Raw genomic sequence first — 144,179 nt, forward strand, 5'->3', positions numbered from 1 at the left:
CACGGGATCTTGCCAGCCGTGCCCTGGTCGTCACAGCAGAGTGATGCCAGCTCATATTGGGCGGTGGGTGTTGCTTTAGCCCTCCCAAGCCCATGCCTGGTGCTGCCCATACCAGGTGTGTCACTGAGCAGTCACCAAGGATTGCATTATTATATCAGTGCCCTCCCTGTCAGCACATGCTCTACATCAATGTTACACATGTTTTTGCCACACATGAAAATTGGTCCTTAAACACCTGTATCTTGCAGGCCACGTAAAGACGGAAGTGGCGGTCGAGGTAAGGATCACCAACCAGCCGTTTGAAGAAAAACTGACAGATACTTCGAGCCAAGAATATGAACAATTTGAGAAAAACTTCAAAGTTGAGGTAAGAAGGCAGCAACTATGAAAAATTAAACCGTTTTCTGTCCATGTGATCTTCTAAAGTTAGCTTTTATTTCACTGTTCAAACAGTCACCTAAGACCAGGACAAGTAGACTTATTTAACCCACTGTGTTCTCTACGTTTTCTCATCACTTTGCAGAACACAATTTGTAAATTGGTCTCAAGTGCTCCAAAAAGCAGCATAGTTTTCTGTACATAGCCCGAGCTGCCGCTGTTCATTAACGCACGGCTGTCAACAAGAAAAAGTCCAATTGAGCTCACATTCAAAACGGCAACAAAGCACGTGATCCTTTGCTGCTTCTTCCTGCCTGAACTCTTGCTGATCTGCGTGTTCACGGGTTCCTCTGTGACCCGCGTGAACCCCCCACTTCACAGAGCACACACGAGATGTGTGTTCTTGGTCCGGGCTCCACGGTCGCACTGACGCGGCCGTTGAATGGCCCCTTTATTTAAAGCACACGCGGCAGAGTTACATCACTCCGTCGCATGTGTGTGCCCTTAAAGGGGCAGCCACCACACTCCTCCTTTTTCATAACAAAACAGCAAAAGATGTAAAATACACACACGTCACAACAATACACTGCACCCAAAATGAACACCCCTTTAATCACAGACCACCCCAGACCCATTCGTCACATTCCAGTCCATGGGCTGGGCCCAACAGTTCAGGGGTCCAAAACAGGGTCATTGAGCTGGGCAGACGTCCCTCTCCCGACCCTTTGGGGATACCTCCTGCCCGCCTCCCAGATCGTACCCTCCTCATCTGTGTCCCCCTAACCTGGGGGACTTGGCGGATGGGTCAGGCCACTGCCCTCATTCGGTACATCACTATTGCCCCTTCTTTGGATCGTCTCTGGCCTGGTCTCTCCAATCTTCTTGAAGAAGCTGGCATTGCGAGTGACAGTGGCAGTTCCGTCAGAAGCAGTCATCATCAAGCCATGTACCGCCACCACGTCCATTGGACCAGGCTCGTATGTCAGCAACAGCTTGACTTGAGGGTGCCTGTTCTTCACAAGCACTTCATCTCCTGGAGCTAGCTGCTGGGGCCAGAGTCCTCTCCTGATGTTCTCCCCCTACGTCCTAATACTACTCTCCCATTCCACCTTAGCACTGTCAATGACTGCTGGTTCTCGCTCTCGCACTTCCAGATATCACCGAAACATGGCCTCTGCTGTTGCCACCCCCGTGGACACATGTGGGTGGCCCTGTACTCCCTTAAAAACTGAAACAAGGCTCTCTGCAGGCCGTGCCCTGGTCCGTGGGTGATGCAAAGCACTTTATTTAACGTCCTCATAAATCTTTCAGCTTCGCCATTCGCACAGGGTCAGACAGGTGTGATCTTGCGATGTTGTTTGTATCCCATATTCCTCCATCAACTGGGCGGAACTATCCCCCTGGATATCCTCCTGCAACAGTGGCCCGTTGTCGGAAAATAAATTCGGAGGCAGGACATGGGTGGTAAAAATCTTCTCTAGTGCCACAGCCACCTTGTCAAATGAGACCGAGTCAATAAACTTGACCTCCGAACACTGGGACCATTCATCCATGACCACCAGGAAATGATTGTCACGGCCAGTGGACCCAAAGTCGGCATTGGACATTTTCCCAGGGCTTCGTTCCTCTGGGCATGGTCTCGATCAGAGGCTCTTTCTGTGCTGGGGACGATGCCTGGCACCACACACAGGCAGAGACAAACTCCTCCACCCGTCTCTCAAGGTCTGGGAACCATACCTTCTGTTGCAGGTGGGCCTTGGTTTTGGGAATGCCCTGATGGCCCTGGTGTGCCAGCTCGATGACTTGGGGGACCTTGCACCCTGGTATTACTATGCGGTCCCTCCGAAGTAACAGTCCTGACTCCACAAAAGTCAGTTCGTCCTTGACCCTCCACAGCTGTTCCAACGCTGATCTTGCCTCTTGGGTCCTCTGAGCCAGCGTGCCCAGAACCAGTCTCCATGAGCCTTGCTGAAGGGGCACCTTCAAGATGTTGAAACACTCATCATCAGCCGCTGCCTGTTCCAGTTCTTGGATGGGCACCGAGTTTGGGGTTGCAGCCTCTACCACCAGCCTCACATGTTCGTTGGCTTCCTCTGCACTGATGTTTCTGTGTCCGTCTGGCTCGCACCTGGGGTGCCTGGACAAATAGTCGGCTGCATTATTGTTGTGGGGCCAGTACACCAAAGAGACCCCATATTCAAGCATCGCCAGCATTCACCTCTCGATGCGGGCTGGAGGCTTGGACGACAAACCGGGGATAATTGGCAGCAGGGGCTTGTGGCCAGTTACCACGGTCACCGGCTGTCCCAGCACATATAGATGAAAATGTCAACATCCCCACAGGACCGCCAGGGTCTCTCTCTCAATTTGGCAATACCGCTGTTCCGTTTCTGAGAGTGCCTTACTCGCGTACGCGATCGGCCGGACCTCACCATTCGCGTCCGTCTTGGTAAGGATTGCCCCCAGACCAAACGGGCTGGCATCCAGCACAATTTCTGGGGACAAGGCCAGGTGGAAGAAGGCCATTGTATCCTCTGCCGTCAGCGCCACCTTCACGTCCTCGAACGTGGCCTGCTCAAGGATTCCCCACTGCCATGTAGCGTCTTTCTTTTTTAAGGTCTGCAGAGGTTCCGACCGGGATGCGAGATTCCTGATGATCTGGCCACAGTACGTGACCATCCCCAAGAAACTTCGGACCTCAGACACATTCTCCGGGGGCCTTGGCTCCATGATGTCCTTGACCTTACAAGGGTTTGGTGACATACCCCCTTCTTTGAATACAAATCCAAAGAATTCTATGGTCTTCTTGAGGAACTCGCACTTGTCCTTATGCAGAGTTAGTCCGAGTGCCTGCAGCCATTCCAAGGTCTTGACCAGTCTGTCCAGGTGTTCTGCCTCCGTTCTCGCAAACACCAGGATGTTGTCACTAATATTTAGGACGCCATCCAAGTCAGCCAGGGCCCCACGAATGATATTCTGAAACACCTCGGCCGCAGATGACGCATCAAAGCTCAGGCGTTTGTACCTACAGAGGCCTCAGTGTGTGATGAAGGTAGTTATGGACAGAGAATCTGGATGTAACACCACTTGATGGTACCCAACACGAAGATCCAGTTTTGAGAAGAAGCGTGCCCCCTGCAATTCTGCAATGATGTCATCAATCGTGGGGGTGATTGTCATGGTGCATGCCCGCAGACATCAGGAGCAGACCAGCCTACCCCAGTTGCTGGCGCCCATGGGGACCTTTAAGGCCCCAAAAGGTTGCCTTAGGAGTTCCTGGAGTCAGTCCTGGCGCTGTTGTTGCATGGAGCATGGAAACACGCATAGCCCAGCCTGAAAGAACTGAGCCATACAGTTTAGCTTCGGGTGTGGCTGGAAGTACTACTTTACCTGGGACTACTTGGGCAAGGCTATATAAATCACACCCTAAGGACATGCTTTGCGTTATTCTGCACTCCTGCAGGTAACGCTCACCATGTCTGCTCAGCCCCAGTTACCCGGTCTTCAGCCACGCCTGCCTTGGGAACCACGAACCATCAGCACCTGTGGAGAAAGGAAAGGAAGAGAGAACAAGAACAGTGGTTGAGTCCTTACCTGAGAAGCAGTCCATTCGAAAGGCCTTTCCCTCTGCCCCTCTCAGGATCGCTGCATCTGCAGAAAGGAAACACATGCATAGAGAGCCAATACTCACCCGCAGGTTGCGCTCTTCCTGTATTCCATCGATGTGGTTCACGTGATCGCCGCTCCGGAGCCACACCGCACCTGCAGAACAGGAAAGAAAGAACAACAGGTTAGTCGCGCAAAGGAAAAGAACAATTTTTTGTACATTTCGACGCCACGCTCTGTGCTAATACTCACCTGCAGGAATTCCGCTCAGCATCGTGGGGAGACGGCAATCCTTCATCTGGCACCCTCCTAAACCGCACCTGTAAAGGAATAAGAACAATAGTGAGAACTTTGGCAACTAAGAACATTTAAGCAAACTATACCAAGAGTCTATTGGCATAGAGACTTACCTACAGAGTCACAATTATTCAGGACTCCGTTACAGCCCGCAGGATCAGTGATGGAACTAGATCCAGAAGAGAGTCTGGAACTTTACCGCACCCCTGCATTCAGTTGCAGGACAGAGAATCCGCCATTAAAACACCTAACGTGAGGCATAAGCAGAGAGGGGCACTAGCAGGTTACGAGAGGTGGGAGCCTAGCCCGCCCCTCATGGCTGGTTAACATCTCGTTTCAACATTCTAGGCAAAAGCTCCCCTGCGAAGAAGTAGTGAGACAGAGAAGACACGTGCAGGCATTCATCACTCAGCTTTGTGCGACGCACGTGCACACATTCATCGCTCAGCTTCATGCGACGCCCCCGTGGAGACCAGGTGAGAGTGACAGAACGCGAATCTTACAAAAATCCTCTACCTGGGTGTCATGGAAACCTCAGAGACTGACCAGTTAGCCCAGCTTTTGGGGGAACTCAGGGCCGAGGTGCATTCAGCTCGGCAAGAAACCAATGCTTTAAGGAGAGAAATGATTGTGGCCAAGGATCGCACGGATGACCTAGCCAGACAATTGCTTCAATCACAGGCTGGCCAAACACCGCTACCTGGAATGGGGTCATCAGTCCCAGTTCCATCAAGTAACCCTGTATAGGTGGTCCTTTCCGGGAGCCATACCTTTGGCTCCCCCTGAACGCTTTGCGGGTGACCCAAAAAGGTATGCAGTTTTTATGAACCAGTGGCGTCTTCATTTCCTATGCAGGCCAGGGGCCTTTCCAAATGACCAATCAAAGGTGGCCTTTGTACTTTCATATCTCAGGGGCAGTGCCGCGGACTGGTCAGCACCACTAGTCAATCGGGATGACCGCCTCCTACGAGACTTTCAGAGGTTTCAACAGGATATGGAGAAGTTGTTTGCCCAGCACTCCCAAGGCCAAGCGCTAGATAATGAACTCCTGTCTCTGCGTCAAGGGAACCAAGATCTGTTAACGTATATCACAACCTTCAACAAACTGGTAGTGGAAACCGGTTGGCCGAACGACAAAAGAACAATACTTTTTCACCGTGGGTTGAGAGGCGAGTTAAAGTACGTTTTGGCTCAAGTGGTCAATCCACCTAGTGACTGTGCGGAATACATTGACTTGGTGGCGCAGCTTGATCAGACTGCAGAACCGTAGAGCTGACCGAGCTAGTATAGAAACTCGGGTGTTTGTGCGTCCAAGGGAAAATGGGGGTCACTATCCAAGGCTGAAAGAGACAAAAGAAGGCAACAACAGTTGTGCTTGTATTGCGCAACAGCCGGCCACTTCCTCCGAGAGTGTCCGGTGAAGCCACCCAAGAAGGCAGTAGGGATTGCCGATAAGGTCGGGGCAGAGCCAGAGCCGGAAAACTTCCATGCCCGACAAGCGTAGAGGTCCGCTTACAGAGCGAAAAGAAGGACTCCCAGACCTCGCACCTAGCCTTGCCAATGATTCTCATCAGTCACCAGCAACCGTCTCGTATGCACGCGGTCAGAGCTTACATTGACAGTGGAGCCATTGGTAACTACATGGATCAGGAATTGGCATCAAGGATGAATCTTCCTCTTTGCGAGAAGGCAACAACCGATTTAAGCACCACTGTTGATGAAACAAAGATTTCTTTAGGTCCTGTAACACACTCGACGACAGAGATGACACTTTTGTGCCAAGATGGGCATCGGGAAGCCATTGTGTTCGACTTAATCAAGGCTCCACAATTCCAAATAATTCTGGGAATGCCATGGTTAGAGACATATAATCCTTGCATCGACTGACGTGCTAAGAGGCTGACCTTCTCAGTCGAATGTGCTCATACATGCTATCAAGCAGAAGAACCCTTGACCAAAGAGGTGGCAACAATCATGAGTCTAACAATCCGCTACCCCAGGAATACCAAGACTATCAGGATGTTTTCCAGAAGGATCAAGCCAATACACTTCCACCCCATAGACCATATGACTGCCAGATCGACCTTATACCTGATGCACAGATTCCATGCGGTCAGATCTATGCGCTCACTGAGCCTGAAAACCTTCATTTAAAAAAGTATCTAGACCAGTATCTGGCAAACCGTTTCATTCGTCCGTCCAAGTCCCCAGCGGCCTCGCCCTTATTCTTCGTGCCTAAAAAGGAAGGCGATTTAAGGACTTGTATTGACTACCGCGCATTGAACCAAGTGACTGTAAAAAATCGCTACCCCTTGTCTCTAATCCTTGAACTACTGGATCAAGTAAAAGACGCTTGACTTTACACTAAGTTAGATCTCAGATGGGCATACCATCTTGTACGAATTAAGAAAGGGGGCGAATGGAAAACCGCCTTCCATATAAAATATGGGCTATTTAAATATCAGGTGATGCCCTTTGGGCTTTGTAACGCCCCAGCTGTCATTCAATATTTCATGAACAACGTCCTACGAGAATTGATTGATGTCTGTGTCGTAGTATACATCGACGACATTCTGGTGTACTCCTCTTCCGAGCAAGATCATATGAAACAGGTCCATGTTGTTCTTGAAAAGCTCCGGCAACACAAGTTATATGCTAAATTAGAAAAATGCTTCTTCTATGTTACCGAGGTCGAGTTTCTTGGATTTGTCCTAACCCCTCGTGGTGTTAGTATGGATTAGCGCAATGTAGATGCCATCCTCAACTGGCCTTCTCCAACTTCAACCAAAGGAGTCCAGAGTATGCTCGGGTTTGCGAACCTCTATAGACAATTCATTCCAGGCTTTTCGCAACTGGTACATCCCATCACATCCTTACTGCGAAAAAAATAAACGCTTTCAATGGTCGGAAGAGGCGGAAAAGGCCTTCCAGGACTTGAAACAGAAATTCACCTCAGTCCAATCCTAAAACACCCTCGCCCAGATCTCCCGTACGTGGTAGAGACCCGATGCTTCCAGTCTGGCAATGGGTGCAGTCCTCTCTCAAAAGGACCCTGAGACGGGTCAACTTCACCGGGTGGCCTTTTGGTCATGAAAATTCACAGCACCGGAATTAAATTACGCTGTGACGGACAAGGAACTTTTAGCCATCAAGGCAGAATTTAAAGCCTGGCGGCATTATCTCCTAGGAGCAAGACACACCATCACGGTAATCACAGATCACCGAAATCTACAATACCTAAAGATGGCAAAGGCCCAATCCTTTCGCCAACTCCGATGGGCGCTGTTCTTTGCTGAATTTGATTTTGTGATTACATACCGACCTGGTTGTCGAAACGGAAAAGCTGATGCTCTGTCCCGCATTGGGTTAGATGAAGCATGCACAAGTCCAGACACAGTAGCCATCATCCCTGGAGAAAGAATCCTTGGAATTTTGACATTGCTGACCCTGGATGACATCCATGAGGAATTTTCACATCTCATCGATACCAAGACTCTGCAGGGTTGGCCAACTAAAAGCAAACACCATTCATTCATAAATCATTTGCCATACTTTCAGGGATGCCTTTTATCTACCCATTAAGGAACTTCAGGAAAATAATTTGAAGGAACTTCAAATTACCACGAATCATAGTAGAAGGTCATCCTGGAATTGCAAAAACTGAAGCCAAAATCAAGCAGCATTTTTGGCGGCCAACATTGCGTAAAGACATCAAGCAGTTTGTGCTATCATGTAGTATTTGTGCACAAAACAAGGCTCAAAAAAAGAGACCACCAGGCCTACTACAACCTCTGGATATTCCACCTACACCCTGGCATACGCTGTCTCTCGATTTTATCAAAGGCTTACCCTCAGCTTCAATCCTGGCAAAGGAGTTCCTAGAACAGATTGTCCAAATACACGGATTTCCCTCTGTCCTGATTTCAGATCGTGACAGCCAATTTATCTCACATTTTTGTAAGAAATGTTGCGAGTTAGCCCAAATCGATGTAAGACTTTCCACTAGCCCCCATCCTCAAACCAATGGTCAGACCGAGAGAACCAACCAAACATTAGAACAGTTCCTAAAATGCAGGTTAGACCAAACGGAAGGCAGTTGGAAAGATGTTTTGTGGATAACCGAGTATGCCTATAACAATTCCTTACACTCCAGCACTGGGCAGAGTCCATTCTATACGGTATAAGGGATGCATCCACGAACCTCCAACCTTGACCAGCCTCAACCTTTGGAAATGCGAGCCGTAAGAAGTTTGCATACTACCATCACACAAGCCTTCAAAAGGGCGATTGAATATCTAAGGCAAACTAAGGAAAAATACAAAAGATCTGCAGACCTACATAGAAGCGAAGCTCCAAAGTATCAGGTTGGGGATGAAGTTGGCTGGCCTCGAAACACATACAAGTATAAGGAACTCATACTTTCAATCCCAGATATTTGGGACCATACACCATTAAGGCCATCATTAATCCGGTGGCTGTGAAATTGGAGTTACCTCCACATATGAGAATACATCCCGTGTTTCACGTCTTGCTTTTGAAACCAGTTCAACCTGGAACTCCAAAACCACCAAAATCAATCATGGTCGATGGAGAACCTGAATTTGAGGTTAAGGATATTCTGGACTCCAAAATTGTCAAGTCAAAACTATTCTATCTAGTCGACGGGAAAGGCTATGGACCACAAGAAAGAAAATGGGAACCTAGTAACCACATTCATGCGCCACGTTCCATCATAATCATTCAAGCAAACCTGGACCAGCGGAAGAACCCACCCTAAGGGGGGTATTGGGGGGGAGTGCTGTCATGGTGCATGCTCCCAGATATCAGGAGTAGACCAGCCTACCCCAGTTGCTGGCACCCATGGGGACCTTTAAGGCCCCAAAAGGTTTCCTTAGGACTTCCTGGAGTCAGTCCTGGCGCTGTTGGCGTCAGGCTCAGATTATTCCATCTTGTTGCAGGGAGCATGGAAACACACATAGCACAGCCTGAAAGAACTGAGCCATACAGTCTAGCTTCGGGTGTGGCTGGAAGGACTACTTTACCCGGGACTACTTGTGTAGGGTGTGGCTGGAGGGACTACTTTACCTGGGACTATTTGTGCAAGGCTATATAAACCACATCCTAAGGACAGAACACCCTTCGCGTTATTCTGCACTCCTGCAGTGTAACACTCACCGTGTCTGCTCAGCTCTAGTTACCCGGACTTCAGCCACACCTGCCTTGGGAACCACGAACCATCAGCACCTTTGGAGAAAGGAAAGGAAGAGAGAACAAGAACAGTGGTTGAGTCCTTACCTGAGAAGCAGTCCATCCGAAAGGCCTTTCCCTCTGCCGCTCTCAGGATCGCTGCATCTGCAGAAAGGAGACACACGCATAGAGAGCCAATACTCGCCCGGAGGCTGCGCTCTTCCTATATTCCATCGAAGTGGAACATTTCAACGCCGCGCTCTCGCGCTAATACTCACCTGCAGGAATTCTGCTCAGCGTCGTGGGGAGATGGCAATCCTTCACCTGGCACCCTCCTAAACCGCACCTGTAAAGGAATAAGAACAGTAGAGAGAACTTTGTCAACTAAGAACATTTAAGCAAACTATACCAAGAGTCTATTGGCATAGAGACTTACCTACAGAGTCACAATTATTCAGGACTCTGGTACAGCCTGCAGGATCAGTGACGCAACTAGATCCAGAAGAGAGGCTGTAACTTTACCGCGCCCCTGCATTCAGTTGCAGGACGGAGAATCCGCCATTAAAACACCTAAGGTGATGCATAAGCAGAGAGGGGCACTAGGAGGTTACGGGAGGTGGGATCCTAGCCCGCCCCTCACGGCTGGTTAACATCTCGTTTCAACATTCTAGGCAAACGCTCCCCTGTGAAGAAGTAGTGAGACAGAGAAGACACGTGCAGGCATTCAACACTCAGCTTCGTGCGACGCACGTGTAGACATTCATCGCTCGGTTTCGTGCGACGCACCCGTGGGGACCAGGTGAGCATTACAGTGATATGTCTTTCGCGCTTAATTGCCTTGTTTGGGAGCCTCATGTCCACATAAATCCTTACAGAGTCAGTTGTTTGGGCTTCCTAGCAATGACAATGGGAGACACCCAAGAGGCCGGGCAATCAACTTTCTCAATTATATCTAACTCCACCAGGCTGTCCAGCTCTTGATCAGTGAGATACTGTAGATGAAATGGGACTCAGTAGTGTTTCAGCATGATGGGTTGTCTCGACCTGTCGATATGCAGCCTCACCGGGTCACCCGCCATGTGGCCAATTCCCTCAAACAGCTTACTGTATTTTGCCAGCAGCCCGTGAACATCCTCCACATACACCAAGTATGCAAAACTCATGATACTGAGTGCCTCAGCTGCCGCACAAGGGTGTTGCTGCTGACGGTTGTTATGTAGCAACGGGCCTTGATGGACGACCCTCTGTCCTCTACATTGGCTACAAACACCCCAGCCAGTGGGATCGGTTGTTCGCTGCCAAAGGTAAAAATGCCCGCCCTCGGCTTCTGTGATTTGGGCGGCACCACCATGGCATCGTAGTGCACCATCGCCATTACATTAACAGACGCCCCGGTGTCCACCAGCAACGGCACCATTGATTTGTTCACTCTCACCAGGCACCGTCGCTGTCTCCTGTTGGTTGTATGCGGCTCACTGATGCTCCAGATGAAAAAGATGTTCTCTTCCTCCTCTTCGTCATCCTCCTCGTGAGGGTTGCCGTCCTCCCCTGATCTATCTCGGAGACATTGGGCGGACGCTGTGGCCTAAAGAATCCTGGCCGCACTGGCCCCCTTGGTATCACCACCGACACCAGAGCCCTGCACATGCGGGCGTAGTGGTCAAGCGCACTGCAATGTCCACAAGCCTTCCTGTGCGCTGGGCATTCTGCAGGATGTGGGAGGTCAAACCAACACCTTGCACATAATCGAGGACCCTTGCACCCCTGTCCCGCTGGCCTCCACTTGGACGTCTGACTCATTTAAAACCTTGACCACGGCCCACAGCACACACCTCGTCCAGTTTCCCTGGATGCACATCCGCATCCATCCTTGATGCACGCACCTCCAACAGCTTCTGGCAGAGTATCAATATGCGAGGCAGCGTGAGTCTCTGCTCTTGCAGCATCTGCCTGCGCAGTTTGCCAGAGGAACATCCCTGTATGAGCTGGTTTCTTTTTTTTCAAACTTTGTTTATTAAATGCTCATTTCATTAAGCACATTACATAGCAGTGAACATTTAGAGTGTACAGCATTACTGATAGCAAACAGTAATTTAGAAATGTTTGGCATTAGGGTGTAAGGGTTGGGGAAGTGTCATTGTCGGATGTCAGATCACATAAATAGCTTCTGAAGGGGGCCCAGATATCTTTAGGGCGGCTTGTTACAGACATAGACAGTACACATTGTTCTTCACATTCATTTACATATGTTAGATCTGGAAGAGTCATCTATTTTGGGTGCATATTTGGCCTTCCAGCATTTCAATATACATCTCTTAGCCACGGCACAGGCTACATTGAAAAGTCTTCTCGTGGTTTCTAAGAATAGGTAGTTAAGGGGAGCAAGAAAGGCTGGGATTTGTGTAATGTCTTCAATTATGTCAGCAACATTGCCCCAGAAAACAGTGATTAATGGACAAGACCAATGCATATGAAATGCATCTGCTTGCGGGCTACCACACTTTAAACATTAGCCAGTACAATTTTCAACAAATGTAGCCATCTTTACGGGTGGATAGTACAGCTGGTTTCATTTTTTAAACTGGATTAGGCTTAACCCAGCATTTAAAGACACAGTTTTCGTCAATTGACAGTATTTACGCCATTGTTCCTCTCCTATTGTAGCTCCCACATTTATCTCCCATGTTGCTTTAATGGTGTTTTGAGATTGGATAGGTGAATTTATTAAACCATACAATTTTGATATACATACTTTCGTACCTTCGTGGGACATTACAGCCCGTATACACTAATTGGTGTCAGGTTCTCTCGGGAATGTCGGCCATCTATCGCTAAGTACAGCCCTCATGCGATGATACTGTAAATGTTTCAGCTGTTTCCCCAATGGGATCAAGAAAATCTTCTCGACTAACTTATTTGCCTTCTGGGTACATGTCTTGCATTTTCAAATGCTTGTCTGGGTCCCAGGTTTTTTGTAATGCCTCATCAAAGGTGGGGGCGACTCCGGGGAAGCGCTTTAATGGGGCTTCGGGGTCGTATGGTCTCTCTATATTTATTCTCTCTGAGATTTTCGCCCATGCATGGACAGTAACACTGACTGGGTCATATTTACAGGGGTCTTTGTGGCGCACATCAAATATAAAAGAGCGTAGTTCAGTGGGGGAAGCTGCAAATCTCTCCAGTGGTATATGCGTGGCAGTGTCCTCTGGGTGATACCAATGTTTAGCAAATTGGGCTTGGGCTGCTAAATAATAGAGCTCAAAATCTGGTGCGGCGAGAGCTCCACTTGTGTATGGCTCTGTCACTTTTTGCCATTTCATTCTTGCGACACCAGGTCCCCAAACAAATTTAGTGACCATTGATTGAAGCTTGGAAAAGAATACTCTGCCTGGCCATAGGTGGACATTACAATGAAATATAAAAGTTTGGGAAGGACTATCATTTTTAAAAGTGATATCCGCCCGTAAAGAGAGACAGTGGGCCTCATTGCGAGTTCGGCGGTAACCGAGACGGAAAAACCGGCAGGTTACCGCCAAACTCGTATTACCATTCCGCCTCCATGATTCCCAGAATTACCGGGGAATTATGACCCCGGTGACCCGGGAATTCCGGAGGCGGAATTGTGTAAGTCCCCATTCCCATGGAGCCCATAGGACTCCATGGGAATGGGGAAGTGGAAACACCGGCACCATGCTGTAATGGTGCCGGTGTTTCCACGTCCGCCTGCAGGCGGGTGCTGTTAAACCCGCCAGGTCAGACCTGGCGGGAATGACACCTCCCGCCTGCAGGACTCTCAATCAGCCGGTCCGGAAAGAACGGTGGTGGCGGATTTACCACCACCGTTTCTTCCGGACCGGCTGACTTGTAATGAGGCCCAGTGAGTTTAGCCCACAGTTGTAATTTCACGGACAGCTGTTGTAAGTAAGTTTCATGGTTATCAGCATATAGTGTTTGTCTTTACCTCAAAAAAATGATGCCCAAATATCGAACTCGAACCAGCACCCGCCTTAATCTACTGATACTCAGAGGGCATTCGGTAGCTGGTGTGAGCAGGAATAGTTCTGATTTAGAGTTGTTTATTTTGTAGCCAGAGTATCGTGAAAAGTACTGAATATCTCTCATGATGGGCTCAAGGTTCTGATCGGGGTCTCGGACATACGAGAGTGTATCATCCGCGTGCAGAGATATAATTTGTGGAGGGCGGGACTTTCATCCTGATCCCCCTGTGTCTGTGTACTTTGCGCACAAAGGCAGCCAAGGGGCAACCCTGTCTGTTTCCCTACCAAGGGGAAATAATGTGGATAACGTAGGATTTGTGAGGACTCTCGCTCCCAGGCTGGTATATAGTAGTCGAACACATTGTAGGAAGTATGGACCTATCCCGAAACAGCTGAGCACCAAAGAAAGATATTCCCAGGACACAGAGTCGAATGACTTTTCAGCATCTATGCCATTACCCAGAATAAACAACAGCGATTAAGCGCAGTAGATCTAATGGGGATGAATCCAGATTGGTCTGGGTGTACCAGTTTGGGCATGTTGGGCAGAAGCATCGTCTCTAGGATTTTGGCGAATATTTTTGCATGTGTTATTCAAGGATAGAGGTTTGCAAGGGCCATGTCGTGTGAGGGACGGTGTGGTATTAGCAGTAATGTTACGATAGCTTCTCGCATTAATTCAGGGAGTATACCCCGCTCCAAAGCCTCCTCCCACACATTTATAGGATAGGGGCCAGTTCCTCATGTTGTTCTTTGTATAATTCAATTCCTAGGCCATCGGATCCCTGGGCTTTTCCGGATGCCAATGCCTTAATGGCCTCTATGATTTCCTCCCGTGTTATGGCTAAGTCTAAAGTCAGGTTAGCTTCAGGCAGGACCACAGGGAGACCCAATCTGCTTAGGTATTCCAATGTCTCGTCTGCCGTCATCTCGTCATGATTGGAATATAACCTCAAGTACAAGTGTGTGAATTCCTCATTTATATCTTTATCTTGGGTCACTACTTTGCCGCCTGTTGTTTGGACCCTAGTGATGGGGTTACAGTAATTTTCTATTTTTAACTTGTTGGCTAGGGACTTGCCGGCTCTGTCTCCCTCGCCGTATCTATGAGTTCTTACCAATGTGGCCATGTATAGCACTTCTCTATCCGCTAGCTTGTGAAATTCACTTAATACTTCATTAATGTTTGCCAGGGTCTCTCTGCTGTGTGTATTACTGTAACTGTTTTCGTAGTCTTGTAGCCGTGATTCAACCTGGCCCAGTTCTTTTCTAGTATTTTTAAGCAGTCCAGTGGTTTTGGCCATGAGAATGCCTCTGACCCAGACTTTAAAGGTTTCCCAGAGCTTAGATTGGGAGCTAACAGAGCTGTGGTGAAGAACTCTTGTTCTCTATGTGCAGGGATTCAGTCACATTGGGGTCTATTAGGAGTGCAGAGGGCATCCTCCATCGTTTAGCGTGTGGGGGGTAGTCTTGTAATTCAATGTGTAGTGAGACCGGGGAATGATCGGACAGTGCACGTGGCAGGATGTCACAACTTTGCACTTTGCTGGTGAGTGAAGCGGACAATAGCCAGTAATCTATGCGGGATACTGAATCGTGCACCATGGAGTAGTATGTATATTGCTTGTCTTGTGGGTGGAGAGTCCTCCATACATAGTTCAGGGGTAATTGCAATAGTATCTGGTGTAGGGTGTTAGCAGATTTCTTAAGAGCCCAGGGGGCATTAGATGACCGATCAAGTACAGTGTTTAGTATTGTGTTAAAGTCTCATCCACAGAACACCCATGTCTCATCCAGGTGAAGAAGAATATCCATTATGGTTTGATAAAAGTCTGTGTCGTCTATGTTAGGCCCGTAAATGTTCACAAGGACAACTGGCTGACCTGCTATTTCACCCCACACCAGCACATAGCGTCCCACCGGGTCAACTTTGCTTTCCCTGTTGCAGAATCCCAGTGAAGGGTGGATAAGTGTGAGGATCCCCCTGGCCTGTGTGGAATACTCTGTGTAATGCCTGAGTGGTCCCCAGCTAGTGAGGAAGTATGCATGTACTTTCTTCAGTGCGGGAGTTTCTTGTAGCATCAGGATTTGTGGGTTATGCCGTGACACATATGTGCCAACCTTTTTAGCCTTGCCCGGGTTAAGACCCCTAACATTCCAAGTTAATAGCTCACTTGTCAGCCCTTTTGCCTTGGAATCTGTATGCACCATTCGCCCTATTCACTTCTTTCATTATCTGTACTCTCATTTCTCATACCGTTCCTAGTAACATGACCATTGTTTACAAACTTTTTAACTTCACAACCTTTGCTAGACTCTCTAAACTGCAACTCCCGTTCTTAAGGTTCGTCAAAAGTTAGCCGTTGAACACCCATCCCCCTCCCACCTCCCGCACGATCAACCCCAACCAGATGATGTTTCCCCCATAACTTTTGGAACCTTCTGAGGTGCTTATGTTGCAGCTTCCCGACTGCCATAACTGTTCGCCACCACCTGGGCATTAACACACAATTATGTTTCGATGCCACCCCTTTACATTTCTTATCAACACATATAAAGAATATAGCAGTCTACAGCATTCAGTCTGCTGGGTCTCTCCTCTCTTCGTTGGGTCGTGGGTTCCTGTTCTTGTTTGCACCACGGTCTCCGGGTGGGGGTGGAATCGAGGTTTCGATGTAGTCCATAGCTGCCGTGGGGTTTGCAAAAAAGTGTGCCCTGCCACTGAGTTTTATCCGCAGTTTGATTTTGATTTTTAGATTTCTTATGCGCACCAAACAGACTGAGCTGCATTCGGGTGCAGGTGTTCCATTTATAATTAGGTGTGCACATACTTTATACTGACAACCACCTAGTTTGGCCGGGAATATCTGTGCGTATGGGATTTGGCGTATGGAGAGTTGTCTTTTCACCTGTTCATAGGATCTTCTTTGTGCATGCACTCCTGTAGAAAAGACCGGATAAATGTGAATGTTGTTTCCCTTGTAGTGCAGTGTTCCCATCTCCCTGGACATTTTAAGGATCGAGTCTGTCTCTATAATTGAGTTGCTTGGGGATGATGGTGCGGGGTGGAGCCACCGGCTTGGGCGTCGGGGCCAGAGTGTGATGGGCCCATTCCACCAAGAAATTATCAGAAAAGGATGCAGTGCCAAACAGGGATTTGAGAAGGGCCTCAATGCAGACTTCTATGGGGTATTTGCACAAGGCTTCTGAAACACCAACTATTTGGATGTTGTTCCTTCTGGATCTAGACTCTAGATCCTCACACTTGCAACTTATCTTGGAGAGTTCTCCTTTTAGTTGTGTGTTACATCACAGTCATGTTGGCTGACTGCATTTCGTGCACACTTATCCTGGATTCAGTTTTAGCTATCCGAGCACTTTCTTTTTCTACTCTCGCCTTGAGTGACCCAATATTGGCCACAATGTCGTCCAGCTTTACATTCATGGATACAAATCCAGACTGCATAGAGGCTAGTAAATGATCGTCCCAGGGGGTCTGCAAGGGTGTGGACGGCGTCACCCGCTGATGACGATATCATAGCTGTCGCTGCTGAGGACTGAGAGCTCGCGAATGAGTCCATTGGGCCCTTCTTTTTGGTGTCTGTGCCTTTTGTCATTATCGTTGAATCAGATCACTCTGTGTCTGGCACTATGTGAGCCACGCGGAGTGGGCAACAGATTTTAGCAAGCGGTTGAAGTTGAGGTATTACTTTTGGTTGTCAGTGGATTTCAAACTTAATGCAAAGTAGAATGTGGAACATTGGACCTGAATTTAACTAGAAACCTGGGGAAGGGGAATTCGCCCAGGTTATCAAGAGAGACTGTAAATATATCAGAAGTACAACTGTTGATATTGTTGTGAACTGCCATATATTTTTTTTGTATTTTATGTTTAGGCGTGAGGGCCAGATATCCTGTGTTAGAGTGTTTTCCTTTAGTTTTGAGAGGCAGGGAAATCCTCTTTAGAGTATGGCTAGTGAGGCGTTTGATGAAACTTATGATTTAATAAAATGGCGTATTTTGATAATTCATCCAAAAGTTGTCCACCTTACATTTCTAACCCCTCACAATTGAAAAGTGCTTTCACTTTCTTATGGAAAAACCGTTTACTTAACTTATGATGACAACCATACTATTTAAATACTACAAAATATAACCATGTTTAATTTATTAACTTAGTATTTACTTTACTCACTCTTAATGTACAATTTTTTTACTTCACCACCAAAACTTCAAAACATGTATTTATTTTATTGTTATATCGCTATAACAATAGTCTTCAACAAATACAAAAAGAAAATAAAAATTGTATAATTCATCATCAAAACACAGCAGTAAAACGATTCCAATCTTAAAAGCAGCAGTTCATCAAAACAACAAGTAAAGGTTAGCAATTCCTGTACAATATTCACAATAATACTCCACTTCCTTGCATCAATGTTATTAACTTTAATTTCCATGGCCCCAACGTAAATCCTATCGATACTTATTATGCACCTCATAAAGAATTCAGACTTTCAGATCAAATTGTAGTGAGTCTTGAAAACCAACAACAGCCAGCACAATTGAGGTGGTGTGTCCAGAAAGACAATCGGACCAGAACATTTTACAATTAGGCAATAAGGCCCGAGACTGCAGGCCATTACCGCATAAGATAATGCTCCTGGAAACCATAGTTATTGGTCCAAGCATAGCGAGGTCCTTAACGAAGGCCCCGGGTGAATTACTGTATCCAGTAATGGCCCGCAGTTGATGGGGCAAATTGCCATTAGTACCCCGGCCCGTTAGAGCGGGGTACTAATGATGTTTTTTTGTCTGCCTACGAGACACATTGCGTATCGCAGACGAAAAGGAAAAAAAAGTTCAGAAGTTAAATAAAATGGCTGCCACAGACTGTCAACTGATGGAGGTCTCAACTGTGCTTCGGAATCGCTGCCACTAGAGAAGACGTCGGAATCGGAGAGTTTTGCGGTGGTGTTTTCAGGAGTTCCCTGCTTTTTAAAGAGATTGGGTCTGTTCCGGGAACTCGCCACTGTCGTTGTACTGAGGTGCAGTTAACAACAAGAATGGCGTTTCTCCTGTGCAGCGCAGGTAGGGGAAAAAGCCAATAGCATAAAGCAAACCTTGATGGTGTTCTGGAAAGTTGATAAGTCCACTGAGTAAATGTCTTTTGGAACAAAGTATCCACTGCATTCAAAGTATCCTTCAGCTGGCTGGAAGGATGGATACATTCCAGACTAATGGGGAAGCATCCTTGAAGAAAAGGGAAAGACAGAGAGCTGTCTGATGTAAGAAGACCATGGCCTTAACAAGACTGGAAGAAGCCACAGGAGAAATGCAACGAGAAGGTAACAGTGACACAATAAGCGAACCTCAGAAATGGTGAAACAGTAGGATGGGAGAAATACCTCAAGTAAGAGCACAGTGACGGTGCACGGTGGATCCACAGGTAGGAATAATTCGGCAGACCGGAGTGTCTGCTGCCAGAAGATAGGCGTGCAGAACCAACAGTGAAAAACACAAACTAAGAAGGAGGACGAGTCGAGCGAGTTCCAAGGAAACTGGCAGCATAAGGGAACCGAGGCTCCAGAGGACCGTAAGAACAGAAGAACCAGAAAGAAGGATGAGAGAGAGAGAGAGAGAGAGAGAGAGAGAGAGAGAGAGATAGAGAGAGAGAGAGCTAGCCGAGAAGGGTGGCGAGGCGAGACTCACAATTTGGTGACTGCCCGAGGATACGCGTGCAGAACCAACAGTGAAAACACAAAGAAGGAATGCAGAAGAGTCGAGCCGTTTTCAAGGAAAATGGCAACATAATGGAACTGAGGCTCCAGAGGACCGGAAGAATGGAAGAACCAGAAAGGAGCGTAAGAGAGAGAGAGAGAGCAAGAGCCAGCTGAGAAGGGTGGCGGGGTGAGACTCGCAATTCAGTGACTCTCAAGACATCAAAAGAAAAACAATAAGACACTGAAACGAAAACAAAGGACAAGAGAACGGGAGATGGTACCGGCCATTACCGGGGAGAGAGCGAAGGCTAAAGGTAACAAAAGCAATGAATGAAGCTAGGTCACGAGGCGAGCTAGAGAGGAGCGCTACACCAACTAAAGTTGCAACGCACAGGGGGGTTGGGTTTGGATGCTGAAAAAGGAAATGGAACGGAAAGACTAGACTGCAGCCTGATTACGTGATGGAACATTAAAGATGCCTCCTCCTCCGAGACCAGAGTTTCCAGGAATCTCCCCTCATGACAGTATGCCTCCTCTCTGTGGTACCGGCCTCGCGTTTGCCCGGATGGAGGGCGTGAAACCTTTGCATGCATCTGGGAGCAGTGATGTTCGAGACCGGCTCCCAAGAGTCTTCAGCTGTTGAATATCCCTTCCATCTGACCAGGTTCTGCAGTCTTCCTCAGTGATGACGGGAGTCAAAAATTCTCTCCACCTCGTAAACTTCTAGTGATGGATCCCTGAACGGCATTTTGAGGGTTGATCTTCGCTGGTAAATGTCTGAAATTAATGATTTAAGCAAGGATGTGTGAAAGACTGTATGTATGCATTGAAGTAGCTTGAGCTTAAAAACCACAGGATTGGGGAATAATCCCAGATACCTGGGTGCTAGTTTGTATTATTTGTATTTATTTTATTTGTATCGCGCACGTGGCCCTAAGGTATCTGGGCGCATTCTTTAGACAGCACAAATTTGCATAGTAGGTACATACATATTACTTGAACAGGTACAGGGTAAAAACAATGGACATATATTACAGCGAATACGTTGAATTACAGTAAGAGGAGGGCCTTTTGTACAAGTTACATCTGAATGCGGTAAAAACTACAACGGAGGTATACATTATAAGTAAGATGCAGCAGAATCAAGCTCATGTGATCAAAGTTTCGTATTGGTCTTGAATGCATGGCAGGAGGGTTCAGATCTGAGTGTGACAGGTAGAGTGTTCCACAGTTTAGCTGCAAGAACTGGGAAGCTAGATCCACTGGCTCTCTTTAGCATGTCTTTAGCATGCACCTAGGTATGGTTAGTGAGTGGGCTTGTGCAGAACTGTTTGGCAGAGATGTAGGCTATGAACCGGTTGGCAAGGTATGCCAGAGACACATTAGCCAGTGACTTGTGAGTTAGAGTAAATGTTTTAAGGGAGATTCTGTGTGCCACAGGTAACCAATTTAAATTCTGGCGAGTGTCAGATATGTGGAATTTCCTTGGTAGGTTGAGAGCAGCCCTAATGCCGTTATTCTGCGTAACCTGTAGCTTGTTAATGTTTTTCTGGCTAGTCCTTAAGTAGAGGGCATTGCAATAGTCAATTTTAGCCATAATAAGGGTTCTGGCCAGGGTGATGCAGTTGGCCGAAGTGAGGAAGGGTCTGCAAGCAGTGATAAGTTTGCAGGTATAGGCTGAAGCAGATACTACAACATTCATTTTTCTCGTGAGCGACAATGTGCAGTCAAGGTAGATGCCCAGTGTTTTTGTATCAGATGAGACCTTGATGGTGTTCCCATCAATAATATAGGATTTGAAGGCAGGGTAAAGTTTATTGAGTCTAGGGTGAGAACCAAGGATGAGTAACTCGATTTTTTCATCATTTAAGAAGAGCCCGTGATGCGCCATCCAGGCCTGAATGACTGTGTAAACCTTGTTAAGTACTTTAGTGTCAATAGTGTGGTCACCAGTGATAGGTGACCACTATGCAGTGATCCTCTGCATAGTCTGTATATGTGACACCCAGGTAGTCAAGGATATCAAAGAGTGGCTTTGTAAACACATTGTATAAAGTCAGGGAGATACAAGACTCTTGTGGTACACCGCAGAGGACAGGTGACGTTTCAGCAGAAGCGGAAGGTGAGAAGACCCTCATGGTTCTGAAAGATCTAATCCATGTAGTGGCTTCATCTGAAAAGTGGGCAGCTAAGTTCAGGTGTTGGCAAAGAGTTTGGTGGTTGACCAGGTCAAAAGCTGCCAATAAATCAAGCAGCAGCAGGAGGGCAAGCTTACCCTTATCTTTTAGGTGTTCAATTTTCGTTTTGAGGTCAATAAGGGCAGTTTCTGTACCGTGTCTAGGACGGAAGCCTGATTGGCGAAGGCCCAAAAGTTTGTTAAATAAGTAGTCCTGGATTTGTAAGTAGGCTGCGCGGTCCAATATTTTTAATAGAAATGGCACCCTGGTAATAGGTATGTACTTAGCAGCATTATTAGGATCAAGGGAAGGTTTTTTGATTAATGGGATGACCCACATATCCTTAAGGCTGTCAGGGACAGTTCCTCAATTGAAGGATGCATTTATGAAAGTGGTGATGAACGGGGCAAGGTCATGAGCGGCCTCCTTAATAACAGGAGCAGGGCAGGCGTCACCTTGGCAGTTGGAAAGTTTAAGCTTCTTAATTATGTTTTCAACTTGCCAAATAGACAAGGGTGCAAAACTGAATGGTTTGAAGGAGTGTTTAGGACTGGTAGTGTTGTAGGTGGCAGAATTAGAAGTTGGGTCTTGTGAGTAAGCTAAATCTTTTAGTGTTAATTTTGGTTTGCAGTGTGGATATTTTATCGAGTAGAGCCTTTTGTATATTAGTGCACCAAGTAGAGTCGGTAGTGCACTTATCTGAAGGTGCTGTGGGAGACTCACATTCTTTGAGTATCCTGAAGAACTCCTTGGTGTTCGATTCAGCTTGTAAAATATGCTTATTATAGGTATCTTTTTTTGCTATAAATATAGCTTCCTTGTAGTTAGATGAGGCAGTGGTCAAGACATTTTTATTGGCTTCTGAGGGACGACTTTTCCAGTTTGCCTCAGCATTTCTTTTAGCTTTGCGAAGATCTCTTAGATGTGGAGTGAACCACGAATTGAGGTGGGGATGTGGTTTTGGTTTGCCTAGTTTTAATGGAGCTACCGAGTTTATCGCTTTTAGAATGGTGTGATTATAGATATCCACTAAAACTGTAGGGTCATAGTGGGATAATGATTCATTAAGCATAGGAAGGATAAGTGGCAGGAGTTTCTCCTTTGTGATGTCCTTCCTATTACGGGTATGGATGGATGGTGCAATGTTGGGTGGCGGGCCGTAGGGAGTTGAATTAATAGAGCATGTTATTTTGTGATGATCAGACCAAATACATGGTGAGACAAAAAAGAGGTTATTTGTGCAATTCAAGTCTGCAAGCCAATCCAGGGTTCTCCCCTTGATATGTGTGGGCACCTGGATATGGTGGGTGAATCCTAGTTCCGATAATGTACTGGCTAGATCAAGGGCTTTGATATCGTTTCGATCTTGGAAGCCAAGGTTTAGATCGCCAAGTAGTATGCTTTGCGAGTTAGGTTTAGTGTTGGCTGCAAGGAAGGAGGAGATTTCTTCTGTAAAGGTAGAGATGGGATTGGCCCTGGTGGCCGGCAGAAAAGGTGCACTGTGGCCGTTTGGTTGGGAGATGAAGGCAGTTTTATGGATAGTACTTCAGCAGACAGAAATTGGATCATGGGGATATGTCTAAGTTCAAGTGAGCTCTTAAAGATGAAGGCGATTCCGCCCCCTTAAGTTTGATTAGTGTTGCTGTCACATCTAATGATGGCGTAGTTGTCTGGGATTGCCAGGGACAGTGAAGGGCCAGCTGCTGCATGTAACCACGTTTCTGTAACAGCCATGAAGTCAAGGTCTTCAGTTATAATAAAGTCAGCAATGTCCAGTGCGAGCGCTGGGTTGGATCTGGCGTTGATGAGGGCACCTTTCATAGTTGTCTTTATAGCAGTAGAAGGGCCACTGTCCAAGTTGTCTGAGGTATTAATGAGTGTGATAGTAGGGGTACTAGTAGTGTTAATACCAGATCTAGCATTGTTCAGGTGTACTGTATTGCTAATTGAGCGAAGGGGAAGACTAGGAGTATTTTGGCTTAATCTTGATCCTACTCTCAGATTTCTGCTGTAGGTCGTGCAAGGTAGGTTGAGCATAAGTTTAGGCTGATTAATATAAATACTAAGATTGTGCTGGTAAGAATAACTATTGCTAATGGTGCAAATCTGTCAGTGAGGACTTTTTAAGATGAGTCTAGAGCCAAGTCTCAGGTTTCTAATTTGGGTAGTGCATGGCTGGTTAGGTGTAGGTTTGGCCGCAAAATGTTGTAACCAAAGGGCTGAGGCATTAAGATACGGATTGGAGCAGGGCATAGTATCCGTGAAGAATGGGCAGGTAGGGGTGGTTGATGAAATCGGTTGCCAGTGTTGGTAAAATGTGGAGTTGGGGACGTTGAACAGATTGTCAGAATTATATTGTGTCTTGAGCATGACGTCCATCCTGTAATGCACTGAGTATGTCCTAATGCTGAGAGTGTACTCAGAGATCAGTTTTATGGCGAGGAACAAAATAAAAGTGCATACTATTTGGAACCAGTGCATGGTGATATGTGAAAGCGAGGGTGTAGGCTGCTGAGAGACTGCAAGGACAGTGCCGATGGCTAGTTAGAGGTGATAAGAGGATTTCATTTTGTCATTTGGACGCACTAGGCTAGTTGGTGAGCATAGGCAGGTTGCAAATTAACAAACATGTAAACTCATTTCGAATCCGTAGAAGGTACAGAGCCAACTGATACAGGCAGGCAAGTAGTGGGCAGATCACCAAACATAAGCACACTTCGAATCAGTAGGCGAATGCAGTGCCATCCGATGCAAGCAAGTGAATGGTAGGCAGATCAAAACACAGGCAGATTATAGACCAGTAGGCAAGAACAGTGCCATCAGGTACAGGCAGGTATATAGTGGGCAAATTAACAGGTGTTGGCAAATTTTGTATCAGTTGGCAAATCAAGTGCCAATGTCATGCTAATATAGTGCCAGTCGATACAATTTCAATAATGTGATACACATACAGTGTGATCCCGTGCAGAAAGTCGGTAAGTTGCTACTAAGCAGGGTCGCTAATCAGCGGGCAAAAATAAACTATCTAGGACAATACAGTTTAAATCAATACATGCAGGTAGATGGGGGCAGACAAATGCAGTGCATTGCAATACGGGTAAAGAAGTGGTGGGCTAAATGGCTGTCAACGGCATTTGTAGTTGCGGTTGCAATAAGGTGGTGCTGGATGTTATTACGATCAGCAGATTGGTGCAGAGGTGGTAGTCTAATCCACGGACACAGGAGTTAGGTGTGGGTACTAGGTGAAGAAGTGACTTCTAATACATGTAAGTAACAATTAGCTGGGAGTTTGGAAAGAGTCTAAACTATCGGCACATGTAAATTTAACACCAGGCAGCTGTCTTTTAACGGGGTGTCTAGGTCCAAGAGTGCGGAACTTGCTGCATACACTGGATTTCAGGAGGGGCGGGCTGCTACACGGTGTTGGAGGTAGAATCGGCAGAGTTCGGGAGCAGTAACAGAATAAAGTTGGGTGCAGATGCAGTTGCTAGCTATGAATAGGTTTCGCTCCTCAGCTATTTTCACAAGGGGGATGGTCAGCGCACAGATAAATGACAATATGATGAGGGCCTTAAGTGCCACGATGGAAAGATGCAGGCACAAAAGTAAAGTATTACAACTGTGGCGAAGTACAAATCAACAATCACATGTGGTGGGTTAGTGAACCCTGAGCATTGATTCGAGGGTATTGGGTCCTCCGACATATTCCATATCTATGACAGGTAATCACCACAGCTGTGCTGCTTCAGAAAACTTTCGGCGTCTGCGTCCTGCATCGATGACGTCGATACGCTGTGCTCGAGGTCCTCCGTTGAGCCGACGTCACCAGATGTTATAAGTAAGATGCACGACGCCCGTAGCCTCAGTTCCATTTTTTCCGCGAACGTGTTTGCTTCGGAGAACTCAGCGCACCTCGGTTCTTCTGAGTACTATTTTTTCAGTTCTTCGAACCTGTTTGTTTGTGAAGATTTCCATGATGTCTTCGTCTTCTTCTACCCCGCGGCCGGGTTTCAAGAAGTGTCGGGACTGCTGTTCCAAGGTTTCGCTGACGGACCCGCACGACGCCTGCCTCTGGTGCCTCGGTGAGGACCACGCCACGGACGATTGTGACGAGTGCCAGTCGTTAACTTCGAAGGCCTTATGGGAGCGTAAGAAGAAGCTTTCTGTCGGTAAGGTGGCCAAACCCCGTAAGTCGAAATCCACTGGGCTTTCGACTGACGATTCGAGGGGCGACTCTCTGCATTGTCGGCGTAAGTCCAGGGGGTCTCGGTCACGGAGTGTGTCCCACCATTCCTCTGCCTCTTCGAGGCACTCATGGAAGCGCCGTCACCGGTCGCCTTCCCCGTCCTCGGCCTTCGCTCTCCCTCTCTCCCCGGTCATGGCCGGTACCATCTCCCGTTCTCTTGTCCTTCGTTTTTGTTTCAGTGTCTTATTGTTTTTCTTTTGATGTCTTGAGAGTCACTGAATTGCGAGTCTCACCCCGCCACCCTTCTCAGCTGGCTCTTGCTCTCTCTCTCTCTCTTATGCTCCTTTCTGGTTCTTCCATTCTTCCGGTCCTCTGGAGCCTCGGTTCCATTATGTTGCCATTTTCCTTGAAAACGCCTCGACTCTTCTGCATTCCTTCTTTGTGTTTTCACTGTTGGTTCTGCACGCGTATCCTCGGGCAGCAGACTCTCCGGTCTGCCTCATTTCTGCCAACTGTTGATCTGCTGTGCACCGACACTGGGCTCTTACTTGAGGCATTTCTCCCATCCTACTGTTTCACCATTTCTGCGGCTTGCTTATTGTGTCACTGTTCCCGTCTCTGTTGCATTTCTCCTGTGGCTTCTTCCAGTCTTATTAAGGCTGTCATCTTGTTGCATTAGACAGCTCTCTGTCTTTCCCTTCCCTTCAAGGACGCTTCCCATTAGTGTGGAATGTATCCATCCTTCCAGCCAGTTGAAGGATACTTTGAATGCAGTAGATCCTTCATTCCCAAAGAGATTTACACAGTGGACTTAACAACTTTCCGGAACACCATCAAGATTTTGTTTATGCTACTGACTTTTTCCCCTACCTCAGCTGTACAGTGGTACCGCCATTCTTGTTGTCAACTGTACCTCAGTACAACGACAGTGGCAAGTTCCCGAAGAGTTTCCTATCCCTTCAAAAAGAAGGGAACTCCTGAAGGCACCACTGCAGAACTCTCAGATTACGAAGTCTCCTCTAGTGGCAGTGACTCCACAGGTTCAGGAGTTGTTGAATGCGGTCCAAGGTCTATCTATGGTAATACAAGGACTGAAAGCACAAAATACTATTCTACATCAGATGGCCACTGTCAGGGAAGCACACCAGTCCGATCTGCCACCTTTGACTCTAGCTGCAGGAAAAGTTTGACGGTTCTTTCAAGAGGATGAAAGAGCTCATTTATGCCTGTTTGGTGTATTTTATCTTTAGACCTGCCACATATGCTTTGGATCGCACAAGTGTGGGGTTGATTATCTCTAATATAGTTGGCAATGCCCTTGCTTGGGCCACCCTTCTAGGACTACAACGCTTTTGTGACTCTACTACGGCAGACCTATGAAAGACAGGAGATATGTTTTTCTGCTGGTGAAGCATTGTTGGATATTAAGCAAGGTTCCATGGATCTTCTGTCTTATATCTTGGCCTTCAAACATTTAGCCAGTGAAGTAGGTTTGCTGGAATCGCTCCAGTTTACAGTTTTCAGGAGGAGACGTCACCTGACGACCTTAGAAGACCTGTTCTCACTGGTTCTGCAGATTATTTACGGGATGACTGAACGTAGATCCGAGAGGAAAATAAGCCGTATGCCCTCTCTTCCTTTGCCAGGACCAGCAACACATACCACGAAAAGACGACAGACCCCGGTTCTAGGAGGAAGCACTAACCGGTGTTCAGCTGTAGGTTCCACCTGTGCTAGGACGTCAGAGGAAGATCCACCGTTAATGGTGTTACAAGCCACTCTCGAGAATTTATCAATGTCAACTGGGCCAAGCAGGAAGACATCCGACGCATTCCCAAGGAGGAAGAACAGAAGGTGGAAGGGGTGGATGGCCGTCCTCTGTGTTCTGGGCCCATCATTCAAACCACACCGTCCATCCAGGTCTCTATTTCTTATCACCATGAGACATTAACTTTTGACGTAATCACAGCTGCGTACTTCCCGGTCATCCCAGGAATACCCTGGCTGTGCAAGCATAACCCCCTCATTGATTGGTCACTCAACACATTAAGATTCTGTTCAGAGCATTGTAAGAAACAATGTGCTCAGTCCTCTTTGGCTGTGTGTGCTACGATCTCCTGCTTGTCACCTGCATCGCCTGGGGTCAACAGTTCGTCCTCAGTTTTCAAGTCTTTGCCGATGTTTTTGAGGAGCGAATACCAAAAGAACTACCCCTCACCAAACTGAGGATTGTTCAATAGAACTTCTTTCCGATGCCAACGTTTCTTTCGGACCCATGTTCTCACTGACGTTACCGGAAAGACACGTTCTAAGAGAATATTTGGATCAAAACCTTCAAAACAGCCTGATACGCCCCTCCAAGTCTCCAAGGAACTCACACTTTGTATTGATTACCGTGGTTTGAATATGGTCACGGTAAGGAACCGCTACCCCATGCCTTTGATTAAGGACATTCTAGAGGCAGTAGAAGGAGCCGTAATTTTCTGCAAGCTTGACCTAAGGGGTATGATTTACTGAGAATCAAGGAGGGAGACGAGTGGAAGACGGCCTTCCATACTCCGTTCGGAGTCTTTGAGGATTGCCTAATGCCGGTTGGCTTAGTTAGTGCCCCAGCAATATTTCAGTGGTTCATGGACCGTCTTTTTGCCGTTCTGCTGTTTGTAATAGTAATTGTTTATCTAGATAACATTTGAGTGTTCTCCAACCATAGCAGCCTACATCAAGACCATCTGACAGAAGTCATAGAACGCTTAAGACGCCATCAACCTTATGCCAAGCCTGAAAAATGCCTCATTGCGGTTCCCTCTGTGCTGTATTTGGGCTTTATGCTAACATCTCAAGGAGTGGAGATGGATTCCAAGAAATTTACAGCGATTCTCGCGTGGCCAGCCCCTTCTTCAGTGAAGGAGATACAAGCCTTCCTTGGTCTTGCAAACTTTTACAGGAAGTTTATCGGGAACTTTTCAGATCAGGTTCTTCCCATCACTGCACTACTTAAGAAGGATTTTCCGTTCTTTTGAGTCCCAAGGGCGATGATGCTTTTCATCGTTAAACAAAGGCTTTTTGTTCCGCCCCCATTCTTAGGCAACCAGACCAACAGCTGCCTTTTATTGTTGAAACCGACGCATCAGCAGGTGCTCTTCGGGCAGTCTTTAAGCAAGAACACAAAGGCATGGAACATCCAATAGCATATCTCTCTTGTACCCTACCATTCAGTGAGAGCCACTACTATGTCACCGAGAAGGAGTTACTGGCAATCAAGCAGGCGTGTGCCGAATGGCATCACCTTTTGCATGGATCCATGCATCCTTTTGAAGTTCACACAGACCATAACAACCTTAAGGTATTGCAACAAATGGAATGCAAGAACACCCGCCAAACCCGATGGGCATATTTGTTTGCACGTTACGACTTCTACCTCACTTACCTCCATGGCAGCAAGAACATTGTTGCGGACAGTCTGTCCAGAAATCCGTTGGTGTATCATAACCCCTCATTCCAAGGAGATTGTCTACTTTGAGGTGTACAATTTCTAAGAACTGTGTCTCACTTCCTTCAAGAAGTCAAATCAGCCTACCACCGAGCCTTGAAAGCTCTTCCAAGATCCCTTCAGAACCATTTGTCCGTGAAGGACGGCCTGTGGTTCCACCAGGAGCGCTTGTTAGTTCTGGACTCTAAACTGCAGTCGCTTGTTCTTTCATGGGGACATGAGTCCAGAATAGCCAGCCATAAGGCAGTAACAGCTACCACTGATTTGATCAATCGTATGTTCTGATGGCCCACCCTATGGACTGAAGTCAAGAAATACATCCTGTCATGTCCTATATGCGCCAGAAGCAAGAACCTTGCATCCAAACCAATTGGATTGTTGGAACAACCCAAACTCCCTGCTGCACCTTGGTCGCATATTTCAACAGACTTTGTTATTATTCTCACTCCGTCTCAAGGGTGTACAGTCGTTATGGTGACTCTCGACAGTTTTAGTAAGATGGCTCTTTTCTCGCCATTGAAAGGAGTGCCTTCAGCCCCTGAGATGGCACAGGTATTTCTTAGAGATGTGGTTTGACTACATGGTATCCCTGAGACGATACTGTCGGACAGAGGGTCCCAATACATGTCTGTCTTCTGGAAGACCTTATACGATCTCCTGGGCATCAAGAGGGCACTGACTTCGGGGTTCCACCACCAGTCCAACGGGCAGACAGAATGCCTAAATACCACCACACAGCAATGTCTTTGATGTTTTGCCAATATGGAACAAGACAATTGGTTTCTTCTTCGGTCTATGGCCGAATTTGTATACAACAATGCCATCCATTCTGCGATCAAGATGTCACCTTTTTTCTAAATCTACGAAAGACATCCCCTATCATTTCTGGTGGGTTATTTTCCCATATCAAACCTACCCACGGTGGACTCACTCTTAGAATCTATATCAGTTGCCCAGAGTACAGCCCTCGCCAACCTGGAGGAAAGCTGCAAAAGATATAAGCAGCAGGCCGATGTCCACCGCCGCCAGGTATCTGACTGGAAAGTAGGTGAATTGGTTTAGCTCTCCACCAAATACTTACCCAGATGGACATGTCCTTCCAAACACACACCGGAGCAGCAGAAGGAGCAGGAGCTCCCACCCACTGCTGGAGCAGTGCAACTTCATCAGATGGGCCCCCCATGATTGTGGTAATCCGCTGTGCCCTCACCTCATATCACAGCAAGGAGAGCCCAACTACTCCTAAATTCATTATTTGATATCATCTTTCCCTGCCACGCTATTGCATTCACTATTCCTGTGCATCTGAGCACCCAGAGCTCCTTGCACCCATTGTGGCCTCTCTGAGAGCATTAGCCACACCATGAGGGCTCCCCCATCCGAAATGGCTGCTCGGGGCCTCTAAGGAACTATTTGTTGTGCTTGAGGTAGCCTCTGCCTACCGCTCTAGGATTGGCTGGAGCCATCCCATTTCTTGAGTCCCAATTCGCCGGCTGGGGAGAAGCCGGCTCGCCTCCTAAGGCACGTTTCCGAATGCTCCTCTTCCTGTCCTGAGCCTGTCCAGAGTCGCCAGTCGCCGGAGCACGGCACTCTGTTTGTCATCGGCTCTTCTACCCCCCTGTCATTTGGACATTACTGACTAATCTGTGCGTCCAGCTGACCACATGTCGTTGACCACTTGCCTGCACTTGAAGTGAGCATGAACCTACATGTTTTATGCCCTTGTTCGTGTCTGAATAACAATCTTCTACTGTATCTACATCAACTGACCTATGAGAAGAACAAGTTACTCTCTTACCTGGTAACGTTCTTTCGATGGGATGGTCTTCTGCCAGTATGACCACAGAAAGCCTTGCGGAAATGTAAGCTGCAATCGCAAAAGAAATTCTGCAGCGGGGCAGGTAGGGACGGAGCGATATGGAATACGTAGTCGGACCATCCCATCGAAAGAACGTTACTAGGTAAGAGAGTAACTTGTTCTTCGAGGGGATTGGGTCCTCCGACGTATTCCATATCTATGACAGGCTCCCAAAGCAGTACCAACATATGGAGGAGGGAAAATAATTTAGAATATAGAATTTAGAATGCCCAATCAAATTGCAGAGTAAAGGACCGCCTTGCCAAAGGCCAGATCCTGCCCATGGATAGAATCTAGAGAGTAGTGTCTTACAAAAGTATGGACCGAAGCCCAAGTGGCTGCTTCACAGATGTTACGAATAGGAACATCCCTCTGCAGGGCAGTAGAGGCAGCCATACCCCTAGTAGAATGGGCCTGTAAGCCTACCGGAGGGTCCTTACCTGCCAAGTGGTAACATTCAGAAATTACCAAGATAATCCATCCAGATAAAGTCTGCTTAGTAACAGCTTGTCCCAAACGCCTTCCAGCGTAACCTATGAAGAGCTGATCGTCCACTCTGACCCGGGACTTGCGTGAAATGTAGAAACTTAAAGCTCTCCTAGGATACAACCTATGGAGCCTCTCCTCTTCCTTACCAGGATGCGGAGGAGAATAAAATGCCGGAAGAATGACCTTCTGGCTTAAATGAAATTCCGATACCATTTTCGGAAGAAAGGAAAGATGAACCCTAAGGACAACTCTGTCCTTATGAAACACCGTGAAGGGTGGCTTAACAGAAAGGGCCTGCAACTCACTCACTCTGTGAGCGGAAGTAACCGCAACTAAAACTACAGTTTTAAGGGTTAACTGTCTCAAAGGACAGGAATGTAAAGGCTCAAATGGAGCACCCATTAGGAATTTTAGAACAAAGTTGAAATCCCAACCGGGCACTTGGAAAGGTGATGGTGGAAACACATTAGTAAGCCCTTTCAGAAACTGAGAAATTAAAGGAATTTTGAAATAAGAACACTCCTCAGACGAGCGCTTAAATATGGACAGCGCCGCCAGGTAACCTTTAATGGTACCCACTTGCAGGCCCTTGTGGGCTAACGAAAGCAAAAAAGACAGAACCACAGGAATGCCACATGAAAAAGGATCCACATTCTTGACCCTGTACCAGTCGCAGAACTTTCTCCAACGGCAACGGTAAAGGGACTTGGTTGCAGGCCATCTGGACGAAAGCAACACCTCCATCACATCTTCAGGGAGGTCCCAATCCTTATACCTCAACCTTTCAGAAGCTAAGCGTGAAGGTTGAGGGATCTGACCTCTGGATGGAGAACCTGACCCCCCTCCCGTGAGAGCAGAACGTCTCGGTAGGGAAGACGGCGTGGAGGGCAGATGGACAAGTCGAGAAGGCCCGGGTACCATATTCTCCGGGCCCATGCCGGAGCAATGAGGATCATCTGGGAACCGAACCTCCGTAACCTCCGCAGCACTATCGGGATGACGGGGACTGGAGGAAATGCGTACAGCAGTGGGAAGGACCACTCCACCACGAACGCATCCCCTAAGGCTCCTCTTGGAGGAAATTTCCGCGAGTAGAACCTTTCGCACTTCCGGTTGAGACTGGAGGTGAAGAGTTCCACTTGTGGGGTCCCCAAAGGGCGAAGATCTCCAGGAGAATCTCCTGAGCCAGCTCCCACTCGTGAGAGATTGCGCTCTGCCTGCTCAGAGCGTCCGCCATCTCGTTTTTGTCTCCGGCCAGATGAACTGTCGAGATCGAAATTTCCTGCTGGATGGCCCAGAACCAGAGCTGCATCGCCTCCCTGCAGAGAGGAAGTGACCCGGCCCCCCCTTTTTGTTGAGGTAGTGCATGGCCGCTGTGTTGTCCATCAGAATCAGGACATCCTTTCCTCGCACAGTCGGCAGAAAAGCCTTCAGGGCAAGCCTGACGGCCCTCAGCTCCAACAGATTGACATGGAGTCTGGACTTCGACGGAGACCAACGACTGCTGACTGTCAACTCGTTGGCATGAGCTCCCCATCCCATGAGGGATGCGTCCATCACGATCGCCACCTCCGGCCAGGGTAGCCAAAACAGAGCCCCCCTCATCAGATTGCCTTCGACGGCCCACCACAGGAGGTCCTGGGCGACCGAGGGCAGCACCTGAACGGAGTCCGACATCCTGCCAGAGGACTGTGACCACTGCATCTTGAGAGCCCATTGCAGAGATCTCATCACCAACCTGGCCTCTGGCACCAGAAGAATGCAGGATGTCATGAGGCCGAGCAAGCTCAAGAACTCAAACGCTGGGAGACTCTGGGCATGTTTAAACTTGTGCACCATCTGCTAAATGTGATGAGCCCTCACCTGGGAAGGGAAACACTGCCCCAGGGACGTGTCGAGCACTGCTCCGATGTACTCGAGCCACTGAGTTGGCGTCAAGTGGGACTTCTTTAAGTTGAGGGAGAAGCTTAGCTTGTGAAGGGAGTGGCAGGTGACTGACAGATGATCCACGACTTGCTTGGGAGAGCGTTCCCTGATCAACCAATCGTCCAGGTAGGGGTAGACGTGAATCCCCCCTTTCCTGAGATTTGCTGCCACCACCACCATGAGCTTGGTGAAAACCCTCTGGGCGGAGGTCAATCCGAATGGCAGGATCCGAAACTGAAAGTGCGAATTGCCAACCGCGAACCTCAGGTACTTCTTGTGCTTGGGATGGATCGGCACATGAAAGTAAGCATCCTTGAGGACGAGAGACACCAACCAGTCGTGAAGTTGAAGGGCCTGGAGGACTTGAGAGAGAGTAACCATCTTGAACTTGTCCTTCCTGAGGAGCTTGTTCAAACCACGCAAGTCCATGATGGGCCTCAATCCTCCGTCTTTCTTTGAAATAAAAAAATAAGGGGAATACCATCCATTGTTCCTCTCCGGTTCTATGGTGCCTTTCTCCAGCAGGGATTGTATTTCCTGCGCAAGGAGCGGATCCAGACTCCTCAAAGAGAGATTCCCTGGTGGATTGTCGTGAGGCCTCTGCCCGAAAGGAAGACAGTAGCCATGGGCTATGATCTCCAGAACTCACACATCTGAAGTAATGGCACGCCATTCTACAAGATGCTGCACCAGCCTTCCCCCAACCGGCGAACCATGGGACATGGCCTCATGACTGAGCTGAAGCGGCTGCGGCATTGCCTTTGGGCAAAGAGGCAACTGCCTGAGCGGCCTTGGCACCTCGAGTACCTTGTTTTCCACCTATGGTACTCCTACGGTGGCCCCTTTGACTTGCAGCTCCTCTCGATCTACCAAAGGATGAGTAAAATCGAAAGGAACCTCCCCTCCATTGCTCTCCCCTAGGACGAAAAGGCAGAGGTTGGCGAACTGCAGTGCTCAATGACATCACTGCAGGTTTGGAGGTCTACAACCTCTCAAGGCTCTCATCAGCCTTGCTGCCAAAAAGATGTTCACCATCAAAGGGCATGTTGAGAAGCTGGGCTTGAACATCAGGAGCAAACCCCGACTTCCGCAACAACGCATTACGGTGCTCGCCGCCATGGATGGCTGACGCAATCTGCCATGTCCAGACCCGACCCGAACATGGCATCCTTGCCATCTTGAACAAGAGCAAGAAAACCATCCCGTTCCGCCTCTTCGGGAATATGTTCAGCCGCCAAAGAGACACAATTCCACAGAGTATGAGTGAAACATGCTAAGGCACACACGGGGTTGGCTGCCTGTAAAGCCATACCCCATGAAGAAAACACTTTCTTCGCCCAGCCATCAAAACGTTTGTCGTCCCTATCAGGAGGGATGTTAGGGTACAACGCCTGCTTTGCCGGGGCCTTAGCCGCCTGCACCACCAAACTCTCCGGAGTGGGGTGCGTAGTCAAGTAGCTGGGGTCGCTACTGGCTGGACGGTATTTCTTCAGCAAAGACTTGCTCACTGCCGGGAGACTCTCTGGAGCAGTCCAAGCCGCTGCCACCCTCCACTGCACAGCCATATGGAATGGCAGTACCGGGTCAGTTGGTGGACCTTGGTCAACGATATCCATCAGGTCATCCTGCAGAAAATCCACTGGGGACGCAGACCACCCCAAGTATTCCATCACCCTCGACATAAGGCACCAGTACGAGGACTCTGCGTGCAAGCCAGGCTCAGACCTACCGAACTCAACCTCCAGAAAGGTGTTAAAACCACTGGCGTTGTGCAAAGACTGACGCAGGACCTCCAGCTGGCTATGACCAGACATGAGTTCATCAGGAATCTCACCAGAAACCATGCCTTCATCAGACCCTTCATCCACCTCAGAGTTGTACTCCAGAAGCTAAAACAAATCCCTGGATGAGGGCACAGAAAAAGGCTCAAATATAGGCCTTACCGACTTCTGCAGGGCCTTTCTCGGAGTTTACACCGGTCTCCGGGGCATCTCCGATAAAGCCTCCTCAAAAGGTGTCAGGGCGTCGACAGAATCAGCGTCGATGTCGAGCGTGGCTACGAAGGCATCGACACAGGCCCCGAGGGCAGAGCCCCGAGCGTGTCCTTCGACAGCCTGGGCGCTGATGGCGTCGACGGCTTCCTCGGAGGCGGAGCCTCGAGAGGGACCTTTGGCGGCCTCGGTGTCGACGTCTTCTTCGAAGACCTCACAGGCTCCGACAGTAACAAAAGCAATAAATGAAGCTAGGTTGCATGGCGAGCTAGAGAGGAGCGCTAGACCAACTAAAGTTGCAATGCACAGGGGGGCGGGGCTAGGCTGCTGAAAAAGGAAACAGAACAGAAAGACTAGACTGCAGCCTGATTACATGATGGAACATTAAAGATGGCTCCTCCACTGAGATTACAGTTTCCAGGAACCTCTCTTCATGACACAAACAGGAAAACGTAGTCTTATTTCTCTTTCCGTTGTGGCTATAGTAAACAAAGAAAATGGCCTCCATGGAAGGCGAGAAGGGACTACATAGTCCCTTCTCCCTTTCCATGGCGGCCATTGATTCACATGTAAAAAAAGGTAAAAATATAAAATGGCCCTCATGGAAAAGGGAGAAGGGACTACATGTAGTCCCTTCTCGCCTTCCATGGCGGCCATTTTCTTTGTTTACTATAGACACAACGGAAAGAGAAATAAGACTATGTTTTCCTGTTTGTGTCATGAAGAGAGGTTCCTGGAAACTGTAATCTCGGTGGAGGAGCCATCTTTAATGTTCCAGCACGTAATCAGGCTGCAGTCTAGTCTTTCTGTTCTGTTTCCTTTTTCAGCAGCCTAGCCCCGCCACCCTGTGCGTTGCAACTTTAGTTGGTCTAGCGCTCCTTCTCCCTTTCCATGGCAGCCTGAAGAAACACAGATGAAAGGCGAGGCCCGGTGCGAGGGATGCACTGCGATGTGAGCCGGATTACCTGAAGGTAAGGCAAATGGACCAATAGGTGAGTGGCTTTCTTTGTTTTTTGCACCGCGCCGGGTACTAATCATCAATAATATAATTCAACAGAAATTTCCCAAACAAAGTTTGCTGTTTCATGTGCAATGCAAAACAGCTGATTAGGATGTGTTTCAATATTTCTGGGGTGCCTGGCCTAGTACAAAATATACAAAAGACCGTTTCAGATGACATAATGCCATATCTAGGTTAAATATGTTTGATATAATACAAATTAATTCTAAATTTCATAAATGATCGCCAGAGGTATCTGTTTGGATAGTTGGATAAGTATGGAGCCAGGATGCCTGCCTTTTTATGGTCCATGTTAACATAACTTAAAGAACCACACCCATGAAGCCCTTCTATAGTGTTGCTCCAATCGGATTGGAACGCAATTTGTTTAACTTTATCAGGATTCGCTATGAGATCAGACTCAGACAAGTGAATCTGTTTAAGAAGGCTTGAAAAATAGCCAGAAAATTCACTTAGAAGTGTATCCACATTCAATTTAAGAATAATATTGAAATCATAAAACAAGGAATTCTTCAAAGGGGAAAGTATTTTCAAATAAAAAGTCTCCAATGAGAGCTACATTTTAGGAAAGGAATTCCAAACTCATACCCAATGGCTGCTGAGGGATTAAAATTCTGAATCGTTAACACCGTCTTCCAAATGAATCCTTCTATCAAGGCTAAGTAATCTAAATTCCACAACAGTTGAACTTCAATCCCATAAAAGATTTTGGGAACAATTTTCCCTTCATAAAAGTCCCATATCTTAAATCGGGTCGACACAATTGGTTAGACAAGGAAGTTGCCCAACTTTTTAACCTGTCATGATTCTGGGCCTTATGTGTTTTGGATATGATGGGAAAGCTAAAATAAATAAAACAGTCCAGCCTCTCAAAACAAGTATTACTACCACTACCATGTGATATTAGCCTTTTAGACCTTGAAGGGGGTCAATATCACTTGGGTAAATGACCTTTCCCCAACATATGGCCCTCGGCTTACCCTTGGCCCATTACTTGGTGTTCGGTCATTATCCTGTGATAATGACGCATCCCTCAGTCTATAAGGCCATAATATGCATTAAGATCAAATATTTTGAAACGTACAAAGACGGATCAATTCCAATGCCACAAAAGAACAAGTTACTTCTTACCTGGTAACGTTCTTTCGATGGGATGTTCCTCTGACGTATTCCTTATCTTTGATAGATCATCTCCAGCTTGCTGGCCTCGGAAATTTTTTTCAATTGAGGGCGCTGTGCGTCGACTTCCCTCGAGCCGATGTCCCTCGACAGCCTCCCTATCGGCGCCGACGTCATCACGCATATTAATAGACTTGCGCAGTGTCTGTTGCTCAGTTCCATTTTGACGTTAACAGTTGTTTTACATGAATTGGTTATTGACCTTGAAGAAGCGTAAACTGCAACCACAAGGGAAGTATTACTGCGGGGATGGATGGGAGGGGCGATAAGGAATACGTCGGAGGAACATCCCATCGAAAGAACGTTACCAGGTAAGAAGTAACTTGTTCTTAGAAGGGATTGCGTCCTCCGACGTATTCCTTATCTTTGATAGACTCCCATAGCAGTGGTGTGTAATTGGAGGTGGGAGTAAAAACGCCATGTTTCTCTTTAGGAATGAACAGAATGTAATACGGCTTTGCCAAACCTAGTCTCTTGACTAGAGGAGGAATCCAGGTTGTAAAATCTTGTGAAAGTATATGCGGACGACCATGTGGCAGCCGCACATATGTCTCGAACCGGAACCCCTCTTTGGAGGGCCGAAGAGGCTGCGATACCCCTGGTTGAATGAGCCCTAAGATTTTGAGGAGGCTCTTTCCCTGCTAATTTGTAACATTCGAGAATGGCCAGAATAATCCATCTGGAAATGGTCTGTTTTGTTATCGGTAGTCCCAATTTGTGCCCTGAGTAACCTACAAACAGTTGGTCTGCTTGCCTAATCCTAGCAAGTCTGCTGATGTAAAAGCTTAAAGCATGCCTTGGGTCCAGCCTATGTAGCCTTTCTTCCTCTTTCCCCGGATGGGGAGGAGGATAGAATGAAGGTAAGGTAATTTTCTGATTGATGTGGAATTCAGAAACCATCTTTGGGAGGAAATTAGGCTTCACCTGTAGGACAACTTTGACTTTATGAAAAATTGTATGAGGGGGTTTACAAGATAGAGCTTGTAATTCGCTCACCCTTCTAGCAGATGTTAGTGCCACTAATAAGACAGTTTTAAGGGTGAGAAATCTTAGCAAACAAGAGTGGAGTGGTTCGAAAGGAGTACCCATCAGGAAATTTAAGACTAAATTTAAGTCCCATAAAGGAACTTGGAATGATCTTGGAGGATAGACATTAGTTAATCCCTTTAGAAATTGTATTACTAAGGGTAATTGAAATACGATGGCTCCTCTGCAGTGCACTTGAAGATCGATAGCGCTGCGAGATAGCCCTTGATAGTGCCAACTTGAAGGCCTGAATTTGCCAAGTAGAGTAGAAAGGATAACACAGTTGGTGTACCACATGAAAAGGGGTCGATATTCTCTTCTCTACACCAGCTGCAAAATTTGTTCCAACGGCAGCGGTATAAAGACTTTGTTGCTGGCCTTCTGGCCGAAAGCAACACCTCCATGACATCATCAGGAAGGTCCCAACCCTTGTATCTCAACCTTTTAGAAGCCAAGCGTGAAGGTTGAGGGTTCTGATGTCTGGATGGAGAACCTGACCTCCCTTCTGTGAGAGAAGATTCTCCTTGAGTGGAAGACGAATTGGAGGGCAGATGGACATGTCCAGAAGGTCCGGGTACCACGTTCTCCTGGCCCAGTCTGGGGCAATTAGGATCATGGTTCTCCGGAATCTTCTCAACCTCCCGATAATTTGAGGAATGACAGGGACTGGTGGAAACGCGTACAGGAGTGGAAACTCCCAGTCCACTACGAACGCGTCCCCTACAGCTCCTCTCGGGGGAAATTCCCTTGAACAAAACAGATTGCACTTCCTGTTGGTACTGGTGGTGAACAGATCCACTTGAGGGGTTCCCCAAAGGGCGAAGATCTCCTGAAGGACTTCCTGAGCTAGTTCCCACTCGTGGGAGACTTTGCCCTGCCTGCTCCGAGCGTCTGCTGTCAAGTTTTTCTCTCTGGCTAGGCGAACTGCCGATAGAGGGATTCCTTCTTGAATTGCCCAAAACCAGAGCTGCATTGCCTCTCTGCACAGTGGCAGAGATCCTACGCCTCCTCTTTTGTTTAGGTAGTGCATGGCCACTGTGTTGTCCGTCATTACCAGGACATTTTTCCCCTGTACAGATGGCAGAAAAGCCTTCAGCGCTAGTCTGATTGCTCTCAGCTCTAACTGGTTGATATGTAGCCTGGACTCTGATGGAGACCAACAACCGCTGATGGTCAAGTCGTTGGTATGGGCTCACCACCCCGTGAGTGAGGCATCTGTGACTACTGTTATCTCCAGCCATGGTTGCCCAAACAGTTCTCCCTTCAAGATGTTTTCCTGGCAGGCTCACCACTGAAGGTCTCGAGCCACCTTGTCCGGAACCTGAAGGAGGTCTGTCATTCTCCCTGAGACTTGCGACCACTGAGTTCTCAGTGCCCACTGAAGAGATCTCATTCTCAGGAGAGCCTCTGGCACAAGGAAGATGCAGGATGCCATGAGGCCTAGCAACCTCAAAATGTCGAAGGCTGGGAGACGTTGGGCATTTTGAAACTTGGTGACCATCTGCAGAATATCTTGAGCCCTCAGCTCTGGTGGCGAGGCTTTTCCCAGGGAAGTGTCCAGGACCGCTCCAATGAACTGGAGTCTCTGTGATGGTATCATCTGTGACTTCTTTAAATTGAGGGAGAAGCCCAGTTTGTTAAGGAAGTGGCAGACATAATCTAGCTGAATCTGAGCTTGTTTAGGAGATACAGCTCTGATCAGCCAATTGTCCAGGTAGGGGTAGGTGTGAATCCCTTCCCTCCTTAGATTTGCAGCCACTACCGACATTAGCTTGGTGAAGAACCTCGGGGCGGAGGTCAGCCCAAATGGCAGAACTCGTAATTGATAATGAGAGCCGCCAATTGCGAACCTCAGGTATTTCCTGTGTTTGAGATGGATTGGCACATGGAAATAAGCATCCTGGAGGTCAGAGATACCAGCCAGTCCTGGAGCTGGAGGGCCTGAAGGATCTGAGAGAGAGTTACCATCTTGAACTTGTCCTTCCTGAGGAACTTGTTCAATTCTCGTAAGTCCGAGATAGGTCTCAGTCCTCTGTCTTTCTTCGGTATGAGAAATTAGGTGGAGTACCAGCCCTTGTTCCTCTCCGCTACAGGTACCGGTTCTATGGCACCTTTCTCTAGCAGGTCTACAATTTCCTGCAAGAGGAGCGGATCTGGAACTTTTAGAGAGCTGTTCCCCGGTGGATGACTCTGAGGGATGTTTAGAAAAGGCAGGCAGTAACCTTGGGCAACTGTCTCCAATGCCCAAGCATCTGACGTAATAGCCTGCCATTCCGTCAGATGTTGAGTTAACCTGCCCCCTACTGGTGTCTCGTGAGGAGAGTCCTCAGAGCGGTTTGGAGGTGGCTGATGCAGATGCCGAGGGTAAAGAGGCACCTGCTGCTGCTGCGGCTTTTGTATTTTTAACCCGTCCACCTCGGGTGAATCTTTTCTGACCCCTTTGAACCGGCTGTCCTTTGCCTCTTCCGACTGCGGAATAAAAGCGAAAGGACTTACCTCTCCAAGAGGTTCCTGAGGGGTGATATGGTGTCTGACGGATTGCAGCTCCCAGGGATTTTGCTGCTGCCTTTGATGTTTATAGCTTTTCTAAACTGTCATCCGCCTTCTTACCAAACAAAGAAGAGCCGTCAAAGGGCATATTCAAGAGTCTGCTTTGCACATCTGGAGCAAAACCAGACTTTCGCAACCAAGCAAATCTCTGGGTTGTTGTACTTACCGCCATGGCCCTGCTGATGCTGTCAGCAGAATCGATGCCAGTTTGAAGGGATTCGCACATTGCGTCTTTACCATCCTTAATGATGTTTAGAAACGCTTCCCTTTCTTCTCCCTCCGGGAGGCAGTCAGCCGCTGATGAAGCACACTCCCAAAGTGTGTGGCTGAACCTTGCGAGCGTACAAGTAGTATTGATGGATTTCAACGCCATACTACATGCAGAAAATACTTTTTTGGCCATAGAGTCATATCTCTTGTCATCCCTGTCCTGTGGAACAGTAGGGTAAGCCGATTTACTACCCGACGAAGTTGCTGCCTGAACAACTAGACTCTCCAGAGTTGGGTGTAAAGCAGGTGAGGGTGTAGACCACCCCATAAACTCTATTATCCTTGCCATCAAGGCTCTATAAGGGGTTTCAGCATGTTCCCCTGGGTCTGGTTTGGACAAAATACACTTCGGGGGAAGCGTCCAACCCACTTGCTTCTTGGAGGTCTTCCTCAGAGGTAAATTCCTCTGGTACAGGAGTTGCAGATCCCTGCAACTCAAAAGGTCTTTCCTGATCCGAATTCTCCCCTTCTTCATGAATAGATGATAAGGCTCTGGAATGATCAGCTCTTGGAAATGGTATAAATCCCATTTCCAGAGCAGAAGGGGCCAAATTCGTCATAATTGGGTGAGAAAATGTCGAAGGAACTCGAGAGAATCGGAATTCTACTCAAGGATGTCCACGACATTCTCATGATCGAGGCTCTGGGTATGGCCACTGGCTGTGAGGTGGCCGTGGGTTTGTCCTTTCTCTGCGTCGACGTCAGTGTCGAATAGACTGACCTAAGCGTTGAAGAACCCTTCGATAATGGCGTCGAAGACGCAGATCTATGCGCCAAAGCGACTTTCAACGATGGCGTCGAAGATGCGACCTTGCCTTTGCTCGAGGGTTCGTGACGCTCTCCAGTAGCTTCTTTCACCGGGTGCTGCGACTCACGGTGTTTTGATTTTTCGGGTCTTTCACCCAGGGTATCAGCCTCAGCAGTCTTGGAGGGGGTCGAGGCCGCTTTCTCGAAGACGCTAAGCATCTTTTTCCTGAATTCCTCCCACTCAGCCTGAGAGCTATGTTTTGTGGGGCAGGAGACCCTTTTCAGGGAAACGGAAGAAGACGACGAGGAAGGGGATCTTCAACGTCTCTTTTTTGAATGCTTAGATCTCGAAGAGTGATGGGAACTGCTTTGAAACCTAGAACGAGAATGTCTTTTGTGATGGCGAGGAGACAAATGTCTCGACTCTGCCGAGGAAACTTTCGAAGAAGTTTTAACTGCCTTACCTCACTCGAGCTTCCCCTTACGCTGCTTCAAGGCTTTCACCGTCATGGACATGCAGTCCTCGCACTCCGAACAATGGTGCTCGACTCCCAGGCACCACAAACAGATCCTGTGAGGATCCGTGAACAACATTTTCTTTCCACAGTCTCGACATTTTTTGAAGCCGGACCGTGGAGTCGTCGGTTTGGATGAGGAAGCCATCGAGTACGAGTCGGTATTATGAAGTATATTTAACTGGAGAACTAAGCAACGATATTCTGAGGCACCACAAAGCGCGGAAAAACAGAACTGAACAACGGACGCTGCGCGAGTCTATTTATACGCGTGATGAGGTCGGCACCGATACGTTGGCTGTCGAGGGACATCGGCTCGTGGGACGTCGACGGCAGCGCCCTCTATTGAAAAAATATTACGAGGCCAGCAAGCTGGAGATGATCTATCAAAGATAAGGAATACGTCAGAGGACACAATCCCTTCGAAAGAAACATTTTACAATTATTATCTGCAAGATTTAATTGTCAACCATCTGAGTTTTTTTACCTTACATTTTCAAACTAAGGAGCTGTAATCCCTCCAGATTACACAACATTTTGGAGGAAAATGTCACCATTCAAATGGTGGTAGCATTTAAAGTGAATACACTCCAGAGAAGGGTTAACGGGCGTAATTACAACCTTGCCGGGATCCTGGCGGTAAACCCGCCAGGATGCCAGCAAAGGCTGTTACTGTTTCCGGCACTCGGTCCGGCAGCATTGCAGCCAGTTTCCGAGTGTCGGAGGGATGGAGAAAATCCCCATTCATGGAGTCCGATAGGACTCCATGAGGGGATTTGCATGATTACCGGAATCAGCAATGCCGGTGCCGTTAATGCAGGCTTTGTTTGCCGGTAGGGAACCTGGCTTACCTCCAGCCACGTGCCCCACTGTTAATCCTGTGGTTGGGCAGTCCAGTAAAGTTCCGGTATCTGTGAATACCAGCCCTTTTTTACCGGACCGCGCGACTTGGAATGAAGCCCATTTAGTCTCATTCTGAGTATGCCAGTATCCTGGCAGTAGAGCTGCCAGGAAACCATAAATGTAGATACCATTTCCGGCACTCGAACCGGCAGCATTGCTGCCAGATTCCAAGTGCCGTAGTGACGGTGTAAATCCCCATTCATGGAGTCCTGCAGGACTCCATGAGGGGATTTGCCGTCATTACCAGTATTGAGGGCTTTTTTTCCAGTAGGGTTCCTGTCTTGCCTCTAGCTTCCAGCCCCACTGGCAAACCCATAGTCAACCGGTCAGGTAAAGTGCCGGTATGCACGAATACCAGCACTTTTTCACCAGACCGGCGGACTTAGCATGATGCCCAATGTCTTTAAATTAGTCAACACTTTGATTGTTTGTTGTTTTAAAAGTACACTTTGAAGCATAGTTTCAATTTAATTCTGCTATCAGTGTTTTTTCATAGCACATAAGCATAGGATTATTTTTTTTTAAACATTTTTTAACATCTTTATTTAATTTTAACTCATATAACAATAACTACAGTCGTGAAGTACAAAGTAACAATATTCCAACAATTCATTTAAATACAAAAACATCAACCATATAGCAATGAAACCTTGAAAATACGGATGTATACGAATTGTTCGAACTAAAATTGTTCGAATTACAATTGACCTTTGCACAATTGACCGAATTGTGAAGGTCAATTGTTACATATATGCAGGGGGAAAACCCCTGCAACCCACATTATATATATAAACATATATATATACACATATATATATATTACGAAACCAATATATATATATACATATATATACATATATATATATATATATGTGTGTGTGCGGTCAATTGTGCAAAGGTCAATTCGGACCCTCGACTTTCGGTCAATTCGGTAATTCGAACAATTGTGTTCGAACAATTTGAGTAATACCGAAAAGGATGTATAGAAAATACACACAGCATATACACACACACACAAACATAAGACCACAACACCAAATTCCACCCTAACCCTATTATTTACCAAACCAACTAACTTACACTCTACCCAAATAAATCATTGAAGGATTCCCAACTTTCACAGTAATCGGTCTCCCGATCAAGCCAACAACCACAAGACTTTTCATGTTTTTTCGTGATTTCCATACCTTCATAATGTTTTATAGCTGTCATCAATGCCCTATTTATCCAATCAGAAGCACCACAAATTCTCAGACTTCTACTTTCATTTGAGAGGAAAATCACAGATTCAAAATTTCGAGGGAATTAATCACCCAGCACAAGATCCACTCGATCCAGAACATCCTTCCAAAAGGCAAGTACTCTTTCACACTCCCACAACATATGTAAATAAGTTCCTCTTAAATGATTACACCCCTAACACAAATCTGAATCTATGAAGCCCCTCGTCTTCATCCTCACTGGAATCCAATAAATGCGCCCTAAGATTCGCTGATGAATATATCTTAAATTCAAATCCATTTTATCTCTCACCATCACCCTCCAAGCATTATCCCAATCCTTTTCTGATAAAGCACTCCCCAATTCAGTCACCCACTTCATTCTCAGTGTCTCCCATGAAGCCCACATACATTCCTGTACAGGTATCAATTTAGTAAATGTGGAAACTACATTTGGAGAAGCATCATACAGTATACACATTTGTGGTTTATCACTCAATGGTTCACTGAGCATACGATGCCTTTCCAACATCAACTGCTTCAAACATCTATACCTTTCACTTTCCCTATTACTCAATCCAAATCCAAATCGGAGTACAAGATCCTCAAACGCAACCATTCGATCATTTCCCCACACATCTCTTATCCTCAAAATTCCTTTGTTAGCCCATCCTTTCCAATACAAAATTTTATTCTCAATCTGCAAACCCGGATTCAACCAAATGGAAGCAGTGCAATAAAGGAATACATTCTCATCACACCCTTTAATCAATGAGACCAAAGTGGACTTTGTAACTTCTAACGCTCAATCCTTAACCTGGGTTTTGGTAACTTTCCATACGAATATAAACAATCAATGAGTAACGGGTCCAACTTTTCCTTTTCCATCCGAAGCCAAAACGGATCCGAATATCCATCGTCCCTAAAATAATAATAAGCTTTTTCTTAAAAGGAACCCATTGTAGTAATTTTCCAATAATGGATATCGAAACCCCCATCCCTAACACTGCGTGCCAAAATAAATCTTGGAATCTTCGGTTTTCTTCCCACTCCCCACACAAATTCCATAAAAACCTTATCAATGCGTTTCAGTACTTTTTTAGTGAATTTTAGGGGAAGAGATTGTATAAAATATAAAACTTTTGTAAGCAACACCATTTTAACAGCATTTATTTTTGCTCTCATATTCAAAGTTAACCTATCCCATCTACGTATCTACTTCAACACCATTTCTTTCAATTTATCCACATTAAAATCCACTGTCCTTCTTACATCTCGCACCAAATAGACACCCAAATATTTTACCAAAACTTCCGCCCATTGACAATCCCAATCCAGCAACCTTTTACTTATTGGATTCATTTTCAAAGGAAAAACAACCGTCTTTCCCCAGTTAACCTTATAACCCGATAACCATTCCACCTCCTATAACATACTCCGAAGTAAAGTTCCCCCTTCAACCAGATTTGACAACAATACCGTTAAATTATCAGCATATGCTAACAACTTTACCTCACCATCTTTCAATTTCCATCCACGAATATTTCTTGCCTGCCTAATACATGACAACAGTGGTTCAAGCACTAAGTTAAACAAAAAGGGAGAAAGTGGACAACCCTGTCTAGTTCCCCTAAACAGTTTGACGGAATTAGACATTATCCCATTAACCCATATTCTAGCTGAGATATCATATTGCAGAGCACCTTCATATTTAGAAATTGCGGACCAAAACCCATCCGAATCAATATGTAATTTAGGAAAAACCAATTGACACAGTCGAATGACTTTTCGGCATCAAACAACACAATCATCCACTTCCATTTTTGACAGGCCAATTATATTCAGTAAGGTTCTAATATTATCGTATCCATATCTATTGTTCATAAAGCCAACTTGTGAGTAATCTACCAACTCCCCAATGTATTGCTGTAATCTAGTAGCCATAATCTTCGCATAAATGTTCATATCAACATTAAGTAGAGAGATAGGTCTATAACTACCACATTTGGTTGAGTCCTTTCCTTGTTTGGGAATTAGCATGACAACTGCCTCCCGCATTGAAGGAGATAATTTCCCTTCTGAGAGAAGCTGATTATAGAGCCTGCACAGTCTTGGGACCAAAGCCATACTAAAGGATTTATAAAATTCAACCAGCAACCCGTAAAAACCCGGAGATTTACCAACCTTAAGGAGACAAATTGCTTCACTCACCTCACTTTCACAAATCAGGGCATCAAGGGCCTCGCTCCCTTCCTCAGACAAAACTGGCAATTCTATTTTCGCAAAGAAAGTATTCAGCATCATTTCATCAGACTGAGAATTCTCTGAGTATAAGGAAGCATAAATTGTTTTAAAGCAGTCACAAATATCTCTACTTTTAACCTTGATGTTCCCAGCCTTATCTGACATTTTATGAATAAACAACCTTTCAGTCAGACTCTTCAATCTATTAGCCAATAAACGACCACTCTTATCCCTTTCCTCCCAAAACTTTTGCTTTATAAAATATAAGCCTCTTTCAACCTGTTCATCTAAAACTTCTTTCAACTTATTCTTAGCCTCATCAACTCCCAACTTATCCCCTTTCTTACCAGATGGTGCATATTTTTGTTGCATGAGTTTTAATTTCAATTCGAGATCTTTTATCTGTTTCTCCCCCTCTTTTACTCTTTCTGGAAGTCCAATTAATAAATTCTCCCTGAATGGTAGCTTTGAAAGCATCGCATACCACCAGATCATCTGCAGAATTCAAATTATCCCCAAAGAAGTTGTCAATAAAAACATTCCGCTCCTCACAAACCTTCTCATCCTTCAGAATAAATGTCTTTAATCTCCATTTATCTCTGTTCAACGTACCCATTTTCCTATCAATATTCAAGTTTACCAATGCATGGTCCAAAAGACATCTCTCACCTATATCAACACCCACAATATCATCAATCGCCAGCTGTCTAGCACCCATCGACCCTTTACCAAAAATCCCTCCTACCTGTAAGGTGTACACCATAGAAAATGATCCTAAACACTGTACTAGCTTACCTGTATGCCGCATCTAGCCATTGTGCTAGCACAGTTTAAAATACGATTGCAGGCACTAGGTCAGCTCACCTGTATCCTGAACCTAGCCATTGTGTCAGCCTACTTTGCATCTTGAACCTAGCCACGGTGTAAGCCTACTTTGCATCTTCAACCTTGCCATTGTGTCAGCCTAATTTGCATCTTGAACCTAGCCATTGTGTCAGCCTAATTTGCATCTTGAACCTAGCCATTGTGTCAGCCTACTTTGCAACTAGAACCTAGCCATTATGTCAGCATACTTTGCATCCTGAACCTAGCCATTGTGTCAGCCCACCTGCACCCTGCTTCTTGAACCTAGACACTGTGTCAGCTCACCTGCATCTTAAACCTAGCCTCTGTGTCAGTTTACTTTGCATCTTGAACCTAGTCATTGTGTCAGCTTACTTTGCATCTTGAACCCAGGCATTGGGTACACCCTAGCCACATAGTCAGCACCTGCCGATTGCCAACACCAACCTTGCCACACACCACCTACATAATGTTCCTACCAGGCATCTATTCAATACTGCTGAGAATTATTCTCCACCTCATTAATTTTTCATGCCTGCCTAGCTCCACCGCGAGCCTGGCCTCCATTGGTACCATCCCACCACCCACAGAGCCCCAGGCCAAAACTATGCCGCCCCAATCCTCCCTACCATGCAGCTTCTCCGAATGAAATACCAGACTAAAGTCCAGACTACCTAAACTGTATGAGCCGCGAGCCAGGGACTCGATCCAGCCCAAACACACTAACTGTTCCACTACCATTAGCACCTGTGCCAACCTTACGTTGGAAAGACCCAAGTACACCCCACCAAATATTACGCCCAAACACAAAACCTACAACACAGCCATCATCCCTACTCCCACTAAAACAACTGCCGCACCTATACAAGGCACCCTCATTAACGCACACTCTATAATAGCCCATGTGACAAATATAGTGGACCTAATTCTAGCAGCAGATCTAGATTTCCTAGCCATAACTCAGTCCTGGCTACACGCAGCCTCTGGACCAGCCCTCTCCTTAGCCATCCCAGACAACTACACCATCCTCCGAGCAGATAGAACAGAATCTAGAGGCGATGGCCTTGCCATAATCACCAAAACACACCTCAACATCAGACTTGACTCCTCAACCCACCTCCCATCATGCGAATCACTCAGAGCCAAGCTGCCTACCACTAACTCCCAAACGATATCCATCCACTTACTCTACAGAACGCCCGGACCTTTAGGATCCTTCGAGGAAGACCTTAGCATCATCATCACCAACAATCTGGAAAAAACTCCTCCCAGAGCCTTCTCCTTAGGGATTTCAACCTAGGCTTTAAAGACCCCAAAGATCACCACACTACCCTCATCAACAATACTCTCTCTGAATTAGGCTTTACCCAAAAAGTATCTGGCCCCACACATAACAAAGGGAGAACCCTCGACTGGGTAGCAGACTTTAACTGCGCGACCTGCATCACTGATAACTCCCCCCAACCTTGGTCTGACCACCATCTCCTCTTCTTCACCCTCGAAGCCTCGAGCCCCATCACCAACAACGGGATAGCCTCTGCCATCCCCACGAGAAGTAAGAAAAAGATCACAGTGGAAAAACTGATCCCTCTTATCCTCCCCGCACTTAACCAACTCCCGGCCACCTCCAACCCACACGACCTCGTTGAAGGCTATAACAAAACCATGCGCACAGCTTAAGACTCCATTGCACCATTAAAACTAAGAAAATGTAAACCAAAAAAGCATCTCAACCATTGGTTCTCTAATCACCTTAAAACACTTAGACTTGAAAAACGCAAAAAGGAACAAGCCTGGAGACAATCTCCCACAGACCACAACAAAACACTACTCAATAAAATAAGGTCCAACTACAAAAAAGAAATCATAGCTGCCAAACAAGAGTCCTACAACCAGAGAATTGCACAATCTAACTCCAGCACCAAAGAGCTATTTACGATAATTAAAGAACTGGAAACACCAGTGCTAACCCCTGACACCTGCGTGAAGGACAAACAATGGTGCACTAGTGTCCAAAATGCCCTAAACAATAAAGTCACAGGCCTTCAAACTAAAATTAAAAACAAGAAAGAGTCCATAGCTAAACCAACCAACCCCACTAACACGACCCCACACCTCAACTCCCGCCGCCCAACCCCTCTCACTTTAGCTTCTCCAAAGGCTCCACTCTAGAAGTAGAAAAAATCATTCTCAGCCTAAAACCATCCAACTGTCAGGGAGACCTTTGCCCCCACAAATCATTAAAGATGTGGCAAGAGACCTCTCACCCTTCATCACAAGACTTATCAACGCCTCCTTCTCCTCAGGCACCGTCCCCAGAAACCTCAAAGAGTCCTGTGTCCTCCCCCTTCTCAAAAAGCCATTTCTTGACCCCTCCATTCCCACCAACTACAGCCCCATTACCACTGTTCCTTTCCTGCTCAAGATTTTAGACAAGACAGCATACGAACAAATCCAAAAATTCCTTGAAATCTCCTCGGTATTCGGCAATCAGGTTTCAGACCCCAACACGGGACAGAAACAGCCCTTATCGACTTGAAGGCACAAATTGACACTCTGAGAGACAATGTGAAAACTGCCTTATTGCTCCTCCTAGACCTCTCCGCAGCATTTGATCTAGTTGATCACAAAATCTTATGCAATCACCTGGATCGAGTCATTCCTCAGCAACAGATCCATGCGTGTCTTCTCCACCACAGCTGCCACCGACCTCATCCCCATTACATGCGGAGTCCCTCAGGGCTCATGCGTCTCACCCACACTGTACAACGTGTTCACGAAGCCCCTGTTTGATGATCTAGATGGTCTGGTTATCACCTACACTAATTATGCCGATGATATCCAGATCCTCATCCCATTGATGGGAGACTACAACCTTGATTTGGCCTTGGTGAACAAGGTGTACCTCATCATCCAGGCATGGATGGCATCTCACAGTCTATGCCTGAATGATGACAAGACTGAATTAATTACACTTGGATCCACTGCAAATCTAACCAAACTGGACCACAAATACACCAGTTTCATAATAGACGGGAACCTGATTAGAGTAGCTAAGGAAGTGAAAACCTTAGGACTATAAATTGGCTCCTCCCTCTCCTTCCATAAACAGGTTAGCTCCATGGCCTCCTCCACGGCCTACACATGTAAGCTTATAAGAGCAGCCAAACCTTTCTTATCCACCCAAAGCTGCATTACATTAGCCAGAGCCCTTATATTATCAAAACTGGACTACTGTAATGCCCTCTATGTAGGAGCTAGCAAACAGGTTACCAACAAAATACAGATGCTACAAAACAACGCTCTCGGAGCAGCGCTTAGCATCCCCAAGAAAGAACACATCTCCAGCATTAGGAGAGCCCATAACTGGCTCAACACACTACAGACAAAATCCTGCTCAAAGTAGCCTCACTAACACACAAGTGCCTCAACAACGCTGCCCCCCGCTACTTAGTCGACAGAATAAGTAAACACTCGTCCGACAGACCTACCAGAAACTCCAACGCCAACCTACTCACTGTTCTGAGGTTCAAACGCGCAAAAATGGGGGCTAACAGCTTCTAAGTGAAAGCTGCCCAGCATTGGAACTCCCTACCACCCCTTCTAAGGACACCCCAAACCTATTCACACTTTAGACGCAACTACATACACTGGATAAAGAACAATGACCACCAATCCCATCCTACCCATCCCCGTTACCTACCTGTAAATATGTATACTTGTAAATCTGCATACCTTTTTCTTTATCGTGACTGCTGTAACGTTCCTTGATCCGATTGTAACTATTGTAATTACTGTAATGCATTGTAACGTGTAACTAAGCTGTGAATAACCTTGTTTGCTCCTGTGCCCTCATACCCTCGGGTTTGGTGCGCAATACAAATGAATAAACTAAACTAAACTAAACTAATCAATGTTTCAGTCACCAACAAATAATCCAATCTTGAGTAAGAATCGTGAGCTGGAGAGTAGACGGTGAATTCTTTATCCTTGGGATGTAATAATCTCCAACTATCCACTAAATCAAATGTATCTAAAAAGTTCTTTAAAATACCACTCAATTTTAAACCTGAAAATCTACATCTTGACAATCTGTCCAAAGAACCATCCGAAACACAATTAAAATCACCACCCAAAACAATCTTGTCACCCTTCATGGTTTTTAAACAATCTGTTAACGTGTTAAAAAAACCAATACCATTTGTACAAGGGCGATATACAGATTCCAATGTCAAAACCTTCCCTTCATATAAGACATCAACCAAAAAAAATCGTCCTTAATCATCCATAACAACATTCTCAACTTTCATGCCTAAGGTTTTTTCAAAACAGCAAACCCATTCCTCTTGATCTGCCTGTGTAACAATTCAACAGAACTTTCATATATTTTGAAGTGCCATAAAAAGTACCCGGTTTTTCCGTCAAATGAGTCTCCTGTAAGGAGATGACATCTGCCTTCTCCCTTTTCAACTTGAGCAGTATAGACTTCTGTAGGATATTTTTTGTAGATTTGGGGCCTGGCGGTATGTCCTTACCGCAAAAATAATGGTAAGTTAACAATGACTACTTCTTGCATTTAGATTGGGTTTAGCTTTATAGTGGTATAGTGGCTATGCTTTATTTCAGTACACAGATACATTTTGTTGGTATGCATTTTGTTGGTGGTATTTTGGTGAGCATAATTTTCTGTTCTGTTTGTGGCCCCAATATACCAACCCTCTTCTTTTTGCTTAGACTGTTCGTGTGATCACTAGAGGCCTTGGACCTGCATTCACGGATACCACAATTTTCACAAATAGCATTCACAAACCCCTGTGGTATTATTACTAATTTATTTACATTAGTGGGATTATGTTTCCAGAGGTCTCTCTCTGCTGATTCATGTACGCTCTGCAGACTATTGTATTATATTCCACTCAGAAGCCACACACACATACCCTGAGTATAATCACGCACACAACTATTTATAATTGCTAATGACATTACTTCATCTGTATAGGAAATTTGACACGTATATTACCTAACAACCTCCCCTTTTCTTGTATGGTATGGTTTAAATGCATCAAAGAAAACAGAAGCAAAAACACCCTTACACAGGCGGTGTGTTATAATAGTTTCATTTCAAAATAATACATTACCAGCTTTGCGAGGCAGTCCTTTCAGTTATTTGTAGCTCTCCAGCACGCACAATCTCCTGTCTTGCCTCCTCCGAGAAGTGGGCCCGGGGTTTTCTTTTTTCTTTAAAGCACACAGCGAGAACATGCAGTTCAATCTGCAATCTGCAGTTCTCAAGCCGGTGCCAAGTTACCAGGAACCCCCAGTCTTTGAAGGCCTACAGTGCAGCTGGAACGACACCTCCCAGCAGCAGAACGAAAGCGACCTCACTGCAGCTCTTCAAAATGTCTTCTCCCCTTCATTCTCTCAGAGCTACCCCGAGAAACCTCTGTTACATCCCCCAGGCTTACGTGCCACCAATCAAATTCACAATATCATATCCTCCTTCCTCAACAATAGCTCACTTTTACAGTAGGCAACTGTATCTAAATGATTTCCTCGTATGCGGAGTGATTTCCTGCAAAGACACTGAACAGAGCAAAGAACAAAAAAATCTAAATGCACGTTTAAAAATTAATCTCAGCCTGCCTCCTTTTTCTACATGGAGAACACATTATAATGTTAATGAGTTAGAATCGGTGTTAGTCTTTGTTAATTAAGTTAGTCAATCAGGTCAATCAGGTATCTAATGTGGTCTCCTGTAAGTGAGGTCTCCTGTAAGTGAGGCATTTCAAGTGAGTAAAAAAATGGTGTGCTTTTAAAATCTGTAGCCTGTCTTCATTTACATGTCCATATGTTATACTGGCCACACATGGCTTGCTGTACCACATTACAGCAATAATGTGATCCCATGCAGTAATACGCTAAATTATACTACATATACCCTCCTTTTTCTGAGAATTTGGCCATGGTCCAAGCCACAATTGGAAGAAACCCAACTTGCTCCCTTTCTTCTTTTAGCATGTTCTTTTAACATGTAGCAATCCAACAAACTGAATATTCACATGTGAAAAATGAAAATTGAAAAATCACTGTTCAACCATCATAATATCAAAATTCATCTCTGAGTCCACCAGTTCTTATAAATATTTTACATATTTCTTCCCAATGGAAGTGTCCATAGTCCAGTGTCTTACTTTTATACTTGAAGTCAATCACAAAACAATAAAATAAAACAAATAGTTAAAATAAAGAATTAACATAACAGATTAAAATAATTAATTAAAATAATAAATATGTGGAACTCCATACTCCAGGACACTTGTCTGCCTCTGATATGTCCCGATCAGCAATGTCACATCACTTGATTCATTCGGGGCACTCTTCCATCCTGACACTCTTGGATCCATTTTCCATAGGAGTCATCTCTTTTGGCATTCCGGTTACTTTGTCTTCACCTCCACCCGGAGGCAGGCATCATGTCATCTTCATCCAGGGGACTCCAGGACTCCATCGTCTCCCGTGTCCTCCGGTCCCGTGACCTCCAAGCCAAAATGTGTTAATCAATAGTCTAAGTCAAATAGAAAAGAAACAAATTAAGTACATAGTACAATACTAACTTCATCCTTTTGCCAAAAATAAAATAAAACATGCTTTGCAAAACATTTTGCCCTTTTCCTCTTGCCTTCTGAAATTAAGCACATGTTAGAGAGAAAACAAACATACATACAGCATTGATCATTTCCAATATATTAACTGTGTAGAATAAAACCAGCTACAACCCTCTTTCAATGATCACCACATATAGTTTGTTTTTATATATACATTCTATTACCATAATCACTTCTACTTTTATTTATCTGTCATTGTTCTATGAATAGACTCATGTATCTCTTTTGATGTGTTTAAGGGGATTTATTTGTTTCTACATGCTCAAGCCTTTTAATCTTGTGTCTGGGGTGCCAGGGTTTAATTTGGTTTACATGAACAAACTGTTCTGTTGCTGGTTCACCCTCAGTTTTCAAAATTTTGTAAGCCATGGGAGAGACCTTATCTATAATTCAGAATGGCTCCTGTCAGGCTGCCAGAAATTTAGAATTTTTCTGTTTATTTTTTTCAAAATGAAATTTGTACACCTGATCCCCCACACAATACTCTTTTACTGATGTCTTTTATCATAATATGACTTTGCACTGTCAGCAGCTCTTTCCAGGTTCCGCTGTACAAAAGCAAATGCATGTTGTAAATGCTTCCTCAGCTCATCCATGTATTCATGAACTGTAGATGCGCTCACAATTGTCTGCTCATGTGTCCTGTATAGTAGGTGTTGAGGTAATACCATTTTCCTACCTGTCAAAACCTCATGGGGGCTAATACCTGTTGCTTTGGCAGGAGTTGATCTGATCGCCATCAAAACCAAAGGTAAACGTAAATCCCAGCTGGAACCTGCTTCTGCTACAAACTTCTTAATATGTCCACAACGGACCTATTACAGCGTTCAACTACCCCAGAAGAAGTAGCTCGATATGCAATATGTAATTTTCTTTTCACTCCCAGTATTTGCCATACCTTACTCATTAGAGCGCTTGTGAAATGACTTCCTCTGTCTGATTCTATTCTTTGTGGTAACCCAAACCTTGAAAATACATGATTCACCAATAATGTAGCTGCTGTTTGCGCACTACAATCTGGTGCAGGAATACACTCAATCCATTTTACATCAAACACACCACACTCAAAATATAACGGTTCCCTCTGCTCGACCTCTTTGCAGGCCCTACATAGTCTATTTGCAAATCTGACCATGGAAGAGTTAAGCCTCTTTTCATTAATGGGGCTCTATGCATTGGTGAAGCAGGTTTAAATTGGGCACATACTAGACATCCTCTAGTATACAGTTCCACATCTTGGGACATATGTGGCCAGTAAGCATAATCTTTTAGTATCTCCAATGTTTTTGTGAACCTCTGTGGCCTGCAGTTATTGCATCATGTGCATGGTGTAGCATTAGTCCTCTGAATGAAAGAGGCACCACCCACTGTATTTGTCCTGTTAAGGACTCTCTAATCATGAGTCCATCCTGTAGTCTAATACATTTTTTATTCTTTAATAGCACCCTCAACTCTTCTTTTCCCATACAATCATTTTCTGTTAAAGGGTTTTGTTCAGGATCTATCAAATGATTATAATAGATTCCCAAAATTCGATCATCCTTTTGTGCCTTAATCAGATCTTGATCTGGTGTATCATAACTCCATTGTACCACTGGTTGACCTACCTCCTTTGGTGCTTTAGAACGTGTTATTGCATCAATTTGTATTTCACCCAGTAAGTGTTCAATAGGTAGCAATTCTCCCATTACAGCCCCAATTTTAGCCAGGTGATCTGCCTTATCATTCCCCTCCTTATCCTCTCCTGGAGTTTTTAAATGCCCACGAATTTTCCTCCAGTATATTGTTAAATTATTCTCTGACACCAATTTGTCTATGCTTTGTATCATGTTTCCATGTTTAAGTGGCTTTTTGTTGTATGTAATCATGCCTCTCGCTTTCCAGCCAGGTAAATATTCCACAAAGCTATTTCGTGCATAGTCAGAATCAGTCACCAGGACAATTTCACTGAATTTATTATCAACTGCAGTAGCAATTGATTTATAAATGGCTGCCAATTCCGCTACTTGACTGCTCCTAGCTCCAATTCTCATCCCTATACTGGGGATGCCTTCAAATTTCAACCAGACATTTCCTATTCCTGACACTAATTGTTTATTACTGTCATTTTCAATGTGAAAAGCACAACCATCAACATATACAGTTGGCAAATCCTTGCATGTTTTTTCATCAAAAGCTTTGTGTGTTGATTGTTCAAATTCCTGTAAATTAGGTTCCACTTGCATTTCGTTTGATACCTGTTCAGCTGCACAGTCATGTAGATCTGCTAAACCTTGAGCAATTGGGCTTTTTTATTTTGGCCATATCTCACTTCTACAGGAAAACCCTGTAATGCCAGCGTCCATGAAGTGTTTCTGGACTGTGCTAGATTACCTGACCTAATTCTTTTACTCTCTAAAAACTGCAAAGGTTGATGATTTGTCTCAATAATCACCTTTTCTCCCTGAACAATGGGGCGGAAATCTTGTAGCGCCCACACAGTGGTCAATAGGGCCTTTTCACATTTATTGAATTTAATTTCAACTTGGGAAAATGCCTTACTTGCATAGGCAATGGTTTTGTTATTCAAATCATGTTTTTGTGATAACACTGCTGACATACAATGTTCAGAGAAACCTATTTCTATAAAAATAAATCCCTATCCTTTATGGGGTATGCTAAACATGGTGCCTTTACAAGCCATTCCTTTAATTTAGCCACTGCCTCAGACTGCTCTTTTTCCCATTTCCATAGCTTTTCTCAAAAATATGCCAAATTCACTCCCACTATTGACATACCCGAATGGAGTTCTAACCCATGCGTATTGAGTCTTATCAAATGAAAATGAAAATAAATTCTGTATATCCTCTGCCAATGGCACGCACCAATATCCAGAGGTGAGATCTATTGTGGTAAACACTTTTGAACCATGTACCTGAGCCAGGCCTTGATCAATGAATGGCAGTGGCCATCTGGATACTGGCACTCTTTTATTTAACTCTCTCAAATCTGCACATAGCCGCCATTGACCATTTGGCTTCAACACACCTAAAATGGGTGTGTTGGATGTGCTATGAATAGGCATGATAATTCCCTGAGACTCCAAATTTTTAATACTCTCTGCCAATGATTCTAAACATGCCAGTGGTAATCTATACTGGCGCACAAATACTGGGCTTCTGCTACACCCTTCCGGTAGCGTGGCCACATGTAAATCATTTAGACCGCAATCATAAGCATCTTTTGCAAATACATCTTTAAACTCCATAAATATCTTCCTCAGTTCATTTCTATGTTCATCACTGTCACATGCATCCACTGATAAAATCTGCTCCTCTACCGTTTTGGAAAATTCAGGAAAATGTTCTGGGAGGGGAATCTTGGTGCTTTCCTCTAACTGTGTGGCCGTGTCTCTCTGTAAAGCTGCCACTTTTAAATGTTTTGGCATATCAGATTCCACTTCAATGGGCTGATTTTCTATTTCATTTTCATTTAAGTGAAACGTTATGCAATCCTCTTGATGACAGCACACTGTCTCACTTGAATCATAAGGGTACACAGAATGAATTTTAAATATTCCTTTGGGCTGAGAGTCTAGGTATTCTGGCAACTCACCCCTGGCATCCACATATTTCTCAGGAATATTTCCAATCACCATGTTTTTTAGATCTGCGGTATAATGTGATTTTTGTATGGCCATTCCTAATGGGGAGTTTTCCTCTAAATGAATATCTTGACAACCTTTATTATTCACCATAATTTTTAAGACCCTTCACCAATATCTACCAATGGAATTTATTCATAATCCAGGCCTTGCTGTTTTATGGATTCATTGAAGCACACAAATGCATCATAATCTTTCATCTGCTATCCATTTTTGCATTTTAGCGTTATTGCAAACTGCTTTGTGAATGCAGAGATAATAGTATCTTTCCTCAGTTGTAATTCAATTGCATATGGGACCAGCTGTGCACAATGATAAACCCTTCCTTTGTCTTCAAATTCAGGTCCCGGCCCACCTAGGCGTGACCATATTTTTTTATTAAGGAAATCTAACACCATACACATTCTGTGCATTATATCATTGCCCATGTAAAATTCATTTTGTGTCCCACTCACTATCCAAATATTATGGTGAATTGTCTTTTGTCCAATACTAATCTTCAGCATGCATCTTCCTGCAATTCGGTTTTCAAAGTCTGGACTGTCCAAACCAGAGACATATTGGTTTTTAATTCTAAATTTCGGGATCTCCTCCCTCTCCATTATTTTTTGCAACAATTTCTCATTGATGAAACTCCTTTCCTGTTCAAGTGCTAAAGTGGCTTTTGTTGTTTTATAATAGTCATTTATACAAATGTGAACCCATGATTGCTCATCTTCCATGTCTATTTCAGCAAGAGTGGTGATGTGTTTTTCTGAATCTGCTTTAGGAGCAATATTCTGTATGCATGTCTTCTCTTTTAAATAAAAACGTAATGTGTGCTCATCTATGGCAGTCTGGCATTTTTTCCTTGTGTCCAAGTATATTTGTACAGGTAGTTTTTCATTTTCACTCTACATTTTGTCTTGACACATTAATATAACAGTGACGCTAGGTATGCAACTATTCTGGAGATATACCTCCACTGCATCATTTGTTTTGGCAACGGTGTGACATTCATTTATATTGCTGTTTTGTGATTTTAGTTTTTTAGGTCTCAATGGTATTTTGGTTAAGGACCACAGTACTCGATTCACCCCTTCTATGAGAGGAGACAATCTTTTCAGGCAATCTGTTCCCATCAGAAATGGAATTTCACAAATGGATGTGACCAATACCTCCTTTTTCATTCTGTGTTTACCTATCTTTATGTCAACCTCGGTGACGCCTATAACAGGCACCTCCTCCCTGTTAAAATTATGCACTGGACCTTGATTTTCCTTCACTGTGATCTGATTCTGTGGGGATCTCCCTTCATTGATACTCTTTACCAGTTCTTTAGACATAATTGTGGCCTGTGCGCCAGTGTCAATCATTGCAAATGTATTGCATTTTTCTTCTACAGTGATGGGAGCATAATACCTGTCTTCAACGTCCTCTAACACACATAAGAAGTGCAAATTCTTACTGATTTCAGGGCTCACCTTTCTCAGGCCTTTTTCACTTTTGGCTAAGCACATTGGTAAATGGAAAGACATTTTTCCCTCCTTTCTGCCCATTTCTGTGTGAGAGCCTTTATTAATTTCTCCATGTTCAGAGGTTTTTTGGAGTGTGGCCACTGTTCGCCCATCCATCCAGGTATCATCAGAGGTTACACTGCAATCCTCCAACTGAACATGTGTAACAACATCATTTGGCAATTCGTCATTGCCTAATTCTGTGCATTTGTGATCATTTAGTGTAGTACCAGCCCTCTTAACCTCTTCAAAAATATGTGGCTCAAAGAATTCTTCAGGTGATTGACATGTACCCTCCTTTTGAGTATTTCTTTTTACTGCCTGTGTTTGGTTATTGTTCTGATTGCCCAGGGAAGGAGTTATAGCATCGCCACTTACTCCCTGTTCACTGATATTCCCCATACATGAGTCATTTTTCTTAAATGTCTCTTTGTTCTTTTGGAATTTCAGGTTTTCCTATTTCATTTGTACAGATCTCTAAGGTTTGATTTAGCTCTAGGTTAAACCGTACCTCTATTTTAGATGTATTTGCAATGTCTGTCACATGTTCATTTACTGGTACTTTCACTTTTAAACCATTATTTTATTTTATTTATTACATTTGTTACTCGCCCAGACCCTGGGGTATCACGGCGAAAGATTCAGAAGGTAGTCAATTATTAACAATGTTACAGTTACAAAGCAATATATACAAACATTACAAGAGAGTATATGGTCATACATCAGATTCCAATTGGTGACATAGTCCTTACCCTTATGTTCCGGACCGGTTTGCAGCACTGCGGTTGCCCTGAGCAGTGTAGTTGGTCATGGGAGTGTAGGGCGAGGGCGGTTAATATTTATTGGATATCCGGGTTTTCAGAGCCTTTTTGAATTTTCGGAATGATTCCTCATTTTTGATGCTCAGAGGTAGGGCATTCCAGTGCGAAGGGGCTAGAACTTTGAAACTACTTCCTCCTGCTCTGCTATATTTGTATGGAGGAACTTCTAAGAGGGCCAGATTATTAGATCTCAGCGACCTGCAAGCCATTTATTTTTTGATGGAGTTGTTGAGATAGCTGGGGGCTGTTGGTGGTACATTTGTAGACGATGGTAAGGGTTTTGAATATGATCCTTGCTTCAATAGGCAGCCAGTGATTTTTTCTTCTAGTGTTGGATATATGTTCTGATTTCTTTATCCCTAAGGCCGCTCTAAGGGCTTTATTCTGTAGTAGTTGGATTTTGTTTATATTGGTTTTGGAAGTTCCCAGGAAGAGGATGTTACAGTAATCTAGTTTTGTTAGGATCAGGGCTCTAGCCAGGGTGATGCAATTTACAGGGGTGAGAAATTGACGACTGAGAGCAATAGGTTTTGCTGTGTAAGCTGTGGAGGAAGAGAGGGCTGCTATTTATTTATGCATGGAGAGGTTGGCATCGATGTAGATACCTAACGTTTTGACTTGTTTAAGTACTGGGATCCGGGTACCGTCGATGTTAATGTGAGAGTAGTCCGGATGGAGGGTGCTTATTCTTTTTTGGGAGCCTACAATGAGGACCTCCGTTTTCTCATTATTTAAGCAAAGACTGTTCAGGGCCATCCAGTTTTGGATTATGGAATAAACTTTATTAATGGCGAGGGCGTCTTGGGTGTAGTCACCTGAGATAGGGATGAGGATCTGTGTGTCATCTGCGAAGTTGGTGTAAATGACACCCATATCGTCTAGGGCTGAGAATAAGAGTTTGGTATATGCATTATAGAGGGTGGGGGATAGGCAGGATCCCTGGGGGACACCTATGGGCACTAATATGGGGTCCGCTGCAAAATTCACAATGGCAACTCTGGAAGTACGGTCGGTGAGAAAGGATTTGGTCCAGTATGTGGTGTTGTTGGAAAGATTTAAATCTTTTTTTAGAGTGTTGCATAGTTTGTCATGATCTACCAGGTCGAATGCTGCTGATAGGTCCAGTAGCAGTAGTGTAGCTAGTTTGCCTGATAGCGTCTAATTGGATTTTAAGATCCAAGAGGGTTCTCTCAGTGCTATGATTAGGCCTAAAGCCAGATTGTTTGGCTCCTAGCAGGTTATTTTGTTCTAGGTGGGTTTGTAATTGGTTATAGGCTATTTTATCAATGATTTTAAGTAGAAATGGGACAGTTGTTATGGGCCGGTAGTTAGTAGGCACTAGTGGGTCTAGCATGGGCTTTTTTAGTAGGGGGGGTGACCCAGGCCGCTTTAATGCTGTCTGGGACCTGGTTGGTGGAGAATGAGGCATTTACAAAGTTAATGATTATGGGCGTGAGGGTGGGGGCGCAGAGTTTAATTAGGTGTGCTGGGAAGTTATCTCCTTTGCAGTTGGACGCTTTAAGTTTGGCTATATTCTTGAGTACTGTATCATGAGAGACTGGTGTGTAGTTGAAGAGAGGGGCAGTGTTTTCTAAGGTAGTGGAGATCTGGTTGGCCGTGGAATGTTTGTCGGACAGGAGGATTCTCTTAGAGATAATTTTGTTTTGTAATAGTTTAATCTTGGTGTCCAAGGCATCTTGGATGGTGGTGCCCCATTCTTTACTTGGTTTGACTGGGTTAATTATGGGGATCGGATTCTCCAACTCCTTGAGTATGGTGAGTAACTCTTTGCTATCGGAGGACGCATTACTAATTCTTGTGTTAAAAGCATCTGCTTTATGGGCGATGATGGCTGATTTATAGATTTTGTTTCCAGAGTTAAATTCTTCCAGAGCTTATGGGGTCTGGTTTTTCTTTAGGCGATGTTCAAGCGATCTTTTGATTCGTCTAAGAGAGACTAGCTCCTCGTTGAACCAGAAGGAGGACTTTTTGTCTTTACGTTTAATTTTGTTAACGCAAGCTGCTAGGGCGTCAATTGTACTAGTAAGAGAGTTATGGTAAAGGTCTGCCAGGGCACATGGTTCTTTGGCGTTAATGATTTTGTTATTGAGGGCTTTGGCTAATAGTGGGTTGATGTTTTCTGCTGTGAGTTTACGGATGTTTCTTGTTACATATGATTCTTCGACAACCGTGTTGGATAAATCTGGATTTTTGCGCAGGATAGTGAAGTTTATGCAGTGATGGTCTGACCATGTTACCGGGGAGATGCAGTCTATGGATACTATAGTGTTAAGATTTTGGGCCTGATCACGACCTCGGCGGTAACCCTTAAATCCGGCGGTAGCGCTATTACCGCCGGATTTAAGGGTCCGCCGAATCAGGGCTTCAGCGGATTTTGCCCCAGCTCTTGGCTGGGGGGAAATCCACCGAAAATTCACACTATTACCACCAGCGGGAAATCCGCCGGCGGTAAGAGCGCAAATTTTCCCCATTGAGCCCAATGGGGAATGGGGCATTCCCGAATGGGCTCAATGGGGAATGGGGACTTCCAAGTCCGCCCAACTCATGATCCCGCGCTATTATCGCCAGGGGCTATGGCGGTCGCGCTAATAGCCCCCGTGCTAATAGCGTTAGCGTTACCGCCGAGGTCGTGATCAGGCCCATAGTATCCAATCTAGAGATCTCCCTTTTATATGGGTAGGGGTGTTCACGAGTTGTGTGAAAGCCATGTCTTTAAGTGCACTGTGTAGTGCATCTGCTTTGTGGTCTTGGGGGTCGTTAAATCCTAGATTCAGGTCCCCTAGGACTAAGCATTTTGTGTTTGGTTTTATAAGTGGCGTTAACAATAGTGGTATGTCTAATTCTGGTTGAGATAAAGTGTTAGGTGCTCTATAGATGGTTATTAAATTTATTGTGGTTTTGTGGTCCATAGCTAGTTTAGCTAGCAGGACTTCATAGCCGCCTGGGCTCTCGATAGGGATGGTTCTTAATTTGAGGTGGGCTTTAGAGATAATGGCTACTCCTCCATCTACTGATTTTGTTCTGTCTGTTCTGAGAATGGTATAGTCTGGGGGAATGGCAATGGAGAGCAAGGGGCCAGACGCTTGGTGGAGCCAGGTTTCTGTCACTATGAGTAGGTCAAGTTCTTGCTCAATAATGAGGTCATGAATTTCAGTGGCATGAGCAGGTATGGAGCGCGCGTTGATGAGGGCTCGCTTTGAGGTGTGTGGCTGGGGGTGGCTCTTGGGTTGGGGTGGGTGGGTGAAAGTTGGTAGTCTCTATAGCGTTAGATTGTTGTTTGATTATGATGGGACTTTTGGAGTGTTTATCTTGGGTTCTTAATAGGGGTATGCCTTCTGTGTTAGCATGATTGGTGAAAGTGATAGTTCGAGGAGGGTTGGAGGTTCTAGATCTGAGTCTTAGGGTTCTTAATGTGCCTAGAATAGGGATATGATTGGATTGATTAACTTTGAATGGTCCTCTGGTTGTGATGCAGGGGGTTGTGAGGGTCCGTGATCTGAGTCTAGTGCGTCTAAGTGCACTGAGGACCGGGGTGGTTGTTGTAAGTACTAAGTGGGGTGTGTTATCACTTTGTGACTTTTGGATGCTTTTGTGATCTATTAGACTATTAATCGAGGGGTGCAGATTGTGGAATGGTGTAGTGCGGGGCAGGAAGGGTGTAGGGCATGGGATGAGATGATGAAGGGGCAGGCTGCTCTGGATAGGCCATTATCGTGGAAAAGGAAGTGGGCACCTGTGCAAGGTGTGTCAATAGGGATGGCACAGAAGGGAAACATCATGAATAGTAAGCAGCCTTGCATGGTTTGGCTTAGTTTGGATAGGAGGGGGGACAGGTGTTAGGTATCTATAGTGTACCTGAGGGTCTCTCTTGTGAAATGGCTACCTCACAAGGGCAGAGTGAGACTATGCACCAGTGTGCAAAAAGGCAGCAGTGGCTAGGACTTGGAACATCACAATAGGCAGGCTGTGATTATGCACCTATGTGCAATAGGCAGCAGTGGCTGAATCACACAACATCACAGTAGGCAGAATGTGACTATGCACCTGTGTACATAAAAGGTAGCAGTGGCTAGATCGCACAACATCACCATCAACAATAGGCAAAATGTGACTATGCACCTGTGTGCAAAAGGCAGCAGTGGCTAGGGCTCACAACAACACAATAGGCAGAATGTGACTATGCACCTATGTGCAGAAAAGGTAGCAGTGGCTAGATCACACAACATCACCATCAACAATAGGCAAGATATGAATATGCACCTGCGTGCAAGGAAGGCAGTAATGTCAAAATTTGCAAGACAAGTGTGTCACTCGAGATGGAAGTTGTTTCGGGTAATGGTAGCAGGATCACAGTAATACAGTGTTCATGAGGCTAAACAAGCAGAAACGATGTTTAGGGGCCAGTATACAGGGTCAAAAGTTCTGAATGAAGATCATCTAAACAAGGTGTGTGATACGGTAGATCAGTGGAGGTTGGAGGGGGGTGCGGAGGTAGAAGGGGTTAGTTGGGAGGCTCACCGTGTTGCTCATAGTCCTGGGAGAGGAGATCCAACAGAGGCACGACCAGAGACCAAGGACCTAGGGCAGCATTAGGCATCTCAGAGTCATTATGCATAATTACATCAGAACAATCTATTTTCTTCGCACTGCAGATATCATAAATACTTAGTCACTTTTCAGAAACCCACCGGTCATTGCTATGGCCTTCTGCCCCCTCCTTTGATGGCTGTTTTTGTGCTGTACAGAGCTTTTCTATTTGCTCAGCTAACATTTTCACTTGGGCCTCGAGATACTGGAATCTTTCCATCTCTCTAGAATCCTCTCTCTGTGGCCTAGATCGATATTGGTTGTTTTCCCCCTGATTGGATCTATTCTGATACCTCTCAGGTGAGTGATTTCTATTGGGGTTGTTCCTGAACTCTTGATTCATATGTGGAGGGGATCGGGTTGCATCCATCCTCTGGTTATAATCCCCTGGTGGGGAATCATTGTACTGACGTGGAGCATAATTCATATTCTGCCTCATGTCCTGTCTCTCATGTTGTGGGTATTGACCCCTATGTTGATTCCCATTATCAGCAAATCGATCCACATATCAGGGTCTATCTTGATTACCATATATCATGGTATTGAGATCACATCTGCTCTGTGTCGCCAATGTCTGGTAGGGACCATCATTTCTTTGATCCTGATTTTGTCTCTGGTTATTGTTCATACCTGACATATCAGGCCGATAGCCTGCCCGGGGCCTATCTCCTAAGTACCTGGGGCTGATGTAGCTCTCCCTATTACTAGGATCATGTGATTGAAACATTGGTACAGGAAGTGATGATCTTTCTTGATTACGCCTTTGTTCAGGTGTCAAAATATTTTTACCTGGACTTTGAGCAGAATCAAGGGGCATTTTGGCTGACCTGATTTCCATCACTGTTGCTGAGGGTTCTTTAGATTTTGGTCTAGTGTCTTTCATTGTATCACTTTCTCTACCCTGACAATAGAGTACTTCATATAGTTTTGTGCTTTGGTGCACAATCCACTCAAGGGACTTGTCACGATCAAATTCACGGACCAGTTGTGATATAATGTCTTTCTGTAACCCATAGAAGTATGCAGTTTTAAACTCATTAGAATTGGGGTCAAAAGATACATCAAAGCGAGAAAATGCTCTTTTTAAGTCTTGTAAAAACTGCCGAGGGGATGTATTAGGCTCAGCAGTGATTGTGTAAGCGACTTTCTTTGCCTCCTGCAATGACTGGAAAGGAGAAAAATGACGCCTAATCTCTTTTTCAAGCTCTGCCCATGTCATATTCTGCTGCTTATTCAATCCCCTTATGATACTGGCCGTGGGAGCATCTAAAGATAAATGAAAATACTGCCTGTATTGTTCCTTAGGTTTCTGGAGGGCTTTAAAAATGTAAGGAACCGCTTCTAAGTGATCCTCTATGCAGCATTCCCCTCTCTTTTTTAAATGGTTTGATCAGGGCTTTAATGGATTTCATTATCTTTATGGGGCTACTTGTTGCAATGCATGGAATTGCACTACTTGGTGACTCAATCCTGGTTCCAGGTGTATGGGATTGGTGGTGGCCCCCATTTCGAGTATCAAATCCCCCAAGGGCGCTGAAACCAAGTTCAGTCACCGGCCCAGTCACTGGTGCACTAGCTCTTTGGGTAGAAATAGAATTCACCTCAACTCTGTTGAATGTGGTGCCCTGCCGCCTCTCCTGGGACCTGGGAATGCACATTTGCTGTTCCAAGTCCTTGCACTTTTTAAGGAACCTGTCTGCTTCGTTTTGTAAATAGTTATTTTCATCACTCATTTCATTAATTATCTCCTGCATGTTGCACATTTGCATTTGGCATTCATTACATTCTTTATTTCTCTTGTCTCTTTCTTGAAGCATTTTAATCATTTCCTGTTCTGCATTTTGAAGATCACTTTCCTTTTCATAATGTTCTTTTTGTAAAATCTGCATTTCTGACACAACCTCATCTTTATCTTGTCTAATGTGGTCCACCAATGTTTTTAAGTGAACCAATTCTTGTTCACTGTCCTCAAACTGTTTCTTGCTTTTCGACAGTTGAATATCAAAATCTCTGCATTTTAACTGCATGTCTTTCTGACATCCTTCTAATTCTGCTCTTAACATTTCCTCCTTTTTACTTGCCCCATCTAGGTCAGCCTTTAACCTGTTAATCAGCTTGGTATCATTTTCTTGCATTCGCAGGGACCTGTTCAAAATAAAACAGATCTTGGCGCATAGCCGTATCAAACAATCTTTCGCTGCATGTTTATCGGCTGCATTTAATAACCTTAGAAGGCAGACCTGAATTATGCTGCCTTCTGCAAAAATATTGTCTAGTTTTACTTTCTGCACCACACCATGAATGCGGTTATGCCATTCTGAGGCACTTTCGATGACCACGTCCCATGTGCATATAACTTTGCCTCTAAATATTGCACTAGCTCTGGGAATGTGGCTTCCATTTGAGACATTCTGAAATTCGTTTTTAGTGACACACTGCTATTATGAAATGGGTTCCCTTTAATGTACAGATGGCAGTGTGAGACACACTTGCCACGCCCAGTAGGTGCTCTATGATCACTTTCCCGGCCTGCAACGCACCATAAATATGTAGGGTATTTTGTGTAGATTTGGGGCCTGGCGGTATTTCCTTACCGCAAAAATAATGGTAAGTTAACAATGACTACTTCTTGTATTTAGATTGGGTTTGGCTTTATAGTGATATAGTGGCTTTGCATTATTTCAGTACACAGATACATTTTGTGGTATGCATTTTGTTGGTGGTATTTTGGTGAGCATAATTCTCTGTTCTATTTGTGGCCCCAATATACCAACCCCCTTCTTTTTGCTTAGACTGTTCGTGTGATCACTAGAGCCCTCGGACCTGCATTCACGGGTTTACCACAATTTTCACAAATAGCATTCACAAACCCCTGTGGTATTATCAGTAATTTATTTACGTTAGTGAGATGTTGTTTCCAGAGGCCTCTCTCTGCTGATTCATGTACGCTCAGCAGACTATTGAATTATGTTCCACTCAGAAGCCACACACACATACCCTGAGTGGAATCACGCACACAACTATTTATAATTGCTAATGACATTACTTCATCTTTATAGGAAATTTGACATGTATATTACCTAGCAACCTCCCCTTTTCTTGTATGGTATGGTTTAAATGCACCAAAGAAAACCAGAAGCAAAAACACCCTTACACAGGTGGTGTGTTATAATAGTTTCATTTCAAAATAATACATTACCAGCTTTGCGACGCAGTCCTTTCAGTTATTTGTAGCTCTCCAGCATGCAAAATCTCCTTTCTTGCCTCCTCCGAGAAGTGGACCCAGGGTTTTCTTTTTTCTTTAAAGCACACAGCGAGAACATGCAGTTCAATCTGCAATCTGCAGTTCTCAAGCCGTTGCCAAGTGACCAGGAACCCCCAGTCTTTGAAGGTCAACAGTGCAGCTGGACCGACACCTCCCAGCAGCAGAACAAAGGCGACCTCACTGCAGCTCCGCAAAATGTCTTCTCTCCTTCATTCTCTCAGAGCTACCCCAAGAAACCTCTGTTACATCCCCCAGGCTTACGTGTCACCAATCAAATTCACAATATCATATCCTCCTTCCTCAACAATATCTCACTTTTACAGTAGGCAACTGTATCTAACTGATTTCCTGGTATGCAGAGTGATTTCCTGCAAAGACAGTGAACAGAGCAAAGAAAAAAAATCTAAATGCACGTTTAAAAATGAATCTCAGCCTGCCTCCTTTTTCCACATGGAGAACACATTATAATGTTAATGAGTTAGAATCGGTGTTAGTCTTTGTTAATTAAGTTAGTCAATCAGGTATCTAATGTGGTCTCCTGTAAGTGAGGCATTTCAAGTGAGAAAAAAAATGGTGTGCTTTTAAAATCTGTAGCCTGTCTTCATTTACATGTCCATATGTTACACTGGCAACACATGGCTTGCTGTACCACATTACAGTAATAATGTGATCACATGCAGTGGCGCTGCACTCCAAAATACGCTAAATTATACTACACTTCCCCTTCTTAGGACAATTCATCCCTTTAACATTCCATTTGACAAAATGTGACGACCCCATCATCTACAATTCAATGATTAATTCCTTTCCTACATACAATATTGAATCCCAAAATCAAACCTTATCCCATGACCATGAGTAAAGCGAAGCAAAAAAGTGTAAATAACCCCTCATCCCAAAGATGCATAAAACATACACATAACACAAAACACAAACAACAACAAAATCATCTTGAATATTGTCCAAGTCCAGAACAAATCAATGAAAGTAAACATACAACTCACTGCTACTAAACTACAACCCTCAAAACCTATGCCCAACCCATATACAATCACAATATTTCTCCCTTTAATAACAATCACCATAATTCCTATGCACCTCCCACTCAATAGTCTAATAACTATGACATTGAACCTAGTCATATTACATTTCTATACTTAGTCACTTAGTAATACATATACCCACCCAGCCAGTAAACAAACATTAGTCAAATCAAACAATCGCCTATCTTTCAATTTAAAATACAGTATTCAACATTAAATAAGTATAATATTTGCATAAAACATAACCCACTCTAATATCAAAAGCAACATCACTTCAATCCTATAACTTCTTTTAATTATTCCTATCGTAGATCAGTAATAACAACTGAACCATTAACCAGTATGAGGAATGATTAAATTATTTTAGCTTGTATCAGCAATTCGAAACCTACACTAGAGACCCCCAACCTCCATATCACTATATCACTAAGATATCAATTAAACAAAACCAAACAATATCTCAAACATTACATAAGATCTTCCAGTTCGTAAACAATGTTACAACATTCAGCATGAATGATAAATTCAACTTTCTTAAATACATAACCTCATATCAGTAATATCATTTCAGAAAACATCTAGATGCACACATTTCCAATGTAATATGATGTTGTCGATCCAAGAAAAGCACCAACAGCAAGTTTCAAAGATATATTGGAACCAATCCAAACAAAGTTGAGTTCCATATTATAGCCAGTATCATAGCAAATATCCATCAGAGACAAAGCAAAAACATTTCTTGAATCCACTGCAACCTTTCCAAGCAATCATTGAAGCAAGAATATAATCAGTCTGTCCCATCACCATGTAATAACCCACCAAATTTGTAAAAGACAACAGCCCCTCAATGTACATCAAGAATGGTCTGATTACTCGAGGCTGAAAACATTGTTTTCCAAAGTCGAAAGACATAAGTAAACTAGTCTTTCGACTGTGCCTTTGTTCCGTCAGAAATATGAATTTAACAGCATGGCTTGGGCAGTTTATGGCAATGTAAAATGTCCACCCATTGTTTTCCTTTTGCCATCTTTACTCATCATGTCCAGGATCAACTTGCGTCCACAGTAAAGCTTGCTTTCCTCGACTCAATGAATCCGCAGCAGTTAATGGCTTTTTTAAAATTTCCAATTCCACACTCATACATTTCCACGTAATAATATAAATACAATGAGGGCAATACCTTGAAGTGCGCTGCACGGGGGATCACCCGTCCAGCAAAGGGTTGTCCTTGTCTGATGCTTCACCCGCCGCCGACGCCATTCCTGATACCCCATGCATACGTATTAATATGTGCAATCTCTGAAGCGGGTGAAGTCATATTATTAAAAAGTACGTCTATGATGGTGAACGAAAAAGTGCACAATAAAAATACCTGGATTACCATTCACCGCATACAAAAACGTGTTCTTCAGCACTTCACATAGCACTATATCAATCATACGGAAGTCCGAACATTTCTTTCCATAGATGAAGGCCTTGCATGCACCGGTCACATGACCAACGTCTTGAACAGTAACGTGCTTTACTCTAAACCACACCATTCCACAGTGCTTGTATACACTTAACCATGAAATGCATTCTGAAGACGTTAAAAACCAAATATTTTAACGGAAAAAATCTAATACTTAAAACATTAAAATCAAGAAATAAGGAACAATAAATAAAGCTAATGTCAAATAAAGTCATAATGAATCACCTTTTTTTCTCCGAAGTACTCTTCTGGGGCTCAGATGATGTAATTTCCATGTGTGAGGACTAAAAATTTGATAAAAAGGACTCAGCATTTATATGATCTGCAAAGGATTGAGTTTGGCCATTAGCCACCACCCTTAAGACTGCAGGATAGACGATATAATACTGCATTTTCATATTTCTCACTTTCTTCTTTGCCGCCTGAAAAAGCCTCCTCTTAGCCAATACATCCTTACTAAGATCACCAAATATCATCATTTTGTTGCCACCCCATGCCAAATCACCCAGCTCACGTGATTTTTTCAAAATGAGTTCCTTAATGGGGTATCTAAGAAACTTCACAATGAAATGTCTAGGTCTTTGACCCATTGCTGGCTTTCTTCCCAGTGACCTATGAGCCCTTTCTATTTCCAGAGAGATAAATGAATCCAACTTCACAATCAAGATTAAAGCTTTCTCCATAAACTGCATAGGGTTTCAATGCTCAACATTTTCTGGAAAACCAGCCACTCTGATGTTGTTTCTACTTGAGGAATGTTCTTGTTCTGACAGTTTCTCCAGCAGCTTTCCATTTTGTGCCTCCAGCTTGTTGATCTTGTCCTCTAATTTTAAGGTCCTTTCATCTGCAGCTGATAAATGATCTTCAATTCCAGAGACCTTAACCGTGAGAGCTGAATATCTTTCCTCAGTATTAATCATCCTGACCTTTATTTCTGAGATGTCCAAAGTTACTTTAGTAAGAAGCTCCAATAATTTGTCATCTCTTGTCTCAATTTCCTCTCCTTCTCTCCCCTTCTGACGCTTTGCTGGCTGAGAGGACTCCACTGAATTTCATTCTGACATAATGTAAGGGAATATATAATCAGACAGGGCACAGGAGCACATATTCTATGCTGCCATCTTCAGAGCTTGCAGTTCTTGTAACATATACTGCATGGTGCTACCAGATTAAACAGTGATAATTTTGAAGATGCTAAGTTTGGTTGACTTATTTTGATCAACCTATTGTTAACCCTTTCTTCTGCTTATAAGGGAGTTCCTTGAATACCCAGCAAACTCTGCACCCCCCATGGCAATTTATTTGTATTTAACTGAGACGACCAAACGTGCTACCTTCAAGATGATAACTATTTGGACGCTGCACACCATGCACACATCTCTAAAGATAACTATTTACAATGTTGTTTCTGAAATGTTGCTTTCTGTTTTAAAAGAGATCAATGATGATAAAAGTAACACATGTTATATTATGTAATGTTATGTTAGTAAGCAGCATTTCAAAACACATATTAATGTCAATGGGCTGTTGGCACATAACAAACTTTGAACACTTCAATATGATATGTAGCACTAGGCCCAATTTGGGCCCGCCTGTGAGGACTGCATGTTTGTCTCTGAGGGTATTAAAGATGCAGACATCATGGTGTACGGGACAAATATTTTATTTAATGTTTGTGTTGTACAAGGACTTACCTGACCTGTACAATGAAGGCACGCACCTGCACGCTCACACCAGAAAAATACAACCATCTAGGGAAAAAGCCCAAGACACTCCTTGTAAGGATAACAAGTATTTATTTCTACAAAGTAAAAGTGCATCAGCAAAGAACTCTGCTGTCGCCGAACGTTCTGGCTATTTGGGGATGTGCAGCAAGCTAAAAGGACGCCTGGCGTCACCAGTATCGTCATTACATTCAGTGAAAACCCAGCAGGGTGATTGGGGGACCCTATACATGCGCAGCCCTCTCCTTAAGGGATGCTTGGCCATTGGTCCCCGCCTTTTCATCCATAGTGATCCACGTCAGTGCTGCCGGGCTCGTCATCTGCAGAAAAACAGGGCCTAACATGCAATTACTTACTTCAAAAACAATGCTACTTTATCACTGTAATGGTGCACCTGGCAGATACAGAGATGGGCCCAGGCGAAGAGCTGAGGTCATACTAACTTGCATACTTCACTCCTTCCCAGATGCGCCAGCAACCTTCCAAGGTCCTCCACCCTCGCTTTGAGCTAGAATGTCATCCCTCCCTGGCACCTAGCAGCACAAATCGCGTGACCCAAATGTGAAGGCAAGATAGCCTTGCTTTCTGATCTTTCTGATTGATCGAGGGTCTAACAGCTTTATACAGATAGAAGAATCCTGAAACTAGCTTGAGAATACAGTCCTGAGGAAAACAGTGTCAAATATAGAATGGGGTCACATTATGAGAAGAGAGCAGTTTTCAGCCCCTTCTTGAAGACCTCGGTGGTTGAAGTGATCTTCAGTATGGATGAAAGAGAATTCCACTTCTGGGGAGCTGCAGATATGAAAGCAGCATCCCTTGATTATTTAGTTTTCAGGCGTGGCACGATAAGGGTGTTGGTTTCATCCGATCTGAGAGATCTGATGTTTTGTTTTGCAATGATCAATTCTTTCAGATATGTAGGCATGGTTCCATGTACACATTTATGTGTAATAAGAAGAACCCTGACCGCTACTCTAGCCTGAACAGGTAACCAGTGTAGACTTTGACGAGCTTCTAACACATGATCACTTCAGGCATTTCACCACTCTGACTGCTCCGTTCTGTAGGATCTGTTGCCGATGGAAGTCAGACAGAGGCAGCCCTACAAGAAGGCTGCAACAATAATCGCTCTTTGATCCGATAATAGCCCTTGCAAGTGTTTCAGGATTCGTTTCTGAAACAAAAGGCCTAAGGCAACAAAACAGCTAGATGAATTATTAAGCCAATGAAACAAGGCTGTTCACTTGTGCCTTCATGTTCAAGTTTTTATCGAGATAGATGCCCAGCGTTTTGACTTTGCTCATGACATCTATTTGACAACTATCTATGAGGAATGACTTGTAGCTGGGTCCTAACTTCTCTAGTTTATTCTCTGAGCCGATAAGTAAAAGCTCAGTTTTTGAGCTATTAATGGCTAGGCCATTGACCACCATCCAATCCTGGATTTCTTTGTAAACTTCATTAATCCAGCGTTCATCCTCCACGTAGGATCCTGAAATGGGGATGACGCATTGTGTGTCGTCCGCATAATTAGCAAATATGATCACCTCTTTTTCCAGCATCTTATTATAGAAGCAAGGCGATACACAAGGGACACCATACCTAAACGGTGTCCAGTCAATTGGTCGAAAAAAAACTGGTTGACTGCAATTTGGTCGACGCAATTTGATTGAAAACCAAATGGTCGAATTCTTTTTTTATTTATATATTTATTTTTCGGGTTTTCGTTTTGTAAAAAAAGGGGTTTTTAGAGAAAAAAAGGGGGTTGTGGGGGGGACCCCCCCTAAAAAATAAAAAAAGGGTTAAAATAAAAAAAAAAAAAATTCGACCATTTGGTTTTCGACCAAATTGGTTCGACCATTTGTCTGGTCGACCAATTTTGTTCGACCAAATGTCTGGCAACCACCTAAACGTAGTTGGTTTGGCTTCAACACTAACGTTGGCCACTCTGATTTGTCTATCCTCTAGAAAGGAATTAACCCAGTTTATCGCCTCTTGAGAAAAGTTGGCATTCATCTTTAACCTGGTGGACAAGATGGCATGGTCCACCAGGTTAAAGGCTGCCGACAGATCCAAAATCATTAGAAGCGAAATATGTCCTCCATCCATCTTATGAAGGAGATGGGATTTAAGGGCCAACAGGGCCGTCTCAGTGCCATGATTTATACGGAACTCCGACTGGTATTCATGATAGACATGATTCTGCTCCAAGAAGATGGAAATCTGATTATAGGCCACCCTATCCAAGATCTTCAACAGGAAGGGTGTGTTTGTAATAGGCCTGTAATTAAAAGCTGTGAGGGGGCAAAGATTAGGCTTTTTCAACAATGGTGTAATCCATGCGTTTTTAATATTATCTGGGACTTTATTAGCCGCAAGGGACGCATTTACAAACTTTGTCAAAGCTGGAATAAGGACTGGGGAGCACTCTTTGATTATAATAGAAAAGCAAGGATCCCCTTGGCAACTGGTGCTTTTTAGTTGGGAGATCACATTGGCCAGTTCCTGATCCGAGATGGGCTGAAAGCTGAACATAGCTTGTTCCTCTGATTTCTTGGTTGGGGACTGTAGGTTATTCTCTAACACTTGTTTAGGCAAATCGAATTTCTTTATCTGGATCACCTCTCTTATTTTCTCATGTTGATTAGATAAGGCAGATTGTATTTCCATACACCATGCCTCATCTTTAATAATGTTGACTTGAGTGGGGCCGGGAGCATGCGCCTGCTCTTTTAAAATTTTGAACAGTTCCCAACTATATGATTTAGCTTTTATTATCCTAGTGTTAAAGGATTCTTTCTTATCTAAATATATGGCTGATTTATAGTCCCTAGACAATTTCTTGTAAACTTCGAGATCCGCCAGATATGAAGAAGTTTGGTTTTCTGGGATTTCAGTGCTTGAAGCTCTTCATGAAACCACGAATTGCGTACCGCTAAAGGTTTTGTTTTGTTTCTGATTGGCGCCAACTTCTCTGTGATTGAGCCAAGAGAGTTCAGAAGTGTAGTTGACATTTCTTCAATATTATCAATCATGGTAATCTGATTTTTAAGAGTGGATGCCCAGTCAGCAAGGTGGGTAAGGTTTAACTTGCTACGATTTCGAACCTTGAGTAATGTCTTAGGTGGAATAACTCTTTTTTCATAGTAATCTGTTTGTATTTGAAAACAAATACAGGAATGATCTGACCATGGGCAGGCATGCACCTGACCCACTGAAATGTAATTAACTACATGTATATATGTAAATATGTAAATATGTAATTCCACCAGATTATACGTATTGTAATGCTATGCTATATACTCATATATGCCTTATCATGTAACTAAGTTCCTATGTAACCTTATCCTCCAGCTCTCTGTTGCGCTGTGTTACCCATGGGTTTTGCGTGCCATACAAATAAATAAACAAACAAACAAACTACACATGAAAAATTTTACCATGTTGTAACAGTGTCCTCACCAGCAAAACCACACAAGCAGTCATGGCAGCTCACTTGTCCTGCTCTACTGCGTCTGAAATGTGCTCCACACCCATTCTTTACAGGTCACCACCCTCTGCCTCGTGCAGAATCTAAACTGCCTTACTACCGTATGTGTTCTAAAGTCCTATCCTCTTGAGTGCATGGCCTACGGCCTAGAAGGGCTAGACTGCACCCAACAGTCTAGCCATTCTGTAACTACTGCACATTCCTAAATGCATTAGTGCTGTGTGGTTCCTACAGTCCTGGCCTCTTGAGTGCATGGCCTACGGCCATGCACGCTCTTCACTGCATGCCTTATGGTCTACGGCCTTCGTCCATGCAACCAATAATTTAATCCTTCCACAAACCCAACACAACTTCCTTAACCCATGCATGCCACTATGTACCCAAGTGACGCATTCCATCCCCATAACACAGCCACCCGCGCTACAACCCAACCATGTGCAAAATGTTCCCCTTCTAAAATATCTGCCACCACTTACCACAGAAAGAGGTGGCCGCAAACAGGTTATGTTCACACGCATCCACGAACCTCTGCATTGCACCCATTCACTAAAATGGGTCGCTATAAGCAAAATCCACAAATATACCACAGGCTCCACTATCCCTACCCAGACCCATTCACAAACTATTGTATCAGTCCAACCTAACCACAACTGTTTCCCAACATTGGCCCTAGTGCAACAATTTAGCACACAGCATATTTACCAAGCACAATTAAGGGAACTTCTGCCATATCCTCTTCCATGGTAACAGTATGCAAACCCAGCTCCCGGTTCCCACACTGCATCACTTTGCACATCACCATCTCCAACTACACATCAAACAATTTTCCATGTTGTAAGAGTGTCCTCACCAGCAAAACCAAACATGCAGGCATGGCAGCTCACTTTCTCTGCTTTATTGAGTGTGAAATGTGCTCCACACCATTTTTTTACAGGTCACCACCCTCTACCTACTGCAGATTCCAAAATGCATTAGTACCGTGTCTGTCCGAAAGTCCTAGCCGCTTCAGTGCGTGGCCTACGGCCTTCGACCATGCACCCAACAGTCTAGACCTTCAACAGTCTCACTTCTACATAATGGCACCATCATTCACCAGCCTGTAAGTACTGCACATTATGAAATGCATTAGTGCCGTGTGTGTCCTACAGTCCTAGACTCTTCAGTGCATGCCCTACGGTCTACGGCCTTCGTCCATGCAGCCAATAATGTAATCCTTCCACAAACCCAACGCAGCGTCCTTAACCCATGCATGCCACGATGTGTCCAAGTAACGCATTCCATCAGCATAACACAGCCACCTACGCTACCACCCAACCTATCTCATGTACAAAATGTTCCCCTTCTAAAATGTACCTGCCATCACTCACCACGGAAATAGGTGGGTGCAAACATGTGGCGGCACAATCTATGGGGCCGTTGCGGCACCTGCCTCCAATAACCAAACAAAGTACTCACCTGTGTAGGTACCAGCGAGTTCACGCAGTACGCGCGAACACTACAGACACTCCTCCGACTTCTTCCACCTACGCACATATTTCATATGACCCACTTCTCACTCCCCCACCCGTTCTGTACGGTCCATTTTCCACACCCTTCCGCTGCCGCACTGTCCTCCGATACACCATGGCGGCGTTTCCCAAAAACTTTGACGCACAGCACGCTTCCCTCCAGCCAACCACCGGTCACGTCCAACATTTGCGAACATCATGGCGTACCGCAGACCTATGACATTGCAGTCCGCGGCGCGAACAGGGAAATTGGTCCACGGAGCGGACCCATATATCACTCATTTTTTGGGACTTACATTTCAATAATTTCCAAAGAAAGTACTGGTCGGATTTCCACTAAACACACAAAAGCACGCTTTCAGACCCAAGCCCCCGCTCCTGGTGCAAATGTGCCGAAAAATTCGTTCAGCCGTTCCGCCTGTAGCCGTGCCCAAAGTTTTTCCCCATTCAGTCTTTGGGAAAAAAAGTGGGACCCCCCAATATCTTTACCCCACCCCACTAAATCTCAGCAAACCTTGGTACGGAATTGTCCATGGGGAGCAACGTTATAAGCCACCGAAAAAGTGCTTTTCCTATGAGTTTAGCAACTTAACCATAACTACACGGCCCATTCAAGCTTGAAAAAAGTCTGGGTCCACACCAGTATTTTCTACAAATTCTTCCTTTGTTTTTATTACCGGGAAAATGCCTAGCATTTAAAACATGGAAATCCATTTCCCTAATAGAAAAAAGACCAACATAAATAGCTCCTCCAAAGTGCAGCACTTCTGGTGCTGAGACGTTCACGCGTTCCGCGGCTACCTCGCCGCTTGCTCACAACAATTTGTCTCATTGTCGTGGAACTATTTTAAAACATGAGGGAGAGGCAGAAAGGAGGGCGAGGGGATACATATAGTTCAGTTTGCTTGTACCTTGTAAGCCAAGGGTTGAATAGAATGTTGATCAAGAAGAAAACAAAGAGTCGATACCTTGATTAGGCTAACAGAAATTTATTTTGCACATTTGCTAGCTTTCGTGGAGTGTCTCCACTTCCTCTGGTAGAGATGAAATTAAGTGTTTGAAAAACATCAGAGCATTTCAGCTTACTTCGCCCCTCCTGCAGATACCCTGTTATCTGTGCCTGTCTGTACCTGATTTGTAGTTTTGCTCAGAAAGGAATGTGGATGTTCAACTCCCCCACTCATTGCAATCTTCAAGGTCTAAATGGTACACTGTGTTAGTGGGGCAAGGGTCAGTGGAGTGGGGAGGAGGGAAAAGAAACGAAAAAACAGCCCACCCTGCAAGCGTGCTCTCAGTATGGCAAGAGGGGTTGGTCTGGGGTCAGTCATTGTATGCGTAGTCCAGTTGAAGCTCGGTACGTCAGTTAATATACAAGATCAACGGTAGCACAATCATCAACATATCAGGCTTGCACCTCTAGAGGTCTGAAAGAGGTGTTATTCAGCCAGTATATGTGTGAGGCCTTTCAAGCCTCATGCTCTCTTCAGGAAGGCAGTCCTAGGTGTTGATGATGATTTCATCCCCCATCAGTGCAGGGAATTCTTGTCCTTGTAGTTGGTGGAAGGTGCTGAGATCAGACACTCTCCCATTCCTGTGGGAGCAGAACCTATAGCGGGAGGGCGGGGAGGGGACTGACAGTGCAGCATTCCTAAGTGGGGTGGAGTAGCACCACCAGTAGAAAAATAATCATCAACATCTGGGACTGCCTTCCTGAAAAGAGCATTAAGCTTGAAAGCGCTTGAAGGAGAACACTACTGAAGTTGCCAGGTATACTGAGAACTGGAGTGCACCCTTTATCTTTTGTGGTATATTTCTTTTTGGGATATCCGGAACTCCAGAATAGCAGCACAGGGCTATTCCACCCCAATGAGGAATACTGCACTTTCTTTATGAGTCTTTCTTTCTGAGGCAACAGTCTTGCCATATTAAATAAATAAGCTCATCAGTGCTCAAAAGGATGAAAATTCATTCACCCGTATTTCATGACTCACTCTTCCCCAGCACTATAGTCTTTTCAGAGGGCCAGGTCTGTTATGAATTCTCTATTTTAATATTGAAAACCTCAATATTACTCAATGTTTCTTCCTCTGAACAATGGAAACCAGGCCCAAGCATGCCTGGCACGTGACTGACTCTGCTTGTCTGACATTCAGTCTTACAATTCCCCACTTCAACTTTACTAATTTGATCAACTTCCTATGGATGAAAGGCTTCACAAGGATAAGTTCTTCCTACCCAGATTCAAACCTGGGACCTGCATTTTACACACAGATCCCTGCAGTAGGTGCATTCATCTACTGAGATATTGGGCCTCATTACGACCCTTGCGGAAATGGAAAAATGATGGCGGAAATGCAATACCGCCATCGAACACCGCTCGTTGCGATCATGACCCGTCACCGTAAAGTACGATGCCATTAGCGACACCGCAGTGAACGGCAACGCTAACTGCACCAAGTACGCGCACGCGCGCCTTGCAAAACCGGAATCACCGCCATGGCGCAACGGTACGCGAATTCTGACCCTAGCGGACATGTACTGAACGCCATCAAGCACGTCGTAAAGTACCATTCCGCCATGGCGAGAAATACGGCAACGCGAACCAACCGTAAATGGCCCACTGAGTGCCTGCACTCCACTCCCTGGCCTCATTGCACAACTCCTGGCAGGCGCAATGTACTCACACTATGCAACCAGTGAAATCCACAATTCACCCATGCATGCCAACGTAGAAAAGCATGCAGGGGCTCAAAGCGCCCCGTGAGTGGGCATCCATGTACGGCATGTCACCATAGCCGTACTGACGCAGCACAGGCATGTGAAGGTACAATACATCAAAATGAAAATCAAGAACACATGACACAAAACAACAGTAGTCCCCCATCGCTTGCCACCAGCGCAAGGCAACATCCAAAACAGCATCCTGAGGGGGATTGCACCAGCCCTGTACTCATGCCAGTAAACAAACCAACCATCAGCAGAAGCATGTACCACACAAGTCGGCAGAGTGACTGAGCAGCCAGGCTCATCCCAAGAGGGGCCGATGGGAGCTGCAGGGCACAGATGGCATCAATACAGAAGCTATTCCAATGGACATGACCCCAGTCCCCCTCCAACAAACGCACGCAAACACAGTCACCTGTGACCAGCCACATTCTGAACAACCCATCATTCCACCAATCGACCTGGCTGACAGGCACCAGTCGGCCAAAAGCCAATCCCCCGCCCCTGAACAGCACATCATGTAAACAGTCACAATGGCAGCCCCTATCCGTGACCATACTGTGCTACGTAGGCAAACGCGGCCAGTACTGTACCACACAACTCAACTCAGAAGGCGGAACACAATGCAGATCATCACGCAATACATACCGCCACAAAGCGAAAATCGCCACATCACCTGCAAAGAACAACGCAACACGACAAATATCGGAATACAATTTAAATGCACATCCAAATGACAAAGGCCCCACAGCAATTTGCAAAATACCACCAAAACAACCATCATCACCGAGGGCTGCATCTGCAATAATTGACCGGCTTCCACTTGTGTGACGCCCTGTACCATCATGGCACACAGGGCCTACATCAACGTTCCAAAAGGCAACATGGAAGCGGCAAGAACCGCAGGTCCGTCCCATGAGGCAGGCACTAGTCGAGCTGAAAGGCCGAAATGTTGCACCTAGCCACCAGTACAGCGTAAGGGCATGTGGCCCATTGGCGATCGTCCCATAAGATCGAAATGGTGCTCCACTGATTCACCCGAAGCTGCAGGAGTCGAGAGTAAAAACCATCTGGAGGAGTGGCGTAGAGATGGCATCTGCAATAGGGCAGGAGATACCTGTCACCCAAAAGAAACACAAATTAACCGATTGCATTACGGGACTCATGATGCATTACAATCTTCATTCAACACACCAAATCCACACCCATATGCATGCTAGCCCACTCCAAAGGAATATACACACCCCTAAATCAGTATCGAATCATAACGAAACCAATCGAGCTAAATACACCATTGTCAACGTCGGTTACTGTGCATGCGTCCGTCAAGATAGAACCCATGACATGGGATTAGTAACGTGCCTAGACACAAGTGTATGAAGGCGCGTCGAGACAGGGAGGATCCGACAAGGGCAGATAGACGTATGTCCCACTATGGCAGCCTTGCATCACATAACGCAGGGGAAGGGGAGTGAATCAAAAAACCCATGTACATGGCAGACCCTAAACGGAATCATCAGTCCATGCATCCACACATCATTCCCTCATCCCGCAATGAAAACGCATGAATATTCACTCACATAATATGTGAAACTTCCATCGCGTCTGTGCGTAATGCAGTCCGCAAAAACCACTGTGCCCCTGGCCGGATCTGTAGTGTTGTGAAGCAAGATGGATTTGGGAACGTCCTGCCTTATCGTCCACTACGCTGTTGCGCATCCCATTCAATTCATATCATTCATTGCCTGCTCGTTATGGGCCATGTCCCAAGGACATTCTACAATAGAACGTTACATTTCCAGCCAGACCTGTGGGCGTATCCTCGCCGCTACTTCAAAACCCAAAATGCTGGCCTTCGAATTCCTCACTTGCAACATTACGTCGAAAAGGCTTCTGTGAACGCTTGCATTCACAATTACATCAATGTAGTGCGGCTGTGTGTCATGATGCTAACTGGCTGCAATCACAAATGGCACGCCACGCCCGTCGGTGAAGTACGTTACTGTGCTGCATGAGGGTCGGCCATCGATCGAGCCCTACATACCACTGACTCTTCACAGGTATGTAAGCGGCTGCAATCATAGCATGTGTAACAATGGGAGCATAGCATGAAAATCAGTCAAAGTACATCACACTGCCATCGGGATTTGATACATGATTCAAATCCCAAGATGCCATGCGGCCAAATGCAGCCTTACGTGCGGGACGTGCTCGGCCAGAAGGGATAGCATCTGCCACAGAATCATTCAATCAGCACAGGTGGAGGCCATACAGGCCGACAGCACATATATTGCAGACCCAAACCCCTCCCACAACCACTCCCACTCCAAAATGCTACCGGCAGGACTAGCGATGTTGGGCCTGGGGTACCAGATAGCACTGCAAGTGCTACAACTACAAGAAGACGACGAACAACAACAGGTACAACAACCGGGCGCACAGGGGAGACGGAGGAGAAGGAGGAGGAGGAGGGCAAGGCAGGGTCAGCAAGGCCCACAAGCACTGCCACTACCACCACGCAGGCGGCCCGCAATCCCACGCCTCCGAGCCGATCCGTTCAACCTCACTGCTGAGCAGATCCACACCCTCTACCGTTTGGACCGGGACACCATAATCGCCATTGTGGACATGACACATGCTGACCTCGTGAGCATGATAGATAGCCCAACCGCCATCCCACCCCTACTGAAGGTGGTGTCTGCACTCCACTTCCTGGCCACAGGCACCTACCAGCACACAGTGGGACAGTTGCATGGCATTTCACAGCCACTGTTCTCACGGACACTCTTCCAAGTGCACGATGCCCTCCTGAAGCACGCCGACGACCACATCACACTACCACGCACGTACCAGGAGATTACCAACGCTAAAGTGGGATTCCATGCACTTGGCGGCATCCCGGGTTGCATTGGTGCCATCGACTGCACCCATGTTGAATTGGTTGTCCCACATGCCATGGAGGTCCAGTACCGCAACCGGAAACAATTTCATTCAATCAATGTGCAAATGGTGTGTGACTCCAACAAGATATTTACGCATTGTTGTGCCAGATTTCCAGGATCTACCCATGATTCTATGGTCCTGAGGAACACAAGAATACCACGCTACATGGAGCGACACGCAGGGCACAGATCCTGGCTACTCGGTGAGTCTCATTCCATGCATGACATCGTGGCCCATTTGATGCGTCAATGACCTTGCAGGGGGGGGGGGGGGGCTACTTAGCACTATCATTCCACTGACACCCTTTATTCGTCTCATACAGGTGATGCCGGGTATCCACTGAAGAGATGGCTCCTTACACCAATCCGGAACCCACAGAACGAGCATGAGGAGGACTACAACCATGCCCACTCACGTACCCGTGTGGTCATTGAACAGGCATTCGGCCTACTGAAGGCTCGTTTCCGCAGCCTCAGCAGGTCTGGCGGGGCACTCATGTACAGCCATGAGAAGGTTTCTAAGATGGTCATGGCATGTGTCATGCTGCACAACATGTGCATACGTAGGAATGTGCCCATGCCCCCTGACGCTGTACTGCATGCACCTGAAGATGATGATGATGATGAGGGTGGGGATGTGGAGGCACCTCAAGGAGTCCATGAGGCACAGGATGTACGTGCAATCCGACAGAGCATCATAGATGCATGCTTCTAGCAACCACGCATGGTGCCTATTACACGGAAAGGGGACCTGTGGCACTGTGTGTGTGTAGTACAGGCACATTGTGGACTGTACGCCTATGAAGGCCTCGTACGCAAATATCAATGTCCACACATGTCATTGGATGATAATGAGGTGCTGTATTGTTAATGTGATTTGATTTATACACCCTATGGACCCGCCACCCAGTGAAGCCCAACACACCCCCTCCACCCTACTACCTCCCCCCCCAACACCAGTGTCCAAATATGCATGCTGTCCGTGGGTAGACGCTATTGCAAGCCCCCTCTACGGATATCAGGGGCACCCCTGCCCGTGGAGCGCAGGTTCCTGCCAGATCTGCGTTGGGGGCTGCCCTGGACGGAACTTGCCACGGATGATGTCTCTGCCTGCTCGCGTCCATGCATGTCTCTGAGGGTTTGTGAGAGCTCCGAGAGCACACGGCGCACAGCAGCAAGTTCAGCACAAACGTCTTTGGACGTCGCATGCAGTTCCCCCCTCAGGCTCTCGGTGCTTTTCTCCATTTGTGCTCTCAGGCTCTCGGTGCTTCTCTCCATTTCTCCCCTGAGGCTCTCACTACTTTTCTCTATTTGTGCCCTGAGTGTCTCGGTGGATGTTTCCATGGCTGCCCTGGAACCCCCGCATTCATTTGCATGGTCCTTGAGTAGCGTGGACGCTTCCTGCTGTTGCTCGATCAGCAGGTCGAGGGACTGTTGCCTCTGCTGGGCCATGGACATTTGCGGTGGTGTGACAGGGGGGCTGCTCAACACATGTTGCCTTGGCACAGGACTTGTGGGGGTTGGCCAGTCGTCGTCTTCAGGGTGCCCCTGCGTGGTTTCGTCATGGTGTAGGGGATGGAACATGCAGGGGGATTGGGAAAGGTCATGGATGGTACCTACGTCGCCAGCACTGTTTTCCGTGTCGGAGCATGCTGGCATGACAGCTGTGTCACCTATGGTGCTGCTACCACCAGAGGCAGTGCCATCAGATACGTTCTTTGGGGGGACCTGTGGTGCTGGGGTTGTGGACTTGCTGGCTGCTGGGGTGCCTGTTGCAGTCCCCTCCAGTGTGCTGCCACTTGATTCCTGCTGCTGCCGTGTCTTGATCCTTGCACCTGAGGTGGAGGCTCTTGGGACGTTGGTCCTGGCCCTCTTTGCAGGCGTGCTGGTAGGGGTGTCCTGCAGCTCGTCGTTGGTATCGGACCCTGTGGTGGAGTAAAGAGGGGCGAGCGTTAGTTATGGGTCTGTCGGATTTGGAATGGCAACGTATCAAATGCATTGGGGTGGTACATGAGGCTGATTTGGGACTGGGCCTTGGAGGTGGTCTCATTTTCGTGTGGATTGAGGATGCATTCATTTGGCTGCCTGCAGTTAGGGGGTGCATGCTGCACATGTAGGGGTTGTTTATGGCTTCTTGATTGATTTGTTTGTTCATTCTGACTTTTAGAGGGCGCTGTCAGGGCAAAGTATGTATTGCACTATGGGGTCACATGGTACTGCACATGTTCGTGGTTTGTGGATTTCGCATTGTTTCTCTTGGCCAACCTACCTGATTCTCCGGATGTCGGCACTCCTTTCTCCATCCCTCCGACTCCCTCTATGCTCTCCATTCCTATGGTGGAGGCGCAGATTTCCTCCCAGGGGGTCAACTTGATGGGCGACTCTGAACCCCCCCCGGTAGCTGTGGCGATGTTCCTGTTCGCAGAAAGTATGCTGCGTACGCGGATCCGCAGGTCGTCCCACCGCTTGCGACATTGCTGTGGCGTGCGGGGTGTTGTCCCCACCGCACTTACGCGCTGTGCCACCAGGGCCCATATGGCCTTCTTGTTGGCAAGGGCCGTCCTGGTCATTTGACTGGAGAAGACGACGGCAGAATTTTCCTGGAGGGTCTCGGTGAGCACGGTCAGTTCCTCTCGGGAGAAGTGTACCTGCCGCTTGCGGTCACACGCTTTCTTGGCTACCTTTCCCATATTTATTTTTTTAACTGGGGTTGCTAACGGGTTGGGATGTGTGTCAGGGTCGGATTTTTTATGGTTGTGTTGGGATTCGGATTTTATAGTTGTGCGGCGTGCTGTTTCCCGTTCCGGCCACATGCTTTTACTTCCGTTTCCGTATATTTACGGTGGCCGTAATTTGCGGTGCACGCTCGTTACGGTGACCGCTCATTACGGTGACCGCTAAGATGGGTGGCGGTATTGCACCTGGTGCAGCGTACGGCGGCGGTAAGGGCCGTTTTGGGGTCATTTCCGCCATCGCAGCCTTTCGGATTCCGCCATGGCGTAATGCTCGTGCCCGATGGGTCGTGATTGGCCGCACTTTGCTCCTTCGTGCAATGGCGGAAACGCTATTTACGCTGTTGCGGTCCGGTCAGTCACTTTCCGCCAGGGTCGTAATGAGGCCCATTGTACTGCATATTTTAATGGGCTGTCCTACTTGGATAACATTCCCACATGGCTAGGACTCCATTTCCTTTTGCTAAGTCTCCCCCAACTTCTCAATTTGTGCCTAACATTTCTCTCCCTTCCTGTCACCTTTAAAGTTATCCTGTGTTTGTTATTTTCCCTAAGAATCAGCATGAATCTTCCAAAGCTTCTCCAAAAGTGCACAGAAGATTTATGGCTGTTAACGCAGATTTGGCAGATTTAGACTGGAAGAAAAATCCAAGGGAATGAGCAAAGCAACCCGAATCTCAGCAGGAGATTGTGGGATCCTGTGTATCACTTTTGAGGACCTATGTGCTGGGCTGTGTGCAGTACAATATGAGTATACAATAACAGCATACATTAATAAGAGCAGAATTAGAAGGACATGGCTCAGAGGATACAGAGCAGCACCTAGTTTTTAAAGAACACATTCCACAGTTTTCTGAAGGGAAGCTCCCCTTAATGATTCTGATGAAACTGGCATGTTGATATTGTATGCTACATTCCAAGAACACCTCATGAACCAATCTGCATCTATATTGTTTCATAATGTGGCAAAGTCCATTAGCTTTATCATAGCATGTATTGCTAAATCTGATGAGCACAGGATAACATCCAAGATAGACTAATAATTTAACCGGGTCAGCATCGATAACACTTCATACAAGCACTAAACAATAACAGTGTCATTGGAAATGTTCTCTTGGCTGATGCTTGGAGTGTGCACTTCACAGCTGATGAAGTGGGTGTCGGTACAGTACCTTGGTGATGCCACCATAATGCCACTGTCACAGCAGTTGGTGCAATTCCTGCTTTTCCCTGATTATACAGGGTAAACGTGTGCATCATTTGCCACAGCTGATGATATTTTCTCTCTCGTTCTCTGTGTTTTCTTAGTTTAACTCTTCGGGAAATGGGACTATGTGGGATATAGCATTGTCCTCATAGATAATGTCTGCATGCATTTACAGCAATTCTCTGTTCATTTTTTAAAAGATTTTAAATTAATTTCAACCACACCCTGATCTTTCCTGTGTGGGTACCTGCTTCTGTCATTCCCTCTTCCTTTGAATGCCTGGTATGCAGGCTCTCTATCTCTCCTGGCAGCTCTCTGACTGTGGCCACCATCTACCGGCCACCTGGCCAGGTCACGCTCTTCCCATCAGAATGGGCTAACCTCTCCTGTTCTCTCCTTGCCTCTACCTCGCAACCTCTCCTCCTCAGATACCTCAGCATCCATTTGGATGCTTCAAATCCCTCCTCTGGGCTCTTCTGTAACCTTTGCGACTCTCTCTCCTTTTCGATACTCCCCTCTGGTCCAACACACTCTGCTCGACACCCATTGGATGTTCTCATCTCCTCTGACATCCCCCTCTCTAACCCTCTCACAACTCCTCTTTCATGGGATGACCATGTTCTGCTCTCCTCTGACGTGAAAATGCTTGCCCCCCAGGCAAAGCCTACCCCAGCACTGCCACCTTCCTTCTTGGTCATTCAGCCCATGAAGCGAATGTCAGTGGATGCCTTTGCCTCTACTTTCTCTGCTCCTCCTACTCCGGTGGCCGACACTCACTATGACACAGCCCTCTCTAACCTGCATCTTTCGATCTCCAACACTTTCACCTGTCATGAAAATCCGTCTGAAGCCTACCTCCAAGTGCAACTCCTGATATGACTCCAACCTCGCCACCCTGAAACGCAAGTACAGAGTGGCTGTGAGGAAGTGGAGGACTTCGGGCACATCCTCTGACAAACTGGCCTGCTGCCTGCTCCAAAGGCAATACAGACTCTCTGTACTTTCCTAGAAAACAGTCCATATTCAAACCTGCATCTCCGCAGCCTCTAACAACACAGCCAAACTCTTTTAAATTTTCAAGATGTTTGCCCATCCTACTGAAGTTTCCACTGAAGTTTCCACCTCTCCTGTTCCCTCCAAGGCCCTCTGTATGGCTCTGGCTTCTCATTTCACCATTAGAACTCAGGACATCTTGTCCTCGCTTTCCTCTTCCTCTCCCTAACCTCACTCAGGCCACCTTTGGCCGCCTCTACCACTCCTCTTGCTTTTTCCTCCTTCTCTCTGACAACACCTGATGATGTTTCTAGACAAGTCCGATCTATGAAAGTGTTGTCCAAACAGGTGCTCCCCTGCTCTTCCAGAATAATCAAGCACCACATTGGCACCCTTGCTCCAGCCTTGGCCGACTTCTGGAATCACTCGTTCAACACTGGATCCTTCCCCTCTCTCTTCAATCAGTCCCTTGTGCACTACCTCCTGAAAAAGCCTTCTGCCGTTCCTAGCTATCCAGCAAACTATCACTCAATTTCTATCACTACTTTCCTGGGCAAACTGCTGGAAAAGCTGGCCATCTCCCATCTTACTCTCCACACTGAATCTGTTGGTTGTCTCCATGACCATCAGTCTGGCTTCAGAGCAGGCAGAGGCATGGAAACTGCCCTCCTAACACCTGTGATGATCTGCTTACTAATCTTACTAATCTACTAGACCTTTCCTCTGCTTTTGACATGCCACCCTGATCAATCGACTCTGCGAGAACCTGGGCATCACGGATCAGGCAAGGCATTGCGAACCTCCTTCTTCCTGGACCGACCCTCCCAGGTCCAAATTGGGTCCTTTCTCTCCACCACCCCTCTCTCCACATGTGGTGCCCCCGAAAGCTCGATCCTCTCACCCTGGCTCTTCAATGTCTATCTGGCCCCTTTGGCCCACTTGATCTCCACCTTCTCTTCTAACTTCAGTGTTCTGCGGATGACACTCATCTCTCTTTCAGGTTTCCCTCACCTCCTCTCCTCCCTCGCTCATTCCTGACTGTCTATACACAGTTCAGAATTGGCACGCCTTCAACGATCTATGCCTTAATGCCTGCAAGATGGAGATCTTTCTCCTTTGGACCCCTGATCACGCTTTCCTTATCTCACTCTGGCTGCCCTCCTCTACCCTCGCCATCCTGTGAGGCAAAAAACCTTGGTGTTATCTTCGAATCCACTCTCTCCTTCTCTCTTCACATCACTGACCTTGCCAAGAAGGCCCACTTCCAGCTGCAACTCCTCCGAGGTAGTCTAACTTTTCTCACTTCCCCCAGAAGCTCACGGTCTCCAGAGCCCTGGTTCTCTCCAGGCTGGACTACTGCAACATCCTCTTTCTCAATCTGCCTAACTCTACTCTTCGCCCCATGCAACTAATACAGAACAGGACAGCAAGACTTATCCTTGGCCTCAAGCCTAGGGACCGTATCTCTCCAGCCCTAAAAACTCTCCACTGGCTCCCGGTGGCTGCAATGGCCCTCTGCATCAAACTCTCTTCTCTATGTCGAAATACCTTCCTTCTAGAGCCCTTTGCTCAGCTTCCTCCAACTCTCTAAGGGGCAGAGGCTTATCTAAGCAGAGAGTGGGAGGTAGATTTCACTCCTCTGCAGGTGCTTCCTCTGGATCGGCCTCCCTGTCCCTCTCGGGCTTGAGCCGGACCACCTGAAGTTCCAGAAATGGCTTAAGACCTTTCTTTTCTACTCTGCCTTCTCTCTCTCACTTCCTTGCTAACTTACCTGCCTGCTGTGCTGACTGGTTGCTTGGTACCCTGAGATTCTAATCCTTGCACTGCCACCTGGTCTACCAAGCACTTGGGGCTGTAACTGTAACCCCTACAGTCCCCCTGTCTCCTTGCACCTACCCAGAGCCACGCTGCCCTGGCTGCACTTACTCAGAACCATGCGGCCCTGATCAGACTTCACCCTTCCCTTCCCCCTGCAATTCCCCCTCTCCCTTCCACCTGCACTGCTCATTGTCGCACTTGCATGATCCGGAAGACACAAGGCCTAGTAGGATAATTTGTCTTGTCTTCCCTCTCTTGTCTTGTGTCACCTAGAAACACTTGTGTACAGGCGTGTTATACATACCATATCATATCATAAACTGAGAACTTCACAAAAGAGCACTATGAAACAGATGAAAAACCTTCCAGTTAGCATAACACATATCCTCACTAACGTGTACACTTTTTTAGCAGGCTTTGTATTGGTCATAGATGGAGGGGCAAACTCAGCAATACATAAGGGAGCAAGTGGCACGGCAATCAAGCTAAAGGTTACATATATACCAGTAAGACCTAAGACAACATGGGGGGACCTCAGCCATGATGTAAAATAATGATTACCTCAATCATAATGAGTTCTATTGAAATGCTACCTAGGGCATATCTAGAGAGTCCAGGTGTACACACCATGGAATGCTCAGACCTATGAAGGAAATTTCATTTTTTTAAATTTCATTTTTTAAAGGATGCAGGGACTCCCATTTCTGTCAACCAATGTTCTATATTGTTTTTTGTTTATACTGCCATATACTCAGGATGATTTCCTTTGCCATTATCAGTGGTCTGTATACAAAAACTAGCTTGGGTACCTGGCGTTGCCCGAGTCCTAATCGAGTAGTGTCTCATGTGCCCTGGAGGATGTTACTCTTGTCCTCTTGTCGACAAGTCTTGCTTCAGTTTGCTCTGGTGTCTCATGTGCCCTGGAGGATGTTGCTTTTGTCCCCATGTCAGCAAGTCTTGCTTCAGTTTGCTGTGGCATCTTATTTGCCCTGGAGAAAGTTGCTCTTGTCCTCTTGTTGGCAAGTTGTGCTGCTGTTTGTTTTTTTGTTTCAGAAGCTTTTGATATTGATTTTCGCCTTGCATCAGATGGAGTGTTTCCAAGTGATGTTCGTTTTTTGTGCAGCATGTTTCAGTCACTCAATGGCTTCAGCACATTTGAGAAAGTGTCCAAGAAAGATTGATTGATTGTGCTCTCTTCTTGTGAATGGACTTAGTAAACTGTATCCTTTCCATCTCCCATATTTGGAGGGGTGTGATAAAAAAATAATATTTTTTTTAAATTCCCTTTAAAAATGCTTTAATAAACACTTTCGAACTGTATACAGTAGTAATACATTTCAGAGGAATAACCAACCCATCGAACAATTTGCTTTAGACACTTTTCAAAATGTTGCCTACTTCCAGTACCAACTGTAGTCAATCGTAGATGAGGGTGTCTACTGAGTGATTTTTTTGCATCCAAACAGACTACAATCTTACCCCAGACAAATGAGGAATCCATGCAAAATTTGGTAACAGTGGGTTCAAGGGTGTGGATTTGTATAGCCGGACAAACATACACACACATATACATTTATTCCGCTTTATATATAAAGATGCCTATTGCACTGTTATCATAAAGTTGTTTATTTAGACCTACAGCAGTGTCACCAATTCTGCTCTGAGTTTATGTTGTTTTGGTTAAGTTTATGAATTGAATGAAAACTTAGTTCCTGAGTTCCTCTGGCAGCTAGCCCGTGTGCGCTATTTCCTAGCATTAAGACACGCATGTATTCAGGTAATTTAAATCTGTATGTAAACAAATATTTACACCTCATGCAAAGTAACATCTGCACCTTAATACTATATTGACTTCCCAATGTGGAACTAAAAAGAAAACATAGGAAAAATTAAAATAGATCAACAGAAAAATTAGGAATTCGAAATAATGTTTTCTGACAATGCATCCAGCAAAATAGAGACATAATATATTCAAGAAAAGTTTTAATTTAGTCTAAATAATTGCATTTAAACACTAACCACTGCAAAATATCTACAATTTAGGAAGGATTGCTAAACATTCATGCTTGCTGGATTTATGCCATTGTTATTTTATTTTGCAGATGAAGAAGGCCTATAGGAACATCGACGGTTATAAAGATGTGATAATAACGAGTATAAGGTAAGCAATAATTTAGTCTGCATTATTATCCCTTTTAGAAATAGATGGAATATATATTTTATCTGACAAATGTGAATTGCAAATTATGCCTAAATTATAAGTAAATGGAAAAAACGCTTTTTTGGCAATCCTTTTTGGAGAACACATGCTATTTTTGAGCAAATGGCTTTACTTTTGAGAGAGAATTAATTTTTTTTAACAAATTGGTTCCTTTAAAAAAAATATATATGTTTGGTGAGGAAACTTTTCTCTAGAATAAAGGCTATTGATAGTTCACCTGTGATGCAAATTCTAGGCCAACATTCGGCCAGTTTGAGCTTGCCTCATTCCTTTCAGTGTCGCTCATGTGCATCAAGCAGTCGGAAGCTTGTGCCCTAGATATAATTTAAGAATGACATTCACCTTTGGAAAAAGGGTAAAGATAGACACCCACTACAACACCACTTGTTGATCACTTGTGTGGGCAGCAGCAATGCTGTGAACGCAGCCCTACACTGCTTTCTGAAAGTGCCACATTCTTGGTCCCATGCTTAACTTAAGGTTCCAAAAAAGTTATCTCCGTGAGTATTATCTTAGAAGTAATTCCACAAAGGGAAAAATACTTCCTAGAATTGAATCCGTTCTGCTAGGAAAAAGCTAGTGGTAAAGGCATCACGGATGCTACTATTACCATCAGCAGTATTGCATAATTGTAAAAACGCAAAGATTATCACACAGGACCAGCAATAAGATACTAAGGTATTTCATACGTATTGAGGTTGAGGCCTGCAGCTTGACAGGAAGGGATGTGGGAGGGCTGCTGAAGGATAGTGTTAAGAGAATGATGAGGGAGAGCTATGCAGAGAAAGTCTCACTGAAGAAGGATCCTTACAGGCTCTTCTTGGAGGTGAGAATGATTGACAAGGATCTCTCCTGGGGATCTATGCAACTCAAAGTTGATATCTTTGCTGCCATGATTGTTTCACACAATTATGGCACAATGGACTGCCTTGGTATTGCTAGAACTTGGCTACAAGACTGGTTGCACCGTAGACTTTGTGTATGTGCGTTGGAATTCAAGCTTTTTTCTCTGGCTTCCAGGTATGGCTTTCAGAGTGAACAATGAGAAGCATGGTTTCAAGTGTAAGTTCAAAGAACGCCTGGCTGATGGATCTGGGAGCACTTGTACATAAATGAACAGTGCTTTCCCCGCCTGAAACTTCCACTGCACTCCAATTTGCACAGTACGAGAATGTGGTCAAGTTGCTGAATGCAAAATAATGTCAACTTCTACTGTGATCTCGTTTAACAATCCAAGTATCCTCTCAGTTCGCCCCATAACAGTTCATTGTCATCTTTGTTAACAGAGTATGTTTCTAGACATTAATTGAGGATCAACTGTCCTCTCTTTTAATTTGAAGGTTGAATTGGAAGAGTATAAAGGCATACCTGAAAATCTCATTGTTGAGCTCAAAGCTTCTGCTCACAACAGTGCCATACATGTGCTGGTTGAGAAAGGCATTTCGATCATGCCTGGATCCTATTATTCCAGCACAAAGAAAGGCTGTTGACACCCCACAAGATGCAAGTGCTGAAAGACCACATTCCACAACTTCAGCAACTCTAATTCAGAAAGCCAAGCACGGCCACACCTCATCATGATACACTACCAGACAAAGCAGAACAAATATTCTAGACGGTCATCACAGTTCACTAAACACATTAAGACAAACCTCTCTTACTGTTTTACTTAAAGCATTGAAACTATGCACTTGAAGTTCAAATTCCAATACAATGTTCTTCAGCAAAGAATCCAGCCTGTAAACTAAAATAGATAACAGAACATGCATCATAACTTTCACCTTACCATATTAACTTAGAAAGTCCATGTCCTAACTAACTCTCAAAACACAAAGTTCCACTTGTAAAAGAAGGGGTTAAAGCATGGCTAAAATTAGTACACACTAAACCTCAGCAAAAAAAACTAAATGCACAATAAATCTCTCAAAAAGAGGCCACAACTTAACAAGCACAGCAACAGATGTAGAATGTTCAACAGGCCTCACATCACACTATTTCAAAAAATCTAATGTGAATTAAACTCTTAAGCCTCACTATTCAGTTGAGATCTCCCTGAAGCAATTCAGGAAATCAGGAGCTAATTCCTGGAATAGCAAGAAATTGCTATTTTCGTCACTTTCCACTACAGCACCACATAAAGGACAACATCTTGAAAGAAGAGCTCTTCTCTTTTCTATCACTGCTTCCCCGTGCTGTCCAAAACAGTGTCCTCCTTCTTCATTCTAGCAAGATTGGCCTGTTTCACTAGGATCCCACAAAGCCCTCATTATCAGAGGTGTGCCTCACTTATGTAAGTAGGTCTGCCCCTTTGCAGCAATATGCTCAACAATTTCGTCCCGCAAAGTCCCTGTTAGCTTTTCTCTGGCCCGCAGTGCTTTAATTCTTATGCTGCCACCTGGATACTGGCTCTTTCGCTGCCCCTCACGGACACAACTGGTTCCTGCAGTCACTACTAGGTAACCTTGGCCTGGGTTAGCTGCCCCTCGCATACTCCCAACTTGGGCTTGAAACCCTCATACAGCACAATTACTGTCTGCCCCTTGCAGACTCAGTGGGACCTTATCCCCGCAAAGCCTCTGTCTGCCCCTTGCAGACCTGATAGGTCCCCTGGGCCTGGCACTGCCTGAAAACATCCATGGCTGGCCCTCACTAGCCCCACTGCAGCATGCAGCTCTCCAACCTCAAGAGAGGATCTTCTCTTGTTTGGGGGGGGGGGCGGTGGATGTCCATCTGCCTTCTCAGGTGCTGTCCTCCAGCACAGCCAGCATTCTCATCCCCATTGTTAAGGTGGGTGCCTGTCCAAGCATGACACTGATACCAGTGTAGGAACAGGAAACATCTTTACTAAGTTCCAGCTCCGGGTAAAGGGTACGGGAATACACTTAGGCCACATCAGGTAAGTTACATGGACAGAACATCCACCGTCATCCTCTATCAGTTAACCCATTTTCTCAACTGCACATTCACAGAACCATTCCAAACATAACATTCTCACACACAGCATTCCATGTCACTCACTCCTATTATTCCATGCATACAGGGCAGGGTGGAGGGAAAGACAAGACACAACACTCTCCTTCATCTTGAAGTAGATCTGTCCTAAGCATTCAGCAATGTTGCTGCACTTTTCCTAATCATGCTTCATGTGGAAATGTCATAAGCATACTATTGCAATAGATATTGAAGAAATGTGGTGGTAGGCAAGAGTAGTAGAGGTCCAGACACAAGCTCAATTTTGTAGAGTTGATAGTGGAAACAAATGCAGATATGTGCTGACTATAGTCTGAGAGAAATTATTGGATCTGCCCGAGCATAGCTCCCAAAGCCTGATTAAGTACTGATAATGGTGATGAGTGGTCTTATGGTCTACTGTGTCTTACGCTAGGGACGAGTGCACCCGGTATGGTATTGTAGGCTATTTATAAAGTTCTCCAATCGAGCGAGCACTGTCAAGGAGGGCTGATTTGAGTCGCTTGCAGGTTAGAACAACTAAGCCAGCTGTTTTTTGAGTGCTCGCTTTATTTATACTGTGACGCGAGAAAGCTATTCTATTGAAGCAATCTAGACATGTAAAAGTTGGTGTCCAGACATTTGGTCGACTGAAAACTGGTCGAAAGACATTTGGTCGACGCAATTTGGTCGAAAACCAAATGGTCGAATTTTTTTTTTTAATTATATTTTTATTTTTGGGGTTTTCGTTTTAAAAAAAAAAAGGTTTTTTTTAGAAAAAAGGGGGTTGGGGGGATCCCCCCCCAAAAAAAAGGGGTGAAAATAAAAAAATTCGACCATTTGGTTTTCGACCAAATTGGTTCGACCATTTGTCCAGTCGACCAATTTTTTTCGACCAATTGTCTGGTAACCGTAAAAGTTAACATCCTCCATGCCGGCCCATGCAGCTAGTCTATCAAATTCGGAGCAACATGAACTAAATGAATCTGACATATGGAATATTGATGAATTGCAAAAGAAGATGAAGAAAAAACAAAACGCTCAAAAATTATTACACCGATGGATATCAAACTCTTGTAACGGGAACGGACTTCATGTTAATCAAGGCAAATAATAAAAAAACAGATGGGGCTATTAGCGATCTCGGTAAGCATGCAAATTGTTCTATTTCAGATGTTGACTTGCTTGCTGTAAACACCCAAAATGGTCAAAGCTTAAGCTTCAATCTTATTGAGCTGGATGATTGTAGTATTTGACCAATAAGCACAAATCCTCATATAAAGCCTACTGAATTAAAGCAACATCCTTAGAGTCCTTAAACCGGCCAATGCTTCATTCTCAAGTTGTTACTCATAACATAAATCAACAAACGACTTGTATGCATCCAGAACAGTTTGCTACTAGTAAACAAGATGTTCTTAGAGGTCTGATTGAAACTAGGAACACTAATGAAAAACCCCATGACACAAGTCAAGTTAACGAAACGAGTATAGTTTTTGACACACAAATTGAGGTTCAACCTATCCAGAATGCAATGAACCTCTCGCAGTCTCCTATATTCTATCCAAACCAGCGAATCCCATCTTCTGATACATCAATTTCTACACCTGAATCATTTGCAAAACCAGCCCAGAGACCGTCCTTTGGTTTCAGACCTTCCTTATCGTTGCCACAAGAACTTACTCTGGGTTCCATAAATAATGGATTGTTTGCGTTAACCAAATTGTATGAAACCCTTGTTCAAAAAATTTGACCTCAAGATGATAATTGTCAAATTTTTTGCTTGAATATTGATTGGATTGCCTATAACCTAAACCAAAACAAAAAATCAATCCAAAAAATGAACGAATAATGACCTACTAAACAATGGTGGTGATAAAGGTTGTTATAATTGTTCGTCAGACAAGGGCTCATCTGATAGGGATATGAATGCATTGTATAGGCAATTAGATAGGCAATTAGAAGAGGTAAGACCAGTAATAGAGGTCTCAAATACTCCACACATACCTATATTTGATGTCTTGATTCAAGAACAATCCCAATGCTCTACTACTCAGCAATTGATACTCGAGTCAGAGTAGATTATCTCAGAACCGGGCACCAATGCTATAGTAGAAGATGCTATAGTAGAAGATGCAACAAAAGAAGAACCATTGTATTAGGTGTTTATACTACACAAAGGGCGTAAGAGGAAAATGAAAGTGCAACAGGTCCGATCACGGCAAAGGAAGTAAAAAAAACACCAAGTTCTAAAAAAAGTAAATTCAAATAATGCTAAAAAGTTTATAGATCATTTGACAACCCCTACCAAACTGGCAAATGAAAAATCTAAATCTAAAGCACGGAAAGGTTGAGGCGCATCTGAGCAAGATGTGATATTGAGACAGAATTATGATGTTGTTAATGCTGCAGATAGCATAAACTCTATGTTGGACGAAGAAATGTTAATGAATCTTTCTACTTACTCGTTACCACCTAGTCCCACACAAAATGATGAGAGAAGAATCGATTGAAGTAGTTGAAACAGAATGCACTAAAAATACACTAGATGAAGTTCAGATTAGTATTTCAAATGATTATAATGAAAGCCAGTTTCTAACACTAAAAGAAAAGCGTAATCTTCCAGAACCAACTCTTCAACAACTGAGAAATCACGTACAAATCAAATTAAAAGTAATACTTTGTCCTCTCACCCGGTGTCGACAAATGATCCACGGGTGACTGAGTTGAAATAGTCTGATCGACTATCTATAATGATGCTTGATCGCCTTAGAAAAAACCCTTTTACAAATTGGTCTACTCTTATGACCGTCTTTAAATCTTTTGCAAATCTCCAGTTAATTCGCTCTTGTGACATTGAATCTCTATGGTTAAAAAAAAATCGTCTTATGGACACTGTTATTCTATCGATTCCATCATTAATTATTAAAGATCTAATATGGAGTGAGAGGCATAGCTTGGGTGAAGCTGGCTTTCATTTAGATTTGGTACATTCACTGAGGCAAAGGCATGATCATTCTTGAAATGCTGACGGGCAATACAACAGAGATCCTATTTATCTAAACTGTTCAGGCAGCCAAGGGAGATTGGTAAGGACTTTACATTTTGAGTCTGAAAGGCACACTGAAAATCACTTGAATTGGACGTGGCTGAAGAAAGCCCTACATGAGACTAATGTTCAGAACAAAAAATAATGTCAAATGAGAGATAATCCATGCACTATTAAGATGTTGAGTTGGAATACTAGGGGGCATAGACATCTGCTTGATCCTTGTAATAACGGTCTCTTTGCACATACAGATGTCATTGCCGTCCAAGAAACATGGCTACTGACTGGTTAATAACAGTACCAGCAATCCATAATGGCAAGGGAAGACCACCAGCAGACCTTTTAACAACCATTAAGTTAGATATAAATACCAAGTTGATAGCGTGGGCATCACACCACCCATGCTTCCAACAAAAAACAATACTATATCCCAAATGGCGGTTTTGAATTTATATTGGAACCCCACAATGCTATCTGATACATTATTTCTAGAATTGGTCACCGATATGCTTAATTTGATAGCCCAAGATGGCAATATATGTATGTCACTAATAGTTGGTGACCTGAATTTAAAATGCATTGGGATCCCAATTTCTAAACTGACAACTAAATCAAGACTGTGGTTGGGATTGATGAAAGCTAGAGGCTCTAAAATGTTAAATGGTACAACAGAGAAAAACACCCCTGCGAAAAACAGCTGGTCTAGAGACCAATTGAAGCTGCAAATACCATCAAAAAATGAGCTCTCCGTGTAGGTTCACCAGTACTATTTAATATGACAGAAGCAGAAGCATCTAAAAGTGACTTTTTTAGCAGCCTCCATATTTCAGAGCAAGATTTGGCAAGGATAGCATTTAACATTTTTTGCCAGCTATCATCAAGGGCTGCACGCCCCGATGGGTTCACTGATTGTGTTCTTAAGTCTAATCCTGAAGAATGGGCCGAGATTTTGTTTCTGATTTTTCAGAAAATAATTTTGACTGGTGTTATTCCTCCTTCGTGGAAAACCTTGGTTATCATCCCTCTATTCAAGAAGGGCAGGGATCGATCCAACCAACTATCGACCTATGCCCTTCTTGATATTCCTTGGATGATTTTTGCACTCATGATCTTCACTGAGTTTGTGGTCTGGCTAAGAGCTAGTGGAACAAGCGACTTTTGTCAATCTGGGTATGTCTTAGGGTTGGGGACATCTGTGAATCTTATAGTTCTAACAGCTTTGAAATATAAGGCAACCCAGCAAAATCAGAACATCTATCTGGCATTAATTGACTTTCGTCAAGCTTTTGACTCGGTTTCGAGAGTTGTATTATGGCAAAAAATGAAAGATGCAAACTGTCCCCCTGAACTTCTATAGTTAGTCCAACAACTCCATACTAACACTTCAATTAGAGTCAAACTTGACAGAGAGGGAGCACTGGCGGAAGAAATTCCTACGAGAAGAGAGCTGAAGCAGGGCTGTGCCTTAGCAGCATTTAATTTCTATATCCAAGATATATGTAAAATCGCTAGAAACTATAAGTTCATTCCCACCAAAGATAGGATCTACAAAAATATCTTGCTTGTTGTTTGCCGATGATCTTGTGATCATCGATCAAACACCAATAGGTCTACAAAGGCAGTTAGAAGCCCTTGGAACAACAGAAATTAAAATCCACCTTTTAATTAATGTGGCCAAATCGAATATCTTAACATTTTCAAAAGCAAAAAAAAAGCTGCAAGCTAAGAAAGAGAAAAGGTGGATTGGTAATATTAAGTTAGAAATTGTTCAAGAGTATAAATACTGGATATTAATATTAATACTAGCCTAAGTGATCTCCCATATAAAACAGATGTGTCAAATAAGATGACTAATTTAACATCCCAAGCTAAGGTTCTGTTACGAACGTATTGTATGTTTCCATGTAAACCACTCATGATTTCTTTATGTACAGAAGGTGATAACACTTCTTACATATGGTGCCCGTTCTGAAAAAACCCATCAGCCGAACTGGGAACGTTTTGAGGGCAGATTCTGGAAGTCTGTGTTGGGCCTGCCCAAAAGTATACCAATATTAGTTATTCGGTTTAACATCTCTGCAATCGGTTGTTAATTGGCAGACTTTGTCCTTATACAGAAAATGCTTACTACATACTGACCATAAAAAAACTTGAATTCCTATAATAGCAGCTGCTACCACTAATGTTTATGATGGCAATTACTTTAATCTCTGGAAGAAACATTGTATATCTTTACCGGAAAAATGTGATATTGATGTAAAATTGTTGCAAGTGAATCTAGATGCTGCTAAAAAGGAAGTTATACGACAGCGAATGGATTCATTTGTGGGAATCATGCCAAAGATATCGCCTACTGAAAACTGGTTGCTTTATGATTAAGGCTAGGAAAACATTTACAACATTTCTTTTAAGGTTCCCTGACACTGCCTACCGGCCTGCACTCTTAAGAATCCATTTTTATCTTTATCCTACTAGCTCCGTATTAGCAATTAGATAGAAGGATCCTAAACAAAGTAATTTGTGCCGATTTTGCAGTGATGTTTTGGCTAGTGAAACTTTAATGCACCTTTTTGTTAAGTGTCCAGCCTTGTCCCACCTTAGAAAAGAGAGTTTTTTTTAATTTCTAAGAGTTTTTAAATCTCTCTCGTGTACTGAAATGTGGGCGAGAATATTTCAAGCTGAACATATCACTTTAATATAGCTACAGTCTCCTTTTTAAACAAATTGAATCTTTGTGAACTAAAAGGTTAATGAATTATTGGAATTTTAATAATGGTTTTAACTTTTGTAATGTTTTTTAGTTACTATTTTTAACCTGATTTTTATGATTGTATGTGTAGCAATATGATGGTTTTATTCTTTTTTCATTCTTTTTTTTAATAGCTCTTGAATTGTTTAGATGATACTGTATTCTTTTTTAACTGTAGGATATTCTATATGACTGTTTTGAAAAGGTTAAAATGTTTTAACCAAACCAAATAAAGCATAATTGATTGTTGTAAAAAAATAAAATAAAAGAGCTACATTCACCCCAAGGACTATCTTAGGCTAGATTTTCTAAATCTGAACACAGTGGAAAATGGTGCAAACCAACGTCTGGTGAAAAGAAGAGGAAAAGAACAATTTTAAGTTCTCTGTATAAAACTAAATGATCAGAGATCAGTCAATATTTTAATGGCAAGGTGTTCCAGGGCTGGGCTGCCAACATTGAGAAGGAACTGCCACTCCAAGTTAAGCAGTAACATTTGGCCTCTAGAAAAAGATCTCAGTACTCTACCTGTGCATAGTATGCACATTTGTCCTAAAGGAATGAAGACCCTTGCTTGTATAAAGACTTGTGGAACAGGCACATTGCTGTAAGCTTGATTCTCGCCTTCACAGATAGTCTGTTCAGGAAGCGCAAAACTGGAGTAATGTTCTCAATTCGTCCCACATTGGACAAATGCTGAACGGCTGCATATGTGATAATCTGCAGTGTGTACAAATTTGACTCCAAAAGACCTAGATATTCAGAATTCCTGCAATTCTAACAGCAAGATATGAAAGCTGGACTTCAAGCAATCAAGGAATTGTCAAAAAATATCCTGGGTGATCCTAAGTTTAAAAACCAGCACAAGAGACTTGGCTGGCCTGTTCACTGAAGATGATCCCAGAAACAATCAACACTCCCAGGTTATGCCCCTGGGCAACCACAGGTACAAGTAGATCTAGGTCATGTGGCCTAAACCCTGCCCACATTTCAATCACTGATTTGATACCTATTTTACCTCCTTAAGCAGCTTTCCAGACTCTTTTCCATTGCATTTGGTGAGCATGTACAAGTGGATCTAGGTCACATGGCCTGCCCCACCCACCTGTCAACCACTGCAAAACTGTTGGTGCCTTCCTATTTTGCTGTCCGTTTAGCAACTTGAGCCGCCCTCCAGTCTCTTTTCCTTTGCAGTTGGTGGGCATGTGCAAGAGGATCTTGGTCACGATCCTAAGCCCCACCCACCTTCTTAGCCCTGCCTCTGCCTTTCTGCTCTTAACTCTCAGATCAAAGGGCGTCTTTTGCTCCGGCATCCAAAGTGAAGGACAGAGGCAGAAAAAGGCAATTCCTGTTTGGTCCTGCTCAGTCCGGGATGACCCAAAGCCCGAACCCTTGCTCAAACAACAGGTAAGCATGCACAAACATGTGTTTTCTGCCACCGTCCCAAAAGGCCATCCCCACCATCACCAGGCAATGGCAACGTCAGCAACATCGCCACTCCTCTAAGGCATGGACTCTGCAATGCAGCAACCTCACCCACATCAGCATCAAGCCCATCAGCACCCGCTCACCATCCACAATACAGAAGTTGATGCTCGCCATAGTCTGCTCAGCTATCACCCATGCAGCAGACATTGCTGACCGCATCACTGCACATGACCTTGATGCCATCTTCATCACCAAGACCTGGCTGACTCCCACCTTCACCCACATCCTAGATGTCCTTGTCCCAGACAGATACAGCATCCAACACAGAGACCGGCCGAACAAGACAGGCAGAGCCCTTGCAGTCATCCAAAAGATCTTGTGGTCCTGCCCCGGACTTGACATTGAGAACATTGGCTCATTTGAAGTCCTCTCCTGCCACTTGGCACCCTCCCCAATGGATGCAGTCACTTTCCATCTCATCTACAGAACACCCAAACCCAACACAGCCTTCATCGGACACTTCACTGTTCTGGTCACCACCATGTGCCTCACACATGCCCACAACATCTTCCTAGGTGACTTCAACCTCCCTTGCACAAGTCCACCAAACCAATAAAGGAAACTCACTTTGGCCTTCTAAACACCCTCAGCATCACACAGCACATGAAAGACCCAATGCACGAGAAAAGTAACATCCTCAACCTAATCATCACTGCTCTGCCTTCCTTCCACTCCAGCTATCCTCTCCCGCTTGACTGGTCTGACCACCTGGCCATGCCTTTCAACATCCTGCACACCACCCTAGTCAAGCACTCCAAGCAGAAACCCATCAGACAAACCTTCAGGTCCTTCAAGAACTTCTTGATGGAAGTCCTCAGGGAAGACCTCACCAGCCTCTACCTCATGTGGGGGCGAACACCCCTAACCGAACTACTGTAGGCACTCAGCGCCACCCTCTCAGCCTCCATCGACTGACACATGCCTCAGAAACAATGCATCTGAAAACTGAAACCGTCAGCACGCTGGTACATGCAAGAACTCAAACAAGAAAAAGAGACATCAGGAAACAAGAGAAAACCTGGTGCAGCTTCACGGCCACATCCGACCTGGCACTCCTCAAGGAAATCCCGCATAACCCACCGGCAGCTAATCAAAGCAGCCAAGGCTGTCTCCTAACGGAACACTACAGCAGAAACTGACAACAAAAGTAGATCCCTCTTCAAAGCGGTCAAGCACTGCATCAACCCGCTACCTGACCCTGCCATACCACACTCCATTGAAAAATCCAAAGCATCAACACTTTCTTCATCAACAAAATCAGCAAGAATCACCAGCACAAAGACAGCAGCTATGCATCTACAGAACCACCTCCCATCCCTCCTCAAGAAATCTCCACACTCTCTACAGAAACCCTGGCTGGCCTTAAAGCCACATCGTATACAGACATCCTCCCAGCATCCATCCTCAAGACTCTTCCCACAGAAGCTCTCCTTGTCTACCTTGAGATCATCAACAGCTCCCTAATTCAAGGAGACTTGCCATCAACCCTAAAGACAGCACAAATCTTCCCTCTACTAAAGAAACCCACCCTGGATCCCGACAACCTAGGTAACTATCGCCCCATCACCCATCTTCCATTCCAAGGTAAATCGAGAAAGCAGTAGCCGCACAACTGCAGCAACATATCGACATCAACAATCTCCTCCAAACTTACCAATCCAGGTTCACACCCAGATGCAACACAGAGATGGCAACCATACAGGTGGTCGTTGACGCCCTCAATGTCCTTGACAACGGCCACCCCTCCTCCTAGTTCTACAAGACCCCTTGGCCGCTTTCGATACAGTAGACCACCAGGCGCTCATGAACAACCTACATCAGTGCATGAGGATCAGCAACCTTGTCCTACGCCGGTTCAAGTCCCAATGCACCAACTGCCAGCAGTCTGTTCAGAGGGACTCCTCCCGGCAACCCTATAAAGCTGTATTCCTCCTCTGTGTCCCTCTAAATCCTACCTCTTGCTGTATATCTGTTGTTCACCCAGAAAAGTGCTCTGTTATGAAATGATATGATATTGCATTTAAAATGCACCTGTACAAAAGTGTTTCTAGGCACCACAAGAAAAGCGAAGGAAGACAGAGGGAAGACAAGACAAACAGTCTTACTAGGCCTTGTGACATTCAGATCGTGCAAGTGGGACAACAAGCGGTGCAGGGGGAGGAAGTGGGGAGAAGTGCAAGGGAGAGGGTTGGGGGAAGTGCAGTCAGGGCCAGTAAGGCTCTGGGTAAGTGCGACCAGGGCAGCATGGCGCTGGGTAAGTGTAAATCAGGAGGGGGGCTGCAGAAGTTACAGATTACAGCCCCTCGGTGCCCAGTAGGCCAGGCGGCATTGCAAGGAAGAATGGTCAGTAGAGGAGCCTGGTACCCAATGAGACTCTGAGGGTACCAAGAAACCAGTCGGCGCATCAGACAGGAAGGTTAGCAGAGGAGCAAGAGAAACAAAGCAGAGGAGAAAAGGAAGGTCTTGAGCTGCTTCCGGAACCTCAGGTGGTCCGTCTCGATCCTGAGAGGGGCAATGAGGCCATTCCAGAGGGAGGCACCTCAAGAGGAGAGAGATCTACCCCCCACTCTCTAAGAAGCGCCTGACCCTTATAGAGTTGGAGGTAACTGATTGAAAGACTCGAGAAGGAAGTTACTTTGGCAGAGAGAGTTGGATGTAGTGTGGGCCCCGGCCCCAGAAAGCCTTGTGGATGATGCAGAGGGTCTTGAACATTATCCTTGCAGCCACTGGGAGCCAGTGGAGAGATTTCAGGGCTTGAGAGATACAGTCCGAGGCCAAGGACAAGTAGTGCAGTCCTGTTCTGGATTAGTTGCACAAGGCGCAGAGTTTAGGCAGGCAGATTGAGAAGAGGCTATTGCAGTAGTCCAACCTGGAGTGAACGAGAGCTCTGGAGACAGTGAGCTTCTGGAGGAAAGTGAAAAATGGTAGAATACCTCTGAGAAGGTGCAGCTGGATATGGGCCTTCTTGGCAAGGTCCATGATGTGAGGAGAGAAGTAGAGTGGAGTTGAAGATGATGCTAAGGTTTTTTGCCTCACTGGAAGGTGAGGGTAGAGGGCTCAAGGAGGGTGGACAGAGTGAGATAGGGAAAGTGGGAGCTAGAGTCCCAATGAGATGGGTCTCCGCATTACTGGCATTAAGGCAGAGATCATTGGAGGAGCACCAATTGTGAATCACAGATAAACAAGCAAGGAAGGAGAGGCGGCTGAGGTAAGCCTGAAGGAGAGCTAAGTGTCATCCACATAACACTAAAGTCTGAGGAGAGGATGGAGATCAGATGGACCAAAGGGGCCAGATGGACATTGAAGAGCAAGGGTGAGAGGATAGAGTACTAGGGGACACCACATGTAGAGAGAGTGGTGGTAGAGAGGAAGGACTTAGGTTGGACCCGAGAATGGCGGTCCAATAGGAAGGAGGTCAGCCACACCAGAACCTGATCTGTGATGCCCAGGTTCTCACAAAGTCAATTGATCAGGATGGAGTGATTGACCATGTCAAAGGCAGAAGAAAGGTCAAGGAGCATAAGGACAGAAGGAGAACTAGAGTCAAAATTAAAGAGCAGATCTTCACGGGTGTTCAGGAGAGCAGCTTCCGTGCCTCTGCCTGCTCTGAAGCCAGACTGATGGTCGTGGAGGCAACCAACATATTTAGTTTGGAGAGTAAACTGGAAGATGGCCAACATTTCCAGGAGTTTGCCCAGGAAAGGAGTGGTACAAATAAGGCAATAGTTTGCCAGACAGTTGGGGTCCACAGTGGTTTTTTTAGTAGGGGGTGTACAAGGGAGTGCTTGAGTGGAGAGGGGAAAGATCCAGTGGCAAAAGAGTGATTGCAGAAATCGGCCAAGGCTGGAGCAAGGGTGTCAATATGGTCCTTGATGGTTCTGGAAGAGCAGGGGAGCACCTGTTTAGATCAGACTTGTCTTGAAACAACTTCAGGTGTCGAGAGAGAGAGAGTAGGAGGAAGAAGGAACAGGAGAGTGAGAGGCGGCCAAATGGGGCCTGAGAGAGGTAGAGGGAGAGGAAGAGGAAAGTGAGAACAAGATGTCCTTAGTTTTAGTGGTGAAATGAGAAGCCAGCACTGTGCAGAGGGCCTGGGTGGGGACAGGAGAGGCAGAGACTGCATTAGGATTGGCCAGCTCCTGGCTGATTTTAAAGAATGCGGCTGTGTTTTTAGAGGCCGCTTTGATGCAGGTTTGGATGTGGACTCTCTTCTTGGAGAAGAGTCTGTATTGCCTTTGAAGCTGGCGGCAGGCCAGTTTGTCAGAGGATGCGCCCGAGTCCCTCCTCTTCCTCTCAGCCACCCTGCACTTGCATTTTAGGGCAGCGAGGTTGAAGTCATAGCAAATGTTGCACTTGAGGGTAGGTTTTAGACAGATTCTCATGGCAGGGGCAAGGATGTCCACATTGTTGGAGACAGAGATGCTGGTTAGAGAGAGCTGTGTCAAAGTGTGAGACAGCCGCAGGAGTAGGAGGAGCAGAGAAAGTAGAGGCAAAGGCGTCCACTGACACTCGCTTCATCGGCCGAATGACCGAGAAGGAAGGTGTCAATGCTGGAGTAGGCTTTGCATGTGGCACACGCAGTGTCAGGTGGGAGGAGAGCATAAAGTGGTCAGTCTATGAGAGAGGAGTTAGAGGTGGGGATGGCTGTGGAGATGAGAGCATCCAAGGTGTGGCCGGTAGAGTGTGTTGGACCGAAGTGAAGAATGGAAAGACAGAGCGAGTTGCAAAGGTTGCAGAAGAGCTAAGAGGAGGGATTAGACAGAGGAGGGATTAGAAGCATCTAGGTGGATGTTGATTTTCTTCAAGGAGAAGCTGAGAGGTAGAGGCAAGGAGAGAAGAGGAGAGGTTGGCTCATTCAGAGAGGAACAGGGCAGCCTGGCCAGGTGGCCTTTAGTTGGTAGCCACAGTCAGTGAGAGGCCAGAAGAGATAGAGCGCCTGCGGACCAGGCATTCGAAGGAGGAGTAGTCTTGCGTAGGAATGACAGAATCAGGGACCCACTCTGGAAACATCAAGGTCACTCCACCTTCAGGCTGGCAGGTTCTGGGCTCAGAGAAGATCTTGTTGCACTCTGGGAGGAGGGTGTCAAAGCTTGTGACCGAGCTGGCTGCAAACCATTTCTCTGTGAGAGCGAGGACATCCAGGTCAAGTTTTTCAACGCTGCAGCAGATGTCAGAGAAATGTTTGACAGCAGAGCTAGGGTTGAGAGTAGCAACGTGGAGCAGGTTGCCACATTTGAAAGACTTCCGGGGTGGAGTACAGGAGGGAGGTACACACAGCAGAGGTTGTAGAGGGGCCCTAGAGTGGGCAGTGGGAATAGATGGAAGTGGGACAGGGGTAAGAGAGAAGGAGGATGTAGGTGCCAGAGAGGCGACAGAGGAAGGAGGTGGCAAGCGACACCGAGATGTATTAGAAGGAGTAGCAGGAGAAGAGAGGAAGTTGATAAGAAGCAGGAAGCACCCATAGAAAAGGGGGAAATTGGGCTGAGGACCTTCGACCAAGAAGGTCACATTCAGATACACATTAATGATGGATTTGGACAGGAAGGACTGGAAGGATTACCAAAGCAGTAACCCGGGGTGCTAAATGAAAAGTATTTTCATTAATTGACCGGGACTCAATGAATGAAAATACTTATCCAAAATGGCCACCATGGTTGTAGAAGGTGGGGCTCCGTATGGAGCCCCTTTTTTACTACCAATGGCGTATGGAAAAGCGAGGAGGGAAGCCACTGCGGAGGGAGTGGGTGCTGTTGCTGCAACAATCAGTTAAGTTGGACCTGGGAGGATCATCAGGAAAAGTAAAAAAAAGAAAGGGGGTGGGTGGGGAGAAGATGGTGGCCGGGAGCACAGGAGGCAGCCTGCAGATTTCATGGAATGCGGGCAGATATTAGCGGTTTCAGCCAGCATTTCATAGAACCTGATTGGCTGCTCTTCCCGGGTGCTAATGGGAGATCAGGCATGTTTTAGATGGTTACAAGATGGAACAGTTTCAAACAGCACTTATTATAGGCTTACAATTTAGGGTAACAGAAGAAGAGTTAGCAATGATGACTTTGAGGAAAGCTGCTGGGCAAATAATTCTAAGGCTTTAATTCTTCTATTGTCCTCTTAGATCTTAGTTCGGATCACTCGAAGGAATCAGTCCATAGATCTGTGGACTAGGTGACATTCTCTGCGTTGTGCCAGATGATGTTGAGGACGTCTAGTATCAGATTCAGCTTGGCACTTGCTGTGGTGTTTTTGGAACTGTGCTCCACTTATTGTTCCAATAAGTGATTTTCTCCAAGAATGTACTACATGGAGTATGTCAAGTGGCTTCGTTATAAGCCACCATGGCTCATGTTTGTTGGAAGCTGCACATCTAGGTTGTATTTTACCAGACTGTTGTTAAATATCTGCCCCAGGTTATGTTCAGGCAGGCAGGGCTTTGATTATTAGTTATGTTATCTCACATTGGTAAAGTGCCTAACTGGCTTAATGAAACTAAGAGGAAGTTACGTCCTTTACGGATAATAGTTTGTCTGGGAATTCACTATGTACAAGTCTAAACAGTACATGATAAATTGTACACTGAATTTCAGAAAAATAACAAATATTTTGGCAGAGTGGATACGTATTGTAACATTTTCTTTAACAGTCGTTATGGGTAGGATGAATGGGCATTACTGCGTGTCTAACTATGTCCAATTAAAGTCATGGGACTCCGCCAGCTAAAGTAGGGGCACTGTACTGGAAAGGACGACCAATAAACGTGTATCAGAGATATGACTATCCTGAATCAAGTGATTGCAGTTGCAGGCTCTGTTATTATCAAGAATACATTATCAAGGATTCTACAGAATTGCAGTATGTTATTGAGCGCATTTACCTGTAGGACGCAGTCCTAGGTTATTATGTTTCTAAATGAGAAAAGTACATTTCCACCCAGCATGTAAAGCCATGTAGTGCCATATATGTAGGGAATAGAGGTATATTCCCCAATGTTATTCTAGATATAAATAACAGAAATAGATTCACAGGCAGCATGTACAACCCTACATATTAATTGGAAAAACATCAGTTAAGGGACAGTTACAGTGATCAGATTTACCTCAACAAACCCTTGAAATTTAGCAGTTTTGAGGATCTTATCTCGGCGTCCTCCTGTTAATGTGTTATTTCTATAGCGCCTACGCTAAGTGCTTTACATAGAACACATGCATACAATATCACCCAACGGGAGTTCGTACTCATTTATCGACCTCAGAAGTATGAAAGGCTGAGTTAGCCTTGCTGGGATACTACCTGCGACCTGGAGATCACACACACATCACAGCAGTGATCGGTCAACCCAATGATCTATCTTGCCAGCCTCTAAATGTGCTTGTCATTGTGAATGCCATCTATTATGTATGTGCTCATGGGCTTTGCAATAGGGGGCTGGCGAGTTAAAATGATCATTCTCACTGCTACAAAGCACCATGGGAGACATAGTTATATTTTTGGGAGAAGGGGGCACTCTATTCCCCGTAAAATATTGTACAATCTACTGTATGTAATAACCACAAACCTGTCCTGGAAATTAAGTCAACGTTTCGTGGCCAAGTTGTTTCTGATTTGGTCCAATTCCATCCAGCAGCTTTTGCGCTTCGTCTGACAAAATTTGAACTTCTTCTCTATGGAAAAATTAATGGTAGTAGTTTCCATAAACAGTGTTTTTTTTGTTAACTTTCTTAATATCTTTTTGATTTTTCAACAAATCTTGCCCAGAATTTCCTTTGTCCAGTCTTGGGAGTGGGGGTGGGCGGGGAGGGTGTCTTCACAAACTTTTTGTTTGGATAATTTCAGCCAAATCCAATCACCATGTCAAAATTTATTAGCAATATAATTTTCAGATGTCCTATGGCTTATGTCCTATATGGTGGCAATACCGTGCCAACAGCCTGGAGGCATCGGGGCTCAACAACTACACGCAAAAGCTAACCATCAAGTTCAGGGTAATCAAAATATATATCTATATATATTACAAGGCCTGCAGTAGCGGTACTGTAGTTTTGGTTAAGTTGCTCAACCCATAGGAAGAGCACTTTTTGGGCAGCTTATAACTTCGCCCCCCGTCTAAACAAATTCTCACGAAACTTTGCAAAAAAAGTATATGGCCCAGCGTGACCGATCCTGTAAAGTTTGGCGAGGTTTCGTGCAGGGGGGGGCAAAGTTATAGGAGGGTCCCAAAATGTGTGGTTTTTCCCATAGACGAAGTGGAAAGAAATGTTTGCTCATGTCTAGAGCCCAAATCGCTGGATCGATTTTCAACAAATTAGGGTCAGGAGCGGCGGTTTTGTCCCGAAAGCGTGCTTTTGTGAATTTGATGTAAATCTGTCCAGTATTTTCTTTAAAACGACCAAAAAGTTGGTAACAAAGATTTGTGATATCTGGGTTCGGTCCGCGGACTCACTTCGCTGTTCGCTCCACGGACGGGCCTCAGATTGGCCCAGAAGGCAATGTGAGGTCCACAGACATCGGACGCATTGATGATTGGATGGTGAAAAGCATGAGGTGCGTCAGATTTTTGGAAACGCCTGCCATGTTTGATTCGCAGTCAGGCACTGGTGTCCCCGAACATCACAGTTAAAGCATATTGAAAAACACAACATTGAACTTGTCAAACTTATCAAACAATCTCTTGGGGTGTGAGGGTTGATGAGGATGGGATGGGATATGGCCTTAAAAAGCCAATAAATAGGTGTTCTTCTTCTCTGATGTCCGTGAACAGTCTGGGGCAGTCCTGTGACATTCGCGAACATATTGTATGTTTGGCAGCATCTATGCTTATTCGATCATGTTGGTGAAAAGCAGTATTTGGATGGCTTCTAACTTTGGCGCCACTCAATGAAACTGCATGAAATTTTGCAATTTCATTCTAGACCTGATGCTAAATGGGTTTGAATAGTGTGGTGCTGTTTTGTCAAGAGGGAACAAAATTTGAGGCAGGGCTAAAATATTGAAGAGGCTTATAAATGTGGGGCCATTTGATGATTCCTCACAAAGGTTTGCAAAAAGATTTAAGATCTAGATATAAATGTTTTTGCAAAGTTTAGTGGATTTTTTCAAGAGTGGGCACAATTAGAGGAGGGTTATTGTAGAGGCTTATAAATGTTGTGCTATTTGACGAATCTGCACACAGTTTGCAAAATGATTTTAGATCTAGGTATAAATGTTTTTACAAAGTTTGGTGGTATTTTGTCAAGAGGGCGCAAAATTAGAGGGGGGTCTAAAATATTGTAAAGGCTTATAAATGTGGTGCTATTTGACGAATCTGCACACAGTTTGCAAAATGATTTTAGATCTAGGTATAAATGTTTTTGCAAAGTTTGGTGGGATTTTGTTGAGAGGGCACTAAATTACAGGGGGCTGTCAACAAATGCTAATATGAATCTCGGATTTATGTAAAAATACAAACCCACCTTCAGGAACTCCCAGATCAGAAGCAGCAGTGTGGAGATTAAGAACCTCCCTGTGAACCCTGAGACCTGCGACAGTGAACGGCTGCAGATTCATGGCCGCCAGGGAAAGCCGGTGGGGAAAAAACCCTGGTCTTCGGTGGAAGGAGACGAACCCAAAACGGAGTCAGAAGATGAAGTAATTCCTTCTACTAAGCTGGATTGGCCAGAGTGATGTCAGAATGAAGTTTGCTGTGATAATATATAAATGATAGATAAGATTAGTAGAAGGTAGATTAGGAAGGGGTGAAGATATGCTAGAGAATATCAGAGAATAGCACCTGCTAATGGTTCACGGGAAGGATTGTTTCCAGAGAGCTGTTGTGTGTGTGCCGTCGTCGGGCAGAAAAGCATTGATCTCCTAAACATACACAAACATAAGGTTGTGAGAAAAAGGGAAGGTGAGTTCGTTAAGGTATCGGGAAAGAAATATCTCTTCCTTTTAATTTGTACCCTGTGTGGTTGACGTGCAAGTGATACATCGAAGCGATTCCGTTCCTTCCGTTTGCCTGAATTTTCGTGGGCGGAGCGAGTGCAACACAATACCAGATGACCGGGTAGTTTGGCTAATCTTTCCAAGGCGATCGGTAGAATCGGTTTTGGTAAGTAGGAAACAACTGAATGAGAAGACTGAACAGGGAATATAGTTGCAATAGATGAAACGTATTGAAACTACCTGGTCCAGTCTGAAGCAGGAAGTCGTGTAACGGGTTGGAGCGAAGCACGGAACTGAGAAGAGGAAAAGAAATCTAAAAATAGAAGAGGAATAGAATTTAGAGGTAAGTAAGGCAAGAGGAATAAGTAGTAGGAGATAATCGCACTCACGGAGCGTTCGCTATCAGGAGCAGCAACGCAGCGACTTCTGGAATTCACTGACTGAAGAATCCTCACTGGAGAGGGAGGCGGGGCCAGGGAGTCATCTGATCCTCGGTCGACTGCAAGGTTACCAACGGTAGTTAGCTCCATGTTGGATGGAGGGCTATGTACACATGCTATACGCTTCCATCGGTGACACAGAGACCAACGAAAGCGGCGCCGTATAACAGGGGTCTCAACATTTTTAGATGGCTTATAACTTTGTTGCCGTTTGACGAATGTGGACACAAGTTTTCATAAAGATTAGAGACCCAACATTGAATGTTTATGTAAAGTCTGAATGGATTTTGTCAAGTGGGGGCTAAATTACATGACGATTGTATGTACGTACTTTGAGAAACCTGAAGGTGTCTCACCTGCTGGTCCCCGGGTTTCTGTCATCCAGATGGCCAGGACACGACCATCGATATTGGATCCAGGTCCTGTGGGTGGACCTGGCCAGGAGGATCACCTGGATGTGGGGTCCTCAGGGAGTGAAAGTGGGAAAACGTCAGGTGTGATGTGGTACCCCCTTCCTGATAACACCTTTCCCCCAATCGTACCCCATAGAATATTTAGAATTTCTACCCCCCTTCCCTTTTCAGACAAACACTTTCTTAAACCACGAAAGACAAGGACTAACACCAAGCCTTTTACCTGACATATCCCAACACAAGGGTCAGACAGAGTCAGGTAATTGACAATAACTACGCACACCTGATGGCCCTGTCCATTCCCCACAGGGATTAAAGGTGGAGCATGAGAGCACACTTTGAGCAAATCCCGCTTCGGAAGGCCTGCGAACGACAGGCTGACTCCTGTCCTCGCCTGTCCTGAGCCATCCGGACCGTCGACCAGGCATGCTGTACAATTCGCCATTGGGCTTCGTGAGTACATCCCTGTACATGCTAATCTACCCAACTACTCACTACAACTGACAGAATGCCACAGCACCTCGTCCTCCCCCTTCATGTTGCAACGAAGCCCTGCTTTCACTGGCCTGCCCGACAGCAAACAGCTACTTTCCGCTATCGCCGATACTAACCTGGCATCACAGCCCCACTACCTTAACATTCCACTGTATCACCCCCGCTCTGTACAATCACACGAGCAGGCCGACAAGACTCTCAGCCATCACTAATACACTGTCCAGCCACGCATATTGCTACCTAGGCTCAGTGCCACCGATAACAGTGTTCAAGGCTGCTTTACACTGCTCAACGTGCACGTTGACTTTGCCAATCTAATTTGCAAACCTAATCTAGGCGAGATTCACTGATGCCAATCGCCCCTGTGGACTTTAATACGACAATTCTAGTTATTTGCAAACTGTGTGCACTTTTCGCCCAATTTTTGGAAAATTGCATCTAGATGACCCTTACCCATTTGTTCTCCAAAGTGTTTTAGCTTGCATATACGGCCCATACTTTGAAAACTGCCTCTAGGCGACCTTTATTCCTCTGTTTCCCAAAGTGCTTTAGTTTGCTTTTACTGGCCATATATTGAAAATCGTATCTAGGTGACATTATTCCATTGTTTTCAAAATTGTTTCTAGCTTGCATCTACTGCCCATTTCTTGAAAATCGTATCTAGGTGACATTATTCCATTATTTTCAAAAGTGTTTTTAGCTTGCATTTACTGGCCATACCATGAAAATCGTATCTAGGTGACCTTATTCTATTGTATTTTGAAAACTGCATCTAGGTGACCTCTATCATATTGTTACTGACAGTGTCGCAGCTTGTTTAGACCGACTATATTCTGAAAATTGCCTCTAAATATCCTATACTCTGCAAACTACACCTAGGTCTCTCCCTTCTTGCTACACATTAGCGTCAGAGCTTGTATTGCCCACCCCCGCAGTCAAACCTGCATCTAGACCCTACACGCCTACACACCCTGGCGCTAAATCATGCCAGCCTGGTTCTTTGTCATTATGTTTCCCTTCTGCCTGGTACCAATCGACTTGCCATGTACAGGAGCACACTTCCTGTCACACCCCAACGGGCTCATCAGGCCACTCTGCCTCAGGCACCACCCCATCCCATGCCCCACACCCTTCCTACCCAACCTCTCCTCATTCCCAACCAGACACAGCCAAACTACCAATAGTACAAATTCAGACGCCCCCATTGAAACTATACTTGACCCCTTGCCCACCCCAAACAACAATCCCATATCAAACTCGTATCCTTGCACAGGCACTCCGAGACGCAACCGCCTCAGAACCAGGACACACATCACTCCGCCCGCGTCTAACACAGTACTGAGCGCAAGGAAATGCAAAACTACCCCCCACCTTCCACATACAAAAGCAACTCCAGTTCAAACCACTCCCCCCACTTTGCTTCACTCACACATTCCTCCATCAAAAAAATCTGCCAACCCACTACTGATACGCTCAAAGGCGCTCTAATCAACGCAAGGTCTTTAGTCACCCACGCCTTAGACATTTCTTACATCATTTCGCTCAACGATCTAGACTTCTTAGCCATCACCGAGACTTGGCTCCATGCAGCTGCAGGCCCTACACTAGCACTAGCCATCCCTCATGACTACACCATCTACCGCTCAGACAGACAATCTGCCAAAGGCGGAGGTGTAGCAATCACAGCAAGAAGTTCGAGCAACATAAGACACATATTAAACCAAACCCTACCGTCTGCTGAACTACTCACCCTTAAACTATCTGCCACTCACTCTAGCACCATCGCCATCCACCTCATATACAGACCTCCAGGTCCCATCTCCTCATTCAAAGAAGACATAGCGCTCCTACTTTCCACAAACGTCAAACCCAACACACAGATACTTATTCTTGGTGATTTCAACCTAGGCCTCAACGATGAGAAAGATGATAAAGCCAGCATGGTAGCAAACACCATCTCTGAATTAGGATTTACGCATCAGGTCACCCAGCCTACACACAACAAAGGCCGCACAATCGATTGGATCGCAGACCTGAATTGCAACACACTTATCCTTGCTGACACACCATGCGCATGGACCGACCACCATCTCATCACCTTCACCATTAACAAAGGCAAACAAACTCCAATACCGATGCCCATTGCACCGTCCACTTTCACAAGAAACCGAAAAAACATCACAGTTGAGAAACTCATCCCTCTACTCCAACCCATTATTGACTTCCCGCTCACCCTCACTAATCCCACCGACCTAGTCGACCTATACAACTCAACTATCACAATACCATAGCTCCCCTTAAATTACGCAAAACCAAACCACGAGCACACCTTAATTCATGGTTTACACCTGAATTGAAAATTCTCTGCAAAAATAAAAGGCTAGCGGAACTAACCTGGAAACAATCTCCCTCCATTAACAACAAAACCGCCGATTCAATTGCCTCCATCACCTACAAGTCATCCACTATACAAACAAAAAAAAACATATATAACGACAGAATTAGTAAAGCCAAATCCAACACCAAAGAGCTCGTCAATATACTCCGAGATCTTGAGTCCCCGTTTCCCATACCCGACACCTGTACCAAAGATACTGCCTGGTGCACCAAAATATAAGAAGCCCTCCTGGGCAAAATCACCATGCTACAATCCAAAATTGAGTCTAAAAAAGCAAGCCTCCACCCCATAAACAACCTCTCATAACTTACAAATTCCACCTGCCAAGCCAAGAACAACCTATTCGAATTCTCAGCCATCACTATCAAGGGGGTTGAAGACATAATAAACTCACTCAAACCCTCTAAATGTCAAGGAGACATTTGCCCAGCCCCAATCATTAAAGAGGCAGCCAAAAATCTTGCCGCGTTCATCACCTCGCTCATCAATTCCTCCTTCACATCCAGTATAGTTCCCAACAACCTAAAGGACTAGTGGGTACTACTTCTCTTCAAGAAACCTACTCTAGACCCCAACATTCCCACAAACTACAGACCCATCACTACCGTCCCCTTCCTACTAAAAATCCTCGACAGAGCGGCTTACTTGCAGATACAGAACCATTTTGAAAAAAGGAACCTACTAGGTCTTAGGCAATCAGGCTTCCGACCCAAACATGGCCCTGAGACAGCCCTTATCGACCTCAAGACCTCAAGACCCAAATAGACAATCTCAAAGACCTGGTAAATCACAATATACTATGCCAACACCTAACCTCAGCAGCCAACTTCTCGGACAAAGCAAACGCATGGATCCAGTCATTCCTGAATAACCGATCCATGAGGGTCTTCGCTCCTACGGCAGCCGCTAATCCAGCCACCGTCACATGCGGTGTCCCCCAGGGCTCATGTGTCTCCCCCACACTCTACAATGTCTTCACGAAACCCTTATTCGACATACTGGACCAACTGGGTGTCATATATACCAATTACGCAGACGACACCCAAATACTCATACCACTAACTGGAGACTACGCCACTGGCAACGCTGTACTTAATAACATATACTCCATCATACAAGAATGGATGGCTAACCACAGCTTATGCCACAACGACGACAAAACTGAACTGCTCCTCCTAGGATCTCAAGCCAGACTCAACAACCTCAACAAATCATACCAATATTTCATTATTGACGCCAACAAAATCCCGACCTCCAACAACTTCAAAACTTTAGGAATTTATCTCAACTCCTCCCTCACTCTGACCAGACAAATCAACGCCACTTCATCCGCCACTGCTTACACTTGTAAACTTATTAATGCGTGTAGACCCTACCTCTCGACCCCTAACTGCATTACGCTAGCCAGGGCACTTGTACTCTCGAAAGTCGACTACTGCAACACCCTATATCTGGGCACTAACAAACTCCAAATAATCCAAAACAATGCACTTAGATCAGCATTGAATCTCCCCAAGCATGACCACATATCAAACATCAGACGCTCCAATCAATGGTTATCCATACCTCAAACAATCGATTATGAAACACTTTTCCTTACACAAAAGTGTCTACACAACCAAGCACCCAGATACCTATCAGACAACTTTTCTGCCCACACTCCATCCCGCCTAACCAGCCTCAACACAAACCCTAATCATTCCTAGGTTCAAACTACAAAAAGCAGGTGGCACCAGCTTCACCTTACTCGCATCTAAGCTTTGGAACTCCCTCCCCACCACGCTCAGAGCTGAACCCTCCTTTTACCACTTGAGAAGCGGAGTCAAAGCATGGCTTCTTGCCAATGAAAGATAAAAGCTATACTCAATAGGCAACTAGGAGTACTCATTTCTCACTCCTGTACATATTTACCCTCCCTGATAATCTTCTATTGTTTTACCCGCTGTATATAGATCTCTACGACCTGAACATGCGCTGCTTTGTATTTACCCTTTCCGTACTGGATTGCATTGATTACTGCTTTTAACTACGTGTACCTCTCTGCATTAACTATGTAACCTTTGTCAAGCGCCTGGATGCCCCAGGGCCAGGCAGCGCTATAAAAATAATAAACTAAACAAAGGCAGACCATACGATGAGGCAGCTGTTCCAGGACGGCAATTGAAGAGTAGGAGAAAGGCGGTGAGAACCAAAAGGACAACCAGGAGGGAAGTGCCCTTTTCCTTTTTGACTCAGACCCGCAAAGCCTATGACAAAGGAATCACAAGGCCGGGAACAACAGCCATCATGTGGTGTATGAGGTGCCAATGGTGCACAGAACCCTCCTACACTTATAACCAAGTCAGGGAGAGACTCTTGCTACCCTGGTGCTGCCCTTGACTTCAGAGACAAGAAATACCAAGCAGTTCATCACAGCTGGTGAGACGTAGGGAGAACCGATAGTAAACAGAACTGGGATTGAGCGAAGGTTGCAAGTGACAACGTAATGTGAATCAAGGAATAAAGACTTGGTGTGTGACAGAAGTGTTTAGAAAACCCAGGGGGAGACCAGGTGCCGAGTTGTCCGGCGCCACGTGGGCATTCATTCGAAAGACTCAGACCGGTTCCTCTTTTTGTTGTAACTACCGATGGCAGAATGCCCTAGGAGGACCGATGCAAAAGGTGAAAGAGTGCATACTCAAAAGTCTTTGACCCAAAAGCCAAGGGGAACAAATCCTGCATTGTGTAAAGCAAGACAAACTGTATTTGTGGCAAATGTGAACCCGGATGAGGGATGCCTGCTGAATGGGGTGAAGTACAATAACCCCGTTAACACTGAGGTGACAAGAGTGAACCCGGCTGAGGGATGTCTGCAATGAAACATTATTTAAAAGGGCATTGAGACTTGTATATGTGAATAGTGAAATAGTCTGAGAAAAGGCCATAGTGAACCTGACGGAGAGAGGCTAACATTGCAGAAGGATCTTAGCCCGGAAGAAGGGGATCCCAGGGTAAAGAGTCATCATCCAACGTGCATACAGAAGGGAAATTGTGATATCGATACATCAGGCCCTTGGTGCAAGAGACACATGTGAAAGAGAGCTTGTGATGGGGAAGCCCAGTTGTCTGCTGTGCTCAAGAGATTTATCTTGTCCTGTGCTAAAAACGTGGCTAAGGGAGACCCCGGCTATAGCAACCTGACATATTATTTGTGAGCACTTCTTTCTTTTCTTGTGAACATTATTCCACACTATTTTGTAACTTAGAGGTAAGGATTGGCAATAGTTTTTTTTTTAGTATAGGCCCTTTTAATTTGACAAGATGCCACACGGACTACCTTATTATTATTTGATGGTAGTAGTGTACTCCCATCTTAGATTTATGTTTAGATTAGGCGTTTATTTCTCACCCATTTATACAGTTTAATAAACACCCTTGAACTTTGATCACTTGTGCCTGTCTTTACTGTTGCTACCATGAGTTCCTTAGTATATTGTGACACTTTTGAAAAAATAAAACCTGAGCGGATTTCCAGCAAACTCGCGTAAGGAGCATTGGAAAGGACATGAAAGCATGGTTTTGTAAAAAGTGTCCTTGCTGGTGTCGTCACTATATGTCATCACTGACACAGTAAAATGCTTTCTGGCACTGGTGTTAGCCCTATATGTAATTATTTCCCCTTTAAACAAGTATTGGCCTAGCAAACATTTTTGGCTTTTGTGTCTGCACAGGTTAGGCATTTACAAGGCCCTGTCATGATGGTTGTAGCTGAAAATTGTGAACTGGGCATATCATGTCAGTGCCGGGCAAATGCACAGATACAAGACAAAATTATTGGCTTTGCCAATGCTTGTTTTCAACAGAAATGTAATGCAATAAACATATGTGAAGACACACATATGGCTTATAAATCAAGTGGCTGAAGGCACATTTGATCAGTAGATTTCTATTATAGTAGGATCTCATTTATAGCTGCTGTTAAGGTCTACTTAGACATTTGTCAGCCTTATTCAGCACACAGTTTGATGTTGCTGCAGGATAGATATAGCTCAAAGAGATCTCAGGACAGTGTGTTTTTGGTATGAAGGGGTTAGGTAGTGGATGGCTATGACTATGACCATAGGGATTAGCATTGCCATTGGTGGTCAATGAGTGGGTAACAAGCCAAAATAAGACCCTCAGTCTGTGTGTTCCTCTTCACGTCCATTCTGCCTTCTCTGTAATCCAATGCAATAGTTTTGGCATATATGTGGTGGTAAAATGCCACCTATAGCCAAAACGTAAAATGTCATGACGCTGGCGCCACAATGGAGCTCATGTTGTTGGGGGGGCGTAACGTGAATTAAAGGTGTACAAGCCTTAAAGCCCCCTTTTCAAGCATTTGTATGGTGGAGAGAAGGGGCGGAACGCAACTTGGGTTTCCGCCACCTCCTTCTCGACACCATACAATTGCTCCAGCATCTGCGCCAGCGTGGATTTTGATACTGGCACAGATGCTGGAGATCCCTATGGTGTCGCCTGCTTTATGCACCAGACTCCATAGGGATGTAGGGAGCGTGCACAATTACAATTACACGCTGCAATTGAAACTGCAGGTGTTAGTACCATAGCATGAGCGCTTCATCTTCCCAAAGAATACCACACCTGGCAAGTGCTAGGTTGAAAAGTGTGGTAGAAGGTCATTATTCTAGAAATATTTATTTCCATAGCAGACACATGTAAGGTTTATTACAGAAAACATTGCACATTTTCAATCAGGGCTTGTGCTTTCCTACTGCGTGCACTGAATTTAAAAAGACAGAAAAGCTCTGACATAATTCTGGTCCCGAGAAAGTGCAGAAGTCCACGTGCTTTCTTTGTCTTTTGAAAAAATGAAAATTGAGTTAATTGTGAATGATGGACAGTGCATTCATATTTTCTATTTTTAGAGAAAATATGCATGTAGCTCTACCGTTTTTTAAAAGATTTATTTCAAAAGAAATGGCCTTTAGTAGTTCTATAATGGCCTTGTTTTAACAGATCATTGAAATGAGGGTGCACTGCATGCAAGGTCCCTCATGTTTTGCTTCAGGGCACAAGTTCAATTTTAAAATTATTGTTAAAAAATACATTTACATTTAATAATTTACCAGGGTGCTTAGGAATTATCGACTGGGTTACCAATATTTATGGTCTCTGGCTTTTCTGACAAAGTCCTTCAGTAGCTGGTAAAATAGCTCAGTGTGTTAAGCTTTGCTGCAGAGCACGCCTTTCAACTTGCAGACGGAAGGTTTGAATTCCGACACTGACAGCTTAGCATTTCATCCTTCAGAGGTCAGTACATTGAGCACCATGAATGTGGGTAATAGTAACAGCAAGTTCTAGGAAATCCAGTCATTGAGGTAACAACCACTATATAAAATAATGCTGTTGATAAAATGATTGAAATGTCTTTTCTGCCCTATTCTGTGCATTAGATTTGGTGGATTCATGAAACACGAGTCACTGTCATTATAATCACACCAGTATTAGCAGGGGTATAACTAATATTATTATTAATTCTATTCAAGGATTCAGCACTGTGAACTGATGCAAAGCAGGGGCTGTTTATCTCTGTAAGCATGTCTTCATGTTGCTGATCATGGGACAGGGCAGGAGCCAAACAGGTCAATGAAGATAGAAAATAAGAAGACACATGTATTCACTTTCAGAGGTTTAACATCACTCGACAATCAACTTCTAAAACGTATGTATTCCCCTAGTGACCATACATCAAGTTAGCAAGAGAAATGAGTTCGATCAAGCAAGCTGAACCCCAGCAATGCATCTATTCGTGCATACCTTACGCTGGCTACATTTGACAAGGCCAAATCCATTATGTAGATGTGTTATTCGGTGAGCGACACCCCCTGCTTCTGTGATAGCATGAGGTTTTAGCTACAATAATAGTCACTTTGTGCCCCCCTTTTGTTTAATATTCACAATCAGAAATTCCAGCTGAAAATATCCTTTTGGACAGAAATGGGAACTGCAGGCCAGCCAGCCTGATACTAGGGGTGGACAGAGGAGTCGTTTCCAAAGGGCTGGGATAGGCACCAACATTATCCCTAGAAGGTGTTGTCTGATCAGTCCCATGTTTCATTAAGTGAATATGCGTATCAGGTAATCCCTCATGATTTCCTTTTTAAAAATGGAGCACAACAGTATTTTTTGCACCTCGTTTTTCAAAGTCACCTGTTAAATGATAGCATGCAGCTCAATTAACTCACCTAATTAAGACTTGTAAAAATGGAACTATCAGATTTAATAGAAATGTCTAATCTTCGCACTGCCGCCTAAGCACACTCCAAAGCAACATTTAAGGCAAGTGTATGTTTTTGCCTACTGCTCTCTTCCCACTCTAAAGGAGAGGAAAAAGCCCCAAACCGCCCTCATCACCGCAGCCTACCCGGGAAAATTCAGTTTTCCTCAATGAGCAGACAAGCAAATTAAGATTCGTACCCATAGAAATTTGGAACTTTGGTATATAAATCCCCATGTGCCAATTACAGGGGTAACCAATTTGTCACCCTCTATCTGTCTACATCTCCCATTAACCAGAACTAGTATAGTCCGTGGTGTTGGATTGCCGGAGTTGTAGGTCAAAGCATCTGGTTGCTGATCGGGTGACTAACCGTAACTACCATAGACATTCATTATTGTTGCACGTGCCAAGGTGTATCGATTCAATAGATATTATCAGTGGCAATTGAATTTGAATGTCTCCTACCATGGTACCTTGAAAGCTATCTTGAGTTAGTTACTTGCATCTGGAACAGAGTATTTGACTTTAAACTGCATGTATTTTTCAGGCAAGGGAGCATCATTGTGGATCATACAGTCATTGTGGAAGTATCAGTTAAGCCTAACATTTCCATTGAAGTTGAATACCAGGATGTCTTGGTTGCAGTCAAGGAGCAGCTTCAGGAATTCATCCAGACCAACACCAGCTGCAATGACACCAACAAATGTAAGTGAAGCATGGGTCTAGTCTACAAGCTTGCATTTACGCATTACAGCACTTAACGTAACTTCCTAGGTGTGACGCAGAAGGTGTGACTATCATAAATCGATTTGCTGATTGAAAGTGTGTGCTTTGTTACAGAAAATGTACGTTAGCTTCCAGGAGTTACGTGAATCTGTCAGTATTTTTGGAGTCCAGTCTCAGTTCACAAAGGGTCCTGATGGGTTGTGGGACATCTCATTGGAGACTGACACAGTTCTGTTTTACTAGGCAGGAGGGAGGGTCCTGAAAATCATATGGGTGACTCAGTGTTTTCAATTGAACTAGAAGGAGCTGTTTGGATCATCACTCAGTGTCCAATGCTTCACCTCTGCTCACTTGTCCACTATTAGCTTTGAAAGGGTGGACCGCAGGTACCATAAGCACCTGACACAGCTGATGTCACAAGACTTGCCTCTGCATCAGTGTATTATTGAAGAGCGCCAGTTAGCCACAACATTGCTGAGAGAGCAATCTCCACCCTGCATCTCAGTGGGCCACCCAATCAGACACTGTATAGCTGAAAATGGGCAGCTGTCATGCAGCACTTAGCGAGCCCCAATTTCAGGATATGCCACTACCAGCCAATGCCGAAGAATCCAAGTAAAGGAATTGTGAAAGGTTGTCCTTCCCACAATTACCCCAAACAACCTACAGCTCTTCACACCCTAGGCTGGCAGAGAAGAGCAGAGGGATGTGTGTGTCAGCTTCTTGTCCTGCTTCACTGAGGATCAGGCTTAATAGAAAGCACTGGGAAATTCAGCAGCTAATCGGCCATCTCCCATCATCCATTTGCAACTTTATGTAAGGGCCATTCAGAAAAGGGGCCTTGTTAGGATTTGGTGGAATTAGACGTGCTAATTCCACCAAACTCATTTATCGTTCAGTGCAACTGTAACCATGATAAGTCTGCGAGATTGAAAGATGGTTCTATTTTCTTGGATCGACAGGGTTCTTTTTTTGGAACGTTTTTTCCTGAATATTTTGGCCCAAGCGAAACATCAAAATATTGGTTATTGTTTGGGGGGTTCCCCCCAAACTTCCCTTCCCTTTTATCTAGTCTCTATTCCCCACACCCCCTACAACTTATATCCCCTCAACACCCCCCATATTGTTCAGTGAGTTATTTCGGCAGACCATTTTCAGCAAAAAACTCTGGAAAATAAAGCCTGGGGAAGGAACAACATTGTACCTGAAAGATAGGACTCCATTGTGGAATGGAGCAATGAGTGCAGGTGGTCATTTTTCATGCAACATTCCTCAAATTTTTCCTGGCAAATGCCTCCAGCCAAGTGTTGGGGGTAGTTCCTTTGATTTACCTCCATATTCGAAATAGAACATTGCAGTTAAAATGTCAGTCACTCCATTACTAGTCTTGTGTTACTGCTGCCACCATACTCATTATATGACCCAAAGATATCTGCAGCCGGAATGGTCTTGACTGCTTGATAATATTTGTGCATCTATTTTTCAGCTGAAAAAGATCAAAACCTCATGTTTTCAACCCATGAAGGGCATAACCCAGAAAAAAACATGACCATGAGCATTTGCCCTGCAGTCATGCCACATCGGTCTAATGTTTATAACGGTGAAATTGTCCATGCCCACATCAACAGCGTGTCCTTGCATTACTTCTTTTAGAAAGGGCTCAGGCTCTGCATGGCATGGTATATGGCATGGTGATGATAAACGGGAATTATTTTTTCTACGTCACGTTGCCGTGCTGGTTGGTTCTGGCTGACTATTTAGGTCTCTACATTTTCTGCATTCATATGGTATCCCACAAACTCTTGTGTTTATGCTACTGGCATTTGCATTGCACTCAGCTTCTATTGGTATGGTGGTCTTGTTTCAGTTTGTGAGGCGGTTCTTCCCTCATGGAACTGGTCCAAGCTCTGGAAGGGTGTGGAACAGCTGTCTGGTTGCTGGGTTGTTTGGTGGGAGAGGTGCCTATGCTCAGATAGTGCCAAACATTGAGGGTGTGAAAGAATGGCAACTGTGCATATTTCATTAGAATAGGAAGAAAAGCCCTAATTTTCATTGACTTTCAACAATTCTCTTTCTAATAACTTTTGATTCAGAGTTTTGGGGCTGTAATTTCACACGAAGAAATGTCTTGCCAGAGACCCCCAAACTGGAAATGTTGGGGAACATTAATTTAATGGTTTATGAGATATTAAGAAAACAAATAATCAAAACAGCTGTTTTCGCTCTACTCCCTTTCATGTTCACATAGAGAAAAAAGATGCTTCAATTAACGTGAAGTAATTTGCACTAAAGAACAAGTTGGGCACAAAGCCTTGCAGATATTACTATGTTTGCTTTGGTGTAAACCCATCGATTAATTTAAGAATAATTTGATGCTGCTCTCATCCCCAAAAAACATGAATATATATCCCATTGGGCATTGCAGCACTGAGGATTATCAGAAATGAACAGCCACCATTCTGCTCGATGTGGGCAATTCCTGCGGTAATCCCATGGGAATCCAAACAATGCAGCAAATGAAAACTATATTTGGATGAGTTAAGAGGGCGGGGAGGTGGGGAGGGTGTGGCTGCGTAGGCACTCTAGACACTAACCATACCTGTACTCCTGCCGAACAATAGTTTCTCAGGTGAGCGATCGAACTAGAGCACTTGCCTGGGATCCTCTGGCAGAGATTCTTGGATCGGTTTGATTTGAAGCATAGTCTGGGTCCGGGTAGCAAATGGACACCCGCTCCTGAGTCCTGCGACGCAGGCTTGGTCAGGAGATTCAGGGAGGTGAGGCTTTCGAGAGGGAGCTGTGATCTATTATTGCACACTGGGTCAAGGAAAATGAGTGCCATTGAGTGTGCCTGTTACGCTCACCTGGCTCCCCCAGGCGCGTCGGTCGGACCCGGACTGCTGCGGCCTCCACCCACGTGATGCGTAGTGCAGCGATGACTGACTGGATCTGCCATCCTAATCTTGTCTGCTTGGTTCGTAGAAATATTCTCCTACAAGTGGAGAGATGGGTTTAGCCACTTGTAGATTCACGTGATAGCACCCCCACTGTCCTCCCCACTAATCACATCTGAAGCGCCCTCTCAGCAATCTCACCTTATAATCTTGAAGGATGAGCCCTCCATCCTGCAAAGCACGCTGGGGCGCGTTGATGACCAGTTACTTCACTGGCTTGAAGATATTGGAAGAGTTGTAGACGAATCCCGACTCCAAAAGATCCTGGCGAAGAGCCGTACGTATATAGTTCGTAAGAGTTCAAAATGTCTGGAATTCACTCCTGTCCAATTCCTCTTTTATCTTGCAGCTTTGACCCAATACGAAGATTGACAGCTGAAAGCGCTCCGGTAAAAGTCTGTGTTACCCAACACTGTCCGGTGAATAATGCCAAGGGTTAAACTTGCTGCTTTCTCCTTATCTTACAGGTGCGGCATAAGAAGATGTGGCGTGATGATGAATTATACCTCCGGCGGTAAAATCAGGTAAGCATATAGAGGCTAAAGAGATTGTCTCTGTCTGTTCTTTCTGCTTCTTCTTGTCCCCCTTAGGTGCCGGGATTTGGCGATGCAAAGATAGAGACAGCGCCGGATCGAAGAGATGCTGCGTGGAACGGTGAGTTTGGCGCGGCTGCTGGCGATGCGACGCGTTTAAACAAAGTCTTTCCTCTGTTTTGAAGATGCAATGAATCCGGAATCAGGTAAGAAATTAGGTAATACTCTTGTTCTAATCTTTGCTTCTTTCCTTCTTTCTAGGTGCTCCAGGCTCGAGGCGGACGTGGCAGAAGGCTGGATGCTGCTGCTGGCACAGTGAGCGTTACGCTGCTGGATGCAGAATAACGCGAAGCATGTGCTGCTCTTCGGGCGTGGTTTAAATAGCCTCCAAAGTAGTCCCAGGTAGGTATTCCTCCCCGGCCACACCCGAGTAACAAATAGCCCCTAAGGTAAAGTAGTCCCTTTCAGGCCTCACACGGGCTTGGATCTTCTTGCAGCATGGTCTGCATCAGGTAACTGTGCACTATGAGCTTGGCGCCTATGGCGCCAGGACTGATGTTCCATATAAACCTGGCGCCAAAGGCGCCAGGACTGAACCCAGATAGCCCCTAGCAGGGGTTGCTGGGTTTTCTCAAGTCGACATGATGCCTGCTCCCGGGGCTGATGGACGTGGTCTGGATGCCCGGGGGTATGCATCATGACAGTGCCTTCTGGTCTTTTGTGGAGTTGCAGAGTTTCGCCATTGGATTATTTGCGATTTCAAGGGTTACAGATGCAGAGCATCGGTCCTTCTTTGAGCAGTAGGCCTTTCAGAGTGCAGGTTCAGAGATCCAGCTGTAGACAAGTTGTGTGGGCAAGGTGGTCTGCTTTTATCCTTTCGGGAACCAGAGAGTAAATACCACGCCAATCACACACACCAAGAATTATTCAAAACGAGGGGTGGTCAGCCAATGACAGACCATCCCTCCAAGCTCACTTATGTATTTTGGAAAGGTCTTGCGCACAAAGGAATTAGTCCACATTGTCCCAGTAAGGCATCTGCATATTCCAATCAGAACTGGCATCAGGCACACTACAACCCCCAGTCATGGGAAACTCACACAACATTGAGTGGCAAAAGATGGCTAACTCGTCTGGCATACACAAAGAAGGACAAGGGATAGTCATGTGACTCACTCAGGTTTTTTAGTCGAGCAACTACAACCCTTGATGCCTTCCTCGCCACAGTTCGCACTTTATACATTTTAAATAAATAACCCCCTGTTTAATCAATGGAAGAAGGGGTCAAAAAAGACCCGAGTCTGGGAAAATGGAGTCCACCCAGTGGAATCCTTTTACACAGGTGATCATGCCAACACCGCCCTAGACACATGAGAGTATTATCTCTGTGAGACTAAGGGTACCATTGGAGAAGTAAAAACCATGGGATTCTTCAAGAAAAGGAGGGTATCCACCAAATCAGGCAAAAGAGCTCCAACGATGCATACCTGCAAAATGCATACAAGTATGCATGCACCAAGTCCTGTAAAACACACAGGAGCTATTGGTTTTAAGATTTTTGTGGATCTGTAGATATGTTTACTGCTTGCTTAGGCAGATGGATACTAATTTAGCGTTTTTACCCACAGCTGCGGGCAATACAGCATCTTATGAGCCTGGTATATGGACCTATGGACCCGAGCAAAACAAGGGCGTCTAAAGGGGTCTTAGGCATCATGAGATTCCATATTGCTGAGCAGCTTTCAGGTCTGCGGTCTGTTTTCTCTTTTGGTGGAAACCAGAAACAAAGCATGCTTGAGATGCATGTCCCAAAAGATGACCAGGAGCTGGGCATTTTGTGAGGTCAAGCGCCTGGGGCGCGTTTAAGGAGAGCACCTGGAAGGTGGGGCTTGTTAGTGGGTTGGAATCAGATTAATGCTAGGATGCTATCCATTTGTCTTTGAAGATTAATTGTATTAATCCTTTTGTCTCATCTCATCGCCTGACACGATTCCCTTTTGATGTTCACATGGTGAGTGGAAACAGGACCAGCACCCTTATTTATTAAATACGCGAGATCCCGGAGCATCTCCTGGGGGATTGGGAACCTGACTGATGGGGCACAAAAGAGACGCTGAAGGGAGCTGCAATGCAGTTGAATCTTTGCCTGGCATTGAGGATCACCGGAATGCAAGATGACATCAAACCAAGATTCTGTAGACCAAACAGACGTAATCCACCATACAGGAGTGGAATTTGTGGAAGGCTTCATGCAGGGACTTTAGTATCTCCTAATTGGCAGCAAGGGATCTACAAGCAACTAGGATGGGGGGCAGTGGGGAGCACATCACCGGGTCTAATTTAAGTTGGGGAGTGCAGGATGTGTGAGCCATGTGTTAAGGAGGAGCCATTCGTTGCCAGGCCTGTCTTGCAGTTCTTTCCTTCCTGCACTGTCGTAATTCAAGTCTGTACATTTCCCTGCTTCTGGTGGACCGTAGGCCTCCAGAGATGCTGAGTTTCTCAATGCGGTAGCTTGGGGACTTCAGGGTGACAGCTTTGTAGGGCATGCAGCAGATTTGAAGATGATACATGCTTGCAATGGGAGCCTGGCCAGTTCGACGAGAGTCATGGTGATGTGGTTGAATTTGCAGGGTCCTTTAATAAGTCTTGCTGCAGCATCCAGTATACATGTCAGGGATGCCAGGGTAGTCACCGAAGGGCCTTCCACAAGGGCATTTCCACCATCCAGGAGGTGTAATGCTGATAGTGCGACCCTTTCTGGTGACTTGTTAGAATTTGAGCCAATGGTACATTTTGAGACTGTCATCCAGCAAGCAATTGTTGAAGCAAAGAAGGTTCACAATTGAACAGAACAACCCTCTATAATCTCCTGTATAGACAATGTGTAGAAATATTGGTTGTAATGAGGTGAAACTTGTTCCAAAGTTCACATCTTCCCCAGTAGCAGTATATGTTGCATACGGTGAGTGAACACAGTCTGTTGGGGTGGAGGGAGGAAGGCAGCATTATAGTATGATGATGCACGGTTCCTTTGAAACGACTCTCTAAGGCTAGAAAGAGATGTTCATGGTTCTCTGACTGTGGTTGAATTATCCGTGACTCTGGAGAGGAATTCCTTAATTTGTCTTCACTCTGATGACAGTGCCCAGAAGCTTGCCATTATTCTGATGTTTCTAGTGTTGAATACTCACTAAAAACCTTGTTAACCACTCTGGTTAATGGGACAAACTATCCCCAAGAAGAACTTCACTGGCCCATCTTCCAGGACTGCCTGTACTCCTTCGCTGATGCGACAACCGAGTGCCAGGGGTCAAGAAAACCATAGTCGAGTGCAACGTCTGAAATCCGGCTAGAGGTTCCAGAGGTCTCCTAAGGACCATCTAGATGCAGGACAGCCAGAGCTCGAGTCCACTCACCAGAGTGCAGGACCCAAGGAGTGAAGGAAGCCCAACCGGTATCTGAAATCTGCAACAGTGCTGTTTGCTAAGCGCTGAAACTGCAAAGTGCTGCTGAACCGAAAAAGAGCCGGTAGCTGCCGACGACCTCCCAACTACCACCGCAGGAGCCCTCCAGACGTCCTCCCTCTTGTCCCCATGACTGAGGCTCAGGAACACAGGGTCTGCACCCCTGTAACAGGACAGAATCCAGCTGGACCACTCTTCTTTAAACCAGAGGTACTGTTCAGACTTGGGGCACTTACCTCATTGTCTTTGAGCTGTGCTTTTCTCAGTTGAGACTTGCAGTGGTTTACCTTTAGAGTTGATTCGAACTCGCTTCCTATAGGCTTAACAGCTTGTGACCCTACAAGTGATTTTCTAACAAATTCTCTAACTTTGTGCAAGACTTTGATTGTAAGAAGTGCCTCAGTTTAATAGACTGTTTCAAATTGACTTTGGCTGTCCTGGCTCCCTGCAGACTCTTCTAGCCCATTGCTTTGATAGTGTATGTCCCTCATAAGTGGTAATTTGTTTTACACTTTTATTGCTGGGAAAGGCTTGTCTAAATTTAATTGGAAGATTCAAAGTGGCCTCACATATACTGAGAACCTGTTTAACCTTTTCCTTCCTTGAACCTTTCCTTTCTGCAACCTCAGAATCTGAAAAGCATAACTAGTGTGATATATATAAATGCCATTAGTGTACTTGTGAATGAAGTCACCTCAGGGTGTAGGAATTGTGTAAGAAGCATATCCAAAGAGTATCCACTAACCTCTGAGTGGAGTGTTAAAGAAGGCACTAGAACAGCCCCAGGGCACCAACCCGAACCCAACACACCATTGATTATCAGGCCTGGAAGACCGAAGAAGCAATACGCAGGGGCAGTGGAAAACCAGGGTTCCGGGATTGGCGTGAACCCCGAACACGTGAAGAAGACTCCAAAGACTTGCCTATTACAAAACCAAACAGACGGGCCACGGTGGTGGTGGGGGAGCAAGCCTTGGTACCGGGAAGAGAACGTTGGGCACACTGAGAAGCCACATCAATCTAGGGAGAGCGGCGTCCCATGAGTTGGAAGGAGACCCTAGCGAAATACCAATTCACACCAGGACATCTAGAGATTGAAACCGGAGTCCCCTCCACCCCGGCTCCGGACATGAACACCATCCAGAGCAACATTGGGATGATCCTCAATGAAATAAGGGGGATGAGAACAGACATGTGGGCCAAGTTTGCTAACCTCACGGCCAAGCTCTCCAGGCTGCAGGACCGAATGTTGGGGGTGGAAAACAATCAAGCATCCACTGACCTCCTCGAAACACAGATGGAGGCAAGGTTCAGGGAGATGCAACCACGTGAAGAGGACCTCCGCCTCAAGGTCGATGATATAGAAAACCGCAAAAGGAGAAATAACTTGAGGATATTTGGCCTGTCGGAGGCATAGGGGGAGACCCAAGTGGGCCTGGAGGGCAAAGTACAGGACATCATCAGTATCGTCCTGGGAACTGACTCTGGAGAGACGGTCATGATCGACAGGGTCAATCAGGTGGGTGGAGGCGGAAGGGGCCCGCGCTCGTTGCTGGTGAGATTCCATTACTATAGAGACAAAGTCAGATTTTTGGAAAGGGCAAAGAACTTGAGAGACATACAATATGGGAACTCCAGGGTGACAATCTTCCAGGACCTCTCGCCCCTCACACCTCAGATGAGGAAAAAATGTGGGGCCATCACGAGATGGCTACAGGAAAAAGGGGTCTGATATTGTAGGGGGCACCCATTCCACTTGGCTTTTTGAATGGCAGGGTGAGAGGTATCAGCTTGTAACGGAGGAGGACATCCAGAGAGCCATTGGTGATTTGGTTGGGGACCCCCCGGGAACATCCAGAAAACAGAGTGGAGGCGACAGGGATCTCAGCCAGGCCCCACAGGGCCATGATCTAACCCAGGGGAAGCTCAAGGTGAAGGGTACTCGGAAGATCCAGAAAACTAAGCATCCTCCGGTGGACCGGGGAGGGCACCCATGAACACACTGGAAATGTCATGAGACTTATCACTGTAATGAAGTTGCTTATACGATCCCCTGAGGGTCTTAACGACTGGGGGGAAATGAACATTACCCAAGGGTGTTGCCACGGTTGCCGGGTTTTTGTTCAATGGGCATGATACAAAGTTGCAGAGCTACCTGATGGGAGGCTTGAGAAGTTATGTATTTTAAGGTTTTCACGCTCTGCCCCCGAGATTGGTGGGAGCTTCTTGACCCACACCGAATGACATTCTGCTGGGGGGCTCACAGTCGGGGGGGCGGGTTGTATATTATGGGCGTATGGAGGGGAATAAGGACGGGGGACCTTTACTGGGACCCCGTGTTAACTGAAATTTGGAAATGTTCCCGAGCGAAAGACAGGAGGGAATGTCCCTCACCATTGAATCTCCCGGGGCCAGGGTAGTAACCCTGGTGGTTCGTTGACTAACTGCAACTCTAGTTGGGTGACGGAGACAAACGCCTTGCAAAATGGGTAAGGGAGGTAGGGAACGGGGGAGGGGTAGGGAGAGGGAAAAGGGCAATGGGAACATCACGTCATGGATCTACGGGTTATGCGAATAGACAGACCACTGGGACTGCACTGGAATCCTAAAGGGCATGGGTAGCGACGATCATGGTTGAAGGCTGATTGACATGCTCAACGTTAAGGGCCATAATTCACAGAACAAGCGATCTCTCACAAGCAACATGTTCCACAAACAAAAACTGCTAGTCCTCTTCCTACAAGAACCACACTACAGGAGGGGGGCCGAGTCGACGATAAAAGGGAAGGAGATAGGCAGGAACTTTTGGGCCTCACACAAATCTTCCAAGAAGGAGGGAGTGGGCATTCTCCTTGGAAAATCGATGCATCTCACCAAGTTGGAGACAAAAAGGGGTTTCGGAGGTAGATTTATTGGGATCAAGGGGCTATCCCAGGGCATGCAAATCACACTGGCCACTCTGTATGCACCCAATGTCGGTCAGGTCAAATTCATCCATAGGTCATGGACGAATGGGCGGAGGGAGTGATGATTTTGGGCAGAGATTTTAACATCATCATGGACCCCCGATTAGAGTGGTGGTCTGCTAAAGGGGTAGACGCAAAGGAACCTACAAAGGACAACCTCACCAAGAGGGATCTCCTACAGGAATATTAGTGGGTAGATGTATGGCGAAAGTGTTACCAAGCTCCCGTGGGTACACATTCTTTTCTCCCCCGCACCAAACATATACTAGAATTGACTTAATATTGGAATCAGAGGACGGAGGAGGGGAGATTGGAAACCCATCAGTCGAGTCAGTCACATGGTCGGACCATGAGCTCCTCGTTATGGACTGGCGACTGCAAGGCACCCCGAAGTCATACAGGTGGCGCTGTAATGACACCCTCCTGAGAGACCAGGTGTTCAAAGAATTCTTACGGAAAGAAATGGTAGCTTATTTTGTAACAAACGACACAGGTGAAACACTAATGGTCACAGTTTGTGAGGTGGCAAAGGCCACCTTCTGGGGCCTCCTCATTGCGGAAGGCTCGAGGAGGAAACGGGAGAGGGGACCTACGGGCCATGAGGGCACGGCTCACTAAGGGGGATGCAGACCGTGAAACCCTCTTGGGTGAAATGAGAGAAAAAAGACAAGCCCTACATACAGTCCTAATTGGAGAAGTGGTCAAAAAAATGAGGTACACGAAGCAGAGATATTACGAGAAGGGAGACAAAGTCGGGACCCTTCTGGCACACAGGCTGAGGGGAAATAGAGCAGATAGACGGGTTGAGGGTATCAGGGATAGGGTGGGTAACATTCAAACCAAAACTAACTGAGCACATAACATAGTCCTTTGGGGTTTTATAAGTAACTGTACACTAAACAGGAGGGTGAATCCCCGGATGAGATCCGAAGATACCTCGAGGATCACCCTCTTCCCAAGCTCACAGAACCAGAGAGGGAGGCCCTAGAAAGAGAAATATCCGAGGAAGGGGTGGAGGGGGCTATTAAGCGACTAAAGGTGGGCAAGACCCCAGGGGGGGGGTGGATACACAGCCGAATTCTTTAAACAATATCAATCGGTTTTGATACAACCGCTGACCAAGCTATTTAACCAAATTAGGACCCGGAGACCATTCCACCGACATTCCTACAGGCCATGATCAAGGTGATACCACAGCCTGGTAAGGACCTGGCGGAATGTGGTTCTTATATCTCACTTTTGAACGTTGATGCAAGTATCTTTACCAGGATTACGGCTACACGCCTGGAGAAGTGTCTCGCCTGACTGGTCCACCCGGACCAAGTATGTTTTTTGCTCAACAGGCAGGGGGCTGACAGTATGCGCAAAACCATACACATATTAAGCTCAACGGAAGTCAGAGCAGAGGGCGCTCTTCTCCCATCCCTGGATGCGGAGAAGGCGTACGACAGGGTGGGTTGGTCTTTCATGGAGGGGGTTTTGTCGTCCTTGGGGATGGGGCCAAAATGGCGAGGGTGGATTTCTGCCCTCTATTCTAACCCCTCAGCTAGGGTAGTGGTCAACTGTGGTGAATCGGTAACGTTTCCACTGGAAAGGGGCATGAGGCAGGGGTGCCCTCTATCCCCCCTCATATACGCATTAGTGATCGAACCCTGGGCCATAGCAATTAGGGGGAACGAAAAAATCAAAGGTATTAAGATTGGGGAAATGATCTGTAAGATGAGCCTATTTGCAGACGATGTGCTGCACTATCTTACCAATCCATCCCAATCGGTCCCCGAGCTACTGAATAGCTTTGAACGATATGGGGCCCTCGCGGGTTATAAGGTAAACCTAGGGAAGTCGGTTGCATTTATGGCAGGGCAGCTTAATGAGGCAGAGAGGCAATATATTGAGGGCCTCCCGTTCTGTAAACAGGCAGAGGGACTCTGTCATATGGGAATCCATCTACCGCTGAACCTAGCCGATCTTTTCACTGCCAAATACCCACCCCTGTGGTCGGCAATTAAACGAGACATGGCACGATGGGCAAAATCCGGCCTGTCATGGATGGCACGCCTCAATTCAATTAAAATGGTGATTCTTCCTAAATTCCTGTATTTATTGCAAATGCTCCCGACCCAAATACCTACGCCATTCCTTCTTGAGGTCAGACGGGTCCTCCTGCGCTACCTCTGTGCAGGAAAGTCCCATAGAATCACTTATGATGTATTGACAAAGCCCAAAGATGAGGGTGGAGTGAACTTCCCAGACTTAGATACATATTATAAGGTGTCTCAACTGTGAATCCTGGTTGACCAATTTGTGACGGGCCCAAAGAAACAGTGGGTAGCAATAGACAATGAGCTTTTCTCCCCGGTTACGCTGGACGAATGGCTGTGGGTCCCCAAAGCATGCATCCCGAGGAGAATCTTGAATCACCCAGTCATGGTGGTACTGTGGTCCATATGGAAAGAGGGGGGTTACTTTAGATGGCTCTCGACGTGGCCCTCACCCCTAAGCTGTATCTGTGCCCCCCACTTATGGATGGAATTGACGAGCCTCTAGCCTTCCAACAGGTCTGAAGCGGGTCTGACCAGGGCAGGGCAGCTTTGGACAAATGGAATATTTATTTCTCTAGGAGAGCTGAAAGAAGCTCTGGTTCTGAATGACCTCGCCCCCTTCCGATATCTCCAACTGAAAGGGGTCCTTACTGAAAACAGATGGGGTGACACTCTCAGGTGGGACCTAACAGACTTCAAAAAGTTCCTGATCACATATAAGGGAACCAAAGGTGTGATATCCAGGCTTTACGGCCTTTGTTGTTGTCCACCCCACGGGACCCCACTCCTTTTGAGGCACACTGGGGAAAAGACCTAGGCACGCCCATCACCGACAGAAGATGAACTAAAATGTGCAGGCAGGCCAATCGCTCAACAGCTGTGCCACATTATCGCCACCAGGCCGTGAAACTGATTCATATATGGCATTAACCCCCAACAAAGGATAGCCAGGATGAAGAAGGGATATGACCCATACTGCTGGAAATGCCACACTGAAAGGGGGGACTATGTGCCTATGTGGTGGAAATGTCATGTAGCGCAGACCTACTGGAGTGAGGTTCTGTCTTGGATAAAGGAGGTGGATGGAATTGAAAGAACCCTATCCCCATGGTTAATGTTGTTTGGTATTGAAGTAGAGGGAGGCCCGAAAGTAACACATGACCACATGTTACAAGTCATGCTAGTTGCTGCCAGATGTTGTTGGGCCCAAAAATGGAGGGCCGTCAGACCTCTGGGGAAAGGGAGTGGGTTACTCTGCGCCATATACGATATGCAATTCCTGAGCCACCTAATTGATGCGTCTAAGACCAATATTGAGGGCTTATGGCTCCCCTTCTTTGACAAATACAGGAGAGCGGTTTGAGGACTATGGAACACTTTAGATAGACCGCTGGACTTGAATGCCGACCTCGGAGGACCCCACCCAGAGGAATGGGGGGGGCCTGACGAGACGGAGGACTCATTTCAGGAGTGATGGGCCCCGCGTCCTGAGCACCTGCACAACGCCTATCCTTTCTTTGCAATGTATTATAACACACTGTGTCGGACCCTTGCCACAATTGTTATTCCAGGATCCATGACTGGGAAGAGGGAGTGGGGAGGAAGGGGGTAGGGGGAAAGGGGAAAGGTTGTGATTGTTTTTGAGTTTATTATTGTGGTTGTACCGTTGTTTGGTTAATGTCACAACTCAAAACTTCAATAAAATAAATTTTCATAAAAATCAAACATTTATGTTAAATAAATAGCTATTTATAACTGAAACCTTGAGGGTTACTTGGTTACTTGTATTTACGAATTCCATTGCTACAGAGCTACAGCCAACATTTACCCCTCTTGAGATAGGCCTGGCTGCTGTTACTCTACCGACTTGTGTAGTACAAACCTATACCAAAAGGTGGGTTACTTAATACCAAGCAGATATGTGTTGTGTAGTCTTACACAGTGTGACTGCATCAATTCTTACCTAACAGAAACGAGAATTGTAAGGATAGTAAGCTCAGTTCATAGTGTATAGAGGCAATGGGCACTGAAGGGGGAAGATTGGGCACATTTTTCCAGATGCAGCCTTCAAACCTTTTCCATGGCAACTCCAATGAGGGGATATCAATTTCCAAGCTGTACATATTCTTAGGCACACCCTTCCCAATGTAATATTTCAGTAGTGGTTTGATAGAGAACTTACAGTAGTTGATCAATCTTACTATTGATTTGCTTGATTAGTCTCTCCTTATTTTTATTCAAGGATTGTATTCGTGGAGAGATGGAAACCCAAATATATAGTCTCCTGTACTGCTTCAGTTTCAAAACCATCGATACTCCACTTGAGATTACCTTTTTTCATTTTACTACCTCCAAACTGGATTATATTACATTTCTTATGATTTATTGCTAAATCATTCATTCTTGCATAATCGATCAGGGCATATAGTAGCCGTTGGAGCCCAATTTGAGTTGTATCAAGAAGGACAACATCATCGGCATATACCAGCCAATTAACACATAATACTCTGGTTTTCAGACTAAACAACCCCGCCCCTTGCATGGTGTCCTTCAGGTCAGCAAAATATCGATTAAAGAGGCACGGCACTATAATGCAGCCCTGCATCAAACCTTTTGATGTTTGATCTTTTCCACTAGATTACCACTTGAATCCAGCCTTATTTTTATTGAAGTATTAGTGTGGATAGATTCCAGTATTGACAGGAGTGAGGAAGGGATCCCAGTTTTTGCCAAAGTAAAGAACAATTGACCATATCATATCCTTTGAAGAAATCAATCATAGCTGCATATAGTAAGACGGGTGACTTGGTTTGACATTTGTTCACTTTTCCTTTTAGGAGACATACTGCTAGGCCATTTAATTTAGTTGACATTCCTTTCCTAAAAGCCGTTTGTAATTTTGACTAGATTCCTCTTTCCAGAGCCCAAGCTTCCAGATCTTCCAAGACTACAGATGCAAATTTGTTTGCAAATATTTTACTATCTGAGTCTAGTAATGCTATCGGTCTATAATTTACTGAGTCTCAGGGGTCTCCTTTTTTACAAATAGGAATAATTATAGATCCTTCCACATTGCTGGAATTTCACGGTGAATTGAGATATCCTTAAATAGTTGGTATAACAGGATATACCAGACTCCTTTATTCAATTTTAGTGTAGCACTGGTTAGGCCAAGGCTCTGGAAGAGGAAGCTTTTGTAATCAGATGTTCTATGTCATCTTACTCAAATTGTAAGTCCCAGGCACCTTTGTCATGCCTACAGTGGCATTCCCAGCATGTATTATGTTACCATTTATTTTTGTTGCTAGCACATTACCATTGGCATTATTCCAATATCTACACCAAGTATCTTCGCAAATGCAATTACTCTGTATATCTGATTGTGGTTTACTTAGGCTATTTATCAATGACCAAAGGTTACGTGTGTCGTATCGGAGTAGCATGTTTAACATATATTCGCCCTCCGTTTGAGCCATCAAAGCTCAACGGGAACAAATCCAATATTTATAGGTTTGGAGTAGCGATGCTTCTTCTTTTTATAAACAACATTACTGGTCTGGTTTAGCCTCAATAATTCCAATTGTTGGTGGAGTGTTTTCTTTTTTACCCACACCCCTTCATCAAAGACATGACTATGTGCTGGCTTGTTAAATGTAAGGCTTTTAGGTGTTTCTTTGTCCCACATAATATCCTTAAATCTACTGGAGGAGCATGCTGTTTTTAGTCCTTCTAATGAAGCATTAGTAACAAAAGCCTCCATTCTTGATACTAATGAGATTCCACCCTTGGCAAATTTCCAGACTCGGTTGCCCGCAGGGTTTATAACCAGATCTTTGTGGTTTATCGAAATGTGATGCACTGTAGTACATTCAAACGCACAGATCAATAGATTATGGTCACTCAACAAGTACTCTTTGATCTGAAATTTACTGCAGGCTTCCAACATGGCTTTTGAAAAAACAACAAAGTCAATACTAGAGGTCTGGGTACCTATTTTCCAAGTCGCTGATATGTTGAGATCCCCACTCACACTGTCATTTGCTGTGAATAGATCCCACTCCATAAACCTTGATCTCCATTTAATCCCATATTTATAGGTTTGGACGTTAGTTTTATTTCCAAATGTTCAGGCAACATGAGTTCAAATCGCCTGCCATGATCACGTGTTCCTTTCCCTCCATTAGACATTGGCCTAAGATCTATGCAATATGATTCAAGAATAAATCTAATTCCATCACCATTTGGTTCCAGTACAGATTAATTACTAGAACAAGCCAGATTTTATTTTTATTGCAGATATCTAAGGTCACGGCTAGGATAACCGAAATGTTATTTGATTGAACCCCAATGGCCTTTATTTTTCAGTTTCTTGAGGCAATCAGCAAACCGCCTGATGGTCTACCACCGTCAGATTTAATTGCAAGTTGTTGAACAATAGAACTGCTGTCCACCCATATTTCAAAAGTAAGCCAAGTTTCCTGGAACAGTATTATATAATATACATCAAAGAATGTATTCTCTACTTCGTGTTTCATTAAGCTATTGAACCCTCTCGTGTTCTAATCCAGTAATTTGATTTCACAGCTATTTAGGGCCCCAACTCAGACTCTCCTTTCCCCACCAATTCTTTTTTCAGCATCTTCAGCAACCCACTCAAAATTCGCTGGTTATGATATTTACTTGAGGGTCCAGCTTGCTCTAGTTTGGGACCCACTCAGAAGCAGTGCTGTCATACATTCCTCTTTGGTTACCTACTCCGACCGTTTGATCATTATTACCAGATTGTAGTATTCATTTAATTTCCTTCCTCTCAAAGTATACCAAACATCTAAATTACAAAATCTCCTCTCTCTTCAAATATTATTCTTGTGACAAAGGAGGACCTCCAGTGAACTTCGACCAAATCAGTGCGTGCTTCAAATGGAAAGCTCACACACTCCATATCCTGGGTAGAGATTTTCTCCAGGGTTCCAATTTGCCTCATTCATTTTAAGATATTTGCACGTTTTAAGATAACAACATCCAAATTTATATTGAGGCACATTTCTAAATATAAAATCCCCGCCATCTCTATGTCCTCCTCCCCGTTTGTTTAATACAGGACTTTTTGCCATTTAACTTATTGCTGTTCAGATTTCCCTCACCCACACCTGGTCAAATATCTCCTTGCAAGCCAAACAACTTGTAAGTCTATCCCACCACCCCACCCCCATAATCCTCTAGAGTTTGGGATTGTGAGTGCCTTACAGTATGATTAGATTGGTCAACCGAATGCATTTGGGGGACCTGAACTTGTTGAGGGAGGTCCCGCTGATTTGCCTCATTTACCATTTGGAGCTGACTGTTCAGTGGAGTCCATTTCTGCTGTACCCGATTTTGGGTATTAAAGATAGAGGCCCAATGTTCTTTTGCTGATGTTACTGTGTTTTGTTTTGTGTACTATCAGGTTGGGGCATAGCCACAGGCCCTACACCTCTAATCAAGTTAGCTGGATCCTTACTCGGCTGGTCATCAGCCACTTGTGTATGCAGAGTGGTACACATTTTTGCCTTGCCTATAACTGACTCTATCACTACTTCCCCAGGCATGTAGGTTGTGTAGCAATAGTGACGGTAGACTGAGCCCTACCTATTCCTCCAGTCCTGGTGTCGGTGCAATCTAGGGCTGACCTCAGCTTTACTTCAGTGGGCTTCAGAAGCTGATTATGCACTTCTCCATCCCTACCAGATAGTGCTGCGTCCCTAACCGCTCTGTCAGTTATGTTAATTATGGGTGATCACTCAATACCCACATCTATCTTCGTTAATTTAATACTAAGGTTTTGAGTATTTTCCAGGCACCTCAACAGAATTTGTAGGCTAACTATACATTTAGTTGGAATACTGATGGCAGTTGTATCTGCATTCATGTTATTTCCACTGTCAGTTTCAACTTCCTCTGAAATATGTAAATTTTGTAGAAAATTCCTTGAATTATTTCTTAATTAGTTCCTCCTATCATCTTTAGAATTTTGTAATGCTTTTTTAGAGCATGTTTCCATTTAGACCATTTCACTAGTACCATTTTTCCCGTCTAGTGCAACTTCTCTTATGGGGAAATTGATTCCGTCAGGTCCCACTTGCTTGTCATACTTTTTTGGGACAGTCGGTTTGGAAGTCAAGGCCCGGTTACTCATTTTGTCAATCTTAACATTTAATTCGCACAAGATGAGCATGTGGGCCTTGACTTTATCCCTTATGTTGTCATATAGATCCACAGATACGCTTCAGATTGAATTTATCGCCAAAATAGATGGGCATGTCAGTTTAATAATATCGTCTGCTTCCTGAAGTGTGTGATGAAGTATCTTTTGACCACTGAAATCTGGTCCTTGCGCAATATTACTTGTGGAAAATAGCTCTAATAGCTGCGACGGGTACCTGGTGAGAGGACACTCTAAACCAATGAGGCACAACCTCTCAACATTATTTGGCCTATAAGAAAGCTTGTTTTTATTACTATCATTATTTGATTCCCCATCAGAGCTGATGTATCCCAAAGCACCTAACCCCTCAATGCTAATGTCAGTTAAATTCCCCAGGTCTTTCATTACGCATGCAGTGTGAGTTTCCGAGCATCTATTTTCTGTACAAGATCCAGCATAGGTGTAAAAGTCAGTTATCTTATGACCCCGCGACCAGAGTCGCAACTTGCGGAAAAGGGAATTTTCAAATATTTTTTAGATTTTGTGTGTCACCCTTTATGTGCCCTATTTGGGCTGCACGTATCTCCCTTGTGCTTGTCGACACCAGACTGTCAGACTCAGAGACCAGCATAGCCAAACCAGTGCGAATGGTACGTACCAAATAATCTTCTACCTGTGCCTGGTCGATTGAACCATCTATCGATGATTTACCATCTGCTTGTATATAACCTTTGAAGTTCGGTGCTTCAGTTTTTTACAATCAGTCATTTTAACTTGTTTAATGTATGCGAATACAGCTGTAGATTTCACTTGCATACCCAGCTGCTTGTTTCTCGTTATGGCCGGTGACACATTTAATGAGCTCAGTGATGGACACATTTCTCACTCAGTTGAAGCCAGTAATAAAAATCTTTTACAGATGATTCAGTTACCATTCCTCACAAAGAACTCAAAGGCAATCAAGCACACAGCTATTATTTAGATTTCAATTTCGATTTTACTTGTTCTTCAGAGCAATCATCTGTTCAATGCTCAAATGCAGCGTAGGTTCAAAACAAAAGTGCCTTCAATTACCAGGATCAAAGGCTTGCACCTAATAGAGAGCTCAAAGGCGCACAGGCTGTAGGGTATTTTGTGTAGATTTGGGGCCTGGCGGTATTTTCTTACCGCAAAAATAATGCTAAGTTAACAATGACTACTTCTTGTATTTAGATTGGGTTTGGCTTATAGTGGTATAGTGGCTATGCATTAATTCAGTACACAGATACATTTTGTTGGTATGCATTTTGTTGGTGGTATTTTGGTGAGCATAATTTTCTGTTCTATTTGTGTCCCCAATATACCAACCCCTTCTTTTTGCTTAGACTGTTCGTGTGATCACTAGAGGCCTCTGACCTACATTTATGGATATCATAATTTTCACATATAGCGTTCACAAACCCCTGTGCTATTATCACTAATTAATTTACATTAGTGAGATTATATTTCCAGAGGCCTCTCTCTGCTGATTCATGTACGCTCAGCAGACTATTGTATTATATTCCACTCAGAAGCCACACACACATACCCTGAGTGGAGTCACGCACACAATGACATTACTTCATCTGTATAGGAAATTTGACACGTATATTACCTAACAACCTCCCCTTTTCTTGGATGGTATGGTTTAAATGCACCAAAGAAAAACAGAAGCAAAAACACCCTTACACAGGCGGTGTGTTATAATAGTTTCATTTCAAAATAATACATTACCAGCTTTGCGAGGCAGTCCTTTCTAAAATAAACAGAAGAGAAACAAATGCAATAATACAACGCATTTCATTTTACATTTGCAACAATGAAAAGAACAGTACATCAATATGACAGCATTTCGATGGCAACATTATAATGTGGCATTTAAACACAGTGATTCCCTAGCAATATCTTTCCTGCCTGAAAAAGACTTCATTCACACGACACTCCCTCAAATTTTACATGATAATTACCCGTTATTTGTAGCTCTCCAGCACGCAAAATCTCCTGTCTTGCCTCCTCCGAGAAGTGGGCCCGGGGTTTTCTTTTTTCTTTAAAGCACACAGCGAGAACATGCAGTTCAATCTGCAATCTGCAGTTCTCAAGCCCGTTCCAAGTGACCAGGAACCCCCAGTCTTTGAAGGTCAACAGTGCAGCTAGAACGACACCTCCCAGCAGCAAAACGAAGGCGACCTCACTGCAGCTTTGCAAAATGTCTTCTTCCCCAGCAGCTCCAAATGCGATCTGATCTTAATTCTGTCCCAGCTCGCCCAGAAAGCCTCTGTTACCTCCCCTAGGCTTACGTGTCACCAATCAAATTCACAGTATTATGTCCTCCTTCTTCAACAATAGCTCACTTTTACAGTAGGCAACTGTATCTAACTGATTTCCTGGTATGCGGAGTGATTTCCTACAAAGACAGTGAACAGAGCAAAGAAAAAAAAACAAAATGCACGTTTAAAAATGAATCTCAGCCTGCCTCATTTTTCTACATGGAGAACACATTATAATGTTAATGGGTTAGAATCGGTGTTAGTCTTTGTTAATTAAGTTAGTCAGTCAGGTATCTAATGTGGTCTCCTGTGAATGAGGCATTTCAAGTGAGAGAAAAAAAATGGTGTGCTTTTAAAATCTGTAGCCTATCTTCATTTACATGTCCATATGTTACACTGGCAATACATGGCTTGCTGTACCACATTACAGCAATAATGTGATCCCATGCAGTGGCGCTGCACTCCAAAACACGCTAAATTATACTACATATACCCTCCTTTTTCTGAGAATTTGGCCATGGTCCAAGCCACAATTGGAAGAAACCCAACTTGCTCCCTTTCTTCTTTTAAAATGTAGCAATCCAACAAAATGAATATTCACATGTGAAAAATGAAAATTGAAAAATCACTGTTCAACCATCATAATATCAAAATTCATCTCTGAGTCCATCA

At 45.0% G+C, this 144,179-nt stretch overlaps 1 long non-coding RNA gene across 1 annotated transcript; it reads left to right on the forward strand.

Annotated features, from left to right (window-relative positions):
* Positions 1–253: 253 nt before the first annotated feature.
* On the forward strand, positions 254–93,280 carry LOC138498202 (uncharacterized). The gene is made up of 3 exons (XR_011278718.1): positions 254–367; positions 92,080–92,138; positions 93,219–93,280. It is a non-coding gene; the product is annotated as an uncharacterized lncRNA (long non-coding RNA).
* Positions 93,281–144,179: the final 50,899 nt, after the last annotated feature.

Source organism: Ambystoma mexicanum, chromosome 1p (genome assembly GCF_040938575.1).
Source record: "Ambystoma mexicanum isolate Mex_15411 chromosome 1p, UKY_AmexF1_1, whole genome shotgun sequence".
Lineage (NCBI taxonomy): Eukaryota > Metazoa > Chordata > Amphibia > Caudata > Ambystomatidae > Ambystoma > Ambystoma mexicanum.